The sequence below is a fragment of the Salvia miltiorrhiza genome, chromosome 1 (genome assembly GCF_028751815.1).
Source record: "Salvia miltiorrhiza cultivar Shanhuang (shh) chromosome 1, IMPLAD_Smil_shh, whole genome shotgun sequence".
Lineage (NCBI taxonomy): Eukaryota > Viridiplantae > Streptophyta > Magnoliopsida > Lamiales > Lamiaceae > Salvia > Salvia miltiorrhiza.
In genome coordinates, this window is record NC_080387.1 from 66170723 (window position 1) to 66312246 (window position 141524).

General features: G+C 35.3%; 17 protein-coding genes, 1 non-coding gene and 2 pseudogenes across 23 annotated transcripts in view; 17 read left to right on the top strand and 3 right to left on the bottom strand.

Annotated features, from left to right (window-relative positions):
- The first annotated feature begins 4464 nt into the window (after positions 1 to 4464).
- LOC131005130 (60S ribosomal protein L23a) lies at positions 4465 to 7140 on the top strand. 2 transcript variants are annotated; one of them, XM_057931944.1, is made up of 4 exons: positions 4465 to 4548; positions 5418 to 5467; positions 6082 to 6448; positions 6785 to 7140. In XM_057931944.1, exons 2-4 carry the CDS (start codon positions 5452 to 5454, stop codon positions 6867 to 6869), a joined length of 468 nt encoding a protein of 155 aa, XP_057787927.1. In that variant the 5' UTR covers positions 4465 to 4548; positions 5418 to 5451; the 3' UTR covers positions 6870 to 7140. The 2 variants fall into 2 exon arrangements, with proteins under 2 accessions (XP_057787927.1, XP_057787928.1); XM_057931945.1 differs by lacking the exon at positions 4465 to 4548 and having other exon boundaries at positions 5384 to 5467.
- A 3601-nt stretch (positions 7141 to 10741) lies between these two features.
- LOC131005131 (60S ribosomal protein L23a-like) lies at positions 10742 to 13001 on the top strand. 2 transcript variants are annotated; one of them, XM_057931946.1, is made up of 4 exons: positions 10742 to 10865; positions 11324 to 11373; positions 12035 to 12401; positions 12746 to 13001. In XM_057931946.1, exons 2-4 carry the CDS (start codon positions 11358 to 11360, stop codon positions 12828 to 12830), a joined length of 468 nt encoding a protein of 155 aa, XP_057787929.1. In that variant the 5' UTR covers positions 10742 to 10865; positions 11324 to 11357; the 3' UTR covers positions 12831 to 13001. The 2 variants fall into 2 exon arrangements, with proteins under 2 accessions (XP_057787929.1, XP_057787930.1); XM_057931947.1 differs by having other exon boundaries at positions 10800 to 10919.
- A 2861-nt stretch (positions 13002 to 15862) lies between these two features.
- On the bottom strand, positions 15863 to 17713 carry LOC131005132 (cytochrome P450 71A8-like). The gene is made up of 2 exons (XM_057931948.1): positions 16722 to 17713; positions 15863 to 16609 (listed from the first exon to the last, which is right to left on the bottom strand). Exons 1-2 carry the CDS (start codon positions 17625 to 17627, stop codon positions 16004 to 16006), a joined length of 1512 nt encoding a protein of 503 aa, XP_057787931.1. The 5' UTR covers positions 17628 to 17713; the 3' UTR covers positions 15863 to 16003.
- Positions 17714 to 25224: 7511 nt separating this feature from the next.
- TRNAA-AGC (transfer RNA alanine (anticodon AGC)) lies at positions 25225 to 25297 on the top strand. Its single transcript has one exon. It is a non-coding gene; the product is annotated as a tRNA-Ala (tRNA).
- A 1156-nt stretch (positions 25298 to 26453) lies between these two features.
- Positions 26454 to 28417, top strand: LOC131005133 (aldehyde oxidase GLOX-like). Its single transcript, XM_057931949.1, has one exon. The coding sequence runs from the start codon at positions 26473 to 26475 to the stop codon at positions 28171 to 28173; it is 1701 nt and encodes a 566-aa protein (XP_057787932.1). The 5' UTR covers positions 26454 to 26472; the 3' UTR covers positions 28174 to 28417.
- A 1910-nt stretch (positions 28418 to 30327) lies between these two features.
- On the top strand, positions 30328 to 34597 carry LOC131005134 (indole-3-glycerol phosphate synthase, chloroplastic-like). Its single transcript, XM_057931950.1, has 10 exons — positions 30328 to 30739; positions 31157 to 31417; positions 31495 to 31671; positions 32769 to 32843; positions 32942 to 32986; positions 33088 to 33252; positions 33766 to 33844; positions 33952 to 34034; positions 34127 to 34195; positions 34327 to 34597. The coding sequence occupies exons 1-10, from the start codon at positions 30548 to 30550 to the stop codon at positions 34408 to 34410; spliced, it is 1230 nt and encodes a 409-aa protein (XP_057787933.1). The 5' UTR covers positions 30328 to 30547; the 3' UTR covers positions 34411 to 34597.
- Positions 34598 to 35946: 1349 nt separating this feature from the next.
- Positions 35947 to 36798, top strand: LOC131011805 (cytosolic sulfotransferase 1-like; annotated as a pseudogene).
- Positions 36799 to 37777: 979 nt separating this feature from the next.
- LOC131011814 (cytosolic sulfotransferase 12-like) lies at positions 37778 to 38698 on the top strand. Its single transcript, XM_057939666.1, has one exon. The coding sequence runs from the start codon at positions 37778 to 37780 to the stop codon at positions 38696 to 38698; it is 921 nt and encodes a 306-aa protein (XP_057795649.1).
- Positions 38699 to 41961: 3263 nt separating this feature from the next.
- On the top strand, positions 41962 to 43046 carry LOC131005135 (cytosolic sulfotransferase 17-like; annotated as a pseudogene).
- Positions 43047 to 58227: 15181 nt separating this feature from the next.
- Positions 58228 to 62112, top strand: LOC131005136 (probable galactinol--sucrose galactosyltransferase 2). Its single transcript, XM_057931951.1, has 14 exons — positions 58228 to 58387; positions 58492 to 58707; positions 58807 to 59072; positions 59168 to 59258; positions 59347 to 59395; positions 59492 to 59583; positions 59685 to 59792; positions 59881 to 59997; positions 60088 to 60498; positions 60590 to 60731; positions 60826 to 60893; positions 60980 to 61114; positions 61194 to 61405; positions 61480 to 62112. The coding sequence occupies exons 2-14, from the start codon at positions 58529 to 58531 to the stop codon at positions 61569 to 61571; spliced, it is 1962 nt and encodes a 653-aa protein (XP_057787934.1). The 5' UTR covers positions 58228 to 58387; positions 58492 to 58528; the 3' UTR covers positions 61572 to 62112.
- Positions 62113 to 63759: 1647 nt separating this feature from the next.
- Positions 63760 to 66262, top strand: LOC131005139 (28 kDa ribonucleoprotein, chloroplastic-like). Its single transcript, XM_057931955.1, has 4 exons — positions 63760 to 64317; positions 64896 to 64997; positions 65234 to 65509; positions 65968 to 66262. Exons 1-4 carry the CDS (start codon positions 63898 to 63900, stop codon positions 66031 to 66033), a joined length of 864 nt encoding a protein of 287 aa, XP_057787938.1. The 5' UTR covers positions 63760 to 63897; the 3' UTR covers positions 66034 to 66262.
- Positions 66263 to 66841: 579 nt separating this feature from the next.
- On the bottom strand, positions 66842 to 70293 carry LOC131005138 (protein-L-isoaspartate O-methyltransferase 1-like). Of its 3 annotated transcripts, none has more exons than XM_057931953.1 (5): positions 69929 to 70229; positions 68671 to 68941; positions 68226 to 68390; positions 67757 to 68026; positions 66842 to 67087 (listed from the first exon to the last, which is right to left on the bottom strand). In XM_057931953.1, exons 1-4 carry the CDS (start codon positions 70145 to 70147, stop codon positions 67770 to 67772), a joined length of 912 nt encoding a protein of 303 aa, XP_057787936.1. In that variant the 5' UTR covers positions 70148 to 70229; the 3' UTR covers positions 66842 to 67087; positions 67757 to 67769. The 3 variants fall into 3 exon arrangements, with proteins under 3 accessions (XP_057787936.1, XP_057787935.1, XP_057787937.1); XM_057931952.1 differs by having other exon boundaries at positions 66842 to 67316; XM_057931954.1 differs by lacking the exon at positions 66842 to 67087 and having other exon boundaries at positions 67620 to 68026; positions 69929 to 70293.
- Positions 70294 to 70670: 377 nt separating this feature from the next.
- On the top strand, positions 70671 to 73839 carry LOC131011819 (11S globulin subunit beta-like). Its single transcript, XM_057939681.1, has 5 exons — positions 70671 to 71126; positions 71193 to 71461; positions 71530 to 71721; positions 71813 to 72502; positions 73352 to 73839. Exons 1-5 carry the CDS (start codon positions 70835 to 70837, stop codon positions 73736 to 73738), a joined length of 1830 nt encoding a protein of 609 aa, XP_057795664.1. The 5' UTR covers positions 70671 to 70834; the 3' UTR covers positions 73739 to 73839.
- A 4503-nt stretch (positions 73840 to 78342) lies between these two features.
- Positions 78343 to 81787, top strand: LOC131005140 (protein SIEVE ELEMENT OCCLUSION B-like). The gene is made up of 7 exons (XM_057931957.1): positions 78343 to 78639; positions 78720 to 78824; positions 79002 to 79450; positions 79527 to 79633; positions 80087 to 80235; positions 80331 to 80795; positions 80892 to 81787. The coding sequence occupies exons 1-7, from the start codon at positions 78436 to 78438 to the stop codon at positions 81555 to 81557; spliced, it is 2145 nt and encodes a 714-aa protein (XP_057787940.1). The 5' UTR covers positions 78343 to 78435; the 3' UTR covers positions 81558 to 81787.
- Positions 81788 to 91181: 9394 nt separating this feature from the next.
- On the top strand, positions 91182 to 94088 carry LOC131005141 (protein SIEVE ELEMENT OCCLUSION B-like). Its single transcript, XM_057931958.1, has 7 exons — positions 91182 to 91431; positions 91508 to 91606; positions 91689 to 92137; positions 92242 to 92348; positions 92437 to 92588; positions 92663 to 93142; positions 93223 to 94088. Exons 1-7 carry the CDS (start codon positions 91210 to 91212, stop codon positions 93856 to 93858), a joined length of 2145 nt encoding a protein of 714 aa, XP_057787941.1. The 5' UTR covers positions 91182 to 91209; the 3' UTR covers positions 93859 to 94088.
- Positions 94089 to 95874: 1786 nt separating this feature from the next.
- Positions 95875 to 99645, top strand: LOC131005142 (protein SIEVE ELEMENT OCCLUSION B-like). Its single transcript, XM_057931959.1, has 8 exons — positions 95875 to 96251; positions 96338 to 96445; positions 96567 to 97015; positions 97109 to 97215; positions 97303 to 97466; positions 97737 to 97948; positions 98323 to 98584; positions 98881 to 99645. The coding sequence occupies exons 1-8, from the start codon at positions 96081 to 96083 to the stop codon at positions 99505 to 99507; spliced, it is 2100 nt and encodes a 699-aa protein (XP_057787942.1). The 5' UTR covers positions 95875 to 96080; the 3' UTR covers positions 99508 to 99645.
- A 24891-nt stretch (positions 99646 to 124536) lies between these two features.
- On the bottom strand, positions 124537 to 129302 carry LOC131005144 (protein MHF2 homolog). The gene is made up of 7 exons (XM_057931961.1): positions 129152 to 129302; positions 128990 to 129038; positions 128857 to 128894; positions 128625 to 128664; positions 127943 to 127996; positions 127692 to 127796; positions 124537 to 127388 (listed from the first exon to the last, which is right to left on the bottom strand). The coding sequence occupies exons 1-6, from the start codon at positions 129173 to 129175 to the stop codon at positions 127693 to 127695; spliced, it is 309 nt and encodes a 102-aa protein (XP_057787944.1). The 5' UTR covers positions 129176 to 129302; the 3' UTR covers positions 124537 to 127388; position 127692.
- Positions 124618 to 126722, top strand: LOC131005143 (leucine-rich repeat receptor-like serine/threonine/tyrosine-protein kinase SOBIR1). Its single transcript, XM_057931960.1, has one exon. It carries the CDS (start codon positions 124618 to 124620, stop codon positions 126529 to 126531), a length of 1914 nt encoding a protein of 637 aa, XP_057787943.1. The 3' UTR covers positions 126532 to 126722.
- Positions 129303 to 136180: 6878 nt separating the features above from the next.
- Positions 136181 to 140628, top strand: LOC131005148 (uncharacterized). The gene is made up of 5 exons (XM_057931965.1): positions 136181 to 136768; positions 138812 to 138848; positions 138951 to 139187; positions 139281 to 139328; positions 139791 to 140628. The coding sequence occupies exons 1-5, from the start codon at positions 136467 to 136469 to the stop codon at positions 140280 to 140282; spliced, it is 1116 nt and encodes a 371-aa protein (XP_057787948.1). The 5' UTR covers positions 136181 to 136466; the 3' UTR covers positions 140283 to 140628.
- Positions 140629 to 141063: 435 nt separating this feature from the next.
- The window catches only part of LOC131005146 (autophagy-related protein 16), a 3704-nt gene continuing 3243 nt past the window's right edge, over positions 141064 to 141524 (top strand). The window contains exons 1-2 of one of the 2 annotated variants that reach the window (XM_057931963.1): positions 141064 to 141329; positions 141470 to 141524. The exon at positions 141470 to 141524 is cut by the window's right edge and continues 72 nt beyond it. In XM_057931963.1, the coding sequence (XP_057787946.1) occupies positions 141328 to 141329; positions 141470 to 141524 (57 nt within the window). In that variant the 5' untranslated portion in view covers positions 141064 to 141327. Of the gene's footprint in view, positions 141330 to 141432 lie in introns of both variants that reach the window. The other variant, XM_057931964.1, reaches the window with a different exon arrangement.

Below are 141524 nucleotides of genomic sequence, written 5' to 3' on the forward strand. Positions count from 1 at the left end.
GCGCCAGGCCTGCCAAGCGTGCTCTCAGCCCACTTTTTAAAATTCCTTTATTTCTTTACTTTTTTAAAGAAAAATTCTTTTTTTTACTTCTATAAATACTATCATCTTCTCGTTCAAATTCACACTAGATTCTTCTTCTTCCTTTTATTTTATATTTTATTCCATTCATAGAGATTGTGCTAGAAAAATGGAGGATAATTAACAAAATTGATGGAGCAACCACCCCCAAAATTCCTCTCCGTGCAATGCATTCTCATCATTCTCTCAAGAATCAAATGTCGTTCCAACAACGGGTCTTGAGGGAATTAATTTGAGTGCCAACTTTGTGTCGGCGCCGGAGCCCGAGGTGGAGGAGATAGCGAGCATACCGGCGACTACCAAAGATTTCGTCTGCCGTTTGTATGTGGATGCTACAGTACTCAACTCCCTCAAAGGCACCGACCAAAAGGGAGCCTGGTATTGGGGCTCCACTGTCACCAAATACAACGAGCAACGGCCTCCAACACCATTCCACGCGACGTGAAGCATATTAAGTTGCACTTCCAACGTGTCCAAAATGACGTGAAGGTGTGGGAGACCATCTACAACAAATGCCGAGCAAATTAGGCGTCCGACATGAGTAATGAGAAAATCACCGCTTAAGTGCAACAGCTGTACGCAGCCGAGCATGGTGGTTCCTTCAAATATCCACATGCTTGAAAAGTGCTTTGCGAAAATCAGAATTCACGTCTATTGGCTAGGATGTCCGCTCTGCCAAACGTTCAAAGGGCTCATGCGGAGGCTACACAACGACGTCCAGCGAGCCAAGCATCACTACGAGGCCCCAAGGCCAAAAGGCGGTGAAAAATAACAAGGCAAAAGGTAAGAATAAGGCAGAATCGTCGTCAAAGCAAATACAAGCAGTGGAGGCCAGGGAAAACATGGTCAAAGTCATAGGAATTTTCTCCCAAACGCCAAACCCAATGGAACCTCGCGGAAGACATCATCTTGAGTAGAGACACCTCCCAAATGAATCCCAACGAGTTGGCGTTTCACTTGAAAAAAGTAGAGGAAATCAAACAATGCAATGATCTTTAAATTTTTCTATTGTAGGTTTTTTTTTTATGTTTGTTTAATTTTAATTGATTTAGAATTTTATTTTTATTGTAATGCAATTTTAATTTTCAATCAATGTAGTGTTAAATTATAATTTAATGAAATTTATGTTGTTAAATTTATTGTTAATTTTAATTGAAAACAACATTAAAATTAAAAATAAAATGAAAAATAAAATTTAAGAGTACGGGTGGAGGCTCTCCAGTATAAATTAAAGGGTGGACTTTTAAATGGTAGGGACCACTTTTAAAAACCTATCCTGATTCTCCATTACGGATGTTCTTAGTAGATGAAAACAATTTTTTTGTTTCTTTATTTCCAGAATAATTTATATATCAATAGAGTTTTAAAGTTCTATCATATTTTTCTTATTCAAACTTAAATTGACCCACATTAGAAGAGAAAAAAAAAAGTGCAATCACTATTTAGCGCAATAAATTTAGAAAAATCTAAATATAAATATAAATAGTAAAATAAAGTGATAATGACATTGAAGTCAGATTTAGTTTCCTGGCAATGTTTTTAGGGGTTATGACAAAAAAATACACAAATTTTGAAAAAAATTGTAATTTTCACATGAATTTTTAATTAAGCCAAAATATACATGAATTTATATTTTTGTTGTAATTTTCACCTATAAGTTTGACTTTCAATGAAATTAGAGCTTAACTGACAGTCTGAACTTCACCTGATCTTTGTCTAACTTCTGATGATGATGAGTATTTAGAAGCTCGGAGGTCTAAGAAAGCAAAATTTAATATATTTGACTAAATTTCGACTGTCAATTAAACTTCAATTTTGTTGAAAGTCAAACTTAGGTGAAAATTGCAACAAAAATATAAAATCATGTATTTTTTTGACTTAATTGAAAGTTCAGGTGAAAATTGTAATTTTTTTTCAAAGTTCGTGTATTTTTTGGCCATAACCCCATGTTTTTAATTGGGGTCGTATATCCAATGTTTTGGTGTTTCGACCATGTCCTACTTTTATATTCTTTAGATTTTATTAGTATTATTTTTTTAATTTTAATTAATATGTCGGCTCATACATTAACATTGAAATTGAACGATATTTTAAATAAATAAATATACATAGTATAATTTGGATACAAGTAAATGCAAATATGCATGAATCTCAATAAATTTCACTTTATAAATTTATTTTTAAGCTAACGAGTTCTAAAATAAATAAATATAAGTTTCATCTTTTGAGTTCCATTAAATTATTATAATAAAAAATATATATATAAATAGAAAATATAAAAATGATATCTAACAAATTTTAAAATATAAAATAAAATAAATATAGAAAAAGGAATAAAGAGAAAAAATAAGCGTAACATTAAAATAGAAGAGAAATGAGAAAAAATAATATTTTTGTGACTGTTGAGTTAGAGGTTTAAATTCCAACAACAAATTTATAGAAAACCACATGAAACAACATGAATCAAGCAAGAACCATTGATATTTATAGAGAGAATACATAGGAAAAGTAGATAGAGAAAGTAATTTTATTTGCCTTTGATGAGTACAACATGACTTGATAATTTTACACATAAAAAATTCTATTTATAGTTACAAAGTAAATCTAACCATAAAGCCCAGTGTCTTGGAGTAGATTGTCAAGATTGCCGAAGCTAATATCCAAAGCTGGGAGAGCTAACCGCCAATGCTGGCAATAGCGGGGTTGAATGCCAAGGCTGGCGATAAGCGAGGTTGACCCATCAAGACTGGCGATAAGCAGGGCTGAACTCCAAGAATGACGTTCGGCGGAGCTGACTTGTTAAGGGCGACGTTCTGTGGAATTGACTCGTCAAGGTTGATGCAGCTGACTTGCCAATGGTGGTCTGCGGAGCTGACCCATTAAGGTGGGCGCTTGATACAGCTGAAGTGTCAAAGTTGAGGTGCAGCTGAGCCCCAAATTCGACGGAGCTGAAACTCGTTTTTTGTCTTGTTATTCCGTCTTTTGACTAAATGCTCTCAACCTTTTAATTTCTTTTTTGATAGTTTCGCCTTCTGCCAAGTTTGATTCTTTGACTTCCATTCATAATTTTTATCTATTGGATCTGACACAAAGAGACGAGCATAATATTATCCACATAAGTAATTTTAAACGATAATAACTTATTTGCTTTAGATTTATTTATTTTATAATTTTTATATCAAATGCCATTATCTTTAATTTAACATCAATATTAAATATTTTTTGATAAATCCAAGTTGATGATTTTTTTAAAAAGAATCAAAATAGGAAAACATAAGTAAAGAGAGAGAAATTTCGGTGGCAAAATGTTTCGATATAACTCCTTTTATATATATATACATGATTTTTATGTAATTTAATTTGATTGTATAATTACTAAGCAGGAGGATTGCAGATTGCCAATGAGGGTATATAAAGTAATAATTGATTATTAGGATTGACTATTCTACTATGTATATAAATTTTTTAATCTTTGATTTCTACCAAAAATCGAACAATTAAAAGTTTAAAACACTCAAAATTCTTTATGGGATTTTAATACAATACGTAAGACCCTTTATCAACTAAAAATATGTCTCTCACTATTTTATTAAAGTTTGTACCCTTCAAATTACACCAAACTTTTGGTGGACAAAGGGTGTAATAATTTATTATAATTTATAATAATAAATTTTAATTAATATTTATCATTAAAATTGAAACTTAAAAAATTACATACTTTAAGTATGGATTAATGAACTCTAATATAGATTATTAATTTAAATTTTGGAAGAAATATCATGAAAAATAATTATAAATCCTAATTTGAGTTATGAATTATATTAATTATCCTAAAATTATACTAAAACATGAGAAACTAATTAAAATGGAAGATTTTTCATTAAAAAAAAAAAATTAGAAATGAAATATAACATAGTACATAAAAAATGAGATACAAGTGTCAGGTCCCATATTATTTAAAAATAAAAATAAAAATTATACGGTTGTACTCGACGAGTTATATCAACATTTCAGGAGTCGAAAAATGGACGCAAGACATTTTTGATATAAAAGGTGATAATTTCATGTTAATATAAATATTTCTTATAGTTTAAGACATTTTTGATAAAACTGTATCATGTGAGGTTAAAAATGATACTATTCGATTTGTGTCGTATCATTTGAAAAATAAAAATAAAAATTTCATAGCAGCATTCGATAAGTCACGTCAAGATTTTACGGGCCAAAAATGAATGCTGGACATTTTTGACATATAGTTAATAATTTGTGGTTTAAATTGATATTTTTAATAATTTGGGGGTTTTAAATGATATTTATATATATAAAAAAAAAAAACCTAACCCTAATTAACTACCCATCCCCCCATTCGGCCCACGCCGCACACCATCTCGCCGCCTCCATCCGCGGTGAAGAAAGTAAGCAACATTTTTTCCATTCTTCACTCTGCATCTTACAGCCGCCTCCATCAAGGTAATCACATGCTCCATTTTTTTGTAGTTGCTCAGTTTAATCATCGCTTTATTGCGTTCTTCTTCACCGTGTATTAACTAGTCTCTTCCATTTATTTGACGCTAAAATGCCGATAGCCTCAATCTGTCACTGAATGGTACTCCTTAAATAGTCTTTTTCCATGTTCGGGCAGAAAATGCGCAAACTTGTATTTCTGTTGGCCTTTTGGATGTTCTTTGTTAAAGTTCTGTCAATTGAAGTCTCTTGAAACGGGAATACGATTTTCTTTGTTACAAATTTCTACTCGTGACCTACGAATTTGAACATGATTTTAGCTCGATGCAATTACCTAGATGTGAAATATCCTCGGAAAGGGTCGAGCAGATGTAGTCGCTGACTGTTTACAGATCTATATGCTTTCGTTGGAACTGGCGGCTGTTATACCACCATAATGAAATTCATATTTTTTTATTCGGCTGGAATTTATGTTGGTTTCGGTGGGAGGCTGGCATACTTTTACGTCAGCTCCAAAAGGAGTTCTAATTCAATGGCCCTGTGTTACAAATGGTCTCTTTTTTTTTCCTCACGTAGACTCGGATTTTTGTTATATCACAGTTTTTGCACCAAAGTTTGTGTTTAAGAAATATATTACAACTTACTTCTCATACAATATGTGTTACTGAGTTTCTCGTGTATATATATATATATATATATATATATAGTATATTCTAATCAAGGGATCTTTTTTTTGTATACCTGTTATTCCGGTATACAATGAAAGTGCGGTAATACTGAAATAACGGGAAGGTATAACGATTTTTGTAAGATATATAACTCATGTCTGCATTGAGTTATAGCTATTGGGTTATCTAATTTGTATGTTTGTACAGGTAAAAAGTTGCATTAGGGCTACTTCCGATTCAAATGGCTCCAGCTAAAGGTACGATAGATTTTCTATTTTGGTTTCCGATTTCAGAATGTTGCTGGCTTTGTGGTATAAATTCTGAATTGCTTCTTACAATTTCGGGAAAATAGTTACAACCTGCAATTCTAATTATCAAAACTTAGGTTGAATGTTATTTGAATGAGCTGTTGCTTGAAGAGTTGATTAATAAGATATTTCAGGAATTAATTCAACAATACATGAGAATGAAATCAATATTTTGTTTGGCTGCATTGTGAGGTTGACTTAGAATTGTATTCTCATCCATGTTTAAACCTTGATACTACAATATTGTGAAATCACTGTACTACAGTGATTAAAGTTATCTTTTATTTATGATATTTATATAAAACACTCTTAAACATAGCATATATCTATCCATCTACCTGGTTGTTTCTTGTTTATCATTGCGTTTCTTGTTATATTTATGATAAACATGCTTGTTTATCATTGTGTTGCTTGCTGTACTACAAATTTTTTGTTTAGCCAATACTTACCGTTCTTTTAATGGGCACTACTGATTTGGGGTAAATGGCTGTATTATTGATATGGAAATCTAGCCACTTCTTTTGTTTGTTAGCTAATTTTTGCTTTTACTTGTATATCCACAGGTGATGCAGGTAAGAAGTCAGACGCCAAGGCTCAAGCCTTAAAGGCGGCCAAGGCTGTAAAAGCAGGTGCAACAACCTTTAAGAAGAAGGCCAAGAAAATACGCACTAAAGTTACCTTCTATCGGCCGAAGACATTGACAAAGGAAAGGAATCCCAAGTATCCTCGTATTAGTGCTGTTCCTCGCAACAAACTTGACCACTACCAGATTCTTAAATACCCTCTCACCACAGAGTCTGCAATGAAGAAAATTGAAGACAACAACACACTAGTTTTCATTGTTGACATTCGTGCTGATAAGAAAAAGATCAAAGCCGCTGTCAAGAAAATGTATGACATCCAGACGAAGAAAGTGAACACCCTTATCAGGTGAACGATGATTCCATCAATCTTTCTGCAATTTACATGTTGCATCTGAACTGTTAGCCTGTGATTGTGTCTTAACTTTTGTCTCATAATATGTTTAGGTTTTTCAATGTTACTACTTTCATCTAGAAGTTTTAGTGATAAACAACATTAGCTTGAAAATTTGAATATCGTGTGCATCTGAACTATTGCTTGAAGCTGGGTAATGCAGTCATAGTATGCAAGATGACTTTGTTTAGAAGTTATCTATCATCCATTCATGCTACTTTGTGTAACAAACAAGGTATCAAATTCATTTTTCGCTTCATGGTAACTGACTTATGATCTGCTCTGTTTCAGGCCGGATGGAACTAAGAAGGCATATGTTAGGTTGACACCTGATTATGATGCACTGGATGTTGCTAACAAAATAGGAATCATCTAAATGGTAGACGATCAATTTTTTGCATCTAAGCCTTTCTTTAGGGGATTGGACCAGAATACTTTCAATTTTGTACTCCAAAGTTTGTTATTTGATTTAGATGTTGGAGCTTTAGACTGAATGGCGCAAGTTATGGAGAGATTTTGATTAGATTGACTTAGTTTATTTATTTTTCCATGGTTTCTGCCATTTTCAAATCCTTTTAAATCTGCTTTCCAAGATACACTAGTTCTATTACTATAAAGATTCTTTGCATATCTTTTTCCTATTAGAACATGTTAGGTACTGCCCCTTCAAAAAAAGAACATGATTGGTAGTGTAATCAACATAAATTTACTGCTAATGTCTAGCCATTACTCATAATACTTTCATTGTTTGGTTATCTACAGTTCATTTCCACTGCCTTATCTCCCACAACGCCTCCTACGTCCCCGCAACAGATTCACAGTTTCCTCGTTCTTTTCTGATTAGCTTATCATGGTGTTCCAATAAATCACATTTCGCTAGGACCGAACTGAAATTGGACTGAAACTGCCATCGGTTCTCTGTCCGGTTCGGTCCAAAACCGACAATTTTCGGCAGTTTGTGAAAAAAACAAAAAAAATCACATTTTTAAACATATTTTAACCTGTTTAACAATAATAATTCAATCCACCAAAAATTCATAAAATAAAATCTATAAACTAACTCCAATAAAAAGCTACAAAGTCCATAATCAAGTATATTTGATTTTAGAAATTAATGTTTCAATTCAAAATTCAAAATATTTGATTTTTGAAATTAATTAAAATATTATTAATATTAATAAAAATATAAAATATATATTTAATATATATATTCGGTTCGGTTTTCACCGGATTTGGCCTTCCCGGAACCGAAATCGAACCGATAAACTATTGGTCCATCAAAAAAGAATCGGACCAGACCAAAACCGACTAAGACCGACAAAATCGATCGGCTCGGTCCGGTTCGTCGGTTCTGGTTCAATTTTTTGCTAACCCCTAGCATCAAGTTTAGCTACCTCCTTCAGCTCCGGCCAGTACCTGTCCTCCTTATTGCCGACTGACAGCGACCTCACCTGGGTCTCCTGCTCCGCGTGCTGCCCACCCCCTTCCACCCTCACAGCTCCGCCACCATTTTAGACAAACAAGAAACATTAATTAAACAACTTTATTAATATATATATATATATATATATATATATATATAAGTGTAGGATCCACATATTTTGATGGGATTAATATTGAATCAACTATTTTGATACAAGGAAGATTAAAGTAGTCGCAATTATAAAAATATATAAAATATGACTATTTTTTTAAATGTGATAATATTATTCTTCATTGAACTCAAAATGAGGAATGTAAAATAGTACCCCCTCCGTCTCAACTTTTAGTATTCAACTTTCATTTTTTGGTCGTCCCACATTTTAGTATCCATTTCTATTTTTGGTAAAAGTAGGTGGGGCCCTTACTCCACTTTAATTATTTTAACTCTCACATAAAATGTGGGACCCTTATTCCACTCACAACACATCAATCACTTTATTAAAACCCGTACCGTTCTCAACTGGATACCAAAAGCCGGGACGGAGGGAGTATTTTTTTTTTTTTTGTAGAAAATGAAGAAATCAAATGAGAGAATTAAGGGGTGGAATTTTTTTCATGATAAATTTACAGCCAAAAGAGAAATGTACAATATTAAATTTAATACTCCTTCTGTCCTACTAGAATAGACTCGTTTTCTATTTTGGGATGCCCCACTAGAATAGGCTCGTTTTTCCATTTTGAGAGATTAACAATATTCATTACATGCTTAATTGGTGTGGACTATGTCATTTTTCCCTTCATAAGTAAGTTTCTTAATATCCATACTCAAAAGAAATTAAACTTATTTTAATGGGATGAATGAACTATTAAGTTAAAATAAATAAAAAAGAAAATAGAATTAGTTACTCAGTCCGTCTATGAAAAACAAAAGTCTTAATTTATCATTTTCGTCCAACCACAAAAAAAAAATTGTAACTTCTTTTTTCAAATAATCTCACTACTATTACTTTTAAAATTGTTACATATTTACACATATTATAATTCATTAATCCACTATCTTTTAATTTGTGGATCATTTCTCTCCCTAATTTTCTCCATCTTTTTTAATTTGTGGAACTTTTGATCTCCTCACTCCATAAACAAGTAACTTTACTTAGGGGTGGACCGATACGGTATGCCAAAAAAAAATCATCATACCGTATATTGTACCGTAAATTGCGGTATGAGATTTTTCATACCGTTGCCGTACCAAACTCTTCGGTATATTGAAGATCGGTGTACCGAAAAATTTGGTATGAACTTTTTCATGCTGATATCGTACCAATAGTGCGGTATACCGTACCAAAATTATTGATATATTGTTTCATGTCTAAATTATCAAAATTATTAATGAATTTATATTTTGTAAGTTGTCATTAATTCTTTAATAATTATGATTATATATATATATATACATAATTTATCACTAATTATATATATACATATAAATTATTTCAATCGATACGGTATGCCGGTTTGATATATACCGAAATAATTGGTATATACCGTTTTTTCAATATATACCGTGGTATAGGTATATAACGGTATACTGCGGTATGAGGAAAATTGATAATGTTATCGCACCGAAATTTTTCGATACGGTATCATGTCGTACCGAAATTTACAGTATACCAAAAATTCGATATTTTCGATATTTTTTCAATACGATAAGTGCGATATACCGATTTTTCATTAGTTTGGTCCACCCCTAACTTTTCTTATAATTCATGCCAACTTTCATTAAGATTTCTCTTTGTGCAGGCAGTGAATAGTACTCCATCCGTCCTATTAATTAAGACACACTTTTCTTATTGTGTTGTCCCACTAATAAAGACACACTTCTAAATAAGGAACTAATTAGGGAATAAGAATACTTAATTAACTACACCTTAATTACATTATAAATACGAAACAAAACCCTAAATTCTTTCTTTATCTCTCTGCCTCTCCGCCACTCTCTCTGCCTTCTCCGGCCGATGGCGGCTCCGGCGCCACGCCCCGACCGCCTTCCTTCCTCCCCTCGCATCTCTCTCTGTCCGACCCCTCTCTCTTTTCCTCTCGGTTCTCGCTCATCTCTCTCGCTTGTCTCTCTTTCTCAAGACCTCTGTGTATGCCGCCGCCGCCTTCTCCGACCGAACAGCCGCCACACATCCTCTCCTATTCTCCGGCGGATCTGGTTCTAGTGGCTAGGGTTTGCAGGGGCGTTGGATTTTGGGCGAGAGGCGTTCGATTTTTGGGTGAGAACCCCTCTGCCTTGTTTCTGGAATCCCTTCGACTTGGTTCGATTTTGGGCGGCGAGAGGCGTTCGATATTAGGCTTCTCACAATAGCTATTGTTGTAAGTAGTTACATATATGAAAGAATTTTGATTCATTGAAATAATTAAGGATAAAAAGGTTGTGATTGTGAGAAGTGCAACAGGGGATTTTGAGGTCTGGAGTGATGTTCACTCTGGTGGCGTGGTGGGAGAAGACCATTGTTCGTGTCGTGTCGGTGTTCAACCCTTTGCTGCTTGTGATTGTGACCATTGCAAGATCCTTGATTTTGGAAGAGAAACAGTAATTAAAAAAAAATTACAAACAGAAAAATCGAAAATATAAAGAATAATTAAATTAATTAAAATTTTCAAAATTCTGAATTTTTAAAATAAAAAAAATCAATATAAAATGTAAAATAAAAGTAAATTAATTCAATAAACAAAAATTAATCAATTGCACTAATGACGTGAGCTTCAATCCTTTATCACCTAAACTACCTCTCTTTAATCTCTGTGTCCAAATGAAGTGTGTCTTCATTATTGGGACGGATGAGTATTTAACACGAAAAGAAAACCCTAACCCTAATTAACTACTTGTCCCCCCATTCAGCCCACGCCGCACACCATCTCGTCGCTTCCATCCGCGGTGAAGAAAGTAAGCAACTTCTTTTCCATTCTTCACTCTGCATCTCTTAACCGCCACCGTCAAGTTAATCCCTTGCTCCATTTTTTGTTGTTTCTTAGTTTAGTCATCGCTCTATTGCGTTCTTCTTCACCGTTTATTAACTAGTCTCTTCCATTTATTTGACGCTAAAATGCCGATATCCTCAATTTGTCATTGAATCGTATTAAATAGTTTTTTTCCCCCATTTTTCTGGAGCAGAAAATGCTCAAACTTGTATGTCTGCTTGCTGGCTTTTTGGATTTTCTTTGTTAAAGTTATGTCAATTGAAGTGCTTGAAACGGGAAAGTGAATTTCTTTGTTACAAATTTCTACTTGTGACCTGCGAATTTGAATATGAGTTTAGCTCAATGCATTTACCTAGATGTGAAATATCCCGGGAAAGGGTTGAGTTATAGCTATTGGGTTATCTAATTTGTATGTTTGTACAGGTAAAAAGTTGCATTAGGGTTACTTCCGTTTCAAATGGCTCCAGCTAAAGGTACGATAGTTTTTCTATTTAGGTTTCAGATTTTCAGAATATTGTTGTCTTTGTGGTAGAAATTCTGAATTGCTTCTTGCCATTTCGGGAAAGCAGCTACAAACTGCAATTCTGATAATCAAAATTTGGGGTGAATGTTATTTGAATGAGCTGTTGCTTGAAGAGTAGATTAATAGATATTTCAGGAATTGGTCCGATAATATGTGAGAATGAAATCAGTATTTTGTTTGGCTGCATTGTGAGGTTGACTTAGAATTGCATTTTTATCCATGATTAAACCTTGATACAATATTGTGAGAGACCCCTGTCCTACAGTGGTTAGAGTTATCATTTATTTATGATATTTATATAAAACACTCTTTAACATAGCATATATGTATCCATCTACCTGGTTGTTTCTGGTTTATCATTGTGTTTCTTGCTAAACTACAAATTATCATGATATTAAAACTGTAACTACAGTTTTCTCTCATCCAACTTTTCTCTCATTCAATTTGGGTTGGTAATCATTATATTCCCATTTCCCAATTGGTTTTAGCCATTACTTACCGTTGTTGATGGGCACTACTGATTTGGGGTAAGAGGTTGTATTATTGTTATGGAAATCTAGCCCCTTCTTTTGTTTGTTTGCTAATTTTCGCTTTTGCTTGTATATCTACAGGTGATACAGGTAAGAAGTCAGATGCCAAGGCTCAAGCCTTAAAGGCGGCCAAGGCTGTAAAAGCAGGTGCAACAACCTTTAAGAAGAAGGCCAAGAAAATACGCACTAAAGTTACCTTCTATCGGCCGAAGACATTGACAAAGGAAAGGAATCCCAAGTATCCTCGTATTAGTGCTGTTCCTCGCAACAAACTTGACCACTACCAGATTCTTAAATACCCTCTCACCACAGAGTCTGCAATGAAGAAAATTGAAGACAACAACACACTAGTTTTCATTGTTGACATTCGTGCTGATAAGAAAAAGATCAAAGCCGCTGTCAAGAAAATGTATGACATCCAGACAAAGAAAGTGAACACCCTTATCAGGTGAACGATGATTCCATCAATCTTTCTGCAATTTACATGTTGCATCTGAACTGTTGGCCTGTGATTGTGTCTTAACTTTTGTCTCATAATATGGTTAGGTTTTTCAATGTTACTGTCTGAAATACTTTCATCTAGAATTTTTAGTGATAAACAACATTAGCTTGAAAATTTTAATATCGTGTGCATCTGAACTATTGCTTGAAGCTGGGTAATGCAGTCATAGTATGCAAGATGACTTTGTTTAGAAGTTAGCTATCATCCATTCATGCTACTTTGTGTAACAAACAAGGTTTCGAATTCATTTTTGCTTCATGGTAACTGATTTATGATCTGCTCTGTTTCAGGCCGGATGGAACTAAGAAGGCATATGTTAGGTTGACACCTGATTATGATGCTTTGGATGTTGCTAACAAAATAGGAATTATCTAAATGGTAGACGATCAATTTTTGCATCTGAGCCTTTCTTTTGGGGATTGGACCAGAATACTTTCAATTTTGTACTCCAATGTTGCTTTTTGATTTAGATGTGGGAGCATTGAACTGCCCAAGTTACATTGAGATTTTGATTTAGATTTATTTATTTTTCTAGCCTTTCTAAAATCCTTTTAAATCTCTTCTCCTAGATACACTCTAGTTCTATAAAGAAGGTGCTTTGCTTATCTTTTTCCTATCATCGAACATGTTTGGTAGTTCAATCAGCACCAATTTACTGCAATTATATATCCACTTGTGAAAAGATCATCCATTATTTGAGTATCTGAACTACCATCATTACAGACATCCATTGTTTATTGAATTATGAGTGAAAATGAAGACAATTCCTTTCTTTGAGTGTAACCACACTACCACAGTTCAAGTAGGCGTAAGTGCACACGTTCGGATCATTGATAACCTTGAAAGCGTCATTTAAACTGCTCGACTTGATTACGCAGACCCTGTTTGGGGCATTCTATTCTTCATCAATCGAAAAATGGGCATCGCTTACCTTTATAGAGTAAACATCACTCATCTTTTACATTTGTTGTGATAGGATTGGTTCCACGTCAATTTTAATTTTGATTAGTTTTTATTTGTGGGAAAACTGCAATAATCCTTACATTTGTGTATTTTTTAACAACTTCAAAATTCGTAAAAAAATTCAAAATAAATCCAAAGTTTGTGACTTAGCGGTCAATAATCCTAGTTTTTATATGGTAAATGTTTAGTATTGGCAACAATATAATTTGTGAATATATTCAGTACAATTTAAAATTATGTTCCCTCCCTTCATATAGTCTACTTTGCTTTTTCACACATATTAAGAAAATATAATTGCATTAAAAAATATATATATATAATTAGTATTGTTTGAAAAATATAAATTATATGCAATTGTTCACTTTTGTCCTTATTTATTCTATGTTTGACTATATTAATTGAAAGATTAAAATTATAAATTGTGAATTTTATAAACTTTAAATAAAGTTATTCTAGAAAACAAAAAATTAAGGCAAAATTTATTTAGAAAGTGGTATATATATTGAGACATCTCAAGAAGGAATAGAGGACTATGAAAGTGGAACAGATGGAGTAATAAAAGTTTTTTCCCACATTATTAGATATGACCCATATATTCGGATCCATTATACACTATCGCCTTGATTCCATAATTAATGTGAAAATACGATGTCTGATCATATAAAATATAACAACACTTTGATATTATTAATGACTTAGATCTGTCATGTGATGATGGGTGTAGGCCTATCTAACAAATTTGGACTTATTAGATGATCTAACACAAGTTTTTGTGTTAGAAGACTTGAATTTATTAAGCTATATGAATATGAGTATAATTATTTTATGAGTCTTATACTACTTTTATAATGACATGAGAGTCTTATACTACTTTTATACATTGAACATTTTGAAGATTAAAATAAAAATAAATTGAAAATGTAAAGTCTTAAAATTAAATAATCTTGGTACTTCCAATCTTCTACACTTATGAATAAACACATAAAAACTTGTGAATAGTGTAACTATTGATTTAAACAAAGACTCATACTTATTAAACCTTACATCATCATTGTAATAATTTGATCATTTATAATACTCTATCCGTCCACGAAAAAATTGTCACAATTTTATTTTTGGTCCGTTCACAAAAAAATAGTCACGTCCATTTATAGTAATATGGTCCACACAACGCACCGTCTTATTAACCTTCGATTTTTCATTATTTACAAAATTTGTCATTGATGTGACTCTTATTCCACTTTATATATAACCATTGAATTTATAACCACTCAATTTAATACTTTACATTTACAGTGGTACTTTTCCATCTAACACTACCAATCATTTTATTGAAATTCATGTCGTCCACAATGTGATAATTCTTTCGTCGACGATAAGAGTAGTAATTTTTTTTGTAGGAGAAACAAATATTTTAAAAGATCATGTGGCTCAAAATAGCAAGTTTCATGTTAAATGATGCAATTTATACTATAACCAAAATATTTTTTTTATTTGCATTGTATTACTTGTAGAATGTATTTCATAAACCTAATCATGTAAAAGTACGTACATTCATTTATTTTTTAAAATTTTCATAAGTTCGTGTTGTCAATGTGTAACTCTTAAATGATTAAATAGACAAACACATATATTTTTGAAAATAAATGTGCCAATATTTATTTAAAATTATTTTCAACTTTCATTTTAGCAAATAACTTCAATTCCTAAGACGGATCAAAGAAGAGCGGGGAACCTCTCACTAGTTTTTGGAATTCAACATCAGGAAGTCTTTTTACACAATCAACCGACATAACTAGCTTCTATTCTTAATTTGATCAATTTCCCGCTACTTTCTACTCACTCTGTCCCACGTACTTTAAATGTCTTATTTTTCTTTTGGGGTTGTCCTACTTCAAATGTCTTGTTTTCTTTTATTGAAAAAATTATCCTTAAAAAGTAGAATTTTTGGGACCCACATCACCTTTTCTACACCACACCACACCACTTAATAATATAATTAACATTTTCCTGAATAACCATGCTGAAAAGAAACAAGATATTTCATTTGGGATGAAGGAAGTATTATAATTCGATTCAATCACTTAGATCCTTTCGTAGTGGTATATCATCTTTACTTCTTTCTCTAGGTTGTCATTGTGTAACACTTAAATGAATAAACACGCAGGCACATGATATTATTGAAAATTAATACACTAATATTTATTTTGAGCTAGCTAGAAAAATAAATAAATAATAGTTCAAAGTTATTTCCAACTTTCATTTTAGGAAATAACTTTCATTTTTTTTTTCAAATTTAAGGCAAAGTTTTGTTCTACAACAAATCTATTTATAGTCTTCATAACCATGATTAATATTTTTACTTTTATATAAAGATATAACACTAAAATATATATTAATAAAATATTTTTACAATTAAATAAAGCAATTATTGTTGATATATATACTTTTGTGAAACTAAAAAGTATTAATTAAGTGGTAACTAATTACATACCTATGCTTCTCATACATAAACAACACATTACAAACATAGTGCAATCAGACATATCAAAACTCAGTGTCTCATAAGTGATAAGTCTACTTATTTATTTACTCAATGAAGCAACTGCAATGAGAGGAGTATCTTTACGGACTGTAATTCCCGGCCTCTCACGCATATCCAAATTTCCCCCTTGAGGCTCAGGCAATTTCCAGTTGAATTTTTGCACAAGAGTTGCTAACACCAACTCACTCGTAGCAACAGCAAATGCAGCTCCAGGGCAGACCCTTCTACCTGCCCCAAACGGGAGAAACTCGAAATTCAAGCCCTTATAATCTATTGAAGAATTCAAGAATCTCTCGGGCTTAAACTTTTCCGGTTCGTCCCATGAGACGAGGTCCCTCCCTATAGCCCACGCGTTGATCATCACCACGGTTCCAGCTACGACGTCGTACCCTTTGATCTTCACATCTTTGCTTGCCACTCTTGGTACTAGCAATGGGACCGGTGGGTGATAACGGAGTGTTTCTTTCATCACAGCTTTCAGATAATGCATTCTTTCTAACTCATATTCTCTTATATTTGAGTTGTCTTCAACTATCTCTCTTACTTCTTTTTGCAAATTTTGCATAATTGTAGGGTGTCGGAAGAGTTCAGTCATTGCCCATTCCAGAAGTATTGACGTCGTATCTGTCCCAGCTGCAAATACATCCTGTAAAATCAATTGCAAGAAGACAAGATTATGTTTTGAAAATAAGTTAATTGAGAATTCATATACACGCCAATAACCTAATTATTAACAATTCTAAGAAGTAAGAACTTACCAAAAGCAATCCTTTGATACTATCTCTGTCATCAATGGAGACTTCATCTCTGCCATCACTGTAAATCCCAAGCAAAATATCAAGTAAATTATCTCCATCTTTCCCCTTCAAAAATCCCTCTTTATTTCCCAAACGCTCGCGCATGATGCCATCGAGAAATTCATCGATTTCTTGAGCAACCCTATCAACTTTCTTATCAAAACCACTAACACGATCGATCCAACTAAGCCAAGGGACGAATTCTCCGACACGAACGGCTCCGATCACTTCCCCCAACTCTCCCACTACAGCAAGGAATTTCTTCCCATTTTCCGACTCACTAAATTTCCTGCCAAAAGCTGCTCTACAAATACCATCATTAGTGAACTCACAGAACATCTTACTCAAATTCACCGGGCCCGAACATTCTAGAATATTCTTCACCAGAAGGGCCGTTTCTTCCTCCCTGATCGATCGAAAAGATTGAACCCTTCTGCTGTTCAGCAGCTGGAGCACAACCGTGCTCTTCGCCCGCCGCCAATATTCGCCGTAAGGTGCGAAAACTACATCTCTTCCGTCGTAGGAGAGCTTCCTGGTTACCTTGGTGAGGGGGCGGCTGGCGAAGATGAGGTCGTGAGTTCTCGTTATCTCGCGCGCTGCATCGGCCGACGAGGCCACCAGAACGGGGACGCTGCCGAAGTGGAGCAGCATCATCGGGCCGTGTTTTCGGGCCAACAATCCCAGATTTTGATGAGGTAAGTAGCCGACTTGGTGGAGATTTCCGATTACAGGCAGCTTTGGTGGTGATGGCGGTGGATTCTTGTTTCCGTTTGATTCTGGAAACAGTTTCTTGAGTATCCATAACAAGAATAGAGAGATGAGAGATGGAAATACGAAGGGTTGGATTTGGATTTGAGTTTCATCCATTTTGTAGGTTCATGAGAAGTTGATGAGCATGTTTTGGGAGAAAGGGTTTATGATTATATGTCCTCTGTTTTCTATTGTTTATGTTCAGTAAATTGAGGCCACTGAGTAATGACCCCTAAGTTGATGAGCATTGTTTTGGGAGTACTACTGAGTACTGACCGACCGAATTAGGAATTTGGATTTGGGGCTATTACTAACAATAATCGCACCGCAAGAGCCCCTTTGGAAGCTCTATAATTAAGTTTATTTCCCACTTAAGAGCCCCTTTTTATATTCGAAATTTTAAAAGAGACATCACCCTAGTGTAGTCAAAATATTTTAGTCATACAAATAAAAATATGAAAATAATAGCATTTCTACTAAAATATTTTTTTAGTATGTAACAGTGTAAAATACACTATTACACACTTTTTCGAATTTTTCGAAATCACACACTTTAACGTTATTACACACTTTTTCACAAAAAGTGTGTAACAACGTAAAATACACTATTGCACGATTTTCGCGATTATTATACGATTTTTGAAAAAGTGTGTAACAGTGAATTTTACACTGTTACACACTTTCACAATTACACACTTTTACGTTGTGAAAAAGTGTGTAACTATATTAAGGGTATAATTGTACATTTACATTAAAAAATGCTACTCCCTCCATCCACCAAAAATATGCCACTTTACTTTCGGCACGGGTTTTAATAAAATGTGAGTGAAGTTGGTAATGGAGTAAGGGTCCCACTTTAAATGTGAGTGAAATGGTGTGGACCCTACTACTAAAAATGGATGTGGCATATTTTTTGTGAACGGACGAAAAAGGAAATTGTGGCATATTTTTGGTGGACGGAGGGAGTAGTTTTTTCATATTTTTATTTTGGTGGACACTTTTTCCTTTTCTTATACAATAATGGCTAATTGAGCCCATTAACTCATTTTTTAAAATATGCTCTAAATATTTATTTTTATTATTCAATATTGTGTTATTTAAAATAAAACAAAATACAATAAATAAAAAATATTACTCTCTCCGTCCACGAAAAAGTGCCCCATTTGGGTGCTGGCACGTGTTTTAAGAAAGCTGAAAAAGGTGGTGTAAAAGACTAAAATGGTAGTGTTAATGTATTGTGGTTACTTTTACTAATCTTGCACTAACTATTTGGCATTATTTTATTAGGTGAATTAAATGAAAGCATTTAAATGAGAAAACATTAAACAAAAGTGCCGATTCAATAAATAAATGAACTTGAAATTCATAAAATAAATAAATTGGAAATAAAATTTTCAGAAAATAAATAAATTGAAAATTCGAAAATAAATAAATAAATAAACTGAAAATTGAGAAAATAAATAAATAAACTGGAAATAAATAAGTAAATAAACTGGAAAATAAATAAACTGAAAATTCAAAAATAAATAAATAACTAAACTTGAAATTCAGAAAATAAATAAATAAAATGGAAATAAATAAATAAATAAATAAACTGGAAATAAATTAACTGAAAATTCAGAAAAAAAAAAATAAACTGGAAAATAAATAATCTGGAAATTCGAAAATAAATAAATAAACTGAAAATTCAAAAATAAATAAACTTGAAATTCAGAAAATAAATAAATAAATAAACTGAAAATTCAGAAAATAAATAAATAAATAAACTGGAAAATAAATAAACTGGAAATAAATAAATAAATAAGTAAATAAACTGGAAATAAATAAACTGGAAAATAAATAAACTGAAAATTCAAAAATAAATAAATAAATAAACTTGAAATTCAGAAAATAAATAAATAAATAAATTGAAAATTCAGAAAATAAATATATAGATAAAATGGAAAATAAATAAACAGGAAATAAATAAATAAATAAATAAACAAACTGAAAATTCAGAAAATAAATAAATAAACTGGAAATAAATAAATAAATAAATAAACTAAAAATTCAAAAATAAATAAATAAATAAACTTGAAATTCAGAAAATAAATAAATAAATAAACTGAAAATTAAGAAAATAAATAAATAAAGTGAAAATTAAGAAAATAAATAAATAAATGGGATTGATTAGGCGTGGGGGAGTTGGTTTCGTAGTTTTAATTAGTGAGTTAATTGTGTGGGTTAATTGCATAGATTAAATAAAAGTGTGGATTTATTAATGACATAAGTTGTAAATAAATTGAAAAGTAAATGGTATGAATGTACAAAAAGGTAAACAGGGCACTTTTTCGTGGAAAAAAAAAAAGGGGTAAGTAGGGCACTTTTTCATGGACAGAGGGAGTACAATAATTAAAAAAAAGTGCATTAATTTAACTATGATTGCACCAAATCGTGTCCAAATATACTCGATTAAATTTTCATTGAGGTAGTTGTGGAGTCGACAATCGCAAAGAGAGGATTCTCGAGCCATATAAACTCGAAATTCCGGCGGAGTTTCGATGCGAGTATGAGATGGAGGAGCCCTACTCGACGCCTCATTGTTCCCCTTGTCTTCCCATTCTGTTGCATATTCGGCACACCTCCAAAAATTCACTCACAAGTTGCATCATTCGAACAATGGGAGTAACATTTGAAACCCCGACTACCGAAACTTTATCGGGAAGAAAATTGGAAGAAGAGTTAATTTTTGATTTGATAAGAATAATGAAACACTAGTCCAAAATTTGTGAGACCTAATTATGTGTTTAATTAATTTAATTAGATTTTGATTTGCTCCTGAATAAAGAGTTTTAATTTGATTTTCTTGAGCCTAATCACTTTAGGTTAATTCACTGTCAATTAGCTCTCCCAATATGTAATAGTTGGAATCAAGCTAATAAGTAATAAGTGATGAAACTATCATAACAGTAGCATAGAATAAATTGATAAATGAATTATTACTTGCATTTCTTGGGTAATTTGTCTAAATTGAATTCTTTCATCTTAATGCTATTGAAATATTAAGTCTAGGTTTCAAGTATTCAACTATGTAATTAGTTTAAGCGTCTCTTGCTAACTTTAGATAAAATAGGTAAGAATTGGGATATGTCCGTTGCATTCACGACAGTTTATAATTAGTTGATTCATGAGAATTAATTTATCTTTGCGTTGATGATCAGGGTAGTAATTAGTATGGATTTATTCGAGGCGAGTCCGTTTTATTTTCTATAAATATCTTATTTATAATTTTGTTAATTTATTGTTTTTTAGTTTATAATTAATCTTTTAAATTTAAGACGTGGTGACTACATTAAATTCGATTTTTAGGAAATTAAAAAAGATATTAATTCGTTCTTTATAGTTTAATTGATCCTGTTTATTATTATATTCACTTGATTTTTAGTAAAATTGCAGGAATTATTTGATGGTAAAGAATGTAACCCATATACTTCTATACATACACGATTGAAAACAAATGATCTCGTTTGCTATCCGTCTTAAAATTCTGACCGATAACTTTAGACCCGCACGAAAATGTAAGCTAATATATTGGATAAAGTCGTGACTTGATTATCATCATCAATTTGGCCAGTAACTCAATTTGGTATAATCGGTCGACAATATTCATCGCAGAAATAGGTAGATCACAACCTGCTGAGAGTTGCTTCAGCTACTTCAACATTTTAAATTAATATGATAAGCATTAAACCAAATAAATTTCAGCGGTGCATATGTTAAAAGTTCGTAGGCGATATTATCCTTTTTATTGTCTTCCTTGTCACGTTACGCCAAACATATGAAATATTGAATTGAATAATATATATATATATTTTTAGAAAATGGTTAAATATCAAATAAGCCTCTAACGTGGAAGCCCTTATTATATCCAGCACCCTATGGCAAGGAGTGTGTCAACTAAGCCCCTGAAATACTTAATTTTCTCCAATTAAACCCTCTGCCCTAACGGATAGTTAACTCCGTCAGTTTTTTTTTTCTAATTCTCTCCCCTCTTTTGTTTTGTGCCTCCGCTGCCACCGGTCTCCAAATCTCGGCCTCCTTCTCACGATTCCACCGCCGACTCCTCTCTGTTCTCTCCTCTCACCGGCACCTAAATAGTGGCCACCACCGCATCTCTCCAATTTCCGGCAACCACAGTGGGCACCATGGCCGCCGCTCGTGGTTCAAGCCCCGCCACCGCCTATAAGCCCTAACCCCAAAACCAGGCGCCGCCATCTGTCTCTCTTCCTTTCTCCTTGAGTCCGACTGATAGCAGCGAGGATCGCCGTCGACCGACTCATCTCTCCCGCTAGCTCTGACTGGCAGCAGCACTTAGCCCACCGACGGTCGCTCTTGCTCTGCTCCAGTGAGCAATAATAGACGGCCACCACCACCATCCGTCGACTCCAAAATCTGCACTATCTCTATCTGGTTTGATAAAATCCGGGTTGTTCAACATAAGGAGGTGCACCAAACGTTCACCAATCATCTTTGGTCCATTTGGTTTGCTCGAAATATTCTCTTATTCCACGGGAAGGTGGAACATGACTTTGGTCTGGGTGTTTCGTACTCGAGAGGAGCAGATCCGTATTTCTTGTGATGCAGCAGTGGAACGTGACTCTAGTTTGGGTGTTGGGGCGTTCATCTCTGAAGGTTTTGTTTAGAATATTTGCTGCCGTTTTAGTTTTATTCAGGGGGCTTTCTCGGCTATGGAGGGTGAAGCATTGGCGATTCTGGAATCCGGTGGAGAGAGGAACTGGGCTAGTTGCATGTTCAGTCTATGTCTTCCGGCAAGTTGCCTTATGTTATTTTTCCCTCAAATTAAAAAAATTAAAAAGTTAACGGTGTTAACTCTCCGTTAAGTCGGAGGGCTTAATTGTCTGAAATTACGTAGTTTAGGGGCTTAGTTGACACACCCCTTGCCATAGGGTGCTGGATGTAATAAGGACTTCCACGTTAGGGGTTTATTTGATAACTTAACCCTTTAGAAAACACCATATTAATGTATAAAATTATGTAAGATCTATTAATTCAATTGAAAGATAAGCTGGAAGCTTTAACTTGTATATCATATTTACAACTTTTTGATAAAACGGTACAACTAATTTTTTCGCATTTGAAAATTTTTCTATAGTCATATTTACAAATTCTTTGAAATATTAGGATGTTTTTCACATTTAACAAAGATCAATAATTTTTTACAACTCTGATCCCAAAATCAAACTATAAAGTATAATTAAATATATCTGATATGCCCCTAAAAAGAATTATAGTAATTGATATGAATTGTCCAATAGCTATTCACTTCATGAGATTTAATGTACCATACTTTTTTTTTGAATAATTCAATGTACCATATATGGCGTTTCACTTCTATTTTTCTTCTATATATATTTTTTAATTTTAATTTTGTATATTTTAGTTTCATTTTATAATTATTGACTAAGGTTTGTTCCATCCAATTAGGGTATACTTTTTTTTTTATCATTTTATTTTATTTTATTTTTATTAGTTAATAAATTCAAAATTAGGGTATATATATTTTCTAATTTTAATTTTTTGAAATATTACTTACCCCCTATCGCTAAAAGTGGCTCATTTCTTTTCAGCAAAAGATTTAGGAAGATATGTAAATTGAATAAAAGTAGTAGCACTAAAAAAATTTCAAGAGTTAATTAGTCTTTTATAGATGCATGGTGACTCTTTTAACAAATGGATCAAAGTGAAAAACGAGCTACTATTAGGGGAACATAAGAAGTATTAGAATAATACATTTAATAGTGGGACACGGTGACACATTCAAAATTGTGAGACACAGGATCTCATCCATAATTCTTGCACGCAGATCTAAAACTTCAAATTGAATACTCTCTCTGTCCCAACGAAGTTGAGTTATATTCATTTTCGAGTCGTCCCAACGAAGTTGAGTCTTTCCCCTTTTTTGGAATAAATTAAAACTATTTTTCAATTCGCTCTTTCTTTTATTTCACATTTTCACTAAATACTAGTAGCTTCTTAAATCATGTGCCCAAAACAAACGCCTCACCTTTGCTGGAACGGAGGGAGCAAGAACTATTGCACATGAAATATACCCCAGAATGACACAAAAACAGTAACTATGGGTTCCCCAAATCAATAAAAATTAATCGATGTTCCTCAAGGAACCTCATATGTACTACCGGACGTAGGTTTTTTGCTCAAAAAAATTAATTGCGTTGGTTAGGAGGTATATTGAGATGGATCTGGTGTAGTAGTCAATGCGAGCGAAGTAAAGAGACATTGAAGAGGTGATGGAAGTGAATTAGATTTGGGCTGTTTCGCAATTTGAAGTGGAGTGTTTTGAATTAGGTGGGCGTCGGCGATGATTAATTGGTGACTGGGCGTGGGCGGATGAAGCGGAGAGCTCTTGTGGCTCGGAGTTGATAGCTACCATTATTATTGAAACGGATACTCAATCCATTCATGGCATTGCTCATTATCTCATCTACACAAGGAATTGTTTATATATTTAGTTGGACATCACAGTAGGGGTGTAATCGAACCGAGCCGAACCGAATAGTGGTGTGCTCAAGTTTGGTTTGATAAGTATCGAATCGAATCTCGAACTTTACTTACCGAATACTTTGAGGCTCACGAGCCTAATCGAGCCTATACGAACTTTCTAAATTTATATTTATATTCAAAATATTGATTATTTTATTTTAAAAATAAATTATTTTATTTAAAATAATAAATATATTAATTATTTTCTTATAACAAACAAAATTAATTAGAGATTTAATACAATTATTATTAATTTTAGTGGATAAATATAAGTTATGTATACTAATAATTTATATTTTTCAAGCTAAATCACTTGACGAACATGTTCACGAGCTAACGAGCCGAATACTACTAAGCTCAAGTTTGGTTTGTTTATTTTACGAGCTTCTCTAAACGAACTTGAACGAGCTTTTTTCGAGCCGAGCTCCGAATAGTTCGCGAGCGGCTTGATTTGTTTACAGCCCTATCGCAGAAAGTGAATTATATAGTTGATAGACTTGCCAAGTTGGCTTGTGTCGATCCTCATTTTTCTTGTTTCACTCACTCTCTACCAGGCTATTACTCCTAGGGGTGTAATCGAACCGAGCCGAACCGAATAGTGGTGTGCTCAAGTTTGGTTTGTTAAGTATCGAGTCGAATCCCGAACTTTACTTACCGAATACTTTGAGGCTCACGAGCCTAATCGAGCCTGTACGAACTTTCTAAATTTATATTAATATTCAAAATATTGATTATTTTATTTTAAAAATAAATTATTTTATTTAAAATAATAAATATATTAATTATTTTCTTATAACAAACAAAATTAATTAGAGATTTAATACAATTATTATTAATTTTAGTGGATAAATATAAGTTATGTCTACTAATAATTTATATTTTTCAAGTTGAATCACTTGACGAACATGTTCACGAGCTAACGAGCCGAATACTACAAAGCTCAAGCTTGGTTTGTTTATTTTACGAGCTTCTCTAAATGAACTTGAACGAGCTTTTTTCGAGCCGAGCTCCGAATAGTTCGCGAGCGGCTTGGTTTGTTTACAGCCCTAATTTACTCCTGTTGGTTTGCTTCCAGTTGATGAAACTTCTGGTTCTAAAATAAAATATAGAACGCTAAAATTTATATCTCTAAAGGGACTTTAGTAAATGTCTTGGCGATGTAGCTCAGATGGTAGAGCGCTCGCTTAGCATGCGAGAGGTACGGGGATCGATACCCCGCATCTCCAATTTTCATTTAATTTTAATTTTTATATTTTTCCTTCCACCGTTTTTAAATTTAAGTTGTAAGTTTTCTCTTCCACCGTTTTGTCCATTTTATTTAAGTATAGTATTTTTTTTCACTTCCACCGTTTTGTACATTTTATTTAAATTTTATATCTTTTCTTTTCTTCCACCATTTTGTACAAGTTTATTTAAATTTTATATATTTTTTTTGTTCGACCCTTTTTTGTCCGTAGATGGCAAGATGCTCAACTCCTCTTCCTCTCGGGATGTCTTCTACTTTGTCCACTTGGGAGCACAGAGTCACAAAAATGATAGAGTAGTTTAGGGTCATAAATTTTAATAAATTATTAGAAGATATATATAAAATGGAGAAAGAAATTCACTAAAATTAGTGTATTAAATGATTGGATTTTTTTAATAATTAGTTAGTATGAATATGATTAAAACTTGTGTCGTCGTCCCCATCTAGAATTATATATTTTTTGTGGACGGAATGTACTATATAAGTAAAACTGAGCAATAGAATAATAACATAAGTTAATTCTACAAAAAAAGAATAATAACATAAGTTACAACCTTAGTGTGTGTAGAAATATAATAAATGTGATCTCTATTTATAGAGATTTTTTTCATGAATTTTATGATTTTTTTAATAAAATATGTAAAATATATAAAGAATGTATTAATTATACTATATTGTTTCATGACCGGACTATTTTTTGTTTATGCATTTTATATATTTGTTCATGATTTTCAATTTTTCAAGAGAGGATTTGATTTTCATTTTAACCAAACCATATAACCATATATATTCATATATATTATATGAGAAAATGATGAGAAACTTATATCATACCAAGAAGTGTAATTCGGTTTATATGTTACATCTGGTTTAGTTCACATGAAAAGTGTAACCAAAAACATCATTCCTAAAATATCTCGACGATTATTATTTCCAGGAGGCTAGCTTTGCATGAGTTTGCCTAATTAAACCAACTTATTCTGAGGGCTCAGCCAAAACTCCATTCCTAATTTAAAGCAGGATTTCACCATGCATGCAGCAACGTAATAGTCCTCACCCAAAAAGGCACGAAAATTGCATGACACCCCGAAATCGCGAAAACTTCCCCACTATATATATAAATCTCCACCATCAAAACAAAAAACACAATTCACCATGGAAAACAAGAACATAAATCCGCTCTACAAAGAAGCACTCGCCATTGCCTATCTGCTGCTACACTATTCAGCCATCGCCGGAGCAGCCACCGCCGCCCCGCCTGGCCAATGGAAGCTTCTGCTGAACAACACCGGCGTAGTGGCGATGCACATGGCCCTAACTCACTACAACACCGTCCTCATGTTCGACCAGACGAGCTCCGGCCCCTCCAACTACCGCCTGCCCCGCCGCTACAACGGGCGGCGCTGCCAGAGGGCCCTAGTGGACTTGGCGGACCCCTCTTGCTACGCCCATTCCGTAGAGTATAGCGTTTCCAACAATAAGATCAGGCCTCTGTTCATCGAGCCCGACCCCTGGGCCTCGTCGGGCTCGTTCCTCAGCAATGGCACATTGCTCGAGGCGGGCGGGTTTGGGACGGGCTCCAAGCGGGTTCGTTACTTTAGGCCGTGTAAGAACAGCCTTTGTGATTGGAGCCAGGGAAGGAAGCATCTTACCAGTAAGAGATGGTACGCTTCCAGCCTAAGATTACCCGACCACAACGACCGGGTGATCGTCGTGGGCGGGAGTAACGTCTCCTCCTACGAATTCGTACCAAAGGCATCGTTGAATGAGAAATCCTTTAACCTCCCATTCTTGAAAAGGACTTATGATGCTGAAGGAGGCAACAATTTGTACCCAATTCTCCACCTCTCTCCAGATGGCCATATATTCATCTTCGCCAATACGGATTCTATTCTTTTCAACTACAAACGCAACAAAGTCGTCAAGACTTTCCCTAGAATCCCGGGAAAAGGCTCACGAACTTATCCGAGCTCTGCTTCGTCAGTGCTCCTCCCGCTGGACCACGCCGACCACTTTTTAAAAGCGGAGGTCATGATCTGCGGAGGAGCGGCCGCCGGGGCAGTCCCCGCGGCAAGGCGAGGGCGGTTTCTCCCAGGCCTGAGCTCGTGTGGCCGGATGACGATCACGGGCAACAACCACAAATGGAAGATGGAGCAAATGCCCGGCGCTAGGTTGATGCACAACATGATCATCCTCCCAAACGGCAACGTTTTGATCATCAACGGCGCCGGGAGCGGCTGCGCCGGCAAGAACTCCGCCGCGCGCCCAGCGCTTCAGCCCTACCTCTACAAGCCGAAGAAGCAGCTCGGCCGCCGCTTCTCTCTCCTAAAACCCTCGAAAATCGCGAGAATGTATCACTCGTCAGCCATTCTTTTACCCGATGGAAAGATTCTGGTCGCCGGCGGCAACCCTAACAACCGGTACGTCTTCAAGAACGTGGCTCACCCCACCGAGCTCCGGCTGCAGGCATTCACGCCGGGTAACATGGAGGCGGCGTTCGACGACAGGAGACCGAGCAATGTGAGCGTGGAGCACGACGGCGGAGTGGCTTACGGAGGAGAGTTTTCGGTGAGGTTCATGATGAGGAAGAGGGCGTGGCACTCGGCGCGCGACGTCGTTTTCACGGCCTATGCGTCTCCGTTCAACACGCATTCCATCTCCATGGATCAGAGGCTGCTGGTGTTGAGGTGCAAGAATGTTACGGTGGCGGTGGGCGGGGCGGGGAAGCAGTTGTTGAATGCGGTGGTGGAAGCTCCGCCTTCAGCCAAGGTAGCGCCTGCGGGGTATTATATGATGAGTGTTGTTTATAATGGAGTTCCAAGCGTATCGCAGTGGGTTAGATTTATGCACAACTGACACACGAAGACCATCCAACACACACTAAATAAATCCTTATAATCAATGTCCTTTTTTTTTTTCTTTTTCTTTTCCCACTTATATTATGTGTTTATGTAATGCGGTTAAAGATTAGTACAAGTCCAACTCTGCTCTTTTAGTTGGACCTTATTTAAAATGTAATGCCTTTTTATTATTAAATTGGATATAAATTGTAATGCTTTAATTTTATAAAAGAATGTTATACGGTATGCCTTATATGTGAGCACTATTTGTAAGTACATTCTCGTTTAGTCTTTACCATTATTTTTGTTTAATACATTTGTTTTGATTCTAATTTCTCAAAAATTATTACTCCGTATTAACGTAATTAATTTCATGAGTTACATAAAATTCAAAGTTCATTTTGTTCTTTTATTCGTGTATTTGAAGTTATAGGGAGGATGGACAAATATATTGAAATTTGATTTTTATACAAATTTATAAAATTAATGATTAAAGTATATTTTTTGATGTATTAAAATCAAATAAATGTATAAAACAAAAAAGCAATGCTAACGTGAACTTAATGAGAGGTGCTCATATAATATGTATAGCTTGTAACATTATTAAATGCTGAGTAAAATGAAGGACAGTTTATCTCTCAAATTTTTAAATTTTTTGTAGACTGATAGTGATAGTGAACTAGTAGATTTATCCTCGCGATTCGCGAATTTAAAAAATTATTTAGTGATTGTAAAATTTCTTAAAAAGTATATACCATAACTTTGAATTTATCAACCTATTATTAGCTAATAAAAGTGAAATTAAATGATAAAAAAAATTATATACCCTAGATTGATGGAATAAACCATAGTTAATAATCACAAAATTAAACTAAAGCATATAAAGTTGAAATTGAAGAAAATATATATAAGAAATTAAACGAAATTAAAAATGGGAACAAATTAAGTGGAACATAAAGTATGATACACTAAATCTCATTCCAAAATTTGGAGGTCTCAGTGAATATATATTGAGTAATACTAGGTCTTACCAAATATTTTGTTGAAAGGCACACTTTTTAGGAAGGAAATCTCGTCAATTTTTGTTAATTAAAGTAGTAGATGATGTATATAAATTAAAACTACATGTGATATATATAAAAGCTTGAAAGAGAAAATTAAAATAAGAGGTTAATTCCAAGTTTATCAATATTTTTATATTATGCTTGAAAAAGTTATAAATTTGTAATTTTACATAGCGTATTTATTTTTTTTCAAAAATCAGAGTTATACTACTCCCTCCGTCCCACTCCAATAGGCTCGCTTTCCTTTTTGGGACGTCCCACTCCAATAGGCCCAGTCTAAAATTGGAAATAATTAGGGCTTTAATAAAATTCAATAGTTACTTAATTAAAAGAGATATACCCCTTAATCTACTCATTCAAAATAATTTCACTTCAGATTTTTCCCCTCTCTCCCTCCGGGAACCTTCCCCTTCCCCCTTGCCCTTTCCGTCAACTTCCCCACCGCCGCCGTTCTCCGTCACCGCCGCCCCCTCCCCCTTCTCTCTCTCAACCGCTGACTCTCCAGAGCTCCTCCGCTTCGCCGTCGTCTTCCTCCTCCTCATCCTCCGTCCCAGGCCAAGCGGAGGATGAGGAGGAGGAAGACGACGGCGAAGCGGAGGAGCTCTGGAGAGTCAGCGGTTGAGAGAGAGAAGGGGGAGGGGGGCGGCGGTGACGGAGAACGGCGGCGGTGGGGAAGTTGACGGAAAGGGCAAGGGGGAAGGGGAAGGTTCCCGGAGAGAGAGGGGAAAAATCTGAAGTGAAATTATTTTGAATGAGTAGATTAAGGGGTATATCTCTTTTAATTAAGTAACTATTGAATTTTATTAAAGCTCTAATTATTTCCAATTTTAGACTGGGCCTATTGGAGTGGGACGTCCCAAAAAGGAAAGCGAGCCTATTGGAGTGGGACGGAGGGAGTAGTACATTATTTTAAATACTATACACCTCAAAGACTACAACATATATGATATTCTATATTCTCTTTTGTAACTTAATACAATCAGGATTCATATATATATATATCCCTATATATATATATTATATTTAAATCATGATATTATTTTTTACAAAAAGCAAAAATATTGCTCTTATACAACCAAGCAGCGGAAGGAATAATCTATTAGATAAACCTAACATGGAAAGGAAAAATGAAAAAAAAACGTTTTACTACTATTTACTAACCAGAATCTATAACAAAATATATTAGCTTACCCCACCTCACCGGCCAATTCCCAATCGTCACTCCTCGGATCCTATTTACCCCGCCGCCGCCACCACCTTCGGCGGTCTTGCAACCCAAAGTTCTGGTGTAAGCGCGCCTGAAATTTACTTGAATCACCTAAATTCATGGAAGGTCTGTATGTGATAAACTTAAGAGCAAATTCCTCTGCCTTATTTTCAGCTCATAAAGTGTCTGGTCATCAGCTCTTTAATCCCATACCCCCAAAATTCACATTTTTAAGGTCTATGCCACAAACCCACATGTTGAATCTCTCTCCTCTCAACCAATTTTCAGGTTCCCCCATTAAAGCTCAACAGGTAAATTTATTCTAGGAATGTTCCTTTTCCTTTCTTTCCCCTGCTGCATAATCGGTTTTTCTTTGTCTTTAGTAGCCATTCTTGTTTCTTAGTCATTTTAGATTTTGTAGGATTTGATGGGGTCTGAGTGTTAACTGCTTAGATAGTTGAAAGTTGCAATCTTTTTTTGCATTTGATTAGCTGCAATAATTTTATTGTATTTGTTTTGGAGTTTGATTAGGAATTTTTTGGTTGAAAAAACATTTTTAGTGGTTTTTGGTTGTCTGTTTTGACATTCACAATGATGATTCGTCGATAAAATGACCTGCAAATAAAAGAAATATAAAAGATGTATGTGAATTGAAAATATTGCATTGGGGAATGAGATCTCATGTTGAGTTTGTTGATGTAAACTAAGTTTATATCTTGTTATGTTAGGTTGAGATAAATGGTGGATTGGCTTCAGCGTCTGATCCTACAATTTCTAATGAAGATTTGCTCAAAGTTAAAGAGTGGGAAATTGGGATGTTGCAAGATGAACTGGCTGCTAGTCAAGGCATAAGTATTAGGAGGCGACCACCAAATGGACCGCCTCCTCATTACGTAGGTCCTTTTGAATTTCACTTGCAAAATGAGGGAAAGATTCCTTGTAATATTCTTGAAGAAATTGTATGGCACAAGGATGTGGAAGTCTCTCAGGTACTTTTATCTATGGGGATGTGCATGATTTTCGTTTCTGTGAATTCAGTCATTGAATGCACAACAATTGGATGTAGATGAAAGAGAGGAAACCGCTTTCAATGTTGAAAAAGTTGCTTGATAATGCTCCGCCTGCTAGAGATTTTGTTGGAGCTCTTAAGGCCGCCAATTCAAGGACTGGGGTTCCTGGTTTAATTGCTGAAGTTAAGAAAGCCTCTCCTAGTCGAGGGGTTATGAGAGAAGATTTTGATCCTGTAAGTCGCCCGTTTCTTTTTTCCTATATTCCGCTTATGGTTCCCATATAGTCTACGTTATATTTGTCTACCTCGTCAAACCTATGCTGTAAGGCTTATTAATGAGATGAGTAAGCAGTTATGCAAGTCATTTGGGCATTGTGTGACATACTAGCATTTGTAATTTCGGAATATTTTCTCAAGAACTTGGTGGATGATTCCTGCACATTTTAGATTTAGCTGTAATAGTATTTTTTGCTGGAATGTGCATGTGCATCGAAATTGACTCTATGTCCAATTTTTTTAGTGAACGTGGACAGACCGTTGTAGGAGCTCTCAGGCTAAACTGGTGAAAGGGGCTAGGACTGATCGTCACATGGATGGTCTAAACTCTGATCTTTACATGCATGCGAACATGTGCTTGCATACACACCAGTAGACTGTAGTGAAGTTCGTCAATAATGTGCCAACATGAAATGTGAAAACAAAGATGGGCTGACAAAATTAGTAGTTACACTTTGCTGCTAAACGTGACAACCTCTTAAAACATTTATGATACTAGTGAATGCAATCTCCTGACAAGAACATATACGATTTAGTTAGCAGATGCTCAGATCCTTATTGGAATAGGTGAGCATCAAGAATTCAAGTACTTGAGTTCGTTTTGTCATGTCTTTCGACCAACTAGTTCTTGATTTTTTACTTCACTTCTTGATCTCCTGACAAAATGTATACGATTTAGGTAGAAGATATTCAAATTCTTATTAGAATAGATCATGTGGGCATCAAGAATCCAAGTACTTGAGTTCGTTACGTCATATCTTTCGACCACCTAGTTCTGCTAGTTTGACTAATACATCTCTGACCTTATCCACCTCTTTAGACTGATAAGAGAAGAAGAAAACTTGGAACAGTATATAGAGCTGATCTGGAGAAACATATTTGAAATTCCTTTTCCTATTTGATTTCCTTAGCTACTGTCGAAGTTTTTTCCCCTGAGGGTGGAAATACGCTCTAAAATAAATTTCTCAGATCTCTTAACGACTATATTTCATGCATACTAGTCAAATGACTCAAATGTTACAAAGGACTGAAAATTTTTATGGTTTTCATGGCAGGTTCTGATTGCTAAAGCCTATGAAAAAGGTGGAGCAGCTTGCCTTAGTGTTTTGACCGATGAGAAGTTTTTCCAGGTTTTGCCCGAGTTATCTTTCTTTTGGCTTTGCCTCAGGATATGTGTCCTTCTACACAATTCTCATCTGGAAGGTATTTACTGTTGGGATTAATATAGGGAAGCTTTGAGAACTTGGAGGCGATAAGGAATTCCGGAGTGCAGGTATTTCTCATCCATGGTGTTTTTGTTGGATATAAATACAGAGCTCAATGCTTCTTTTCCTATCACAATCACGGATGAATTATTAAAATCTTTCAATTTAGTGCCCGCTCTTGTGCAAAGAGTTTGTAATAGATGCTTGGCAAATCTACTACGCCCGAGTTAAAGGTGCAGATGCGATTCTGTTGATTGCTGCTGTTTTGCCCGATTTTGACATCAAGTACATGGTTAAAATATGCAAGTTGCTAGGCTTAGCCGCACTTGTGGAGGTTCGTTTTTTTGTTTTTTAATATCCATGCCATCAAATTACTCACATCACGTATTCAGTTGCATTGATTTCTGAGGCGTAAATGTAGTATCAAATTTCCAGTCTCTCTCGTAATCTGTGATTTTTATGGATGAACGAAATACCTGGAATTCAAATAACCAAACCAAACCTGCTTGAAATATTTAATCTGGTTCAGTTTTTTTGGATTTTCAGTTCTTTCTTTTAAATTTCAGATTATTCGGTTCAGTTTGGTTTGTTTGATTTTGAATTTTATATAATATAATATTAATTATTTAAATAATTTAATTCTAATTTTAACCATAATTAGTAATAAAAAACATTCACTTTTTTTTGGTTCAGTTCTGTTTTGATTCTAAAATTTCGGATATTTCTGTTCAGATTTTTTTGAAAAATTCTGTTCGGTTCGACTTTAGCAAAAATCCGAACTTAAATCGGAATGTTCACTCTATTTTTTATGTAATTTCTTATCTCTGTTTCGGTCTCCATATTCTAGGTACACGATGTGAGAGAGATGGATCGTGTTTTAGCAATAGAGGGCATTGAACTAGTCGGCATCAATAACCGCGACCTAGGTATTTCATTTCACAAACTTGTTTGAATAGTCACAAAAACATTATTCAAAGTCTTATGTTCAGTTAGTTCTTCTCTGGCTAAAATTGGTCACCTCTACTCTTCTCAGGAACATTCAAGGTTGATATAAGCAACACTAAGAATCTTCTAGAAGGCGAGCGTGGAGAAAGGATACGTCAAAAAGGCATCATTGTGAGTACTGTCACGATTATTTTGTATTATCCTTCCAGTTTGTCTTGGTTTACTATGAGTGATAACTTTTCCACGCACACGAAAATCTTCAGGTGGTTGGGGAATCGGGGCTTTTTACTCCCACTGACATTGCATACGTGCAAGGAGCTGGTGTAAAAGCAGTAGGTGTCACTGACTTGTGAAACTATACTTGCGTCGTCTGTTTTATTTGTTAGTTGTTACTTAAAATAGATTCAACTAAAAAAGTGTACTCTGATGCGCGCAATGATGCGTTCTCCTTCGTCTTCAACAGGTACTGGTTGGTGAATCGATTGTTAAACAGAAAGACCCTACTGCTGGAATAGCTGAACTCTTTGGTAAAAATATTGCTTCATGATTGCATTAGCTAGTTTTGGTGATACTGCCGGTGAGATATGAGAATCGAATCTGTTCTAAAAAATTTATTTGTTTGAGTTTTGCAAGCTGTGTGTGTGAATTAGTTGTTACTGAGTTGATAAAATTAGTGGCCCAAGGTTTGCATGTTCGGATACACCAATGCCTTTCTAAGTCGAACTGATTGTCTATTTTGTGTGATTTTACGGTTATTGCACAGTGACAGAAGTATGGTTTGTCCAAAGTGTACGTACACTTGTTTTGCCTTTATCACCCTAAGTGATCAAATATGTCTTGATCCGATCATTTTAGAACACTAAGGGGGCGTTTACTTTGGAGGATTAGCCTTGATAGATAAAAATAGTAAGGCTAATCTCTTATTTACTTTGATGAATTGAAATTTTGAAATATCCTAAGGTCCTTGATTATCTTTATCATTCAAGCTAGTTTTCCTTGATTCTTATCAATGGAAAAGATGAGATTGAAGAAATTCTACTCTTGAGGATAAAAATACTCGATCATGCAAAGTAAACGCCCTCTAAATATGCATTTGATTTGAGGTACAAGGAAGGAATAAATTTCATTTATCATCTTATATGATTTTATCTCGTTTGCTTTGACGTAATAAAAAATTCGGTCAAACAGTATAAAATTTTGGGCACACATTTTTCCCTAGTCAAAGTATAATTCTATACCTAAAAGAGTGAAATAAATATATGATCATTCAAAATAAATTATATATAAAAAATGTGGTGATAAACAATCATTCAATTGATAAATTTATACTTCATTAAAGTTAGCCCCTTAAATTTTGAGGTGATAAATAATCATTAATTTAATTGAATGATTAAAATATGAGTTGAGTTATCCATCATGGATTAAATCATGCAAATTAAATACTTAGTTAAATTGAATTAATCTTTTATTAGTAGTGTATTATTACTAAATCGAATCATGGGTTTGAAGTTGGAATCCGATATATATATGTGTTTTAATTAGTTAGAGATTAGACTTAGATTAATATTCAGGCACCATATCCTGCAATATTATCCTGGTTGGCATGCGACAAGAAGCATATTGTTTTCGGAGTTGTTGGCGAATCAAAATAGGTTTATTGGATTACTGTACTTGTTTGTAATACTTTAATACATTATTTAAAATTATTACTATTATAAAGCTTAAAAATTTACATACACAAGTTAACCCTTAATCCTGATGCACTGTACATTAATAGTGGTTGACTTTTTTGGGATGCGACAAGCACTGATATTAAAATTTTGATCACATGTTGCACATTAATAGTAGTTGACTTTATTGGGATATATAAGAAGTACACTACTATTTTTTTAAAAAAAATTAACGAAGAAATTTAAAGATTGTATGAACATTCACTCGAACTTTAAGCATTAATATTCAATTTACCACCGAATGCCAACACGCGCGCGCACACATGATTAAAATCCTAATTAAACTGGCTGTGTTTGATCAACCATCATTATCAACAAAATCCCCTCTAAATATTTTTCACCTTGGAGTTGGTATGGAGAAGTTTGATATGGACATGGATGAATATGTGGTCCAACTCGGAGGCTTTTGGTTTACGCCTCAATTCGTGATCAACCATTTCAATCCACTCCCTACCGATGGTTACTTCTCCTAAAACAGGCATAAGTTGGCCCTCCAACACCCCCACGATCTTGTTCCCATCTCGGAGTTACAATCTGATGAGCCGCTAGTTCTAACAGCCGCATCAGACGGGCCTCGCCACGCACATCCCTTCTCCAAAACCCTAGATTCTTGTGAATGCAAGGTTGTTTACTTGACACGTAACCCCAAGGACACCCTCATCTCTTTGTTGCATTTTCTGAATAAGTCAACGGACACATTCTGCCGTGGCGTCACCCCTACTATGATCATGTGATTGGGTACAGAGAGCTGAGCATGAAAAGCCCCGAGAATGTCATGTTTCTCACTTACCAGGAGATGATGGAAGATCCACATGCTCATGTCAAGAAACTGGGTGATTTCTTAGGATCTCCATTTCAAGAAGATGAGGTGGAAGAGATTGTTAAGATGAGGTCTCTGACATGGTTTCCGTTGCCGTACAATTCCTTCTTCAGAAAAGGAAAAGTTGGAGATCATCTTAGCGATGACTCTATTCAGCGGATTGACTCACTCACTACACACAGATTTCATTCCATAGGGTTCATGTATGGAATTTAGCTCTACTCTCTTAATTAATGTTATTTATTTCATGAATATTTCATCTTTCGACCTGTTGTGCCAAAATTCGACCATTCCAAGTATTTCAAATACTTTACGTGATATTATTTCTAATGTACTCGATCTTATATAATAAGTTCACGAGATTTTGTTTATAAATCTTTATGCATCCTGTCGATCCCATATTTAATTCCTTTTATTTTTATTGTTTTTGTTTTCCAAACGTTGATTGATTTCTTAACATAATTTTTATAGCAACTCTATGACCGAAAATTAAAGTTGTATATTAACTCGCGCGTAATTTTAAGGGATCAACTACGTACTCCCCAAAGGACATTCAATTAGGTTTAAAATTCAAATTTAACCACTGCCCCTCCCCATGTCAAAAACAAAAGGGATCAACTACGTAATGTACATGATTATTAACTTAGCTGTTAGCCTATTTATCTCTACACTCTTGATTATTTCCAACATCAATCAAACTGCCAATTCATCGCTACTCAATTGAGGTTTTAGATCAAAAGTTCCAAATTCGAATTCATCATCACATAATTTTTAAAATTTAGTCAGCTATACCTTATCGCCTCACCTCTAATATGAACTAGCTAATTAGTTATCACCATGTGGCCCCCGGCCCACGAAATAGCTGCCTCAGCCCCTCTAAAACTAGGCCCCAAATATTTATTTTGCACTACCTAAATCGCTAGCCCATAGGTAAGAAGTCCTATGCTATTTTTAATTAATTATTAGTTGCTTACTTTGAGTGATAAGTATAAATAAATAAAAATGATTTAAATTAAATTATTATTTATTTATTGAATTATATTTGAGAGTTCTAAAATATTTATTTATTGAATTATATTTGAAACTTTGGGATATTGTAGGCTAAAATGTTGATTACTAATCCATCACATTGATAGCTAGATAAAATAATTTTGAACCACACACTATAGTGTTAAAGAAGCGCTAGCTAGCTAGTACTTTGAGCATGTGCTCAATTTCTGAGGAACTTTAATTTATAGAGACCCTACGATGTCCAAAGCCAACGCCATCCATTCATGATCATATGTTTACCTTATCTTCTCTCTCTAATAGTACAAATTATCTGATAACATTTCTCATTAGCTAAAAGTTCACATAGTCGATCGATGGATAATGTTGAGTTAGACATGGATGTAGCATCTCTCCCAAAACAAAAATGGGTGGGAGATGAGCATCTCGTCCAATTTGGAGGCTTTTGGTTTGTCCCTCAACACATGAAGCTAATCAAAAGAGTGATAAACCATTTCACTCCACTCCCCACCGATGTGATCCTAGCTACTTCTCCCAAAACAGGCACCACTTGGCTCAAATCTCTTCTCTACTCTATCCTCAATCGATCCTTCAAACATAAGTTGGCCGTTCAACACCCCCACCAACTTGTTCCCTTCTTGGAAGGACCACCGGATTCCGATGAGTTGTCGTTTCCGACAGCTTCATTGGACACGTGTCGATTATTCAGCACGCACATCTCATACCAGCTCCTCGCCAAAACCCTAGATTCGTGCGAGTGTAGGGTTGTCTACTTGACACGAAACCCTAAGGACACCCTCGTTTCTCTGTGGCACTTTATGAAGAAGAGGAGGGCAAATCAACCATGGACGATCGATGAGGCTGCGGACGCGTTCTGCCGCGGCGTCACGCCATATGGGCCCTACTATGATCATGTGATTGGGTATAGAGCGCTGAGCCTGAAGAGGCCGGAGAATGTTATGTTCGTGAATTACGAGGAGATGAAGGAAGATCCACATGGTCATGTTAAGAAATTAGGTGATTTCTTGGGATGTCCATTTCAAGAAGAAGATGAGGTGAAAGAGATTGTGAAGAATTGTAGCTTTGAGGTACAAAGTAGTTATGAAGTTAACAAATCCGAGCAATCTCTGATAAAGAATTTATTTCCATACAATTCATTCTTCAGAAAAGGAAAAACGGGAGATCATGTAAACTATCTTAGTAATGAGCTCATTCAACGCATCGACACCCTTACCAAACAGAGATTTCATTCCTTAGACTTCATGTACGGGATTTAACTTTGCATGCTTTTAATTTGTTATTTGCTTTCTATACTTTACCTTTTACCTTGTATCTTCGTTCATTTTGTTCATATATGTTATATTTCTGAACACTTCTATATAGAATAAGGAGATCACACTTTTACAAAAGTGATAAAAGTAATTAAAGCGTGTGATAAAAGTAATTAAAGCGTAGAATAAAGAATCCACTTTTTATGAGATTGTGTGAAGTAATTAATTTTATTAAAATTAATATATATTCTCTCCGTCCACAATATATACTACAAGAAATTGGTCAGATACCGATGGAAAATTCCGTCGGTAAAATCAAATATTCCGTCAGTAAGGAGAAATTTCGTCGGTAAAATAAAAAATTCCATCGTAAATTCCGTCGGTATCCGGCATATTTTCATATAATTACCACTTTATGAACAATACGAGTTTTAAAAAAATGATGAATAGTAATAATTGGTAGTAGTAAGTGAAATTTGAATCCCACTATAAAGTGAGAATATAAGTTAAGAAAATAAAATATTACATGGACTCTACTCTACAAACAAAAGTGACAAAGATATTATTGACGGATCAAAACCATAAAAGTGATAATAATATTGACGGACGGAGTAAGAGCATCCGCAGGGCTCTTTGCGCCGCATCGAGCCCCACCGCTAGAGCCTCACTCTCACTGCCGCACCAAGGTGGCTCATACCAGACTTCTTTCTTCATGTCGGACTTGAGTGGAATTGTGAAAGGCGCGTGCTATGCACATGTCATTATTTAAAAAATTGAAATTTTCACAAAATACAGAGAATGAAGAAGAAAGAATGACGTGGGCAAGAAAGAGAAGAAAAAAAGAGAAGAATGGGACGGGGGGAGGGGTAAGGTTAATTGTTTTTATTTTATTTTTTTCAATTTATTTATTTATTTTTCTTTTATTTTGATGCTTGATTTTTTTAATTAAAATCTTATTTTTTAAAATTCTTTTAATTTTTTTATTTAATTTTTAATTAATATAACGTTGAAATGAAATGATTTCGATGTGAGATTTAATACAAAATCAATTTAATATAACTTCTCTTTTTACCAAATTTTCAATTTTTAATTTTTAATATATATATAGTTTTTACATTATAATTCTCAAATTTTAAATTTAATAAAAAATATTTTAAAATTGAATATTTATTTTTATTTCAAAATACATTTAAATGAAAAAATATACTCCCTCCGTCCATGAAAGAACTTCCTAGGAGGGAGTGGCACGAGTTTTAAGAAAAAATATTGTTGAGTGTATATATTAAGAGTGAATAAAATGTAGTTGAGTGTATTGGAAATTTGGAAGTGATGAAAATATGTTATAATTAATATTGAGAGTTGTGAAAAGTGAAAAGTAAGAGGATTATAAGTGGTGGGGTATAGTCCAAAAATAGGTAGGAAGTTCTTTTGTGGACGTCCCAAAAAGAAAAGATAGGAAGTTCTTTCGTGGACGGAGGGAGTATTAAAAATAAAAATTTTAAAATCCATTTTAGATATTTAATTACTATAAAAGAGAAGCTATTTGGTGGGATTCACTTCCTTAGAGCTCTCAAAGGAGCTCTATTATTATGAATTATACTCTAAGGATGCGGTTAGTTTGATGGATAATATGGAAAAATGAAGGATAACAAAAATTTATATCTTTAAAATATTTTCATATTTTACATAAAAGAAAAGTTCACCATTTTTTCTTCCTTATTTTCACTTCAAGGGTGGATAATATTATCCACATTTGAAGTGAAAATAAGAAAAAAAAATGGTGAGTTTTTTTTATATAAAATATGGAAAAAAGTGATATTTGAAAATATAAATTTTTAATATTTTTTATTTTTTATGATAAATTTATTCATCCAAATAAACACATTTTAATATAATAAATTTAAAGGGAGCATAAAAATTAAGAGACGATGAAAATACAACCGATTCACATAACAGTGGTAGTCGGTAGGTTCCCTCAAAAAAAAAAAAAAAAAAAGTGGTAGGCAGTAGGGATCGATGGATGCCACACGAGTCGAGAAGCACTAATGTTTTTTTATTAGTTCTGGGTCACGGGCTGTCTAACAATGGAAATTAAGGTGGGTTAGGGATGCGACGAGAAGCACTAATAATAAAATAATGGAAAGGTGGAGATCCTTATCCCTCTCTCTCACTAATATCTTTGTTTTAAACTAAGGGTATTAGTTCAAGACTTTAATAGATTTTTGCAGACTTTTAAAATTTGGATGTATTAGTTCAAGACTTTTAAAAGTCTATGAAAATCTGGGTGTATTCGTTCAAGACTTTTAGAAGTCTATAAAAATCCCAGTGTATTCGTTCAAGACTTTTAAAAGTCTATGAAAATCTGGGTGTATTCGTTAATCTATGGACTTTAAAGTTGGAATGACTTTCATTGATTTCGTTGAAAAAATAGGCATGAACAAATCCGAACACAAACCACGAGAATTCACAAATCTTGCAAACTTCCCGCGCTCGCTGGGTGCCAGCGCCGTGGCCAAGAAGCCAGCGGCCGCAGAACCCAGCGCTCAAGGATGCCATTGCCAGCGCTCGCTGGGAGCCGCGCGCGCTCGCTGAGCTTGAGAGATAACATCTGAAAATGGCCTCCTCTCTCTCTGTCATGTTTTATACTTCATATATGGCTCTTTTTTTATAAAATGGTGCAGTAACTAAACAAGGTTAATTGAGAAAGTAGGAGCCCACCACTGTACTGCATTATAAGTGAGATTCCAGCTGTATGTATTCACGTGCTACATAGTCTTTAATTTCTCAGAACATAAAAAATGCAAGTAAATTTATTAATTAGTGAATAATGTATAGCAACTGTTTGAAAATTGATTACCTTTGCTCCCTTTTTCCTTGAATCCTTGAAGCCAGCGGTCGCTCGGCCTCAGCGAGCGCTGGGTCTCAAACGCTCGCGTGAATCCAGCGCTCGCGAGGTCTCCACGCCCGTTGACTTTGTGGATTTCAACTCCGAGAAAATCACGATAAATTCTTGCTAATTCATTAAAAATCCAATCAAGAATTCATTCATAATCATGAAAAATCCGTGAGAATTCTGTAGACTTTTAAAATTCACGGACTTTTAAAATCTACATAAGTCTTGAACTAATACACCCCCCTAAGTAAAAGAAAATATTTTTGTTTTGAAGCGTCCGTGACTAATATTTTTAATTAGTGTTTGGGTATGGATAATTGAAACAGCTGTCGAATACAGCCATCCGCCGATATATATATTTCACAATATGCTTGTGTTAATTTGATCATCCTTATCCCCCCTCTCTCTATCTCTCCCAATTATTCCAGTAGCATTTTGCACCTTTGATGGAGAAGCTTGATCCAGACATGGATATATCATCTCTCCCAAAAGAAAAATGGTGGGGAGATGATTATGTGGGAGGGTTTTGGTATATGCCTCAATTCATCAAGCCAATCAAAAGAGTGATCAACAATTTCAACCCTCTCCCTAGCGATGTGATCTTAGTCACATTTCCCAAATCAGGCACAACGTGGCTCAAATCTCTCCTCTACTCAATCATCAACCGCTCATCCAAACATCACTTGGCCTTCCAACACCCCCACGAACTCGTACCCTTCTTGGAAGTCCAATTGTTCGCGCAGTCCTCCTCGCCCTCAGCCGCGGCACGCACATCCCTTACCAGCTCCTCTCCAAAACCCTAGATTCGTGTGAATGCAAGGTTGTTTACCTGACGCACACCCTCATCTCCACGTGGCATTTCGTGAATCGGTGGAACATCGGCAAGCCAGATGAGTCGTGGTCTCTAGATGAAGCCACCGATAAGTTCTGCTCCGGAGTCTTCCCATGCGGGCCCTACTACGATCATGTGATTGGGTACAGGGAGCTCAGCATGAGAAGGCCCCAGAATGTCATGTTCCTCACGTTCGAGGAGATGATGGAAGATCCTCATGGTTATGTCAAGAAATTGGGTGATTTCATAGGATCTCCATTTCAAGAAGATGATCAAGTGGAAGAGATTGTCAAGAATTGTAGCATCGAGGTTCTAAGTAGCCATGCTGTCAATAAGTCTGAGGAATCGCCGACATGGTTTCCGTTGCCGTATAATTCATTCTTTAGAAAAGGAAAGGTTGGAGATCACAAAAACTATCTTAGTCATGCGTCTATTCAACGTATTGACACACTCACTAAACACAGATTTCATTCCTTGTGGTTCATGTATGGGATTGGGATATGATTTAACTCCACTTTATGTCTCTTTTTTCTATCAAGTTTGTTTTTCTATCACATGTTTGCTAATTTATTAACAGGTCGTAGGTATAGAACAAGGGACAAAATATATGAATGACTATCACTTCAAAAGTTGCTTTCTTCTATTTAAACGTCGGAATAATGTTGAATAAATGATTATCATCACTCCAAGTTATTTTACTCATTTGGAGGCCGAGCTACAAAACCTTCTATGTTCAATCACATGCCTCCATAAATTATTTTGGCTAGTTCTATCGTACAATTAATTCCTTGGTATTTATTGTATATGCACATTATAGTGGGAAACAATATTTCCTCCGTCCCTCATATATATATATATATATATATATATATATATATATATATATATATATATATGCATAATCATGATACAAATTTTAATAAAAAATTATTTGAAATATTGATAATAAAGAGATGGTTTCACGTTAAAAATAGTGTTAGATTATGGATAAATTAAATAGTGTAAGTAATTACAAGGACGTATAAAAAGATAAAGTTTGTAAAAATACGGAGGACGGATGGAAGGAGTATTATTTTATGCTCTAACGCTAGAAATATATTATAATTGCATTCCACTGTATATGCAATTATATATTACTATAATATTTATGGTATCACTATTATAAGGATTAATTATATATTATGTCCTCGACATTTAACTTTTAGCATTTTTCGTGAAATGTTTTCATTTTTAATTTTCAAAGATCCAACTTTTGTCTTCTATTAAAATACTTATAATTAATTTTTAATATTTTTTAGAAAATATCTCGTTACATAAAATTTGGCAATAAAATAATGAGTTATATATTTTGTCTAATTTTTAAGTGAAATATTTTTTTTCCCACCACACTTAATGGCACTTAATGAAATAACGTCTTTCATCTAAAAGTCTAAAGAGGTAACTCATCTTTTCATCGCCAAATTTTATATAATGAGATTTTTTTAATATTTATTGCTTTAATAAGTCTAAAAATAAAGGACAACTAAAATATGATCCTCATCTCGTAAGATTATATTTAGCTTGTTTGATACTATGATTTTAAAAAAATATTAGATGAGTGTATTGTGAGTAGATAAAGTGGTCCATTTGTGTTGTGAAGTAAGAATAAAAAGTAAAGAATTAATGATAGATTATATATAAAAATAGATTGTGCATATTTTTATGTATAACGAACGAAAAATGAAAATAAGCATATTGTTATATATGGGACAAAGGAGATATTTTATTGTAAAGATCACCTACAATTTGTTTTATATATTGAGCTTTCCAAAAGGTAAAATGAGTGTAAAAGAAAAAAGCTATATGTCCAGACTTGATAAATCAAAGATATATTAAGGCACGGGTTTTAATATGAATTAATTTAATATAGGTGAAACACTGGAACGCACTAGGACTGACGATCCGAACCGCATTCAATAAGCCACACTACAAAGTACAAACTGAGGGTTTGGTCAATTAAATTTATCGCATTATAAAACAGATGGCGCTCACCAATTATGACTTATGAGCACCTTCTTTGAGCATATATTTAATCCACGTTAGTATTTTTCTTGTTCCTTTTTTTAATGTCATTTTTGGTTATCATACCTCATAAATAATTAGGGTTAATGGTGTTTTATGTTCCGAACTTTCAGCATTTTTTATAAAATATTCTGAACTTTCATTTTCTCTTAAAAAGTCCCAAACTTTCAATTTTTTTCAAAAAATGCCCCGCAATTCAAAATTCAATGATGGAAAGATGACAAAAAATCCTGAACTTTCAGCATTTTCCACCAACAGTGGTTCCTAATATGATTTTCAACAATGGAGATTTTCAAAATAATTCATCTGCGCAAGATAATTTATCTTTCTATCACCAAATTTTATACAGGGGGACATTTTATGGAAAACGTTGAAAGTTCGGGATCTTTTAGGAGAAAATGAAAGTTCGGGATATTTTATGGAAAATGTTGAAAGTTTGGGACATAAAACACTATTAACCCTAAATAATTATTATTGGGATCATCATATTTTTTGAGTTATGGTTGAATTGAATGTGAGATATATAGAAATGAGTGATTATGATTAAACAGAGAAAGTATATATGATCATGATGTTCATAAAGGAAAAATAGCACTTTTGTGGACGTTAAAAATCGGATAATTGTTATATATTGTTGATGGACAGAGGTAATAGGTTAATTTATCTAAATTTTTTCCTTTAACTTCAAAGAAATAAAAAAAAAACATATAGAATTTCAGTTTTAATGTAATTAAATTTGATGATCTTGATAACAGTTTTAGATGTATGAAAATAAAAATATTAAGTAAAAAAATAATATTATAAATTATATATTAGCAATCTATAGTAATATATAAAAGAAGAGTTTTTTTCCCTCCTCCCTCACTTTTCTCTCCCTTCTTCCACCAATTTTTCAACTATTTTTTTATTTTATTTTTTATGTTTTATTTATTTTGTAAATATTGTTAAATTTGATTCATGAAAAAAGATATTCAATATACATCTTAAATTTAATATAGTATAAAAAATATTAAAAATGAATAAATTATGAAAATTTTAAAATATTATATTTTCTCTTTTTTCATTAAAATTTTACAACTTTTTTATTTATATTTTCATATGAAATTATTTATTTATTTATTTATTATGATGCGTAATAGTCTATAATAATAATGTATAATGTTAATTTTCTTTATCATATAATTTTTAAAATTTTATTTAATAAAAATAATTATCATTATGCATTACATAAAATTGAAAATTTATATTTCAGTTTTATTTAATATTTATATTTATTTAAATATATCAATTAATTTTGATATTCGTCGTGAATCGCACGAATGATCGTAATAGTTTTCTTAAATGATTAGCGGCATATTGATTAACAAACATATTTTAACAAGTTGATGAGTTGAAGTTGAACAATATTTATATCACCATCGAGTCTGACCCATTATAATACCGTGTTTAGTTTAATAGATAGCTAGGTTCAATATAAAAAGGCCTAACTAAGAAAGAGCTTGGGCTTAGTTAGGAATTGATACTGGGCTTAGTAACCCACTAGAATCTGCAGCCCCTTACGATTTAAAAAAACTCAAATGTTCTATTTTTTATTTTTATTTTTTGATTTGGGAGATGAGAATCATGAGATACAGCGGGGTTTAAACCCTCAACCTCACTGTTTTTAGATAGAAATTCGCGCTAGCTATTTGGTGTCCCATTGGGGATAATTGAAACTTTCTATTATTATAACTTATATGATTTTGAATTAATAATAGTTTGAGCGGATAAAATAAGTCTATTAACGAACGAATTACAAAATCTACTAGTGTCAGAACAATTTTCAAATTAATTTTGTGGATATCTAATTCATATTCATGGCTCCTCAATCACAATACGTTGATTTAACGAGGCAAATATTATATATATATATATATAAAATAAAGTGATATATATATATATATATATATATATATATATATATATATACAGTTTTGATGTGCTGAGGACTATTTGAGCGACTTTCTTGAGCGCTAATCTTTATCCCAACTTAATTCCTATTCTATTGTATTTTACTTATTTAATAATTTCCTTTTATTGTTAATAATATCATTATTTTGATATGCACATATTCTTCCGTCTTTTTTTTCTCGTCTCTCTACGCTCGCCGCCGCATCGTACTTCTTTCTCACAGCCGCCTCAATTATCCATCTCGCCGGCGATCACGATTCATTAGGCGTGAATCGAGGTCCCAAAAATCAGCACACCGGCCCCCTCACTCCTCATCTTCACCCGCACCAACGAAGCTTGACGTCGGAGGTTTATCTTCGGAGCACTTGTTTAGCAACGTAAGTTCATCACTCTCGTTCTGTTCATTATGAGTTCGTCATGAGATGGGTGGCGCTGGGGATGGTGTGGTTGATTCGGAGGCTTTGTCGCTGAGCTGGGTCGTTTATTTGAAGAGAGTTGAGGTTATTAAAAAATTTTCATTAAGGCCTTCCGTCGATCACTTGGCGCGCGCAGTAAATTTGATGTACTAATGGTTTGGGTTGAAGCCTTTGTGCAAGTTGTGGTTGTGTGCTACGATCTGTGACTTCAAGTGTGTTTGGTTTTTTGTTTTCTTTTCCTTTTCTTAATAAAATTTCAATTTTTTTTGCGTTTTAATCACCGTCCTTCATCGTTCTTTTTTCTCCGATCCGAAATAGTGGTTCGTGCTATCGTTTGTTTTTAGCTCTTGCTAGAGTTTAGCCAGTAGAGTATCTATTCATTCGAAATAGAGGATGTAGTTTTCAGTTTTAATCCACAAACTGAGTAAAAAATCATTAATTGACAATAGCATGCATACAACACCACATCCACATAACAAATCACTAGAAAATTTAAAATGAGAAACCATGACATTGGTATATCCATCTTGATTTTCTAACATATTATAGTGAAATAAACATAAACATTAACAAGTGAAACCAAAGTGAGTAGTAGCACATATAAACAATTACTCCCTCCGTCCGCCAAAATTATGTAAAAATTACTATATTTGGCGTCCGCCAAGATTATGTCACTTTCCTTTTATGGCAATGGTCCCACCATCTTCTTTAATATTTTATCCTTACTAACACTCTTTATTTACAAAAAACTCACTCAAAACTCAATCTCAACCACACATCTCATAAAGTGGTGGGACCCTTTCTCCACTACATCAAAATCATCACTAATTTTATTAAATCTCGTGCCCAAGCAATTTTACATAATTTTGGCAGACGGAGGGAGTATATTTTTATCATGCTCTGGCCTCATTCTACCCTCATTAGCCATCTTGAAGAGTTGCGCCTGAGCTGCTGCAGCCTGTTCGCTCAGCCCTCTTAACAAAACTATCTACATGGTTGGTGGTGTAGGGGAAGCTCGTGTATGCCATGGAGATAAAAAGAGCCATTGTGCCTTCCATGTAGAGGGCTCAGATGCTATCGGTGCGAGTGTTGGAGAGATCTCTAGCAACTTCATGTTTGACCCCAGATTATTTTAACAATTGAAAGAAACATCTTAGTTTAGGATTTTGGACCTTTTCTTTTCATTAGTGAATATATGACAAAGGCATTGATTGAAATATTTCTGGAAAAAAAATACTCCCTCCGTCCCACTCCAATAGGCTCAGTTTCCTTTTTAGGTTGTCCCACTCCAATAGGCTCAGTTTCCTTTTTAGGTAAAAAAATTGTACTTAATTGATGTGGACCACACCACTTTACTACCACTTTTCTACTAAAAAGTAAGTTTTCTTAATCTCCGTGCCCAAATGAAGTGAGCCTATTGGAGTGGGACGGAGGGAGTAGATAGAAGTGGAATAGTATAATTGTTTTTATCAAAAAGCATCGAGCATTCTAAGACTATCTTTATCAATAACCCACACCAACCCAATTTTTCAATAAAAAATTTATTTCTCTCTCATCTACATACACAATCTATAATTCAATAACCTTTATGTTTTATCAATAACCCACTACAACCTAAAATATACATATATTTTATTTAATAATCAATTTATTCATCCAATAATAATATGCCACATGTCATAATCATTTTTATAAAATTCATTTAGAAGAGGTTGACAAGAGTTGTCAGAAGTTGGTCTGCAGCCCATTTCTACAATCGGTCATCAATTTTTATCCATTTTAACATTTATTTACATATTTGAATTTTGTCTTTTAGCTATAACCGGTCATCCAAAGTCATTGATAATTGTAGTCTAATAACAATTATAGCAAAATTAGTTTGTTTGCATCTAGCCTTAGAATGTAAAATAATAATGCAAATTAATTATAACCTCATGACTATCATCATTTCTGACAAAGTTTCGTGTTTGTCCTTCCTTTTACTTTTTATGATAAAATTTGTTTTTCAAATTAATTTTATATTTTAGTCTTAATCAATAATACAAAGAAAGGGGTTATTTGCCTTAGAATCATAACCTGCATGCCATTCTGAAATTTGAGAAAGGAATCATGATGAAAAAGAAGCAATTAAATTAAATCACAAACTTAAACAAGATTTCTTCACAAATTAAATCTGGGAAAAAGAACCATTACAATCACAGATATCCTCTCAAGACTGCCCAATTTAGCTATTATGTGCTGCAAATATCTTTGTAACCCATTGCTCGGACTGTTCAAAAGTCTTGAGTTTATCAAGTCTTATCTTAAATAAAGAGCCTTCATCTCTTTCAAGTAGTGACAATCTCAAAAATCATACGAAATTCTCAGCTTCAACTTCCCTCTGAGTAAGCAATGGATCCTACTTGTTTCCAAGAGATAGAAAGGACTCACATGGATCTCTACTTGTTTCTTCCCAAAGGGAGGCAGAGAAGAAAACTGATCAGCTGGGTTATTGACCTCTAATTCCATACTTGTAGCTAATCTTGATTGACTGACACCAGGAACTGATTCGGAGAAAGAAGAAACATGGCATGAGAAGCTAGTATGAAAGCAAAAGACGGACCATGAAGATCGACCAGGAAGCGCATCTCACTATACACCACATATAGTGAGAACCTGCACACAGTAAGAAGAAACATGGCACGAGAAACTATACATGCTGATTTTTGGGACCTCGATTCACGCCTAATGAATCGTGATCGCCGGCGAGATGGATAATTGAGGCGGCTGTGACAAAGAAGTACGATGCGGCGGCGAGCGTAGAGAAATCAAAATAATGATATTATTAACAATAAAAGGAGATTATTAAATAAGTAAAATACAATAGAATAGGAATTAAGTTGGGATAAAGATTAGCGCTCAAGAAAGTCGCTCAAATAGTGCTCAGCACTGCATGTTAACGTATCGTTTTGATTTCATATTATTTTATTTTTCTTCTATCACATAAATGGTTCTTGAATGATTTTTATAAACAAGGCGAGCCACTAAAATTATTTGCATCATAACATTGCTTTTTGTCAGTTAAATACATGAACAATGAACATATCCTTGCCAAAATAATCCACCACAACTTACAAGATGAGAAAATAAGGCATCTAACACTAGCCTGTTTGGTATCAATGCTTGAAAATAATGTGATTAATAAAATTAAAATAAATAATATAGAAAAGATGATATTAGTTATCTATTTAGGTGTTTGATAGGCAAGATAAAATCATACAATAATTAATATTGTTATTTGATAAAAATGATATAATTATTTATTAAATGAATAAATTATAATTCTAACCTAGCTTATACAAATATAAATAAATAAACTAAGAAAAAAATTAACTCATGTCAGCCTTTCCCTTGAACAACACCCCCCCCACCCCCTCACAACAACAAAAAAGACCCTCTCCTCCCTCCCCCCTCCCCAAATACTTGTAACTTAAACCAACGCTTGAGCCGCCGCACCACACAATTGCCACCAGAGAAGGATAGCCACCGCTCGCTTCTCCCAAAGAAATCTTGCAGAATTCACCGATGCCCAAAACTCAAACCAACGCCGCTGCCGCCAATATCCTTACCCCAAAAAATTCTTGCAATTCGTTGAAGGGTAACATGAAAAAAGAAAAAGTTATCTTGGCCTTCAGATGATTTATCCCACCAAAATGGCGAGATTACATTTGAAGGAGTAATAGTGAATTAAGATTGGGCTTTACATATATTACGAGCCGCCCATATTGGTTATATGAGATACCAAACACCCATTAATTTAATATTAGTTTATCTTAGCTTATAACCCCTACCAAACAGACCCTTATTACAAACCAATATTAAGAACATTACGAAATAGACCATCTTATAACACAATTTCTTCTACAATAATAGTATGATGATCAAACTCACAAGAATTATAATCACTAAACGCATAATCCAAAACTTCTTCTCGTAACAAATGTTCAAATCTCCAACTCATTGATCTTCTTCTCATATCCCTTGCTTATATTCTCTAACTAATTCACCTTCATTTAAAGCTAGCTCTTCGTTCTCGTGAAATACTTCTCAGCAAATTCACAAAATTGACAATTGTCAACCACATTAATAAACACTGCTCCTGAGCTACATTCACCTATATGAAGAAATCACATTGTAAATGACAACCTTAAATAAAATAAAATAATGGGGATTGAGAATTCAAGAGGAAACATTGAGAATTAAGCAAATAATACATCTAACCTCTCAAAGCTGACAACAATAGAACAGACAATCAGAACTGTTGAGAGTCCTTGAAGTCTCTACGTATGGTAGTTTGTTGCACCAGCAAAGAATCTCGTTGTGTTTGGAACCAGAGGAGAACGAAGCAGAAAAAGAAATGGAGATGGCGCAGAAGTTAGGGTTTGACAGTTCAATTGAAGAGATAAATTGGAATTCTTGAAGAGGGAAAAGAGAACTCTAGAATTAAATTAGGGTTCTTGGAGGGTTGGAGACGATGAATGCAAAATTAGGATTCATGGAGAGTGTTAAAATGTATTTAAAAAACGACATTGTTTTACTTAAATCATACAATGTTGTTTTACTAGTCGTTCAGCGAATTAGTAAAAGGTATGTGTCGGTGAGTCACGTAGACGCCATGTCATTTTTTAATTCGGAGGAAATAAAATTGGAGTTAAATTTAAACAATTAATAAAATTAATATATTTTATTGAATTTTTTTAAATACGCGTCAAAAATAAATTTTGGCCAAAGTTAGCGTATTTTGCATGCAATTATCTCTAAAAAAATAATTAGGCATATACGCATTACTTTGTACGTGAATATATTCATGTTCGAATTAATTCTTGTTGACATTAATTTTTGTGGATTATTTTTCTGGTTCCGTGTGGAATTTGTCACCTCGAAAATAAGCCTCTTTGTGCTTTATATTCGACATTACTTGATCTGCAATAAAATGTTGGATAAGATGGAATTGGAACATGTAAAATAAACCCAGCTTTTTCTAAGTCTATAAGGAAAGATTAAAAGAACTCTTCTGATGCGCATAAAGGATGAGATAAAGACTAATTAGTTTTGATAGGCTGCCTTGAATATCAGCGTACTCATTTTTTTTAATTCTCTTGTGCTCTCAATATCAGATTACGGTTTGGGATTTGTTTTTCGGGGTACAATATATCTACTATGTCATGAAATTGTATATTATATTTTTTCAGGTACAATATACGCAGGTTTGGGCTTTAAGCCCAATATTAATGTATTATCTCAGTACTATAGTCTATATATATGATCTTGAGATATGTTATCTGTAACCTAGCTAGTCGCATAAATAAAATCCGTTCTTCTCTATGCCCGTGAACGTAGCTAATTTGGTGAACCACGTAAATTTGTGTCTTCTTTACGTTTTATGTTCCTTTATTGCTCTATAATCCTATTATGTCACAACAATATTAATGAATTAATCAAATGACAATCACACTATTATAAACTAATATTTAAAAAAGTACAAACAATATGTCCAAACAAAATACAACCCAAGTGTCATTGGTGAACTTGAACTAATGACATCTTAAAAAAAGAGTTTTTGGTGTCTCAACTTTGTCGCTTGAGCTAGATCTTATCGTATTTAAATCTGAATCCATCTTTTTGTTGAATATTTATAATTATACATATATTTAATAGTGATTCATATTTAAATTCGAACCCATCTTATTGTACCATATTTATAATTACATATATTTGATAGTGATTCGGTACTGTAGAGCTTGATCCGCCAGACAATTCAATACATTGTGTATTTGAAAATATATATTCATAGATATAGAGTACCAAATACAACAGTAATAAAATTTGTCTAGATATGTGTATGATACGATAAGCTTTCTTGAATATAGACTGCAAGTTAAGACTATCTTATAATATAAGTTGGTCAAAATATATATTATGATCACTTATCACAACCATTGGCATATTTCTACATTTTGACTTTGTTATTCAAGAATCAATTCTCTTGTACACATCACCAACACCAAATACATTGAGAACAACTATTACCAAATATAAAATCTAGAATCTATTAAAAATGAATTACAACCCATAATGTAAACTTTAAAGGTGCGTTCTCTTTGGTTGAAAATTTATCATGGAAAAAGGAAGGATAAACAAAAATTCATCCTTTAAATCCTTCCTTTCTTTTTCCACATTTCCTACTTGATCCTTACTCATTCCTCGTTTACACTACAAATGAGGGATAATATTATCACATTATTTGTAGTGTAAATGAGGAATGAGTAAGGGTCAAGTAGGAAATGTGGGAAAAGAAAGGAAGGATTTAAAGGATGAATTTTTGTTTATCCTTCCTTTTTCCATGATAAATTTTCAACCAAAGAGAACGCACCCTAAATGTTTAACAGTAGCTCAATTCAATGAAAGATTTGAACATCTCCATACAAATCACTTATATACTCTAATAAGATATTTATAAATATTTCGATAAATATTTTAATAAAATATATAAGTGATTTATATCATGATACTGCACGTAAGAATTTGTATTGATAGGTTATGGGCCACAAAATATATAGACATACTGTAGCCAGGCTGCCAGAGGAGAAGATGTGAAGTATAGACGTCCAATTATTAACCGAATCCAACTTTAAATATCTTCTTATGAGAATATTAATATTGACCACATGTTGCAAATAGTTTGCATATATGCTAATTAGTGCCGTTCAAGAATCAATTCGTTTCATGCCTTTTAAGTTAACAATCATCAACATCAACAACTCAACATTAATCACGCACAAATTAAATAATGAGGAAAATGCAAAGTTCTTACTTTCTGAGTGAACTATGTCCACTATACTGGAATTTCTTCAATTTAATTAATTTTATACTTTTATGATTTAGTTCCTCAAGTATCACTCTAGTATATAATTGATTATAACTTAAATGGCCCAATAAGAGTCCGAATTTAACAAGCAAGTCCGTTAAAATCCGAAAAATTTCAAGGCTAAAAGATTGCTCACGAGGCTTTGATTTCAATGTATTAATTTCGTTATTTATGTAGACGGATTATTAGACACGAATTACATTTGAAACGCATTTTAAAACAGCGATTTTTGTCAAAGTAAAATTAAGGGTTAATTACATATAAATTACTGATCTTTCAACAAATTTTCATTTTGCATGTGAATTTTAAAATCTTTATTAAAATTACTCAATTATTAATTTTTTTCTCAACTTGCATATTTGCTAAAATTTCGGCCAAACTTTGGGCCTTAAACGACGTTGTTTCTATTTAATTAACTATACAATACAACATGTCGGTTCTATTTTTTTCACATGATCATATTTATGTCACACAAGAATATTCATGCCAAGCGAATATATTTATGTCATATCACCACAGTAGAAAATAAGCGAATATGAAAATAAGAAAAAAATAATAATTGAATAATTTTAATAAAGATTTTAAAGTTCGTGTGCAAAATGCGAATCATATGCAAAATAAGATTTAATAATAATATAAAAAATTTATTGAAAGTTCAATAATTTAATTATATGCAATTATCCCTAAAATGAAATAGCGACTGCAGTTATTATCATACTATTCCAAAAGTAAAGCTCAAAACGTAATCTTGATAATAAAACTCGATGCTGTCTAAACTGTATACGATTACCCAATGTATTTATCCAAACCTAGTTTAGCTATAAAACATCGGCGAGGTAAACACTGTTATTAATTGATTTAATAGACAATCGTCACTCACCCGTTTTTTACGAGAAAACATTTCCTTATTGGTTCGGCCATAACCAAGCCAATATAATAAATAACTCATTATTCATGTAATATTGTACCCTCTCCGTGCTATAAGAGACTGCATAATTGCCTATATCACTGATTTTAATAAATGTTAAATAAATATGTTATTAGTGGAAGAAATGACCTTTTTTTAATAGATTAATTAAATAAAAAAAATTGAAGATTGTGACTGTCACGGTATACTCGAATTCAAGATCTTTAATTTTAGACTTTAATCACTTTATCGTTTAACCAACACACATACAAGAGGGTCTACTTTTATCAGTGAAATAAGAGTTCAAAAAATAAAGACACATAATTTTATAAGACACACATTTTAAAATGATAAAAAGTGCACACTTTTATGGGACGAATAAAGTATAATTAACAGACAAAATGTTACATCAAGGATTTTCTACTTTTGTTTGATTTGGAATTTACATGAGAGTGTGCTATTTTGTATCATTCCCATGAAAGTGGCGCATAATATTGCTGTTTTTGGTGTCATTTTTTATAATTTTTCAAGTAAAAAAGAGGAGGAGGAGGAGGAGGAGACATATCAATTATATTATTTATTATTTTTTAATTTAAATATTTTGACTGATGAGAAATTGAGAATTACAAGTAGGTACGAAGGACTAACACTACCAACCTCCTCTGGTAGATGAGGGTAGACATGTCATGTGTAGCCTAACTATGAGACAATAAAATGTTACTTCCATAACTCCATTAACTAACAAAATATCTCCTGAGCTAGAAGAAGTAGGGTAAATATACTCAATATTTATATAAAAAAAAATCCAATTACCTAACGCATTAATTTTGATGAGTCCCTCGATTTTTGGTTTAATTTTTAGCTAAATTCAAAGCAAATTAAATTTATATTTAGTAAAAGAAATTAAATCGAACCGAATTATCTGAAATTTTAGAATTAAAACCAAACCTAACTGAAAAACCCAAATAATCCTAAAAAATCGTAAAAACAAAAAAAAAGCAAAATTAAATGTACTTAATATCAAAATTATATATATGTGTGTGTGTGTGTATCAATATGTTATTGTATAAATATAATTTGATTTTCAATTTTTAGAAAATCAAATCGAACCGAACCAAAAAATAATTTTTTTTAAAATCAAATCGAAAAAATCAAATCATATATATTTTAATATTTCAGTTTGGACTGATTCAATTATTCAGTTTCAAATATTTTGCTCACCTCTAGCTTTCTTCACTCAATTTTTTCATTTTATACATATCTTTCAACTATTTTTATTAAAAATCTTTACCTCCAAACCATGTTCGCCGACAAAGTGAGTAATACATATTTTGGAATATAAGTTTGGTAAATCAAGAGCACGTGCAGTGCGATGTCGTTTTTAGGGGGGTGGGGGTATGACTTCATTGTTCACGAGCAATGGCATTGATGTATGAGCTTGAAGTCAGAATTGACACAATAACAATAAAACTTAATTAGGCAATTTTGAAAACAATAAAACTTAGGCTTTGGGCATGTGATTTATGACCACATCTACCAAACCCTAATTTGGTCGCTAGTCAACTTTATAATTTTCCGATCGTGACCCCGCACAAGCAATAACATATTTGTCATTATAATAAATTAAAAGATATGTCATACTCCTCCGTCCCATTAAAAGTGTGATGTATTTCATTTTAAGTCATCCTATTATAAGTGGTCTATTTCCATAAATGAGAAAATTTAAGCACTATCACTTTTAACCAATTTATATTTTTTCTTTAATTCTCGTGTCAAAAAGTTTTGAGCTACTATAGTATGATGGAGGGATCAGTATTAATTGTTGCAATAGTATTTTGTTAATTTGTATCAAGATAGTACTTGCAAAAAAAAATAACGTGCTGTGATTTTCTATTAGCGGGTAATAAAGTTCACGTCACATTATTCTATCAATCACAAAAAAATTGGCAGTATGTCTGCTCTACAATGTATGGGAAAAATATGTTATGTTATTATTACAGAGATTTACGAAACATGTTTAAAAAAGGAGATAGTGCGAAGTGTTTATGAGTCAAGAATAGAGAAAATATACAGTATATGTGAGGTTAGACTGTGTTAATATCTAGACGTTATTTAATTTCTGTTCAACGTGCCAATAATCTCCTTAACGAAGTACTCCTAATTACTAGCTACTACTTACTTCATATAAACACAAACTCATATACTATGACCATAAGAGCATCTCCAGTGGGTTGTGTCTTAGGGGGTGTCTTAGATGGTGGTCCCCACCTAAGACACACCCCTGTCAAATGCATTGGGTCTTAGAAAGTGTCTTAGATTTTTATTTTCACAAAATACATATTTCTACACTTTTATTTTTAAATTTTCAATTTCATTAAAATTAAAATTAAACATTACAATAATTAAAATAAAATTAAAGACATAATTAAAAAATTACATAATTTTAATAATAAAAAAATTACAATAATTAAAATTAACAATAAATATTACTAATTTAAATACAATACAATGAATTAAATAACAATAATTAAAAATTAAGTTAAAAATTAAAAGGAATTAAAAAAAGTCAAATCAATTACCTACCCACCCACCGCCCCGCCCCACCCCACCCCACCCCACCCCAACCCACTCTTTCTTCTTCCCCCATCTCTCCTCTCTTCTTGTAATTGTTCATTTTTTTTTTTTATTTCCGCGCGTCTCCCACACGCGACCATCTTTTCTCTCCTTCGCCCCGGGTCTCCACTTCGACGCGGCCTCGCATCAGGCCGGCTCTCCAGCGCGGCCACCCTCCCAGCGCCCCGGATCGACGCTCCCTTCGACCCGACGACTGGAGATGCTCTAACATATTAGAATATAAATCTAGCTAAGAAATTAATCAATTATAGAACCATTGTTTTTTCTGATTTTGGTAAGATGCGATCCAGACAACCAATCAGTTCAACGTATCTTGTATAACTATCTGATTACTGCCACGAAAAAATTAAGTTCTCAATAATCTATGTATCCTCAACAAACATTCTGTTGATTCGATCTCTTCATTTATTCTTGTATCCTCCAATAAATATCATCAACCATCAAAATACACGTTCCAAAGAAGTGAGCAATTCAATTTTTTTATCCTTAATTATTGCATTGAAAATCGAAAAAGTAAAGAATTTGTATTTATGACAAAGGTAAAATTGAAAGTTGAACACAATTGAGATAAAACACTACTAATGCAGGGGCAATATTCGTTTTCAAATAGGACATTACTCATTTCTCTGCCTCTTTCTCTCTCACGTTTTGTTCATGATATCCCTGTTGCAAAATGACTCTAGTGAAGTATGAAGTCAATGAAGCGGTGGTTAGGTGCTCTCTTGGGTAGGCTTGGCTCCATAAATTGTGGAAAGGTTGAATTTGGAATATAAATATGCACTAATAATATCACATACAAATAATCCAAATGATGACTCATATCCATGTCAGTTATGCTTGGACTGGCCCCAGGTATCATTAACTAAAATCTTATTGATCTAAATCGTCCCACATTACTACAAAATCCAAATTCTTAAAATAATATTTCTTGGTCGTCGATGCCTATGTTATTTATAAAGGATGGTTTGGATGCTTTTGTCTAGATTTTGCTATAAAACCACCCGATTTTGGTTCTTTGTTTCTCACCCCTCATTTCCTTCTCTCTCTCTCTCTCTCTCTTTACATCTTGTACTAGAAGTTTGCTACAAAAGTTAGGTAACATTTTGACATCCCATTTTCGCCTTCTTTCTGTTTTCTTGACTTTTTTTTTTTCATGCATTGTGTTGCGTGTGTATATTTTCATGGCACTTTTCTTGCAGTTAGAAGGGAAAAACAACGTAGAATTCATAGTGGAAAATGACGATCACAGCAGTTCCGGTCATAAAAAATGGTTGCCTTATGGTGAGAGGCAAGGTTGTCCTAACTGGAGTGCCAGACAACGTTGTTGTCTCTCCGGCAAGCTCGGGATCAGCCTTCATGGGGGCCAATGCCCCCACCTCCAGTTCTTTCCATGTCATCGATCTTGGAATTCTTGAGTGAGTTTCTTCATCTTATAGTTTCCATTTGTGACCAGATTTAATTTCTGGGATATGACCCTGATTTCTTGTTTAAAAAAAAAAAAAAAACAAATATAGGAATTGCAAGTTTATGTGCTTATTTATAGCCAAAATTTGGTGGATGATACCACGAGTTGGGAAATCAGCGAGTGAAATTCCAATGGAGACTCAGATGCTACTGCTAGAGGTAGGGGAAGATTCAGTGCTAGGCGTTGTGGAAGACGAAGCTCCTGCAACGGGGCACAACAAATTCTACGTGCTCGTTCTGGCTGTGCTGGACGGACTCTTTAGGACGACTCTACAGGGGACTGCATCAAACGAGCTCCAGTTCTGCTACCAAAGTGGTTGGTTTCATCTCAAGAAAATGTGTTGTTTCTACTGTTCCATTCGAGTGGCTACTGTTCTGATTTGTTATCCAATTTTTTGTTGCTTTTGTAAGGTGATGCTGCTGTTGAAACTTCTCAAGCCTTGGAGGGAGTGTTTATTAACTCAGGGGAGAATCCTTTTGAACTGATTACGGATTCAGTCAAGTATGTTTTGCTTCTGTTTTTCAAGATCATGATTTCAGACATCAGATATCAGATTCTTGATTTTGTGAAAATTCTCGTCTTCTTTTAGGATTCTGTCCAAACATAAGGGTACATTCACTCATCTAGAAAACAAGAAGGTATGTTATCTATCAATTAGTCCTTCATCCACACACACACACACACACACACAGAGTTTTGTTATATGAACTGAGAATGGGGCTTCAAAAATTCAGACTCCAGCGCATTTGGATTGGTTTGGTTGGTGCACTTGGGATGCATTCTACACAGAAGTCAGTCCAAAAGGGATCAAAGATGGACTTGAAAGGTTTGATCACTCGATAACAAGGCCCTTTTTTTCTCACTTGGTGTATGAATGGAATCCCTTTTTACACAACAATTTGTGAGAAACTTCTGTGTTCTTCACAGTTTCAAAGAAGGAGGGATTTGTCCGAAGTTCTTAATCATAGACGATGGGTGGCAGGAAACTGTCAACGAGTTCCAAAAAGAAGGCGAACCTCCGATTGAGGGCACACAGTAAGTCAGTCCCATGATCATAAATCTCTTCATTTTGATGAGGCTATATATATTTCAACTTTCAATAATGGTGCTTTTGTTTGCGTAGGTTTGCAACAAGATTAGCAGATATAAAAGAAAATAGCAAATTTTGTTCAGAATCAGATGGTTCGAGCACAAACTTGAAACAACTGATTCATTACATCAAAGAGAATTATGGACTAAAGTAAGATCCATGATCATCAAGTTCTTGCCTAAAACAAGTAAAAAAAAAAAAAACCTCAAATAGTCATGTTTTTTTCATATCTTGATTTAGGTATGTATACATGTGGCATGCCTTAGCTGGTTACTGGGGTGGAGTTCTTGAATCATCCGAGGCAGTGAAGAAGTACAACCCTAAGCTCGAATATCCAGTTTTGTCTCAAGGAAACGTTGGTAACATAAGGGACATAGCCCTCGACAGCTTGGAGAAGTACGGTGTGGGAGTGATCGATCCTCAGAAGGTTTTCGACTTCTACAATGACATGCACAGCTACCTTGCTAGCTGTGGTGTGGATGGTGTCAAGGTTGATGTTCAGAATCTCTTAGAAACTCTCGGATCCGGATATGGTGGCCGGGTTTCCATCACTAAACGCTATCACGAAGCTCTTGATGAGTCCATAGAGAGAAACTTTCCAAACAATAACTTGATCTCTTGTATGTGCCACAATTCAGACTCTATTTTCAGGTATGTTTCTTCACCGCAGCCTATTTGGTCCAACATTGTCTTCCTTGTGTCTACAAGTAACGAACACGGTGTGCTTGAATCGATGTTTCAGCTTTAAGAGGAGTGCAACGGCTAGAGCATCTGAGGATTTCATGCCCAATGAGCCAACTTTTCAGACATTGCACATTGCATCAGTCTCTTTCAACAGCCTTCTACTTGGAGAGATTGTGGTTCCTGACTGGGATATGTTTCACGTAAGCATTTCTTGCATCATTTCATCTAACATACTATTTCAAGGAAAACAATCTTGCTCAGATGTAACCTTTTGTCTGAATGTGTTGAATGCAGAGCAACCATAGCACGGCTGAGTTCCACGGTGCAGCAAGGGCGTTAGGGGGCTGTCCGGTCTATGTAAGGTAAGAAACCCGTCTCACGTGATCAAAAACCTCGTTGCAGAGGAGGAAATCTCGATGCCTTTGTGAATTGTGATCAAATGATGCAGTGACAAGCCGGGAGAGCACGATTTCAAGATCCTGAGGAAGCTAGTTCTGCCGGATGGATCGGTGCTGAGGGCTAGATATGCAGGCAGGCCGACCCGGGACTGCCTGTTTGTTGATCCTGCCATGGATGGGAAGAGGTAACCGTGGTGTCTTGTGCATGTGCATAACCTTGTATGAAAATGTGGAAATCTAATGATATTTCAAAACTTTTCACAGCTTGCTCAAGATATGGAACTTGAACAAGCTAACCGGAGTAGTAGGCGTTTTCAACTGCCAAGGAGTCGGATCATGGCCTATGAAACAGTCTGAATCTACTCCCATGCCTACTTCTCTCTCAGGCCGTGTGAGTCCACACGACGTAGAATTTCTTGAGGAGCTTGCAGGGGAAAACTGGATAGGAGACTCTGCTGTATATGCATTCAACTCAGGTTAGCTTTAAACCCACACACAAAGGAAACTGAGTTGTTTCACCATGTTGATTTGGTGAAATTTTCAATGACAGGAACAATTTGCAGAGTGGCAAAGGGTGAAAGCGTTGAAGTGTCGTTAGGTCTACTGCAATGTGAAATCTTCACAGTGTCGCCAATAAAGTGAGTAAAAGCTGGATTAAGTTTGATACTGCTCATTCAAAAGCACTAACACATATTGCATCGTAAGCAGACACTTAAAGGCGGCATCGAGTTTGCTCCCATCGGCTTGATCAACATGTACAACTCCGGCGGAGCAATCGAAGAATGCAGGGTGGTGGACGAGGAGAAGATGGCGATGAGAACAAGAGGGGCGGGAGTATTTGGAGGGTATTGCAGCATCAAACCTAGTTGGTGCAAGGTTGACAAGAAAGATGAGGAGTTCACTTATAGCTCTCAGAATGGACTATTCACAATCTATCTTCAGAGTGATGGCACTTTCAAGGAGATTGAAATTGCATTTTGACAATCTTTTCTCATGCAATTTATCACTAGTTTTAACATATGTTTATATAACTAGTAACAAAGGTTTTCTTTTTAGTTAGTTAGTTATGTCATAGAGTTTCCAAATGATTGAGGAAATCTAGAAATGTAACAACTAACAAACAATAAAGATTGTAGTTTGATTAATAGTTCATACATATAACTACTCCCTTCCTTTCATGATACTCGATATGTCTTGCAAATATTTTGCCTTTGCTAATTGTGTTTAATGAGAATATATATCCAGAGTCGCCCTGATATTTCGGGGCCCTACGCAAAATCGGAAACGGAAGAATTAAGCCCTTAGAGAAATGAAAGTTTGAGATTTTTGTTTAGTTGGAGATAAGACAAGATTGTCAGATTTTCTAAGATTTTGAGAAACAAAATTATCAATAAAATCTTTAAGATTCCTCTAAAAGAAATAAAATCTTTAAGCGTTTTCAATAACTCATTTTCAATGCATAAAATTATTGCTCCATCTCATTTAATATTTCTTAAGATATAGTAGAATATAAATATGATTTTATCTATTTTAACTTTAAAAAACTTCTTTCTGTTCAAGCGGCAATGATCGAAAATTAATACACAAGCAACAAAATATTAGAAAAACAATACAAAATTTTAACAAATTCAAGAACTTTCCCAGTCAACTTTATTTATGTGTTAACACATCTGTATCATTTTCTATTTAGAAAATAAATTTTTAACATCAACGTGAAATAGTAATATATTCCCTCCGTCCACAAAGATTATGTGTTTTTCCTTTTTAAAAATTTCATTTATACTTTAAATCTCATTCACACTCAATATTTACAAAATACCCATTATTTCCTTTTACAATTTGGTGAACTCAATACTACCCTTTAACATTAAAATCATATTTTTTTAATTTTTTATTAAAACTCGTACCCTTCACTACACCACATACATTTTGTGAATGGAGGGAGTATAATTTTTTTTAATGAGTTTAAGATTAAAAAATATTGGGTTATGTTATTAATGTGATTGTTTTTAAATTTTGAGGCCCCTCAAATTAGGGGCCCTACGCCTTTGCCCATTTAACATTGAAGCCGGCTATCTTATCGACATATCGCTCACAATTTGTAAGTATTTTTCATAAACATTGTTGATATTTAGTCAATTTCAATATTTTTTAAGATTATTTTTTATTTTAATGCTTCGAAAAATATTATGAGGTCATAAAATATACAAATTGCATTAAAATCAAACTCTGATTTTATTCTTTTATCATCCCTTTAAAGCTAAAGGGAATAATGATTAAGTAGAGCTTTAATTTTATGTAATTTGTGAATTTGATAATTTCGATAATAATTTATAAAATAGTAATAAAATAAAAATCTAATATTTAAAAATGACGAAGTAAATTAATTATAAACATTGATGATAGAAGGTGCTCCCAAAAGATGAGCAATATTATGCTTAAATCTTCTCAAGAAAAGGTGGTTGGAGTTTGTTTATTTTCTGGCCAAATGTAAAAGTTTAATGCAAAAATAAAAACTGCAAAAGTTCATATATATTTTAATTATTTTATTCCCAATTAAATTATATTTTCTGCCTCTAGTGGGTTTACTGCCTATTTCTGAGGAAACGGATACACATAAAAGTCAATCGGAATTCAAATTAATCAAATATTGCCCAATAGTCACTTTTACTAAAAACAAAATAAAATTTTAATATAATTTCGAAAAAGTTAGTAAGAAATGTTTTATTTTCATCTAATGTGATGAAATCTACTTTTTAGGTTAACCTGTCCTTAGCAAGAGAGGAGGGAAAATAAATAAATAAATAAATAAACAAATAGATAATGAAATTTGTATTTAATAAATAGGAATAATAGTACCCTTATCTTCATTCTTGAAACCCTTTCAAGACCTACCCATTCACCACAAACCCTTCTAAACCCCTTCCATCCTCTTCTCCTCTCTATCTCTACGATTTCTGCAAATACAATGGCTTTTGCAGCTAATACTGCGTTGATTTCAAGCCCGACGCTCTTCACTCCATCAAAAATCTCATATTCTCACCCTTATCTCTCCATTCCGTATAAACCCGCGAAATTCCAGCTTTACTGCAAGCCCATATCCTCACTTTCTCTCACTTCTCTATTCTATATCGGAAGGAAGGAGAAAAGCGTTGTGTCGGCTCTAGGTGACGATGTTCCTGCAGTTCTTGAAGGAATTGAGGGGAATTTGAGCTGGGATGCGGCTGTGACTGATGAAAGTGGAGTCGAAGGAGAAGAGAGTGAGGGGGGGTTCGTCGTCGAGCCGCCGGAGGGGGCGAAGGTGTATGTAGGGAATTTGCCTTTTGATGTTGATAGTGAGAGATTGGGTCATCTCTTTGAGCAGGCTGGAGTTGTTGAGATTGCTGAGGTATAATTGGTGTTTTTTTTTTTTTTGAATTTAGACCTTTTTTGTTTGTTTGAATGGTTTGTGATGGAGAATAAATGAATTTTGATGTGTTTTATATGTGAAATAATGGTTTGAGATTGTTATTTTTGGATTTTCAAGGTTGCTTTTTTGGCAATGAAGATTTCTTTTATTGCATGATTTTGTCGGTTGTGAATTGTGATGCAGAATTGATGAATTTGATATCCGTGATGAGTTTTCGATGTGAGATGGGATGGGTTCGTTATGTTTACATTTCCTTGATTGTTTGTTGGCTTTGAAAGTATCTCTCATCTCATGATTTTGAGTGGGTTGTGATGCAGAAGGGATAAAAATGATGCATTTTCTTTGTGAAATGGTGGGATGAGTTTACTATGTTCGGTTTTCATATGAGCTTCTCATATTTGGAAGATTTTCTTTGGTCTAATGTTTGACTGGGAAAATTGGACTTCTTTTAGCATGAGATGTGATGCAGAGGATAAATTTGATGCATTTTGTATGTGTAACTATTGGGTGAGTTTGTTGCGTTTTGGTTTTGTTGATTGTTTTGTTGATTTATGCAGGTTATCTATGATAGGATGACTGGTAACAGCCGAGGGTTTGGTTTTGTGACAATGAGCACCGTGGAAGAGGCTGAGAAGGCTGTGGAATTGTTCAGTCGTTATGTAAGTTTCAAGTTTTTTGTGCTTGTTTCTTGATATATTGGCCGTCTGGAATCTCTTAAACTTGCAATTAGTGATCAATATGATATAATGCTGCATCACATGATGTATTGTTTTTAAGCTTCTAATACTTTTATCTTCCAAATGGGCAACGAACATGTTTATCATTATTGGTTAGTTTATACCTTGATGATTTTCCACTAGTGTTTAGCTTTCCTTCTTTTCCCCTTCTTGAACAGGATTTGGATGGCCGGTTCTTGACTGTTAACATTGCTGCTCCTAAAGGATCACGGCCAGAACGTGCTCCTAGAGAGCCTGGTCACAGAATATATGTTGGCAACCTTCCGTGGACTGTGGATAGCGACCGTCTTGAGGAGCTTTTCAGTGAGCATGGTGTAGTTGTTAGTGCCCGTGTAGTCTCTGACAGGGAAACTGGAAGATCGCGTGGTTTTGGCTTTGTAGAGATGTCAACTGAGTCTGAGATGAATGATGCCATTTCCAGCCTTGATGGAGAGGTGAATCCTCTTGTTCTCTCTTACTAAATATTGAACATTTCTTTGATGACAATGATTAATTTAGGGTTCATCACTATTTAGCCTAAAAAAATATGCATGTTTTTTAGAACTCTCACTTTCAATAATGACAGAGTAGTGCCCAAAAAAATTGAGTTCGATTTCAAATCTAGGACCATCCTTTTTTGGGGGGTACTGAAAATTTGTGTAGGCAACCAAAAATTTGCATGAATACTGTGACTCAATTAAAAGCCAACTTCATTTTTTGCAAATTTCCTATTGACAATCCGACTTTTCAGTATCTAAAAGTGAGGGCTTTGGAGTTCATTTGGCTCTAACCTGTCTCATTATTGGAAGTATGAAATATTTCTGAAAATGGAAAGTGATAGTACTTGTTAATCTATCTATAATTATTTGTTGTTTGCTATTGAGCTAATCATCTGCAATTGCACTGGGTGCAGACTTTGGACGGAAGGCCAATCAAAGTAAATGCAGCCTTAGAAAGGCAAACTCGTGGCAGGTTTTGATCGCTACAAGAACTAAGCAAGTAGTTTGTGTTACATGCCTTTTTTGTGATGGGATTTTGAGTTTGTCATATTCGACTATCAAATAGGTTCGAGTCCTGTCGACGGCCCGGAAGTTTATTTTACTTGTCCAGTTTTCCTGTCTTATGTAGTGCTACCTTGAATTTGAAGAACAGTTACAAAAAAAGCTCGTCCATTTATCATATATTGTTAAGCAGTCAGATTATGTTAATTTCGTAACGCACCTTTGCTGTTATCTGCTTTCTAATGGCTTTGCGATTGCAACTGATGATTTGATCAACTATAGCATTAATACAAATGTGTTCTATACCATCTGATTGGGTAAAATTCAAATATCTGCCAGACCAATGTTTGATATATTCATACTGGGTGGCATATTGCCAGTTTTCGACAAGATATATACCTCCATTTGACTGATTCTTTTCATAGTAAATTAGTATCTCAATTAAGTCATTTTATTAAAATCTGCCTTATTTCAGCACTTGTTTGAGATCTTGCTTTCCATAGTGAAACACACCGTTTAAGTTGTTTATGAAAAGTAAAATGATGCCAATACACATGTCTCTTTTTAATATTTTCATTACTTATTGGGAGTTGCAATTTTTCTGAATTTGGAACATATGGTCATAATTTCAACAACTGGATGCTGATTTACTAAATTATAAAGGTTACCTTTGGTCAGGGAAATAAAGTCTAGTGGCTCAAATTGCACGAGCAAGAATTTGTTAGCGGCATAATTCCAAAACGAAAACCTCTCGTCTACAGTTCCACCACTAAGAACAAGAGCGGGTATTTAACACCCCCAGTCGATTTTTGTATTCGTTTAAAATGATCAAAATTGTCAGATTTTATACAAATCGTTGTACAAAAACCCACATCATGAAACTGGAACTCACTTATCCAGGAAAACTGATTTCTTGAAATGTTGAATGCGCAAACCCACAAAACGAAGATTTCTTGAAATATTGAATTCAATGTAGAAGACCCAGTTGCCACTAAGGTTTCTTTTTCCGACTGCGCCATTGCTTGTCCGAGTCTGTAAGACGCAGATTTACTCGTTGGAGCAGGACTTCTTTGGAAAAAAGAATAAGAATAACTTCGTTTTATGAAGTAGTCAAGTCATTTGCTATCAGGAAGGCTATGTCATTTACAAGTTACAACCCCGGTTAATTTTCAGATGCTTGAAGGCCCCGCTGACCCCAAGTGATCCTTTTGTTCTTCGTCTGTACCTTCGCTTGAATGAAGACACCCAATCGACTCAACACCTAACCCAAGTTTAACTTGCTCTTGGTTAAATTATTACGTTTTACGTTTAAAAAAAAAAAAAAAAACTTAAGACAACACTTGATTCGACACAATCAAATGTAGAACGATAGACGTTAAAAGAAATTCAGACATGCAGATATCTTTCCTATGCTGCCATAGCAGCATAAATAATCATCAATACAATCAAGCTACAAACATGCAAAGGCGACAACAAGGAAGAAATCAAGAAGATGGTGCAATTTATTATACTCATTATTTGACAATTAAAACTAGTAAGAAATTTTGGGAACCTAGTCTGCTACTTTTACCAGTGGAATATTAGTAGTATATATACATACATATCATGTAAATGTTATACACGGTCACCAGCATATTCTGTACATAACCAAGACGAAAAGAAATATAAAGATGCATTACTTACAGTTGCACACTACTATACCTGCTGGGAAAACCTAGTACTGGTGACCTCGGGTCTGAGCCTCTCGGCTTGTCAATGGAACGTAACGTACTGAGGTCTCACTCCGGACACTTAGACTGCCATCCTCCTTCTTGTCCACGACTTGCAGGTCCTGGAAGATATTCCCAACGGGGATCACCAATCTGCCACCCGGTTTCAGTTGTTCGATAAGTGCTGGAGGGATTTCTGGTGCAGCTGCTCCAACGTGAATAGCATCATAAGGTGCATGCTCCGGCCAGCCCTGCCTTCCATCTGTTATCACATAGTTACACGAGTAATCCATGTAGATGGAACGATATAACTTCAGGGTTGCAACATGACTAAGAGGATTCTAACAAATCGACATACATTCTTCATTGTACATGATTTGAGGAAACAACACCACCCACCTGTAGTCCTAATGAGTGCCGTAACGTTTGCGTATAAAATTACAAAAGAAACAAAGAAACACCTGCAGCATGGATTGAGAGGGACCCTTCTTTAAGTAGGGGAGCTGCAGCACTCTTTTGGATACTTTTAATAGAAGACTCAACCAACTCCGGAATATGTTCGACTCCAACGGAGTGGCCTTCTGGTCCAACCATAAGGGCAAGGCAAGCAGTCAAATAACCAGTCCCTACAACATGAGGCTCGATGAATCTAGAAATTTCGACAAATAAATAACATTTCCAATCATTACAAGCTTCTCACCAACATTTAGTTAACATAACTAACAAAGTGGGACAATATAAACCAATAGATGGTACTAAAACATGTAATTTATCTCACAAGAGCATGAGTAATACAAAATGATATTTTGAGGGTCAATCTCTTGAAAAACGAGGAAGCGCCAAAATAACCTCAACTGTATTATAAGAAACCTCATGGCATTAAGCAACTGGAACAATATATATTACCTGAACCAACATCCAGTGCACACATGCCGGGCTTCAAGTGGTTCTCCAATAACTCGAGGCACATTGCATGCATATGAGGAGCAGAAATCGTAGCATTGTGGCCTATCGGCATGGGACTATCAACATAGGGTTGTGCACCCGCTGGCACAAACAAAGCCCTATCAATTGTTTCCATTACTTCTGCAACTTTCTTTGATCTTATCACGCCCGAGCTCTGCAAATGAGACACCATTTCTTGGTTCCTACCAACACCGCTTCCAGCCCAGAACCGCTGTTGGTAAACATAAAACAATATTGAGATAAGACTTAACACACAGATCTGTCTCATGACCTGTCACAAAATCAATACAAAAAGAAAAAAGGAAAAAAAAAAGAAGCAATATCAAATAAAGTAAATTCAATTTTCTAGTAAGTCAACATTCTTATTTAGCTACTTTCTTATCAGGCCAAGGTTTCAGACCCAACATCTCAAACTTCTAGACTCGTAAAAAAACTTCTATAGAAGCAGCGAATAGGCAGAACAGACATCTTTACCAATACAAAGCACTTCTTTTTAATGCATTGATGTTTGCTAAATCTTTGCGGATTCAGCAGATTAGATCCTAGTCCGAGACAAACTAGCAGCATTATCTAATTCAACGCATAGCAAAGCACGAGTTCATAGCTTTGAATGACATAAGCCTTCCTTTACCGCTTCTACCAGGTCAAAAAATAATCAAACAACATGATCCCTGTCGTATTCATTACAATTCTTCCACCAAAAATCCTTCTTCCAGCTAGAGTGCCAAAGAAGTTCGATTTTTCAACCACACATGCTCCAAATAGAAAGCCAATAAGAAAAGATGTAAAGAGCTTCAAATTGTATTTTATTTAACGCAATCAAATCACATATCATATTCATATAGAACTTAGACATCTTACTCCACCATAGAAACCTCTACACCTGCCACATATTTCAGGTGCCTAATACAATAATTTCATGAACAGCTACCACTTACAAGTTAACCTACATATCATTTATAACTAATTCTGCATCTTAGTTACATAACTTCCTGTAAAAATAGGCAATTCTCAAATTTCATTCAGGAATTACTGCAACACGAAAACATTAACCAAATTCCTCTAGCTGCAGCCCCTTCCGTTGTCTTCAATATGAAATAAGCATTTTCTTCAAAAAAAAAAGAAGGAAATACACACACATCTAGCGCAAAACAACACACAGAGTGAGAAACGAGAGAGTGTGTGTTAGTTTGCGTACCTCCATGCGGGATAAGAGAGAGTTCCCCGTGAGGAGATACGGGTAGGCAAAGCGGCAGCGGCGGTAGGAGAAGGCGGTGATGGCGGCGGCCAGCTTCAGCGGAGGGCGGTGGTGGAAGCGGCGATGAGTGAGGTATAAATAGGATAATCCGAGAGGCGTACGATAGCTACAATGGCTCGCAATAACTGAAAGTGAAGAATAATGAGACGAGGAATGCATTTTTTAATATATTCCTCGAAATTTCTGCATTTCTCTGTACCTCTGCTTCGTGTCCCTCTCTTCCACCTTCTCGACCCTCCAAAGTCCAACCCCCACACCCCACCCCCTCATTTTGGGCTGGGCTTTTTACTACTCATTTTGGGCCTATTTCAGCTCTAGCTCATATTCTGCTAGTTTTGGCATGTAAATGGACTAGTATATTTTGAGGCCTTCATGACTGTATTGTGTATTGGGATTGGGCCCAAGTTGAAAGGCTGAGCCTGACTTCTTGTCGGAATATTATTATAGAGTGTTTAAAGCTAGATAAGCACAATAAAATTATAGAAATTATAAAGCTTATTTGCCCAAGGCTTCACACCAACTAGAAATTATTCGGTAGGTGCATGCATGAAAAATATTATGGTTAAGTTTTTGAATTGAAGAGCAGTAATTAAGGTATGTATGTAGCCTTGATATTGGTCCAAGTACATAAGAAGGAAATATACAAAAAGTGGAAGCATATAGATGCAAGAGAGAAGAGAAAGAGACATAATTTGGGAAGCATGAATGAAGCCAGGTGCCCCCTGAGAAAATCATAGGTGGAAGGCATGGGAGGTAGGCAGCCATGCATGTTGCAGACTTCTCCCCTATAAATAATGACGCTTCCGCCTCGCCGCTTCACATCATCAAAATACAATACATTCCAGCATGGCGAAGCTCTCGCTCTCAGTTGTAAGCTTTCTTCTAGTGTTAGGATTGGGGTGCGCCACTCATGTTCGAGAGGGGTCGTGGCAGGTGGGAGAGTGCCAGATCAGCAACATCGACGCCCGGGAGCCGTCCTACACCGTGAGATCGGAGGGCGGAGAGACCGAGTTCTGGGACAACCGGAACGATGAGTTCCGATGCGCCGGTGTGTCCATCCGCCGCCACAGAATCCAGCAGAGAGGCCTCCTGCTGCCGGTCTACCACAACGCCCCCGTTCTCGTCTATGTCGTCCAAGGTTGATTTATTTGCATGTATATTTTTGGAAATTGAAATGGATTGTTTAACTCATGTGTATATGCAGGCAGGGGAACTTATGGAGTTTTGAATTCTGGCTGCCCCGAAACATTCGAAGCCGAATCAGCCCAACAACAATATTCTCGCAAGGAAAGAGGCGAGAGATCATCCAGAGAGGACAGACACCAGAAAGTTGAGGATGTGAAGCAGGGTGACGTCATCGCCGTCAGGGCCGGCGAGGCTCACTGGGTTTACAACGACGGCGATCAAGAGCTTGTTCTTGTTGTTTTCCACCACAACGCCAACTATGCCAACCAACTCGACCAAAACCCAAGGGTACATACATATATAGATATACATCCATGGTAGTGTTATTATAATTAAAAATGAATGAATGAATGCAGTCCTTCTTCCTGGCCGGAAACCCCAACAACGAGCAAGAGGAAGAGCAAGTATGCTCTGTGGTTGCAGCATTGTCTGATCTTCCACATCAGAAAGGATTTCTTGAGAAAGATCCGGGCGGGGTGTCTCTTGCGAGACGGCTGTTCATTTTGGTGGAGAAGCGGTACGTCAAGTCAACTTCAAGTCCAAATGAAGTTCGACGTGGAGAAATTCGATGGAATAATAAATTTTGGCTTGTGGCAAGTGCAAGTCAAGGATGTGCTGATACAATCTGGGTTACACAAGGCCCTGAAAGGAAGTCCGGGTGCAGTCAAAAAGCCCGGTGCAGATGATGACGCAAACAACAAGTCCGGTATGAGTGATGAAGATTGGGAGGATCTGGATCTGAAGGCGGCAAGCACAATTCGTCTCTGCTTGGCCAAGAATGTACTTGCAAATGTACATGGGATTTCGAGTGCAAAGGAGCTTTGGGAAAAGCTGGAAGCTCTGTACCAAGCAAAAGGCATCTCGAATCGGTTGTATTTGAAGGAACAATTTCATACCTTACGGATGGATGAAGGTGTGAAGATTTCAGATCACTTGAGTATTCTCAATGGCATTATCTCTGAACTGGAGAGTATTGGAGCGAAAATTGAAGATGAGGATAAGGCATTGAGACTCATCTTGTCTCTTCCACGTTCCTATGAACACATGAAGCCAATATTAGTTTATGGGAAGGAAACTCTGGTCTTTGCTGAAGTCACGGGCAAACTTCTTTTGGAAGAAAGAAGGCTGATGAGTGAAGGACGTCCTTCATCGGAAAATTCAGCAATGGTGGCCTTTAGCAGAGGGAGGAAGAAAGACTCCAAGGGCGTTGTTTGTTGGAGGTGCGGAAAACCCGGCCATACGAAGCGAAACTGTCCAGGTGGAGCTTGTCAAGGTGGAGCGGATTCGGCAGAAAGCTCCGAACGAGCAGCTAACATCGTGTTTGATGATGTCCTTTGAGGACATGAATATCCTTATGGCATGTCCAATGGCCATGATAGAGGATGTGACGATGTTAGTTGGACCACATGTGCATGGTTTTTTGGCATGGATGCAGGTGTGTGGTGAAAAGTATGTCGATGGCTGATGAATTCTAGGAGGGCCAAAAGCTAGAAGGTTGCACCAAAATTTCAGCAAGGTTTTTTCGACATGTGCCGAAGTAAAATTCTTAGAATGGTTTATTCTAAGTGTTCTACTCATTTGGTGGAGTAGGTTTATTCTCTTTTGAGGATGATGGTTCTTTGTGATAAGAATCATAATTGTCGGTGAAGACAATGGTGTTTTTTCTTTCATTTTTAACAAGGTGGAGATTGTTGGAATTGTGTTAAAAATGAAAGTGGGGATTTTTGTCCCACATTGGTTTTGCTATCAAAGTAGGTGGAGACCCTTAGGCTATTTAAGGAGTTCCAAGGTCTTTGATACAATTGCACCAATCACTACCTTTAGTCTTGTGATTACTTCTAGTTTGAAATTCCTTACTCTTTGTTTTAGAGGGGTGAGAGGTTTTCAAAGACTTGTAAGAGTGTAGTGGTTGTGAGTCGAGAGGGTGAGAAATACTGTGTGATTGTAGAAATTTATCATATAGTAATTTTTCAGTGTGTCGTGGTTTTTTCTCCGGATTTGGAGTTTCCACGTTAAATTCTTGTGTTGTTAAATTGTGTCTAGTTTTATTCTTATTTCTTGCTTCTACCAAGTTTGGATGGGGAACTGATTTCCCAACATCTCTCTCTTAGCTCTTAACACTTAATTAATATATATATATATATATATATATATATATATATATATTTTGATTGACAGAACGCCATATTCTCGCCGCACTGGTACGCCAACGCCCACAGCCTCATCTACGTCACTCGCGGGGCGTCCCGGGTGCAGATAGTCAACCACCGCGGGCATGCCGTATTCGACGGCCAACTGAGGGAGGGCCAGGTCGTGGTGGTGCCTCAGAACTTCACCGTGGTCAAGCAGGCTGGAGAGGAGGGCTTTGAGTGGGTGGCGTTCAACACCAACGACAACGCCATTATCAACACCTTGAGCGGCCGCACCTCCGCCATCAGGGGGCTGCCCGTCGATGTCGTCGCCAACGCCTACCAAGTCTCCAGGGAGGAGGCCGAGAGACTCAAGTTTTCACGACGGGAGACGGTCATTTTCAGCGGGACTCAGAGACGACCTGCTTCTGCTTGAGAAAATGTGTGTCGATAAATAAATGTAAAATAAGTGTTCAAGAGGAATAATGTATATCGGCTTGTGCTAAAGTGTGATGCCAACTAGCGTTTCACCCGTGCGATGCACGGGATACGTATTTTATTGAAATTTCATATATTTAATTCATTTTTCAAAATATACACAAATATTATTAAAATTAAATACAAGTTATAAGATAATAAAAAAATTCTTAAATTATTTTAAAATTTATCTATTTACATAAAAATTCATAGTACGTTTATAAGTAGTTGAGTAAGACATCAAATAAAAGTTATAAAATTGTTATACAATTTATATTACTACTAAAAATATATTTTAAGATTAACATTTTAAATTTCTCAAAAAAAATATAAAAACAATACTTCCTCTGTCCATGAAAAAATATGACAATTTTGTCATTTTTGTGTCAACCAAAAGTATGACACTCTACTTTTTAGAATATGATTCCACATATTTTTCCTTATCTTTTACATTACAAATACCCCTCTCATTTACAAAAAAAAGTTCACCTTAATTCAATCTCAACCACTCATTTCATATAATGGTGGGACCCTTTCTCAAGTGTATAAAAATCACCAACAATTTTTGTGCCAATCAAAAGTGTCATACTTTTGGCGGACAGGGGAGGGGGTAACATATCAAAAGACAACTGCAACATCTTATTATTATAAATTTTGAAAGACTTCTTTATATACAACATTTGTAGTAGACGAATAACTTGTCTTTATTACATATCAAGATTTTAGATCTCTTCAGCTTGTAACACTAAAAACAGCTACATAAAATTGATCATGCCTAAAATAGGCTTCTTAAAAAATAAACTCATGTGAGAAAGTGATTGACCTTGACTTTTGTCTATAGTCATTGCGTAAGAAACTATAATAACAAACTACCGCCGTTGAAACTTGAACGATAGTCTTGGATCAGCTGGTTCCTGTGTCATCTTTGGTATCAGGACTTGATGTTCTGCATTATGGCTCGTGAGAATTTTCCATTCCAAAACATGTATACCGAGTTTTGGGTGCAATGTATAAAGTTGTTGTTTTTTGCTACTGCTTCGGATCCCATTGTCAGTTCTCATCAAGTTTTAGAATCTGTAACCCATTCAATTGTATGACTACAAATATACCAAAAAGCAGATTTAGTCAAATTTTAAAAGAAAAATTTTGTTAAGGAACATCCATAAGTAAGTGGGTTATCTACATCCTACACAAGCATATCATAAAAATAATTTTATAGAAGTCTATAGAAACACAAAATCACAAAGTCTTTACAATGTCACAGACATTGCAATCATGAATCTATACATATATAAAAGTTGGTCCGTTGGCTAAAATTTTTTCCCGCCTTTTTACTCAGTATGTATTTAGAAGGTTGATTAATATATGAAGCAGTTACAATTTTCGAAGCGGTTACAATATATCTACATTTAACTATTTAGAGTGATTTTAGTACAAACTGAGACATTAATTTCCACAATAAATTATTTAGTACTCCCTCCGTCCCGCTATTCATGTCTCGTATTCCTTTTTGGGTTGTCCCACCGATAATGTCCCGTTTCCTTTTTATAGGCAGATGATGAATGGAAATTGGTTGCACATGTTTGTTCGAAATTTAGGTAGGATTAAAATAAAATTACAGATTATATTAAAATAAATTAAATTACAGATTATATAAAATTAAATTATAAAAAAATAAGTCTTTTTTAATAATGATAAAATAGAAATAATTAACTATTCCTTAATCACAAACTAAATCATGTGGACTACACTCCTAATTCATCTAATTTACTTCTCCTTAATCTCCGTGCCGAAAAGTAATGAGACATGAATAGCGGGACGGAGGGAGTATTGATTATTATGCATAATTAATGGTGGTAGCTTTTGTTAGATATATTGTAACCGCTTCGAAAATTGTAACTGCTTCATATATTAATCAACCTTCTAAATACATACTGAGTAAAAATGCGGGAAAAAATTTTAGCCAACGGATCAACTTTTATATATGTATAGATAGATAGATAGATATGATATGACATATGACTTGCATAATCCCGAGGCATAAGACTAGATGTAGCAAAGATAACTATTGTGCACCGTCATCTTGAAAGCAAGCATCTTATTACAAACTTAGCCCACCTTTACCTAAGATGTGACATCAAATTAAGAGGGTGTTTCATTCAGCTTATTTTAAAGAGTTTATATAGTCTTAGACTTTATAAAATATTTTAAAAATTTATAAGAGATAATCTTTTAAGAGGTACTCTCCCGTGCAATCGGTTGCACCGTGTAATTGATTTCTGAATAACACTACTTCAACATACAAATGACACTTGAAGATCTTCAAGTGTCAATTGTATGTTGAAGTAGTGTCATTCAGAAATGTTCAAGGGTTATTTTCCGAATGAAGTAGTGTCATTCTAGAAACTAGTTGCACGGTGCAACCGGTTGCACATGAGTATTTGTGATTTTTTAACAGTTTATAAATTGTTAAAGTGTTTGAAATAATTGAGCTTATAATTTAGAGAGATCATTTTTAGCTAGAGAGAAAAAATCGAAGAGAGATGAACTTAATATATGATGAAAATAGAAAATTATAACTGAATAATATTTATAAAGTACTAATTGTTATATATAAGATTATGAAAAAATAAGTTAGGATAAATGAATTTATTTTTTTGGGAGCTTGTAAGCTTTTGGAGCTTATTTTAGAGCTGTTTTAAAGAATTTATAATTTTAGCAAACACACTATAAACTTATTAGTTATTTTAAAGAGCTTATAAGCTTATAACCTCAGCCAAACACCCTCTAAGATAAAAGATTCAAAAGCAATAAGATAATTTTTGTGCAACTTATCAGCAGCAACAGTGAAAGCTATCTGGATTTCCACATCTCAACGTAAATATATATATCCCTTTTGCTTTTGCTGCAGCTAAGTAAGGAACTACAGCTTCTCTTTATGTAAATATGCTGCAATATTACCTATCCATTATTAAAGTACTGCTGATTTCATAAAAGCATGGAAAAAAACTCCTTAGCTATACATAATACCAAAAAAAAAAAGTTAAGGAGCATCATATGCTTTCATTTTATTTCTTTATATATGTTTTTCCCCCTTTTTCCCAACACAGTTCTTGAAAAAAAAAGGTAAAGTTCCTCGTGCAATTGATGGTCACTCACTTGGACTATGTAATACTCCAAAACTAACTAGTGTAATCAGTCACTGAAATCAAATATGTATGCAATGGTAACTATGCATTTAATATTTTCAAAATTAAACAAATCTTACGAATATTTCATCGTTGTTAATAATTTGATTTAACATATCATATCTTTTCATTAATTAGTAACTTATAAGTTAATTATAACAATTATGATCTATTAATGGATTAATTAATTTTATTTTTGGTTGGATCTAGGCTTCAATTTACTGTAAGGGGACACACGTTTATTTTGAATGATTAACCTTGAAAATAAAAATAATAAGCTAATTCCCTTGTTTACTTCGATGGATTGATCCCAAGCCTCTTGATTATTTCTATATATCATCTAAGTTAGTTTTACTTGATTATTATCTCATTGAGATTAGAGAAATCCTACTATTAAGGATAAAAATACTCAATCATGTATCTTATCAATCATGCAAAGTAAGCGTTCCCTAATTATATTAAACTATTAAAGTGCATTTAATACTTTGAGATGTGTGTTTAAAAAAAATACTTTGAGATGTGTATATTAAGGCATATATGAGAATCAAATCGACTTATGAATAATTGATTATCAGTCATTTTAAAATTTAATTGTAAAAATTTATAGATTTCACATTGTTTCATTTTTGCTTTATTTAATCACTTTTATAACAAGATATCCCATTTTGGAAAGGCTTCAACTTCAACGGTTGATCATTTACATTATTAATTGTGTGTTTGATGTGTTTGAACTTGAGACCTTTGGCCTAAGAAAATCTATGTACTTCATGACTACTTGGTCATTTTACAGGAAGTTAATTTAATGTTCTCTACTTATGCCAACATTATTATAGTTGGTTGTCTTGAAAAAAAAAATTAGGGCTCGGTCACTGCGTGTCATAATTCATTTATCAAAATTATATAAAAATAATAATATCAACAACATATTTTAAATGAATGTGAAGTTATGATGTGAACTTATATCTCATTGAATCATTTGTCTTTTAGGTTTTGTAACGTTTATTACCTTTTCTTTAGAGTTTTTTAACGTTTATTACCAATTTAATAATAGTTCAAATTTCTTCCATGTGTATTTGGTTCGCATTTTGGCATTAGTTGTAGGAATTTTACCATCTAATATATTCTTAGTTGGTTTCACTCGTTAACAAAATTGAGTTTTCATTGCTTTAAAAAAAAAAAAAAATTGAGTTTTCATTCAAAATTTTGACTCCGCCACTCCATAATATAGAATATTAGATTGAGAGCCAAACGGAAAATTGAAAATTCCTTATCCAATGCTTTTAATCATTTGGACCAACCTCGCAAGCAAGGAACTTGATCCTATCTTTATTCCCTTCCTTTGTCCCTATATAATGCATGCAGTTTCTTAATCAAAAACATCACACAAAATCCTTGGGAGAAAAAAAAACTAGTAAGCAAAAAAAAAAACTTCGAAAGAAAGAAAAAGCAAAAAATATAAAAATAAGCAATGTTGGACGCCACTGTACCAGCTGGAAATCAGCAGCTCCTCCGCCATGACCGCCGTTCGATGTTTTCGGACGACGTTGCGCTGAGGAATCAAATTCAGGCAACACATGCTTACGATGAGCGCTCGATCGACACCGAATCTATTCTTCTCATTGTTAAGGATATCTTCAATCTTGTTTCCCCTGGAATTGATGGAATTATCAATGTAAGTATTTGTTATTTTTATTTTTCAAAACTTTTTTGATCTTGAGTTGCTGTAACTAGTTCTTAATTGTTCATGATCAGGGCTCGACTAATCACGCCGGAATCCACGACGAAACGACGGCACTGGTGGACTCTGATGTCATCCACGACACATTAGCCTTTCTAGTGAACAAGATTTCCATTGAGGTTGATCATTGATTTTTGTACTAGTATTTAATTTGATTGACTGACAAACCTTAACTCGTTAGACAGTCTTACACAAGCTTTCGCATTAGCCCTTCTCTAAATCAGAGTTTATTTTTTTCTGTCAAGTTTGCTCAATAATGTTATAAGGTCTCTTCTGTTGTGTTTCACTATCATCAGCTGTCCTGCAAGTGCTCCGGCGGCGGCGACAACCACGCCTCGGCAGTGGAGATCCTGAACGTCCTGTCCAGCTACACTTGGGACGCGAAAGCCGTGGTGGCCCTAGCCTCATTCTCCGTCAACTACGGCCAGTTTTGGCTCGTTGCGAACCACTTCACGACTGAGCCGCTGGCCAAATCACTGGCAGTGCTGAAGCTGTTGCCGGAGATAATTGATCATTCAGATGTGATGAAGTCCAGATTCGAGACCATCAACAGCCTTGTGAAGGTGTCGCTGGAGCTAACGAGGTGCATTTCTGAGTTTCGTCGTCTGCCTTCGAAATACATATCGGATGAAGCAGAGCCGATGGTAGTTGCTGCGAGTCATGTCCCAATTGCGGTGTATTGGATTGTGAGGAGCTTGATTGCCTGTTCCTCTCAGGTTACTGAGATTCTTGGCCTAAGTCAAACGTAAGACGCGATCCGAAAGCTGGTTTGGGCTCCATTATTAGTATCTGTGTGGTGATTTTAGGCCTAAAATGTGCAGGGCAAGTTCGCATACAGAGACATGGGAGCTTTCAAGCTTAGCTCACAAGTTGACCAGTATACTGGACAGTCTCAAAACACAACTCCAAATCTGTCATCGACATATAGGTAATAAATCCAGCACTACTTTTTTGACATAGTCTTGTCTGTTTAAAACACTAGCAAACTTATCACAATATTAATTTGGATGTAAAATGATTCTTATTGCCATGAGCATAGTTTGATCTGTATAAGACACTAACAAAATAGTACGACGGATGTAAAAAATATAAGAAACATACAATATTTTTGATATTGTGATCATTTAGGATGACATCACAAGAATACAAACCACACGCCATCAATTAGGATGAGATCATATACAATATTACTACAATAATGCTTCTTTTATGAACTTGAGGTCCAAATTATTTTCATCTTACTCTGGTTGAGAAAGTTTTAATTTTACCCTTAGAAACGAAAATAAATAATGATATTACAAGTATATCAGATTTTGTACGAATACACTTTTTAGTAGGAGTAATAAAGTTGGCGTATCTTGATCTGATGATGATCCCGTAGATGAGAAGAAACACGTGGAATACTTCGAATCAATCGGGCATCTATTTGGGACGACTCCCCACATCGACAACCAGAGGATACTGAAGAAGATTCTGTATTTGAAGGATGATCCGCTCCCACTTGCAATAGCCAACAACAAAACAACAAAGGTAGGTACATATTTCTTCATTGAATCCTAATAACATATATATATAGTAATATAGAATGATTTTTCTAACACAAATACATGTTTATATGTGATCAGTTAGGGGTGGAAGCTCTAAAAGGAAAGACAGTGTTGTTGCTGATATCAGATGATGAAATCTCCCATGACGAGCTTCTCATACTGGGGCATATGTATAGAGATTCAAGAACGAGGCAAGAGTTTGAGTACGAAATAGTATGGGTGCCCCTACTCGTGTTGGGAGAAATGAATAAATTCGAGCAGCTGTTGTCGCGTATGCCATGGTACACGTTGCACGACCCCGCCTTGCTAGAGCCGGCCGTGGCAAGGTACATTAGAGAGGTGTGGCGCTACACCAAGAAGCCGATGCTGGTCGCATTGGACCCGCAAGGCAAAATGGTTAGCCCTAATGCCATCCATATGGTGTGGATTTGGGGTAACATGGCCTATCCTTTCACTCATAAACGTGAATTGGACTTGTGGAATCATGAGGAATGGAGGATGCAGCTAGTGGTCAACGGCCTTGATCCAACTCTATTGAAATGGGTAACTACTCTTTGATCACCACTTCAAATCTCTGGATAAAGTGTCCGAGTCTAGCGATACCTTTTTTATAATTGTCTCTTTTTTGGTTTTGATCAGATCCAAGGTAAAAAGGTGATATGTTTATATGGTGGCGAGAATTACGAGTGGATCCGGGAGTTCATCAAGACAGCAAGAGAAGTTGCCGCCGCTGCTCCGATTGAGCTAGAGATGGTGTACATTGGTAGGGCTAAGAGCAGCGAGGAGCGCATTAGAAGGCTCCACAACATCGTGGCTGGCCGGAGTGAAATATGGGACGATCCCACATCCATTTGGTATTTTTGGAAGAGGCTCGAAAGCATGATGTACTCAAAGATTCACCACGGTGCCAAAGTCGTCACAGAGGAAGCAACGGGATCGACAGGCAATCCCGTTGCTGGAGATCACATCCTTGGTGAGGTGCTCACCCTGCTCACCTTTGGTGGTAGTGAGCAGGGATGGGCACTGTTCAGCCAAGGGGCGGGATCAGGGCCCGGGCAGATGGCTCGGGCTAAAGATGACCCGATGCTGAAAGCCCTAGTAGAATTTGGGAAGTGGGCCGAATTCGCTAGGCAGCCGGACGGATTTGTGCCCGCGCTCAATGATTATTTAGCCGGCCTTCACACGGCGGAGCACTGCAACCGGCTTATTTTGCCGGGGGTCGATGACATTCCGGAGATGGTCGTCTGCACGGAGTGTCACCGACCCATGGAGAAGTACTACATGTACCGTTGTTGCACGGATTGAAAGTGTGATTTCGACTGAATTAATTTGTTGCTATATACGTAGATTGATGCATGTTGCTAAAGAATAAGCATATATTTTTTTTTTAAGTTTGCGTGGTGTAGATTTTGCAAGATTGTGGCTATTAAGACTGGTGATTGCATCAGAACAGTTGATTGATTTTTCCTTTGTATTTTGGTATTGTTATTGGAAATTTGAGTGGCATATATCATATTTACTTATAATTTCCACTAGTTGTTTGTTTGCTTTTGTATCTCTTAAAAACCGGTGTCGTAGTACTTGCATTAATCCATTATTATATTAATATAAAAAGTATTTTAATACAAAATAACATTATCCACCCTTGAAGTGAAAATAAGCACTACAAAAAAACACGTAAATAGCGACGACAATTACCGGCGATTTTGCCGTCGGCGGCATTTCAGGCGACCCGCCCTTTCGCAATCACCGGCCAATTACCGACGGCAAAATCGCCGTCGCCGGTATTTTTATTATACGCATTATATGTTTAATTTTATACAGTTACCGACGGCGTTTTACCGTCGCTAATTAGCGACGGCAATTGCCGTCGGTAATGAATTAATAATAGGGCACGCGGAGCCCTTCTTTTTTCAGTTTGCGCCGCACAGACCCCCCCTCCCTTCGCTCCCCCCCTGTTGCTGCTTCTCCTTCTCCGGTCGCCACCCGCCGTCGCCGCCGTGCCCAGGTAACTCTCTCTCTCTCTCTAGATCTATATATATATCTAGGGTTGTCGATCGGTTCGGGTTCGGTTACCCGTACCCGAATTTTCGGTTACCCGAACCCGAAATTGCCAAATTTCAATAACCGTTCCCGAACCGTTTTAGAAGTTCGGTTACCCAATACCCGCTTCGGTTAACCAATTGGGTTATTTGGGTATCCGAAATACCCATTTAAAAAATAAAATTCAAATAATTTTTGCTCTATCTACTTTAAAAGAAATTACAAATATATAATATATATGTAAATTTACAAATATATAATATATTTGTAAATATATTATAATATATATGTAAATTATTTGTAAATTTACAAATATAATATATTTGTAAATATATAATATATTTGTAAATTTACCAATATATATTATAAATTTACAAATTTATAATATATTTGTAAATATATAATATATATGTAAATTTACAAATATAATTTACAAATATATTATATAATATATATATATATAATAATTTACAAATATATATATATATTAAATAATTTACAAATATATAATATATTATATATGATATATTGATAATATATATATTAAATAATTAATAAAATAATTTTCGGTTATTCGGTTAACCCGATCGGTTTTTCGGGTTAACCGATAACCGAAATTTCCAAAAAAACAATAACCGAAACCGATCCATTACCCGAAATTTTCGGTTATTGGATACCCAAACTCGGGAATTTCTGTTCGGTTAATTGGATACCCAAAACCCGATAACCATTTAGACAGCCCTATCTCATTGTAATTATATATATAATTATATTTAATTTTCATTTATATTCTTCCTTGTATTTCGACGACCCCGTTTCGCCGCCTTCTTCACGACACCCCGCCGGAAACCACCACCGTACGTTTCTCTTATTTATCTATTTAATTATTTATGAATTTATTTATGAATTTATTTATGTATTTATGTTAATTAAATAGATTTATTTGTTAGATCTAGTTACTTAATTTTTAATTGGCTTAGTTTATAAATAAATTATATATGAAGCATGATTAATTTTAAATTATATGAAGCATGATTAATTTTAAATTATATTAAGCATGATTAATTTTAATCAATTAGTTTAAGTTGTTAGTTTATATATAATGAAATGTGTAATTAGTTTAATCAATTAGTTTAAGTTGTTTGTTAGAATAATTTATATATGTTGGATAATTTAATTTGTTAAATTAAATGTTATGTGCTATATATGTGTTTATGAAATGTTATGTTATTATATATTGTAGGATAGATTTAATCAATTTCTTAAGGATCTTCTCCCTTTGAGATAGAAATTGATTATTTATTAAGGATCTTCTTCCAACAAATAATTGTTTTTAATTTGATTTTTGTATTCTTTATTGCTTATTTTCAAATTTATGTTTTATTGAACTATATATTTCAAGTGTTTTATTAAAAATATATATGTCCTTATAAAAACTTGTAAAATTGCCCACTTTCATAAACAAAAGTGGGCAATTTTACAAGTTTTTATAAGAAGGGGGCATTTTTCCCTATTAACACTTTTATATATTTATGGCAATGATGATGATGATTGCATTTAATGTAAACAAATAAATTCAAATCACATTACAATAACCAAATTAAAACACTTTTGTTGCATTAATGTTTTAAAAAAAATTTAAAAAAATAATATTTAATTAATAATTAAATATTTTACCGACGATAAAAATAAGGACGGAAACGAACTCGATCAGTAATTAACAACATCTTTCAAGTATTATCTCCACATATTCAAAGATTATAAACATATGAGTGAGTATATAGCATTTAAATGAAATAATAGGTGTATATATATCAATAATACGAGTGTTCTGTACTGGTGAACACTCGAAAAGAATTTCAAAGTTAAGCGTGTTTGACACAGAGCACAAGCAAGATGGGTGACCCACTGGGAAGTTGGGTGACCGACTGGGAAGTTCGTATAAATTATGCAATACTATATAAATACGGAAATAAATTGTGGATATACAATAAAATAAATAAATTAAATTAAATAATTAATTAAAAAAATAAATTAAAAAAAATACCGTCGGTAATTAGCGACGGCATTTGCCCTCGCTAATATCCTGGCAAACTCCGGCGAGTGCGCCACTGCCGTTCGGTGGACATTACCGACGGCGGCAAGTGCCGCCGTTAATTAGCGACGGCAAATGCTGTCGGTAATGTTCCGGCAATTCTCTGCCGTTCAACGGCGGAAATGCCGGCGGCGGCCGATCGCCGTTGGTAATGGCGTTACCGACGAGCCGATTAGCGGCGGCACGTTGCCGACGGCGCCGCCGCCGGTAGCATATTTCACCAGCGGCCGTTCTTTATTACCGACGGTATTCTGTCGTCGGTAATCTCACGTTTTTTTATAGTGAAGGAAGAAAAAAAAAATTTTGTGTCAAATATTGAAAAAAAATATTTAAAAGCAAAAATTTTGTTATCTATCCTTTTTTATGGATATATTTATTAATCAAAGTAATCGCGTCCTAAGAAATATATTATTGAAACTGATGTGTTTAGTCACTTTTAACCTCATAGCATCATTATTGTAAATAATTAAATGCACGGGGTACATCGAGTGGATAAAGTAATTAATGTGGAAGTTGCAAATAGTAGTGTGAATACATTTTTCCAAGTCATGTTACAGTGGGAACAAATGTTAGTTGAGAGCTGGAGACTGCAGTATGAAAATGCAAATGGATAATAATATCAACAAAAGATTTTTCTCCATGTCAGATTTCAGTGGGAATAAATGTGAGTATTGATTAAGCTATAGTGTGATATAGTTGAGATAAATATTATTTATATATAATTAGATCCGCGGATCCAATTGGATCTGAACCATATCTAGATTCAAAAATTTTAGAATTTGTCTGAACTCGTTTCAGATTCATTAGATCCATATTTGACGAGGGCCAGATAAATAATTAAAAAAAAATATAGATTCACGGATTTGGAGAGATTCAGGATCCACTGTGATTCTTAGAGATGCCTAATGATGTTTAATTAGGCAAAGCCGTATTAAGCTGTTTGAAAAATCATGTTCATTTCTATAAAATTTCAAACATTTGATATTTTGGGATTAATATTTTGGAAATAAATATATTATCTATATTATTCTTATTTATTTTAATTCATTAGCATAATTTAGTAAATTAATATATAAAATATGAACCATTTTCAATCATTAGATCATCAAGATCTACAGTTGATTCATCACCTTATTGGATGAATTCATGGTCCCGAGTTTGAATCTCATAGGTAACGAAAAAATTATTTTTCACAATTCAGACATTTACAAAAAGAATTCAAATATTTATATAGTAAATTCAAATATATTCAACATAAAATTCAAGTGGTTTCAATGATTCGTATTATATATTGTAAGAGGATTTATAGCCTCACGAAAATCAATTATGACATCCATTTAGTCAATATTTAAAAAGCAGATTGATTGTTAATTTGTATGTCTATGAATGCACATAAATGTGTGTGTGTGTACGAAAGAAAAAATATTATGTGTGCGTGAGCAGTCTTTTGTCGTAAGTGGAGAAAATTGTTGGCCCATATTTAATGTTGATTAATTATAGTAGTAGTATATATATATTTCCACCAACTTTCCTATTCAGAAGCGCACATTAACTACGCTACGCAAATCCGCTCCCCAACACAATAATTCCCTAAAAAGAACAAAAACCATATGAATATGTGTAGTTAGAATTTAGCAGTAAAGGATTGCGCGTTGTGTTTCAAGTTGGCCCCGGGACTGTGTGCGGTCAAGAGAGAGTGAGTGAGTTGTTGAGTCTTGAAAACATATAGTATAGGACAAGAAATTAGTGGGTGAGAGGATAGAGGGAGTAGGTGGGGATCATGATAAATGAGATAAGAGAAACCTACTTATTAAAATATACTCTATTCATTCACATAAAATTTGACACATTCTAAATGATAAAGTTATTAGTGAAATAAAAGTCACACTTAAAATATAAGTGAAATTATGTGGACTCTATTATTATAAATGGAATTAACAATTTTTTTATGAAGGAACTAAAAAACAAAAAATTGTGATAATTTTTTCGTGTACATGGAGAATATTTCGATTTCAGAATGAACTCGTGTATATGAAATAATTTATAAGAATGAACTCATGCTTAAATGTATATACTGCTAAAATAATCAAACCACACGGCTTAGCAAAGCATACTACTTAAAAAATTGAACGACCAAAAACTTAGAACTATATATGAAAAGATCTAGCTCGTTTTCATATTACAATTGATGTGTTGAATTACACAATAAAACAACTTAATAAGATGTAACTGAAAAGTATTACAAAATAATGGAGTACATTTTTCTAAGATTTGACATAAAGATACAATTTATTATATATATATATATAGGGAGAGGTTCAAGAAAGAACCATAAATAAAAGAAGACCGGAGAACTATTTTCAGTCATTCGATCATCAAGATCTACGGTGGATGCATTATCTTGTTGGATGAATGCAGATCCTGGGTTCGAATCTTGAAAGGAGCATTTTTTTTAATTTTTTTAGTGCATTAATTTTAACAGCGAATGCATTAATTTTTACAGTGGATGCATTAGATTTGATGGTTCTCCCGTTCTCACAAATAATGTAGTTCTCTCTAGAACCACACCATATATATATATATATATATATATATATATATATATATATATATTTACCTTAATACTTCCTTTGTCCATGGAAAATGGGGCACAATTACTATATTTGGTGTCTCCAAAAAATTGGGTAATTTCCCTTTTCTCCACTAACCACTCATTTAATTTAAACTCGTGTCCAAAGAATGTGCCTAATTTTTTATGGATGGAGGGAATACATTTTACTATTAAATTTTTATTAATATTATTAGTAATATATATAAAAAAACATATACTAGCTTTTTTAAACAACATTCTTTGGGAGAAGATATTATTTTGATCCATATAATAAATTTATTTTGCGTATATTTATTCCAATGCGTGATGCCATGATTTTGTTATAATTATTTTATATTTTATCAATATATTTTTGTGATGTCGGTACGCTCAAATATATATATATATATATATATATATATATATATATATATATATGGGTTGGCTAAAATAAAAACACTTTTTAGAATATAAAATATGATCCATTTTCAGCCCTTAGATCATCAGGATTTACGGTTGATCCATCACCTTGTTGGATGAATTCATGGTCTCGAGTTCGAATCATACGTGCTTTTCATCCAACAAGATGATGCATACGTGCAACTAGCAAGAAATTTATTTTTCACAATTCATAACAATATTTACACAACGAATTCATACGTGCTTTTCATAGAATTCATATATTTTAGCTAGTTCGTATTATATATATATATATATATATATATATATAGGGTGTGGTTCTAGAGAGAACTACATTATTTGTGAGAACGGGAGAACCATCAAATCTAATGCATCCACTGTAAAAATTAATGCATTCGCTGTTAAAATTAATGCACTAAAAAAATTTAAAAAAATGCTCCATTCAGGATTCGAACCCAGAATCTGCATTCATCCAACAAGATGATGCATCCACCGTAGATCTTGATGATCGAATGGCTGAAAATGGTTCTCCGGTCTTCGTTATATATATATATATATAGGGGAGGGCTACAGTGAAAACACTTCTTAAAATATAAATATAAACGTTTTTTAATGTACGAATTTTATCCAACAGGGTTACGAATTCATCCAACATGATTACGAATTGTGAAAAATAAATTTTTTCTACCTTTGTGATTCGAACCAAGGACCACGAATTCATCCAACAAGGTTACGAATCAATCGTAGATCTTGATGATCTAAGGGCTGAAAATTGTTTATATTTTATATTTTAAGAAGTGTTTTTATTTTAGCCCTCCCATATATATATATATATATATATATATATATATATATATATATGGGAGGGCTACGGTATAAACACTTATTCACATATAAAATTCGAACTATCTAAAGTGTATGAATTCTATGTAAAACACGTATGAATTCGTTGTGTAAATGTATGAATTGCGAAAAATAATTTTTTTGCTACCTATGAGATTCGAACTCGGGACCATGAACTCGTACAACAAGGTGATGAATCAACCGTACATCCTGATGATCTAAAGACTTAAAATGGTTCCTATTTTATATTCTAAAAAATATTTTTATTTTAGCTCACTTCTATAGGGTGTGGTTCTAGAGAGAACTACATTATATGTGAGAACGTGAGAACCATCAAATCTAATGCATTCACTGTAAAAATTAATGCATTCACTGTTAAAATTAATGCACTCAAAAAAATAAAAAAAATTGCTCCCTTCAGGATTCGAACCCAGGATCTGCATTCATCCAACAAGATGATACATCCACCGTAGATCTTGATGATCGAATGGCTGAAAATGGTTCTCCGTTCTTTTTTTATTTATGGTTCTTTCTTGAACCTCTCCCTATATATATATATATATTGATTTTTTCAATAAAAGTCAAGAGCAATCACTTTCTTATATTGATTTTTTCTTGCTAAGATTAATTTTCACACATCACCAATTGCATGTTGCTATATCTAAAGTATGCAATCACAACTAAAATTTTTATAGATGGCAGTACTACCACAAATATTATATAAATAAGAAAATATTTCAAAATATATAAGAATATATTTTTATTGTCTTGAATTATTATTAATTTATTTATTTTACTTATGAATTATATTTAATATTTATTTTTATTTACATTAAATGTCATTTAATCTTAATGATTTTCATGCATCGCACGGGATGGTGTACTAATATAATTAATATTTCGATTAAAAAAATAAAGAAAATAATATTCATGCATAGGGATTGATTAACGTAAAAACTATATACTTTATCGTGAGAACTGACAATACTGCACTGAATATAAAATTATTGTATGCGTTGTGAAATTTATTGAACTTAAAAAATTCTATCCGTTCGGGATTCGAATAGGTGTTACATCCACCATAGATTATGATTTTCTATTTTCATTTTAAACAAAAAATATTGTTTGAACCCCTTCCTTAATGCATTATACATATTTATAGGTTATACAAATGTAAGAGGCAATGTATTATATAGTTCTTCGTGGAAAAATAACCATCGCCTCAATTATAGTGTTCTGGAAACAATTAAAGGCTGTCATAGGTCGTTGAAATGTGTAAATAAAAGTTACTAACTTACAAGAACATTTAAAGTATCTTTATGGGGTAGAAGAAAGTATGTTTACATTATGGAGCTAGGTTCAATCCAGCAACCAATAAGGGTGTGTTTACTTTGATTATAAAAATTTAATTAAAAATGGATGAATAAGAAAAAAATAAAAAATATTACTATACTTTTTTCATTTTCTATTATATATTTTATTAGAGATGAAAAGATAAAAAATATTGAAAAAATATTTTCACTCCACTATTCAAAGAATCAAAGATAATATTATCATACCCAACATTAATGGAGAGAAAATGAGTGAAAATGAGCTGACTGAGAAAATATTCCGCCATGTCTGAAAAAAATTAATTTTCTATCATACTAGTAAACATGTAAAAATGGTGGAAAAAATTAGTGAAAATATATTTTCTCTTCTTTTCCATTAAAGTAAACACATTCTAAAAAGTTAAATTTTCAACATTTTTTACTTTATGTAATTGTTGGTTGTTATTTGTTATAAACTCTCAATTAGTCCCATTATTACTAGTTTCTTGTTTCATGGAGGGTCCTTGACTTAGGCGGCGACGAAGGCGCGGACAGAGGGTTGTTTTTTTTTTTTTTTTTCTATTTTTTCTTGATTTTGAATATTTTTGGAATTGGGGGTATCTGGAAAGGGAGGCGATAACGTTGGGGGAGGACTGGCACGGTTGTGAGGGAGGAAGACCGGCAGCAGCGGTTGTAGGTTGCTAGGGATTTGGGGGGTGGGGAAGGAAGACGGGTTGGGGGAAGGGATTATTTTTGAATTAAAAAAAATTCAGATTTGATTAATTTAAATTTTATATTTAAAAGTAGTTTAAAATTATTAATTATATATAAATAACTATTTATATCAAATTTATAAATATATTTTTATAATTAAACAATAGCTCATTAATTTTTGTATTAAAATTTAAAAAAAAAATGCCTCAAGTTCGATGGGACGGAGGGAATAATATACTATAGGAATATTGTGAGCTCTTACCGGGTGACTTCATAATCATAGATGTCATTTTGACGAATAAACTCTTAGCGAAGAAAATTGTTTAATTACCCTTTTAAAATACTCCTTTTGTCCCATAAAGTATGACCCAGTTATTTTCGTCACGAGAATTAAGAAATTGGTATTTTGTGTGTTAAGTGTGATAGGTGAAAAAGTGAAAAGGTAAATAAAGAATAAATTTTTTGTCATTTTAAGAAACAGGTCAAGTTTCGTGTGACAAACTAAAAATGAAATTGGGTCATAGTCCGTGGGATGAAGGAAGTATACAATTACAGCTATATGTATATGTCGCACAAATATATGTCATGCCATTATAGTTTATTGATGAAATAAAAACAAAATATTTATTATCCAAGATATCTCAACACAATTTTTACCTACGCAAGTCCTAAAAAGGAGTCGTTGACTCGAGAGTCCATTTATAGTCAACACACTTGAATATTAGCTTATCCCGATTGTGTGGTGGGTGATGAATGTTTCAGAATACACCAACACTGAATTGAATTATTATTATCCATTAAAAACTCACCTACCGCCGTACATGCATAACACGTTATCCTGCAGTAACTCTTCCCTAATCTACGCTTATTTAACTCATGCAGTTTCTTGATCCAATAACATCAAAAACCTTCTAGTAAAACATAAGAGAATTAAGAGAGAGAATGGGAAGCCTTAGTGTATCATCGAAGAAGATGGTTTCTGTTTCGGATGAGACTGCGCTGAGGAAGAAGATTCTAGGAACTCATGCTTACGATGGCGGCATCTTCGACACCGAAGCGATCCTCTCCACCGTCGAAGGAATCCTCGATCTTGTCACGCCGGGGTTTGACGTCGTCATTCCTAATGTCACCACCATTTTTCATGGGGTTGATGCCACTCTCAATGTGAGTTGCTTTCTCCACTTTTCGACTTTAGTATTATTATTATTATTAACACGTACATTTCTTTGTTCGTGAACAGGGATCGGTGGGTCATGTCGAAAAACGCATTGCCAGGTTAGGTGGCCTCGAGAGCGTCCCAGACACGTTGCCCTACTTGTTGCACAAGATTTCCTGCGTGGTTGAACCCTAAACCCTGAACCTTGAACCCTAGCCTCAATTTTGCTCACCATATATGCGCTAGTAACTGTTGTTTGTTTCAGTTGACGTGCAAGTGCTCGGGAGGAGACAGCCATGCATCGGCCATGGAGATCTTGAAACTGCTCTCAACCTACACATGGGAGGCGAAAATCGTGATAGTCTTAGCATCTTACGTGGTCGACTACGCCCAGTTCAGCCTCATCACCAAGCTCTACACCACCAATCCGCTAGCGAGATTAATCGCAGTTCTCAAGCAAATTCCTGAGAATCTTGATGATATCTCTCTCGTCATCAAATCCAAATTCGAGACCATTATCAAGCTGGTCAAAGTGTCGATTGAGGTTACAAGGCTCATTACCAAATTTAGCAACTTGCCATCAAAATACATATCAAATGATGCAGAACCAATGGTGGTTGCATTGACTCAAATCCCCATTGCTGTCTACTGGATCACAAGGGTCATCGTCGCCTGCGCTGCCCAGATCACTGAAATTCTTGGCATAAGTGAAGTGTAAGACAAGAAAAACACTCAAGTTTATTATTTTTCCTTTATAATTATGTATTTTTTCAACAACGTGGACTAGGGTAACAATATTTTACGCCTACAATTTGCAGAATAAGTTCGTATACAGAGACATGGGACCTTCCCAGCCTAGAACAGAAGATCAGCAGCATACAAATCACTTTCCAGATTCAGATCGGTCTCTGCTATAAATATATAGGTAATTAATCAAAATATATTTTAAAATGAACCTTGCTTAAGACATTATATATATTCTGAAGATATATATTGAAAAACTTAATTTGCAGAGGAGAAGAAACAGGCTGAATATGTTCACAGAATCAGAGAAATGTTTGAGCAGACGACGGTCCACGTAGACAACCAAATAATATTGCAGATTATAATCTCAGTGCAAGATGGTGCTCTTCCACTTATATCTGGCATCGACAAAACTACAACGGTACGTAGATTTCTTGAATTCTAAAAATGAATTTATTTTGAAGTGTCTAACATTTAGGTTATGTATGTGAGCAGGTAGGTGTGGAAGTTCTCAAAGGCAAAACAGTGCTTCTATTCATCTCAGATCTCAACATTTCCCATGACGAGATCTTCATACTCACCCAAATCTACCAAGCCTCAAGAAAACTGGCGGAGTTGCAGTACGAGATCGTGTGGCTCCCGATGGTGGAGTATGTGGAGGTTGAGGAGGAGCTGGAGCTGAAATTTGAGGGTCTGAAGAAGAAGATGCCGTGGTACACGTTGAGGCACCCGGGATTGCTGGAGCCAGCCGTAGTAAAGTACGTGAAGGAGGAGTGGCACTACTCGAAGAAGACCATCTTGGTGGCGCTGGATCCAAAGGGAAAGGTCTCCAGCCCAAACGCCTACCACATGCTCTGGACATGGGGCAATGCTGCTTATCCTTTCACTCAGACGCGGGAGCGGGAGATATGGAGTAGCCAGGAATGGAGCCTCAAGCTTCTCGTTAATGATATTGATCAAACCATATCGAAATGGGTAAGTACTATATATACATGTACATACATTAATTATGGATTAATAAATAAATCTTAATTGGAGATTCACTCGATCTACAGATAAAAGAAGATAAGGTCATCTGCTTGTACGGAGGGGAAAGCTACGAATGGATCCAAGAGTTCGTGACGACAACAAAGGAGGTGGCGAATGCGGTGGGAATCAAGGTAGAGATGGTGTACGTAGGCAAGAACACGACGAAAGAGCGCATCAAAAAACTCACTGAAATCCTGGGCGGCCGCAGCCTCATCTGGGAGAATCCTGCATTCACTTGGTATTTCTGGACAAGAATCCAAAGCATGATGTACTCGAAGATTCACCACGGCGCGAAAGTCGCGACGACGAAGGAGAGCGGCGATTACATCCTTGTAGAGGTGCTGAACATGCTGACGCTTGGGGGGAGCGACAGCGGATGGGGCATGATCAGCCAGGGGGGCGGGGTGGGCCCCGAGAAGATCGCTAGGGCTAAAGGCGACATGATAGTTAAGGCGCTGGCGGAATACAAGACGTGGAGCGTAGAGGTGAAGCAGAAGGGCTTTGTGGGAGCGCTCAACGCCTATTTAGCCGGCCGCCACACCAAGGAGCACTGCAACCGCCTTATCTTGCCTGGGATCGATGACATCCCGGAGATGGTCGTCTGCACCGAGTGTCATCGACCCATGGAGAAGTACATTATGTACCGTTGTTGCAATGAGTAGTGTGTCAACTGCTCATCACTTGATAATGTCCTAACTAATCAGTTTAGTGTTTGTGTTTTTATTTTAATATATCCTAGATTTGTAGCTAGGATTAATGTATGACTGATTGCATCAGTCTGTCGTTTTCTTACTTGTCCTCCTTCTTCTTGTTTGAATAACTTAGCTAGGACTATTATCTAATTGTGTTGTATGTCAGTGGCTATGCATGCAAGGTGAACCCCACTTCAATTTTTTTTCTGTGTATATATATCTTATTTATGTGTGATATGTATAACATATAGTATAAAAATTGTCTTGGCACAAAATATAGGTATTTAATTTTAAGAGTAATTGTATAAATATATTTTAATTATTTAGAAGAATATATTAATTCATTAGATATTAAGTTACTATAAAAATATCATAATTAATTACATTATTTTATCTAAAATCTATTTGATATATATCTGGAACTCTTATTAGAATCTTGAAACAAAATAAATATCCTATAAAATTTAACCACTTAACTAGATAAATGAAAAAATTTATGACCTAATTAGCTTATTAATTTAGAGATATTAATATATCGATAATTATAGTCCTCATTTTTAAATTCCGTATCAAATAGCCCTTATTTTCAAATTCCGTAACATATAATCATTTTCTGTTTTAACAGTTAGCTCGAAGAAGTTGAACCAAAAACCTATTCACTGAACAGTAAAAAAGTACTCTGTATATCCATTTACTAATTTAATGACATGTGACAATTGGAACTATTATTTATATTTTTATATAAAGTGGCATTGTGATTCATGTGATGGACTATCACATGCCCCCTCTTATCTGTTTTGATTGTCATTTTAGCATTCATGAATATTTATGCTTTGATAACGTACGTTTTTAGAATTTATCTCATCTTAATAGGCTCTTCTTGCACTCTATTTATCTTCAACTTTCTACTCCTTAAAATAAGTTTACTTTTGTGTTATTAATATTATAATAATATTAAATGAGATTATATATGTTAAATATAATTTTTGCTTATTAAATAAGTGTCTGAGCTTAAGATGACAAACAAAAAATCCGATGGAGTATCAATTTTACTTGGACCGAACCTAGCGAATTAATATTACCTTTTTTATTACGATAAATTACCCCATCGTGTTTTAATTCTGGTCTCCAAACCCAAGCTGTCCCCACAGACTTTCAATAAGCCGCTCCATGAATTAATCTTTTCCCACACGCATGCATGTTGTACTTGTACCTCTTCCATCTCTCTCTTTCTCCTTTTCTCACTTAGACATCCTTTTCTCTCTCATCTCACGCATGCCTAAACCTCTTTTTCTCTCTCATCTGCTCCATTGCCGGACATTTTCATCAATCCATCTTTGTCTCTCTCATCGATGAAGGTGAAGAGGAAAGTCGACTAGAGGTGCTGCAGGAAAATAGCGCTTAGTGCCAAATTACTGGGGCAGAAAAGCTCTCGAGCACTGCATACAGTAGTGAAGTTTTTTTTTTTTTTTTTAAGTAACACAGTAGTGATGTCTTTAATTTTCTTTCTTTTAGTCACTGCAAAAAAAGTTTCTGCTAGTGACATGAGGTTTGGTAGCTATTATGTGTGTCATAAAAATTAATGTGGCATTTGATGGTGTAGCTAATTAATCGCTAATAGTTACAATTACAAATGTCACTCATTTTTGTGTGACATGTGAACTAATTTTGTGTGACATGCACATATCACACAAAAAACATTTGTAACACAAAAAATTGTGATATTTGTGACAAAAATTGAGGGTGTGAACTAAGGACTTTAGGACCGTTGAGACAAGTATTGCTTATCCCAATTGTAAGGTGGAAGGTGAAAATTATAGATCTCCAATCGTAATTGGAAACGTGGAAAATGGATAAAAGAAGAATTATCAACCATTGATATTATCAACGTGTACATACACGCTTAGCACGTGATCAAATGGCTTTATTCACTGCATAACCTTAATTTTATTTTCACTAAATATACGTACGTCCCATTCGCTATTTAATGCATTCGGTGATGAATCGAAACGTACAACGAGGGCTTAAGATAAATAATCTCCACACCGTTAAAATATTATCTAAGATTATGCATGCTTAGCACGTGACCGCATGGCTTTATTCTCCGCATAGCGCCTATTTAACGGGTACCGTTTCTTGATCGAAAAACACACAAAGCATCGTTAAATATACTCCACTAAGAGAGAGAGAGAATGGCGAGTGCAACTAAGAAATTGGTCTCAGTGGCAGATGAGAGTGCGCTGAGGAAGAAGATTCTAGAAACTCATGCCTACGATGGCGGCGCCTTCGACACGAAATCTGTTCTTGCCACCCTGGAAGGTATCCTCAATCTTGTCACCCCTGGAGTTGACTCCAATGTCAATGTGAGTTGCTTAATTCTTGTCTCACTCCACTCAACTTGATTTTTTTTTTTTTGAGGCCACTGGATTGACACGTTGTTCGTAAATAGGGACCGACAGATCATGTTGAGAAGCTCGACAACGGGATTATGGTGCCAAGTGGGCTCGAAACCCTCCCGGATACTTTGCCCTTCTTGCTGCACAAGATCTCCTGTGTGGTAATTAAATCGTTTTATATTATAACGGATGCTTAATTGTTGCCATGGTAGGGGCTTTATTATGGGGCCCCACCTCCCGTGGGTTTGGGGCGTTACAATTTTCTCATGTTTTTATATTTAGTTGACATGCAAGTGTTCGGGAAGCGACAGCCACTCATCGGCCATGGAGATTCTGAAACTGCTGTCGAGCTACACATGGGAGGCGAAAATCGTGATAGTGTTAGCATCGTACGTGGTTGACTACGCCCAATTCAGCCTCCTCACCAAGCTATACACCACCCATCCGCTAGCTCAACTCATCGCCACCCTCAAGCAGATACCGCAAAACATTGACCACCTCTCCGATCTCATCAAATCCAAACTCCACACCATCGTAAGTCTCATCAACTTATCAATCGAGGTCACAAAGTTCATCACCAAATTCAACACTTTGCCATCAAAATACATATCAAATGATGCACAACCTATGGTCGTTGCATTGGCCCAAATCCCCATTGCTGTCTACTGGATCACACGAGTCGTCGTCGCCTGCGCTTCCCAGATCACTGAAATTCTTGGCATAACTCAAGTGTATGATCATCAATATATCCCTCATTTAATTAAGTTTTTTTTTTTTTTTCATTTATTGAAATATTTACTTATATGTTTTGCCTAAATTTGCAGAATAAGTTCGTATACAGAAACATGGGACCTTTCGAGCTTAGAACAGAAGATCGTCAGCATTCAGACCACCTTCAACATTCAGCTTGATCTCTGCTACAAATACATAGGTGATTTCTTGAAAAACAATCATCTTTATCAGAAGTAAGAAAATAAAAATTGTGTGATATGAAAATGGTGAATTAATATTGTTGTAGAGGAGAAGAAACAAATTGAACACGTTCAGACAATAAAGGAGACGATTGAACAGACAAGTCGTGACTCAACAGTGTATGTAGACAACCAGAAAATACTGCAGCTTATAATCTATGTCAAGGATGGTTCACTTCCGCTTGCATCTGGTCCCGACAAGACAACCAAGGTACACTTGTTCAATTCCAAGAGAAGTAAAAAAATCGGGTGAAGGACGTGTTATCGGGTAGTGACCTCGACAACGACTTCACCTATGAAAGTATTGTCTTTTACCTAACGCAAAAAATAGCTTTTTCATAGATGAGTAGACGAAATGAAATAACAGTGTGTTTATTTAACGCGAAAATAGAATTTAATAACTGAGTGGTCGAAATAGTAGTTTTATTAGTATCTATGAAATGAATTGCCTCTTACATGAACACGATAATGATGTTTGCAGGTAGGGGTCGACGTTCTCAAAGGGAAAACAGTTCTGCTACTCATCTCAGATCTCGAAATTTCCTATGATGAGATCTTCATCCTCACCCAAATCTATCAAGCTTCAAGAAAAGATACGAATCTCCAATACGAAATCGTGTGGCTCCCGATCGCGGAGAATGTCGACGAAGAATTTGACAAGAAATTTTTCGATTTGAAGAAAAAGATGCCATGGTACCATATACATACGACCTTGATTTGACTAATTACTAATTAATTAAGTGCTCGTTTGGTTCAAGTAAAATGGTGAAAACGGAATGGAATCAACTAAAATTGTGGAATGATATTATTATGTGTTTGATTTAACAATGTAAAATAATCATGGATTTCCTTTATTTTGTTTCTCCTCTATTAGGAGTAACAAATTGGGTAATTGGATTACCCTCAAATAAGAATAATGGTGAACTCCTTATTCAAACCAAACAACAATTAATGGATTGAATTAATTGAATCCCTTTCTAATTTCCAAAAACATGCAACCCAATATAACTGCTTATAAAAATAAATTAATATTATTTGAGAATAAAATAAAAGATGGTGTGGATCAGGTACACGGTGGAGCACCCGAGCTTACTGGAGGCGGCGGTGACGAGGTACGTGAAGGAGGAGTGGCACTACTCGAGGAAGCCGATCTTGGTGGCGTTGGATCCACAGGGAAAGGTGTCGAGTCCGAATGCATACCACATGTTGTGGACATGGGGTAATGCGGCGTATCCTTTCACAGTGAGTCGTGATTTGGAGTTGTGGAGTAGCCAGGAGTGGAGCCTCAAGCTGCTGGTTAATGACATTGATCTAACCATATCCAAATGGGTAACTGCTTCATGCCCAACTCCCCTAATGTTGGATCAATTGGGATGGGACCCACATTTTATTGTGTCTACTCTACTAATGTTTCATTATCTTCCCTTTTTCACACACACTCACACACGACTAAAATTGTCGAATTTCATCGTCTGAAATGAAGAAATTAAATAAAAAAAATTAAATGCATTTTCAACAAAGAAAATGGCTATTTTTCGAAATTTTACCTTTGTTTTCTCATCTAAAATTAAAAATCCCAAGATTTGTAAAAACAAAATGATAGTATATTCTTTGTGTATTTGCAGATGAAAGAAGAGAAGGTGATCTGTTTGTACGGTGGTGAAAACTACGAGTGGATTCAAGAGTTCGTGACGACGGGAAAGGAGCTGGGGAACTCCGCCGGAATCAAGATAGAGATGGTTTACGTGGGCAAAAACACGACCAAGGAGCGCATCAAAAAACTGAGCGAGATCTTAGGTGGGCGCAGCCTTGTTTGGGAGAATCCTGCATTCACTTGGTATTTCTGGACAAGAATCGAGAGCATGATGTACTCGAAGATCCAGCACGGCGCCAAGGTGGCGACGGACAAGGAGAGCGGCGATTACATACTGGTGGAGGTGCTCAACATGCTGACCCTCGGCGGGAGCGACCAGGGGTGGGGCCTCATCAGCCAAGGGGGCGGCTCCAAGATAGCTAGGGCTAAAGGGGATGTCATTCTCAAGGCGTTGCTGGAATTCAAGACGTGGAGCGTAGAGGTGAAGCAGAAGGGCTTTGTGGGGGCGCTCAACGCCTATTTAGCCGGCCGCCACACCAAAGAGCACTGCAACCGCCTCATCTTGCCCGGCCTCGATGACATTCCGGAGATGGTAGTGTGCACCGAGTGTCATCGCCCCATGGAGAAGTACATCATGTACCGTTGTTGCAATGAGTAAGGGATCATATCGATGTGCCACTTGAAAGCTTGTCGTAGTTGCTGTTGTTCGTGTTTCAATAATGAACCTCAGTGTTCTTGAGTTTGTGATTTTGTACTTGTTGTTTGTGCTTCAATTATAAAACGACTTGTCAACTAATATGAATCGTGATAGAAATGCAATATGAAAAGTAAACGTAAAAACATGCATGGTTTCAAAAAAAAGAAAAGTAAACGTAAAAAAACACACTCAAATTATATGTTACACAAAGCCCATAAAAAAGAATAAGAGACAAAATGGGATATATATATTTTTTTTGGAAGATGAAATATAAAATATGTCCATTTTTTTCAAAACAATAAAATCTACCCATTTAGAATATTTTTACTCTTGTAATTCGCACATTGCTCGACACTGAAACGTCGAGCATCGAGGTGTCGAGCATCGAGCGTTGAGCATCGAGTGTCGAGCTGTCGAGCAAGGCGAGCAATAGTTCAATAGTTCAAATTGAACTATTGCTCAACACCTTGAGCATCGAGTGTCGAGCAACTAAGAACTGTCGAGCGAGGCGAAGGCGTCGAGCGTCGAGCATTGACCTGTCAAGCAAGGCGGAGATGTCGAGCGTGGCGAGCAATAGTTGCTTGACATTAAGTATCAAGCATGCCGAGCGAAGTTCGCGAATTGAGCACTATAAAACAAACACGCGAATCTTCGAAATATATCAACTCAATTCAAAAATGTTGTTCATAAACCATAAAATATATAGTTTTAAATAACAATAACTCATGTATAGAAGACCTCAATATACCTTTCAAACCACCAGATTATGATTGAATCGAAGAAACCCACAATTGAAGAAGCTTTGGGGGTTTTGAAGATGAATATTTAAAAATTGTTTCGTTTTGTGTTTGATGTTGAAGTTGCAGAGATATATTCACTACCAATTATAGGCGCCGGAGGCGCGGAGGAGGCGTGGAGGCGCCGGAGGCGCGATGGAGAGAGAGAAAGAAGAGTGTCTGCGATTTAGGGATTTGGGGGAAGAGGATTTGTTTGATATTTTCTTTTTGTTTTAAGGGTATTTTAGTCCTTTCAACTCCAAAAAAATACATTTTATATATTTTTTTATAGTGGGTATATTTTTATTTTTGTCATTCAAATAGGGTAAAGACTACTATTAACCCAAATTACTATATGTTACAAATCTATCAACTGCGAGAAATACTATTTTACTTTTAGTGAAGATAATGTGAGTGACAATAGTAATTAAATTCAAAAAATATACTCATACTTTGGCATATTTTATTTTAAACAGATAACGAAATCAAATTAAATAAATGTGTGAAAAACTAAATAAATAATGGATAGGATTTACTGGGAAAAAAAACTATGATTCCATGAATAAAATACAACAAATTCTTCTCTTAATTTACACAATCTATATGCACTAAAAAATCAAAATAAAATAAGCATATAAAAAAAGTCTACTTCTCTTAAAAAAAAAATTCAAGCCCAAGCCCAAACCCAAACCTTTTAACTCCCCAAATAAAAACAGCTCTCTTTTTTCCTTTTTCTTCACACAAGTGTATCATGATTTATGCAATTCTACTGGTTTTTTGTTTTGTTTGTCTTCGTTTGATCTCCTCTCCTTCTCTCATTCTTTCCAAACGAGCATTTGCTCCACCTTCTTCCGCGGCAGAATCAGCTATCGACCTATCGTGATTTTTCTTTTCTATAGAGAGAGAGAGAGATCGGAAATTCAAAAAAATTTGCAACTTATTTTTGAAGTATCAACTAATTATACCGTTATATACGAGCATTCTAAATAATTAAACTTAAAAGATGTTGGATTGTGCAATTTGCGCGTTTTTGTCGGCAACCAGTCTGTTGGATTGTTAATTTATCTCGGTGACTTTGTGATTTGCTTGATGAGGACTTATCTTAATATATGAGCACGTCTTGGTTTTCAAAAAAAAAAAAAAAAAACTTAAAAGATGTTAGTAAAATACTATCACGCAATTCAATTAATTTATAAAATAATTATTGTAATTGAATAATTATCATATTATATAATTTGAGTAGTTAATAAAAATTTCACATTTTAATATATACATATATCACTATATATATATATATATATATATATAGGGATGTCAATCGGGCCAACCCACTCGGTTTCGGGCCAGTCCATTCGGTTTCGGGTTATTTTCGGTTCGGGCTAGTCGGTTTTTTTATTTTTCGGGCTAAATTTTTTTGACCCTAATCCTAACCCACTCAGTTTCGGGCTAGCCCGTTCGGGTCCGAAAGTTTATAATTTTTTATATGTTTAATTTTTTTTTATAAATAATCATATTCTTGTAATAAAAATATGTCGTATTTTTTAAATCAAGACATTTCGCCTTATTTTAGATACAAAAATTAGTATTTTTTTAACGTAAGTTTACATAATATGTAACTTTAACTTTGTTTCCGATATAAATTGTATACAGATTTAATATAAATGACTATCTTTCTTTGACTTTTATATCATAGATGATTGTTATTAATCGTTGGAAAAAATCAAAACATATTCTACAAGCATCAAAATGTTATTATCGAGTTAAAAAGTAAAGTATTAAAGTTTAAAAATTAATTATTAAGAAAATGTTCGGTTAATCGGGCCAATCCACTCGGTTTTCGGGCCAACCCTATCGAGCTCGGGCTATTTTCGGTTTGGGCCATTCGGGCTTAAAATTTTCAGCCATAACCCACCTTTTTTATCGGTCTATTTGGGTCGACCCGTCGATTTGGGGCTTTTTTGACATCCCTATATATGTATATAGGCCGTAATATTAGAAAATGATAAGAAAAATATATACGTAATCTTACACTCAAATAAATGTTTTTCAAACTTCTCAATAGGTCTAATAATCTTAAGAGAAAATATTAAAAAGCTAAAATTCAAGTGACTTTATTAATTACTCAATATTTTAATTATTTTCACAAAATTAAATCAATATAATTTGCTTTAGTGATACACATCTTTATATGCCAATGAGGCCTTGCTCTAGTGGCAAAGCTAAGGCACCCAAAGACTTTCCTTTATGAGAGGTTTTTTAATCTCGTCAGCGTGCGGTGATGTTTTCTCACTTTAGGTGGTGTTGTATTTTCGCCTTCGTGCAGTGTTGTATAATTTGTATTGTTTGGTGTTGAGGTCCCTCTCGCCTGCTGTGGTGATGTTTTCCCATCATTTGGGTGGTGTTGAGGTCTCGTCTGCGTGCAGATTGCATAATTGATTATATTTAGATACCTATTGTAATTTCAAAAAAAAAAAAAGATGCACATCTTTATATAAAAGTAGAAATATTATGTTACGAAAATTATAAATAGATTTATGGTATAACAAAACTTTGCATTGACGGCAATAGTTGAAAAAAATATATATTTGCTTAAATAAAAGTTAAAAATAATAATATTATTTATTTATTTGTGCACCTTAAAATAAATATTAGTGTATTGATTTTCAATTATATATGTGTTTGTGTGTTTATTCATTTAAGTGTTACACAATGCCAACACATATGGGTAAAGAAGTAAAGATACATATACAACTATATCTCTTTGTAAAACTATATGTTATTTTATCATTCAATTTTACCATTGATTGTGTTCCTATAAAAGAACATATGAAAAAGAAAATCAAATGAATGTATTTTTACATGATTAAATTTATCGAAATATTGTTAGGAAACGCCACACATAAGATGAAATCACGAAATACATTCTACAAGTATATTATTCTAAAAGTATCATTTATATAAATAATTAGTGAGTAGTTTTGAAGAGTTTAAATTTATTTAGAATTGCCGATGAGGCCTTGCTCTAGTGGCAAAGCTGAGCCACCCAAAGACTCTCTTTTGTGAGAGGTCTTGGGTCCAATCCCGCTTGACGACGATATTTTCCCACTTTAAGTGGTGATGTATTGTTGTTGTATTAAAAAAAATAGAATTGTGATTGAACTGAGATTCTTATATGTTCGTGGTTAAGATAGTAATAATAATATAATGTTGCATTATTAAATCTAAAATAAATTAAATAAAGACTTAATAAGCAAATTAAATTTTATAAAACAAAACTCTTTTATAAGTATAGATTAAGTTGTAGGGTTGAGCATAATCCGAAATGAACATCTTGTGACCCATTTATTTATTTAAAAGACAACAAAAGCTACATATATTTGGTAATAAAGGTTCTCTGTCAAATTGTTTTATTCCGCTAGTCGACTACTGACAATTTTATTTTTTATTCTTTTCTCGTCGTCATCCCTAATTCCATGCTCATAGACCCTTTTCCGTCAACGGACCCTCATCACATTACAACCACAATTCTCATTCAAATCCAAATTTCCATCTCAACCAATCGATATGGCTTGAATAAAATCTCCCTTATCCATATATGTAGATGAAAATAATTACTTGCGACACAAAAAGTAAAATTAAAAAATAACCTATACAAAGATTCATTAATTGATACGCCCCTTTTCTAAGCTTAAGCATGTGTATCAAGAATCGGACTTCTTGATTTGAGTTTGCCCTATAATAAGGAAGAAATAGAACTCGTAAATATATAGTAACGGAAAATCTTGTATCATGTGTGATGTTCGTCTCTCAGTTTACTTTTTGCCTTATGGGGATCTCAATTATCCATTTTCTAAATTTGAATATTCATCTCTAGAAATGTCTAGCTACAGCACAAACTTAGTACTCTTAACTTTTTAAGGGTAAGTTTATTTTTGAGGATTGTTGTAAATTTTTTTTATTTTGATTAAATTTCAAATCTTTTGAAATAATTGGTGGCCTAACTGTTATATAGATTTATAGCTCATTTGTTAGGGAGCTTGTTTGTGTTTTTTTTTTTCGAGGAGGAGGGAGCTTGTTTTATTATTCACCAGTATTCAACTAAGGGAAAATCTAACAATCAAGGTCTGTGTAAGCTTCTCTCAAAAAAAAAAAAAGGTCTGTGTAAGCTATTTCGTAATCAAAGGAAGACCGTCAGCTTACAAATCGACCAACTAAGCAACCATTATCAAAGTGCTATGTGAAATGAAGAATGTATAAGTCAACTGACTACAAATTTGTTGATGGAAAAGTGCATAAAGAAGAAGTCACTTTACTACAAGCTTGTTGATGTTAGCTTAGGTTATTATAAGTAAAGAATAATCAGCCAATGATAACCAAGCTGAAGATTAATGGTCTCTAACAAAATGTGCAGAACATATTGTAAAAAATGGTGTACTATATTGCAGCGATTAATGTACTATATTGCAAATACTGAAAATGATCCACACAAGAAAACAGAACAAAAGAACAAGGGTTCAGAGGAGAAATACTTCTTGATGAGTTGTAGCGGGTCCACCCTTTCATAGTTATTGAGCTACTGATCTTCTCTTGGAAGAGAAGATCAGTAGCTCAATAGTCAAGAAAGGGTGGACCTGAAAACGATCCACATTAATCTCAACGGAAAGAATCTCAACGCCACGTAGAATCGAGATTAATTTGAACGAGCTCCTGTTAGTCAAAAGTGGCTGCCACCAACCTTCTTCACCAACCACCTCTCACCTACCACCTCCAAATCTTCCTATAAATAGAGAGCTCTTCTGCAGCATCCAACACACAACAACACCAAACAACAATCTAACTTTCAGCTAGAGAGAGATAGAGAAAGAGAGAGAGAGAAAAATCTTGTGAGAGAAAACTTCAGTGTGGAAGTTATACACGAGTGATAAAAGTGAGTTGAGAGATAGCCTCTGCGTAGGCAGATACAAAATACAGTGTGGTAATTTTGTTGTACTCCTCCTTTTGAGATTCTCTAATATATTGGTGTGGGTCCGTGGACGTAGGCAGTTTGGCCGAACCACGTTAAAAATATCGGTGTCATTTTTTTTTTCTCGTTTCATATCGGTCGATATCCAAAATATTGCGTCACACCAGATCCCGGGCGGAATTAGTTGCGTCTAATTTCCTAACAACTGGTATCAAAGCCACGTTGGTGGCGAAATTTTTTTTTTCTTGCGCATGTACTATTCACGTGAATAGTGAATTCGTGAATAGTGAATTTTGCGAACAGTGTTTCGTGCGCAACGGTAATTATTCTTTTAAAATTCTTAGTATGCTCTGTGGTTGCAGTGTAAACTGAACCTCCACATCAGAAACGAATTTTTTGAGAAAATTATCGTGTTTTTTGATCGAGTGGGAGCAATGTCGACAGACGATAAAATTTCCAAAATGGAGAAATTCAATGGTGTGAATTTTGGATTTTGGAAAATGCAAATGGAGGATTACTTGTACCAGAAGGACCTGTATAAGCCCTTGAAGGAAAAGCCAGTGGATATGAAGGACGACGAGTGGGAGGTGCTTGATCGAAAAGCACTCGGCGCAATCAGACTGACCTTATCAAAGTCAGTCGCCTTCAACATAAAGCATGAGAAGACAACAGCGTCTCTCATGAAAGCTTTATCCAGCATGTACGAGCAGCCGTCTGCAGCAAATAAAGTTCATTTGATCAAGAAATTGTTCAATATGAAAATGACGGAGAGCGGAAGATTTGGAGAACATTTGAACGAGTTCAACGAAGTGACGGACCAACTTACCACGGTGGACATCGAATTCGATGATGAGGTCCGGGCTTTGTTAATTCTTGGGCAGTTACCTGAGAGCTGGAATGGCACAGTCACGGCCATTAGCAGCTCTGCCGGTAAGTCCAAAATGAAGTTCGATGATGTCGTGAGCATGATCTTAACCGAGGAGATCCGGAGGCAGTCAGATGTAGTCTCCACTTCAGGTGCCGCTTTAAATGCAGAAAGCAGAGGCAGAAACTCAAACAGAAGTCAAGGGCGTGGACGGAGCAAGTCAAGGAATGGCAGGCAGAGCTCCAGGATCCACAAGAATTCCAACAAATCAAAGTCTGTTGAATGTTGTAACTGTGGTCAGGTCGGACACTACAGAACGCAGTGTAAAGTACCTTCAAAGGGAAACGAGACAAAGACCGAAGCCAATGTTGTGGCTGAGGAAGAAGGCGATGCCTTGATATGTTCCATGGAGAAAAGGGCCGAGTATTGGGTCATAGACTCTGGAGCATCTTTCCATGCCACCTCGAATCGAAATTCCTTCATAAATTACATGTCGGGAAATTTCGGAGAAGTATATCTCGGAGATGATCACCCATGCAGCGTGGTGGGCATAGGAGAAGTACAGATCAAACTCAATGGATCTGTATGGAAATTGAAGGACGTGAGACACATTCCAGAGTTGAGGAAGAACTTGATCTCCGTCAAGCAATTGTCAAGAGAATGATGTGATACACACTTCTCAGGTGATTATTGGAAAATCACTAAGGGCGCAATGATTCTTGCACGTGGCAAGGATACTGGAAGCCTATACACAACGATGAATGCGTGTGTGACAATTGCAGTTGCTGATAGCAAGAAGAATGCAAATTTGTGGCACCAAAGACTTGGGCACATGAGCCAGAAAGGGTTCAAGTATATGCATTCGAAAGGGAAACTACTAGAGCTTCAGTCTGTTGATATAGACTTTTGCGAAAGTTGTATCTACGGGAAGCAGAAGAGGGTGAGTTTCAATACCAGTGGTAGAACTCCGAAGCAAGTAAAGCTTGAGTTAGTCCACACAGATGTTTGGGGCCCAGCAGCAGTTTCATCCAATGGCGGAAAGTCTTACTTTGTGACTTTCATCGATGACCACTCGAGAAAGGTGTGGGTTTACTTCTTGAGACACAAGTCAGAGGTGTTTGAGGCATTCAAGAAGTGGAAGGCCATGGTGGAGAATGAAACTGGCTTACGGATAAAGAAGTTGAGATCCGATAATGGTGGAGAATACGAAGATATGGCGTTCAAGAAATTTTGTTACCAGGACGGCATCAAGTTAGAAAGGACGTTGCCAGGGACACCACAACAAAATGGAGTTGCAGAACGCATGAACCGGACGTTGACAGAAAGAGCTAGGAGCATGAGGATACATGCAGGACTGCCAACACAATTTTGGGCAGAAGCTGTCAACACAGCGGCATATCTCGTTAACCATGGGCCATCTGTACCATTGGAGTACAGAATACCTGAGGAAGTTTGGAGCGGCAAAGAAATTAAACTTTCTCACTTGAAAGTATTTGGTTGTGTCGCGTATGTACACATTAGTGATAATGCCAGGAGTAAGCTCGACTCCAAATCACTAAAATGTACTTTCATTGGATATGGTGGAGATGAGTTCGGGTACCGTTTTTGGGATGACAAAAACAGGAAGGTCATTCGAAGCAGGAATGTCATATTCAATGAAAATGTGATGTACAAGGACAGGAATGCAGTGCAGTCCACCGACACAACAAGTGACGATCCAACATACGTTGATCCAGATGATACTGCAGAATGCAGTACATCAAAGCAAACAGATGAAGGTTTGCAGACGGAGGAGCCCAACTCTGAGGCTGATCCACCACAGTCTCCAGTTCCAGCTCCAACTCCTATACCCAGGAGGTCATCTCGACCTCATGTTCCAAACAGGAAGTACATGAATCAAATGTTACTGACCGATGCTGGTGAACCTGAATTCTATGAAGAAGCATGTCAAGTCGGAGATTCTGTCAAGTGGGAGCTTGCAATGAAAGAAGAGATAAAATCTCTTATCTCTAATATGACGTGGGAACTAGTTGAGTTGCCCAAAGGAAAGAAAGCTCTACACAACAAATGGGTGTACAGAATCAAAGAAGAGCATGATGGTTCAAAGCGATATAAGGCAAGATTGGTAGTCAAAGGTTTCCAACAGGAAGAAGGAATTGACTACACAGATATCTTTGCTCCGGTTGTAAAGTTGACAACAATCCGATCGGTCCTGAGTATTGTTGCAACGGAGGACTTGCATCTTGAGCAGTTAGATGTGAAAACTACTTTCCTCAATGGTGACTTAGAGGAGGAAATATACATGCAACAACCAGATGGATTCTCTGTCAAAGGAAAGGAGAAGCTGGTGTGCAAGTTGAAAAAGAGCCTGTATGGCTTGAAGCAAGCTCCAAAGCAATGGTACAAGAAGTTTGATGGATTCATGCAGAAAAATGGCTACATGAAGTGCAATGCTGACCATTGTTGTTACTTCAAGAGGTTCGAGTCCAGCTATATCATCTTGCTACTTTATGTTGATGACATGTTAGTAGCCGGCTCAGACTTGAACGAAATCAAGAAGTTGAAAAGACAGCTTTCAGCGGAGTTCGAGATGAAGGACTTAGGAGAAGCAAAGCAAATTCTTGGGATGAGAATTTACAGAGACAAGCAAAAAGGTGTTTTGCAGTTGTCTCAAGCCAACTACGTCAATCGAATCTTGCAAAGATTCAACATGAGCAGTGCTAAACCGGTTAGCTCATCATTAGCTAACCATTTCCGCCTATCCAAAGAGCACTCTCCAAAGACTAAGGAGGAAAGAGACTTCATGGCTAAAATTCCTTACGCCTCAGCCATTGGAAGTCTGATGTATGCCATTGTCTGTACTAGACCAGATATCGCTCATGCAGTGGGAGTTGTGAGCAGATTTATGGCAAATCCAGGAAAGCAGCATTGGGAAGCAGTAAAGTGGATATTGAGATATCTACGTGGATCTACTGATAGATGCTTATGCTTTCGACGAGGTGATGTAGCACTACAAGGTTTTGTAGATGCAGATTTTGCCGGTGAGGTAGATCGCAGGAGAAGCACTACCGGTTATGTCTTTACTGTTGGCACGACTGCTGTTAGTTGGATCTCGCAGATACAAAAGATTGTTGCTTTATCCACTACAGAAGCAGAGTACGTGGCAATCACCGAGGCTAGCAAAGAAATGATTTGGTTACAAGGGTTGTTGGCAGAATTGGGTTTTGATCAGACGAAGAATGTCTTGCACAGCGATAGTCAGAGTGCGATACATCTGGCAAAGAATTCAGCATTTCATTCTAGAACAAAGCATATTGGACTTCGTTATCATTTCATCAGATCTCTGTTGGAGGATGAGGTGTTAATACTTGAAAAGATCCAAAGAGCTCAAAATCCAGCCGACATGCTTACAAAGGCAGTAACCATTGATAAATTGAAGTTGTGCTCAGCGTCAATTGGTTTGCTAGAATGACAAAGACAGAAAGGCTGCTGCGTTGATCGAGGTGTGAAGACAGATTGAAATCAGTCTTCAAGTGGGAGATTGTTAGTCAAAAGTGGCTGCCACCAACCTTCTTCACCAACCACCTCTCACCTACCACCTCCAAATCTTCCTATAAATAGAGAGCTCTTCTGCAGCATCCAACACACAACAACACCAAACAACAATCTAACTTTCAGCTAGAGAGAGATAGAGAAAGAGAGAGAGAGAAAAATCTTGTGAGAGAAAACTTCAGTGTGGAAGTTATACACGAGTGATAAAAGTGAGTTGAGAGATAGCCTCTGCGTAGGCAGATACAAAATACAGTGTGGTAATTTTGTTGTACTCCTCCTTTTGAGATTCTCTAATATATTGGTGTGGGTCCGTGGACGTAGGCAGTTTGGCCGAACCACGTTAAAAATATCGGTGTCATTTTTTTTTCTCGTTTCATATCGGTCGATATCCAAAATATTGCGTCACACCAGATCCCGGGCGGAATTAGTTGCGTCTAATTTCCTAACAGCTCCTTCAAAGACTTTAATCATTTTCTCCACCTATAAATACTTGTCGAATTTCAACACAGAAGATTAGCAGAATTATTGCGAAAAACTCTCAAGCTCTAAAACTCTCAATTTTCATAAAGCTAGCAAGTAATCAATGTTCGAAGAAATCTCTCCAAGTGTTATTCTAGATCATCACTTGAGAGCCCAACATACATTTCCCATTGTGTTCTAAGTGTTCCCATTGTCAATCAAAAGTTTGGTTCGAGTAAACTAAAATCACATACATTTTTTTTAGTATACTCCATCCGTCCCAATTCAATAGATCATGTTTTCTTATTTGAATGTCCCAATTCAATAGGTCACTACTTAAAATGGAAAATCATATTAGTAAACATCCTCCACAACTCATTATTTACACCAAATGTCATTGTGGTCCTCACAAAATTATCTAATATCTTCATTTTTCCTCCTATTTTTTATGCTTAAAAAGTAGTACTCCCTCCGTCCCACTATTCCTTTTAGGAAATAATAAGGGCATACTTAAAATAAATTAACTCACTAATTGTAACACTAATGAACCCCTAATTAATTTCGGACTTCACCCCCTCCCCCCCTAATTAATTTCGGACTTCACGCCTATTTTCCTTCTCGATTCCGCCACGCCTGAAAACCCTAAAGCTTCTCTCTCTCGAGAAGCTTCCGCCCCTCTGCATTCATCCTCCGCCTCTCGTCGACTTTCTTGGGTCTAAGCCGCCACCCCTCTGCATTCATCTCTCACCTGCTATTCTCCTCCACCATCACCCATTCCCTGCCCTCTCTCTTTCTCTTCCGCCTTTCGTCGAATAATACTCTTCGACTATTTTCTGAGGGATTTAACCGAATCAATGTCGAAATCCTACGGAGATAAATATGATTTCGAATGGATGGCTGAGTTGGAGGTTTGGATCGAAATGTTGGTGATTTCGAAGATGGACTGTGTTGTGCGTGCTTTTAAATGTCAAACTCCTAAGAATCCTGTCATATTCTAGAGCTTCTAAGAAAAAACGTAGCCTAAGCAACTTGTTTGGAGCTGTAAGATCAGGTTTTATCGCATTTGAATGAGCCCTCAACAGTCCAGATTTTATCCACCTACCTACAGTGTTTTTACTGCATTTAATCCCACATGTTAGCCTTCTAATGGTAGATCTTTTTGACAATTCTAAGCTAGCAATCAAATGTAAATCAAGTTGTACAAGTTTTCTCCTTGGCCTTAGCATTTTCTTAATCAAAGAACTAATTACCTCACCACTTGCACTTTGTTTTTTTGCAGCTGCCCAAATTCGACTAATCGTTCGTCGGCAACAACTCCACTTTTGCACCGCAGCAGTTATCTTGCCTCTAGCAGGTTTTCCACTTTTGCTTCCTTCAAGAAGGAATTGGATGATGGCAGCTCTCTCAAATGAAGAAAGATCTTTCCTTCTAGACATCTTGGAGCTTTTTTTGATTTTTAGGAGTTGTGTATGTTTTTAATGTTGATGTTTTTGCCCTATTTATAAAGGGTTGTAGTTTCTGAACTTGAAAAAAATTGTGGGAAATTTGAAACTTCTGAAAATTTCAATGCAAAATTGCTCTTCCAGTTTAGTGTTGAAATTTGTGGCGCCATTTTCTTTAGTTTTTTTTGGCATCTGTGTGTTTTTTTAAGTTTGTGATCAGGTTTTTTGGCAGCCGTGTGTTTCTTTTGTTAAATTTGTGGCGCCATTTTTAATGCAAAATTGCTCTTTAAGGTTGTGATCAGATTTTACAAGTTTCATTTTTTTTGGTATATTTCGAACTTTAGGAAATGATTAATTTAATTACAGATTATTAAAAATTAAATTAATAAAAAAACTTAAATCTTTTTTAATATTGATAAAATTAAAATAATTAGTTATTCCTTAATCACAAACTTAAACACGTGGACCGCACTCCTTATTCGGGTGGATTCGACATGCGCGCACAGCGCGGCAGAGTGCACAGGAGTGCATCTCCAAGATTTTTTAATAGGAATTTCAATTAGTTAATTTGTACATTGAAATGGTGCCTCTAGGTATAACGTATTTCAATCAATGGATATATATATATATATATATATATATATATATATATATATATATATATGGGACGGTTATTCAATAAACCACCCTTATTTTAAGAATTATGAACTAGCAAAAATGCATGAATTTTATGTATAACACACATGAATAAACTATATAAAGGTATGAATTGCGAAAAATAATTTTTTGCTATTATAAGGGCGCGCTCCATTGAGACCCCTATTTTTCGTGTAATATGAGGACAATGAATAAGATATATAATATTAATGAATAAGACGTATATCTAACGAACAAGATGTATATACTAATAAAAAATAAAATTTAAAAAATTGATAAAAGACGTATATACTGATGAACAAGACATTATATATTGATGAACAATGCAGTATATACTGATGAATAACAATATTTAAAATATTCTGCTCCCTCCAGAATTTGAAACCTGCGAAAAAAATCACCCTTCAGATACAATATCAGCCATAACATTGATAAAATAAACGCATCAGATCGTGCCCTAGATCTCACTAAAATTAAGGGGTCTCATTGGAGAGCCCCCCTATATATATATATATATATATATTGGTGGAAATGGTATTTATTTTGAAACATAATAGTAGAACATAAAAAAACACCTAATTTTTACAAATATTTATGATTTTTTTATTTTTATGTCGGACATTAAGTCATTTTCCACTACTGCTCAATAAATAATGCTCGACTCGTAATGATCAAGTATATCGAGTATTAGTGTATTTTTTATGAATACTTAATTATTGATGTTCAATTCGCAGTCATTGAGCAATAAAATATTTACCACTAATGCTCAACACACTTCAACTCGCTTCAAATTTATTAAATAAGGACAACTTTATCTTTTCACACTAAAAATAAAAATAGGTAATTTTTATAATTTTTTTATATTTAATGAATATTTTTTATCTTTTGATTTTAGAAGTGGGTAAAAACTAATCTTACAATTTTTTAAGAAAATAACAATGAGAGCTGCATTTTCAATTAGACATTAGAGTATATGATATATATTACAAAGAAATAAAAATCCATTTCAAGTGGAAAATTCATCTTTAGAAAAGGACACCTGGCATCTAACATTTTTTAATTAATTTCTTGTAAATTTGTCAGTCCTCCACCCAAATTTCACGATCACTAATTCACTATTCCCAGTCAAGAAATTGGCACACTTGTGGTCTTTTAACATTGACTTGTTCAGCTCTGTTTCAGAAGAAAAAAAACGTTGACCAGTTAAAATCACAATTATAGCCTCTAAGTTGGCCCGCCTCGAAATTGCGACATTTTAAATAAATAAATACAAATCTTAAATATACGTAAATACGAATTAATTTTTTGAAGTAAATACTTAAGGTGTGAAAAGTATAAATGAAATGATAGTATTACAAATGAAAGTGAAAACAATTTGAAACAATACAACCGTGTGACCATGTTGAAGAAAGAATCACAAATTTAAGCAACTGATTTGAAAAACACAAAATCTAGTAAATTTTTTACGTTTTAATACTATTTTGTACTTAATTAGGACGGATCGGATTCAAGTTTGCACGCGGGTTAGGTACAATTGACACTATTAGTGTCAAAAGTACCAACAGAGAAAAAAAATCAAGTAAATTGGTACACTTAACACTATTAGTGCCAATAATGTCATGCACAAATAATACTAGTGATCATATTAGTACCAATAGTATCATATACTTGTACTGATATGCTGTCTTGTCTTATATAGATGAGTGCAGTTATATGACCATTTTGACAACTTCCCCGTAAGGTTTAGATTCCTCATTTATGATTTAATCATGGAATGATACTTTTGGCACTAATATTATCATTTGTGCCAAAAGTACAAATTTACTTTATTTTTTAAAAATTTTGTTGATACTTTTGGCACTAATATTGTCATTTGTACCAAAAGTAAATTAGCACTTTTGACACTAATAGTGTCAAGTGAACCTAACCCGAGTGCAAATTCGAATCCGATCGGCCCTAATTAAGGGTAAAAAAAATCTTAAAATACATATAAAAAAGGCCAAAATTTATATTTTTTAGATGAGTTACTAAATATTACTCCATATTTTACTGTTCAAAATAGCTATCTCCAAATGTAACTCAAACAATTTTTGATAGACCAATACGAAATGAAAAGGAAATTAATAGCAAACGCAAGTCAAGCATAAATAGTAGTCAATTAAACTTTTCTTTCTATCTATAGACAAACTTAGCAATTTGGTCTTGTCATAGACTCGTGAATGCCAGTTAATATTTCTGTCTTTCGTTTTTTTGTTTTGTGTGTTTTTGGCTTGATATATGGTGGTCGTGGATGATCTGTATTAACAAGCTTTTGCATTTTTAGTGAGAATTGACATTTATAGCCTAAAGCATATAGTTTATGATTTTTTTAGTCACCTCTTTTAAAGAATGGCTTTTTTAGCCAAAATCCTCTTTAAAGACAATTGCGCCCCTAGGTCAACTGTGCACGTTGTGATTCAACTGTGTACAAGTATTGAAAAATGGCTTAATTATAGTGCTGATCCTCCGCTTCTCAAAATGGTATCAGAGCGGGTTTTTAATGAGGAATTATATTATGTTTAATTTATTTTATGATTAACCTACGGGATTAACCTAATGGTGGGAGGAGACTCCATTGAATTGGTATGGATCCGGACGAATGTCCGAGATGTCTGGTATACAGGATATCTTTCCAAATTTTGGAAAGGGAGGCACATCACCTAATGGGTGAATTACGATGGTGTTGGAGAGCACTCATGCTCAACATCACCGAGGACGAGGAAACTGTTCGTGAAATCATTACGGACTTTCGGGGGCATCTCGATGCCTTATTGGAGAACGTCGTGGCCAAAGCGGCAAACAGACAAGCTAGAGCTTACCTCCATCAATATCATACTTGATGGAACCAAAGGACAAGGCGGGAGTAGCTTATCCAAGCTACCAAAAGATCGAGCCAAATTCTTCCGACAACGTCAACTTGCGGGAGATTCAAAGAACGGTGGAATATTTTGGCGTAAAGCTATATGATCTACCGATGGAATTAAGCAGAATATCACTCAAACAAGAGGAAATCCTAACCCTCTTGCGTGATATCCAGAAAAAAGTGGAGGAGATCGAAAGGCGAAAACCATGTTCCGGAAAAATTCGGAATCAATGGTCCAAAGACCCAACGTATCTACCTCTATTCGATGCAGCACCCAAGGAGTTGCAGCCGAAGGACATAATCCGAATCATGAAAGGCAAATATCATGAATAGCCTTGACAGAATCGGATTAGAAGATCTACAGGAGTTAGCAGAATCTTTTGCTAACCTCAATATGGTTGATCTAAAGATGAACCAAGGAGATGAGGTGCCTAAAACCGAGCCTCAAGGAGAAGAACCGACAAAGAAGGGACCGGCTCAAGAAGATACTAGCCAGTTCCGGCGGACCAAAAGACGGAGGCCTCAGATGCAGGATACACCTATAGGAAAGGTCACACTAGAACCAATCCATCCATATGGATTGATTCTCAACCTCGACGAAGCCAGTTTCAAAGAATGGGAGGGTCTCATCGACGAATGGGCTTCATCATTGAATGTCGTGATTGCCACAATAGATTACGACAAAAAAGAATTTGCCAGAATCTTCGAAGCAAGCTTGGCGGGCATGGCAAAACAATATTGGGATAAAATCGAAGTCTCAGCAATGGAAGAAATGTTTAGTAGCACGTCAATTTATGAAATCATAAAGGAGACTACTAAACAGATAAAAATCCATTTCTTGGGAATGGGTTTTTTCGAAGGATCCGCGGAGGAGAAGCGCAAGAAATATCAATAGGCACTTTACAATCTAAGATTGATGGTGCTAGAGCCAAAAGCTCTCGATGAATTTCTGCGCCTGTACACCCTATATGTCCATATGGGGGTGGTTGATGATCAGAAAGCCATGGACCTCTTTTTCCCAAAGTTTCCGAGTCCATGGAGAGAGATGCTCATCAACGAGTATGTATCACCAGGAGGATATCCACTTGATAGCGCTTCAAGAAGGATGTCTTATGTACACAAGAAGCTGTCCGAATGGCGCCAGAAGGCAGCAGACCAAAGGAATCTCAAGAGATTGAGGAGACTCAATAAGAAATCTCCATTGATGTGCGACAACATTGATCTTCCAACAGAGATTGGTGCTGAACTGCTATATCAAAGGAAGAGCCGAAAGAAACATAGGTACCAACCCTATGAAAGAAAGTCCAGAAGAAGTTCTTGGAAGCCAAGAACTATGTGGACCAGACAGAAGGCGCGCTCCTACAAATCAGGCCAACGGAGCGGACCATCAAGGAACCGATTCTCAAATCAAAAGAGAATTCCGGCGAGAAAAACTTTCAGGCGTACCCAAGCCAAAGCAAATGAAAGTTTCAAAGATTGCAACTGCTGGACTTGCGGTGCAAAAGGGCATATTTCAACCAATTGCCCAGACAACGAGAAAATGAAGATAAGAAGATTCGAATCCACACCGGATATCGAAGACGCTATCTACCACCAGGAATTGATACCCGTGTATCAATTCGAAGATATATCCTCTGATGAGAGTATATACGAGCAGGAAGAGGTCTTTAGCTCTGAAGATTCGGATATGACCGATGGATCAACCGGAGACGAGTCAGACTAAAGAAGAGAACGAGGTTTTTCACACTCAGATGGAGGATCAGAAAGGATTTTCCAGCCATTTTCTGATTCCACAAGAGGAGGTGGTGAAGAAGCTTGTGAAGAAACTCAAGAAGGAAACCGAAGAAGTACGAACGTACCAAGGGTTTTCTAGTGGAAGAATGAACCAAGTTTTTCAAAGCTTGATTCCATCCAAAAGGAGGCATCATGTCTATTTCGGCGTTACCAACCGAGAAATGGCGCTTCCAATTGAGATTACAAGTAATCAGGTGGAGATCCAACTTGTTCCAGCCGAAGATATACGGCGGGATCTTCAAAGAATGAAGCCAGAAGTCGCGAGTACGATGAAATGGATTCATATTGGAGCAATTCAGTTGGTAATCAAATCTGCCCTATCACCTGGGACAGATCAACCGATTGATGTTGCACTCTGCGACAAGAGAATTAGGGATGCTAAAGAATCAGTTCTTGGAGCTTTTTCAGGCAATCTCTATGCCAAAAAGATTATAACCGAGATGTATCCACAAATCGCTTATAATCTACAAGATTCATCCTTCAGCCGAGCCCTGACCCTCTATCAGGACTACAAAAAGAAGGAGCTTATGACGAAAGAAAATAGGCCATACTCACTGACTTATCAAGTCTCGTATGCCTTATCAAATTCCCATCACACGGAATTATTTCTGGGAAAGGAATTTATTGAAATTCCAGAAATATTCAAGGAGGTAGCCAAGGCAGTCAATCCAAACCGAGTGGAGATTCCCCAGATCAGGGAAATCGACATCGATGTAGGAGACAAGCAGGTGCTAAGCCATAATCAGAGTCTCAGATTGGGAGCACCAAGGCTATCATTCCAGGAAAATAGGCTAACTTCAGGGCCTATAACAAGAAGCTTCTCTCATTCGTATGAAAGAAGGACGATTCAGGAAACACCAGTCCCGGACATGAGAATCAAGCTCAAATGTCCCGAAGGATGGAGAAAGGTTTCCACAAGATTTGATACAACCGAAAGGAAAAATCAGTTTCCTTGCGACACGTTGTATTATCTGGCAAATCCAGAAAGCAACCGATATATCGGAATTCTGGAGGTCGGAGGCTTCGAAATCCAAGTCGAAGGCCAAGCCGGACAAGAAGCTGACGTCCTGATCTTAGGACGAGATTTCCTTGACAAATATTCGCCATGGTCATGGAAAGCAGGAGGAATGGAGATCACAATCGGACGCAAAAGATTGATGATCCAATGACAAGTCCATTCTCAATATACATCTCTGTTGGGATGTTGTACGAGAAATTCAAAGCAGAATATTTTGCTGCTTATGTGGATTCAGGAGCAGGAATCTGTACAGCAAAACGAGGAGTCTTTCCAGCAGAAGTTGAAGAAGAACTGCCTCGAATTGCGGGAAGAGATTTCTCCAAAAAGATTTTGCTCCTATCAAAAGGAGTAAAACAGACGGAAATATTGATCGGCGGCGCAGGACAGACACCTTGGTACAAGGTCAAGACCCCACCGATATATTTCCATGATACCGGAGCAGATATATTATTCGGAAATAATTTTCTGCAAACCTTCAAGCGGTACACACAGGACAATGAGGCCAGAAGGCTAGTGTTCACAACCAATTGTGACCACAAGATCATTGTGCAAAGGCTCAACGGAGCTTTTAATCGCTCGATGCCAATCAAATTCCGCAGCAAGCGTGGTGATGATGGCAGACTCCGACGACCACAAATGAAGGATCAACGGAGATTCAGAGATATTATGCTCAAATGCATAATCGAGGGATTCCCAGATCTTTCCGAGGAAGAAACTCAAATCCTCAAAGTCTCCCTGATATCACACAAAGATATCAAGGAAGAAGAACAGGTGTCCATAGCCGACGTCAAAAGGAGGATTCAGAAGTGTTACCATGAGAATCCTTTGGCATGGTGGGACAAGAACCAGCTCAAAGCTACCTTGAAAGTTAAAACTGGAAAGGAGCATGAGTTTGTTAGGTTCAGACCTATCCTGATGAACACTCAAGATCAACAGGATATGAGGAGCATAATCAAGGAACACCTTGATTTGAAGCTGATCGAACCAGGGAAGTCGCCTTACAGCAGTCCTGGATTTCTGGTGAGAAATCATGGGGAGATCAAGCGAGGAAAACCAAGATTGGTCATTAATTATAAAGGGATTAATGACATTCTTGAGTTCGATGGATATTTTATCCCAAGCAGAGAACACCTTATCAACTGCATCAGAAGTGCAAGGGTATTCTCAAAGTTCGATTGCAAGTCAGGTTTCTACCAGATTCGCATGGAAGAAGGGAGTAAGAAGTTCACAGCCTTCTCAACTCCACAAGGACATTATGTCTGGAATGTCATGCCAATGGGGTTAGCCAACGCGCCTCAGATATTCCAAAGGAAGATGGATAATCTCTTCAAGGATTATTCTTCGTTTATGTTTGTTTATATTGATGACATTCTCATTGCATCAAAGAACATTCATGAACATGTCAGGCATCTGGAGATCTTTGCGGATGTTTGCCAACAAGAAGGACTAGTGCTGTCTGAAAAGAAGGCAGTCATAGCCACCCAGAAGATGGAGTTTCTGGGGATTGAGATCGATGAGTCTGGAATCATTCTACAAGATCATATTGTGGAAAAGGTCCAGAATTTCCCGGAGGATCTCAAAGAGAAAAAGCAGCTCCAAAGTTTTCTCGGAGTTGTCAATTTTGCAGGGATGTTTATCAAAAACCTTGCAGAACAAAGAAAAGTCTTCAGTCCATTACTGAAGAAAGATGTTCCATTCATATGGAAGGAGGAACATCGGGAGGGTATGAAGAAGTTGAAAGAGATTTGCAAAAATCTCCCGAAACTTTCAATACCACAAGACGAGGATGACTTGGTCCTCTACACCGACGCGAGTGATTTCTGGTGGGCAGCTGTGCTCACAAAGATCACCCCTTATGGAGAAGAACCTTGCAGATACTGTAGCGATCTTTTCTCCGACAACGAGGCTGTGCGATGGCACATAAACGAGAAGGAATTTTATGCAGTCAGGAAGGCGTTTAAAAAATGGCCGCTTTTCTTACTTGCTAAGAAATTTGTTTTGAAAGTTGATAACACTAATGTTAAAGCTTTCTTAACAAAAAAGATAGAATCTAAACCTGAAAAGGCTAGATTGCTTAGATGGCAAGCAGAATGCCAATATTATGATTATGATATTGTCATCTTGAAATCTGATCAAAATGTTCTTGCAGATTTCTTAACAAGGGATGGAGCCAACTGAGGTTGACTCTATCATGGAGAACCAGAGGCAGCTCCTGGATAGCCTGGAGATGCTACAACAAGAATGACAAGAGTGTTTACTCCATGCCAAACAAGCGGGAAGGATACAAACGGATGATGAATCCAAAGTAACCAACCGCATACGAGAATGTATCATGAAGATGTTAAATCTTAATGATGCAACCCACAAGCCGCTCCTGCGCGGGATCATGGCTCCCATAATCGAAGCAGGCATTACCGTACAGGCCGGATTACCTGTAGCAGGGGATTCAAATACCCCTAGCACAAGTTCTGAGGCTAAGGTGTCAAAACCGGATCCTCGAGAAAAAGATGTTGCAAAGGCTTCACCCCCCGAACCAACATGTCAACCCTCCACCTCTGGGGTAAAAGAGGGAGAGATCAGTCTTAGGCCGCTGACAGGCAAATCTAAGATTGATACTAACATTATTGATATTTCTCCTGTTTGGCAGCTGTACCAGTCCAGATGGGAAAAAATCAATACCAGAAAAGGGTTCAATCCGAGCTATTGCCGGGTTGATGTTGCGGGAAAATATCCTCGGCATATGGATGACCACCGGAGCCAATCCTCAGGAGGTTAAAGAGTGGTATGAATTCGGGGCATTAGCCTCAGTTTATACTACTTCGCCAACATTTAGCGAAATCAGGGGTCTACCCAGGTGGATCCAAGAGACAGTCTATGATGCTTGGGCGAACAACCAGTCCCTCAACCGGGGAGATGTCCTGGAGCTATACTTTCTCAGCGCCGCTCCAGAACCAGCAGGAAAAGGGAATCATGAAGCTTTCCATTTTATTAAGCTTCGGAGACCCGACACGGAGGCCTTAAACCGAATTAAGGCACCTAATCATGAAGTTTCCATTGTCACAACATTCACGGAGGATCAAATCTCCACGAGACGTGCATGGGGACTATGGGTCTGTCTCACAGAGATGGACAAAGTGAAGTACCAGTTCAAGTTCTCTCAAAACGCAGGACTTGGATCTTTCCTGTTAAATTCTATGACAGGAAAAACTACAAGCTTCGCTGAGAAGGCCTTCGAAGAGAAAAGGCAGACTCTCTGGCAAAACAAAGTGACGGGAAGCAAAGAAACTCGTCACAAGTTCTGCAGCATGGCTCATTTAGGCCATTGGACGGACCACATCTGCGCGGAATGTCCGACGCAGAAAGAACCGGAGTTCGGCTAAGGCTTCTTTCCAAAGCCTAACAAAAAGAAGTTCCGGTCCGATGAATACGAGGAGCACAAGACTCCACGTGGACGAGCACCGAGGGCACCAAAAAAGTGAGATGCCCGACAAAGAAAAGGGAGTCATGTGACTCAGGACAAGAAGGACACCCACTAAAAAAGAAACGACAAAAGTGGGTGGAAGAAAAGGCGAATGAATTATCCACTAGCAAAAGAGGATAATTCTACAGGAACTCCACTCATCAAAAGAGAGTGGAAAAATTGCAGGCTGGCCCCTCACAACATTATCAATGTAATAATGGAGCATGGGACCAGGAAAGCACCACTCACCGAAAGCAGGAGACAAAGTTGAGTGGAAGATAAAGTAGCTGGACCTCACCAACCATTATCGCAAAAGGATAAAGGAAGGTTCAACTCCATGTGAAGGCACTAACTAATGTCGGCAATCATGGCCAACAAAAGATGGTGGACGTCACATTCAAGATAGCTGGTCCACGAAGAAAGAATCCAAGGCCAACTACCAAGCAATTATAGAGGGGTTCAAACCTCTATATAAACTCAAGCTCTGGAGAGGAAGAGATATCGAAAATTCTCCACACTTCTCACACAACACACTCTCTCTTCAGAAAAATTATCCTTGTATTTTAAATTTTAGTTTTCAAAGTATTTCAATTTTAAGTTTTAGTTTCTTTTAATTTTATGTATACAAGTATTAGCTACTATGAGTAGCTAAACAAGTTAGTCTCCTCCCTTAGGGAGATTATTATGAAATAAATTAAATATTTTATAATTCCTCGTTAAACGCTTTGTTTTTGCCCAACTTTCGGTTTAGTAAAAATATTTTCTTTTCATTTATCAACAAAAATATTTGACGTCGAGACACAGTGAAGGAGGGAAACTGATTCCTGAAGGTGACCATTCGGCGAAAGCCGGAGCACAGTGAAGGAAGAAGGTTGCAACCACCTCTTGCGAGTGCGTGGTTGGACGAAGGCCGAAGAGGCAGGAAGTCCGTAAAACGCGACAAAAGCTCCTGAAGGTGACCAGTCGACGAAAGGTATACTGTTGATTTATGTTTTGAATTATTTTGAAGTGTTACGGAAGCATGTTGGGCCTGGTATTACTGTTTGCATATATTAATTAAGCATGAATTGTAAACGAAGGGCTATTTGGTCATTTGATTGGCTTTTGGTTACTAAAGTCTTACTTTAAACCTTGTGGCTATATAAGTCTCTAACTATGTGAGTTTGGCTAAATGTGTCTTTTCCTCTTATTCTAATACCAAGTATTCTTATTTTATTCTTTAGAATAATATTCTCTTTGTCCCATCAAAAGTGAGTCGTATTCATTTTTTAATCGTCCAAATGAAAATGAGTCATTTCTATTTTTGAAAAAAATTAGGATAATTAACTTATTAATTAACATAATTAAATATCTCTTATTTTTGCTTAAGTTAATTGGGCAATTAGCCCAAGCTCCACTTTGACCCAAGGCCATATTTCGGCCCTCATTTGTTACTCTTCCCTAAAGGTGTCAAATGGGCCGGGTCGGGCCAGCCCGACCCAAAATCAAATCGGGCTGCCAAATTCTAAGCCCAGCCCAATTTCTGTTGGGCCATCGGGCGGTAAGGCCAAACCGGCCCATTATTAAAATTTTTAAATTTTTGTTACAAAAATAAATTTTATTTTTTGTTACAAAAATTAATTGAAATAAAACCATAATTCTCAATGAATCATAACTCTAAATTTGTATACGCATTTACATACAGAACAAAATAAATCGTACAGAACGCCATAATTTTGATCGATCCAGAAACATTCTTTGGAAAAAAAACATGCTAAAGGTCAGATGTATATCCTTCACATATTTCAAAGATCATGAAATTTTGGCGAAATGTACTAGAATTAAAGTCATAAAATGATAGCAACTCATCAATGTACAATTACTTCATTTGTATCACATATGTACAATTACTTCATTTGTATCACATGGTGACAGCATTAAATTTAATAAAGTATCGAATTTGATATATGTATATATGTAATCTTCAACATCACCGATCGTCAATTTGATATATTGATAATTTTGGCCAACATAATCTCAAATGAGAATACAAATTCAAGTAGATTTGCTAATCATAAATAATTAAATATGTACAATACATCAACAAGCTATATAACTAATAATACAAGGAGAAGTCCCTTTGGGATGGCCTAGTGATTGGGGTGGTTGCCTGTTGTCCAAGAGGTCACAGGTTCGAATACTCTCGGCCACAATAACCACTAGGTTGGGTGTGTGTGTGGTTTGTATTATTTATAATGTAATTTCATCAAAAAAAAAAAAATACAAGGAGAAACGCGAAAGATAAGCCCAAGTCGAAAAACCATATAAATTATTCCATACACTACTACACCATAATTTACTATTTAGGCTAAGAATCATTTTTATGTTCTTCGTTTTTTTATAGAAGCACTGAAGCAGTAATCAATAATCATTTAGATATATTTTAGAATTTAGTTTTAAAATTTATGACTTTTAAAAAATATATAATTTAAATAAAAATTACTAGTTAATTTCGGGCGGGATAAAAAGTTTGAAAACCCCAGGCTTTTTATCCCGAAAGCCCGATAAGCTCGGCAGGCTCACTGGGTGGACTTTTTAGGCCCGATTTTTTATGGCCCTCAATTTTTAGAGCCCAATCCAGCTCTAAACCCGAGCGGACCGGGTCGGCTCATCGGGCCGGGTCAATTTTGGCAGCTCTTCTCTTCAAAAACTTCATCTCATTTATGTTCTCTCCCGTCAACCATTTGTATGTTGAAGTAGTGTTATTGTGAAATCAATTTCATCATAAAACCAATTTCACGAGAGTTTTTGTACTGAAGAAATAATTTCTTTAAGTTCCGAAAATATGACAACAATCAACCTCTTTGAGAATTTTCAGTCCACAATTAGTTGAGAAAAGTATCTTTGCAATAATATCCATCCTCCACGTAATTATAAAAATCACATTTCATTTATCCGAAAAAACAAAATGAAAATATGAAACATATAGGGTCATTTTAGGTAATTTCCAAGTCAACGGATGACAAGAAACGATTGCCCAAGATTGGTCCACCTGCACATTTTTTTCCACACGGCAAAATGAAGCTTCATATAAAGTCAACATAAGCATGCCAGACTATACGAAAAACCAGCCACCATTTCAAACACCAACCGCCGCCTCCACCACCATCTCCTCCTCCTCCTACGGCCAGCCACGGCCGCCTTATGGCACTACCTCGCCATGAATCCTCTCTCTTTCTCCTCTGTTTCTTCACATTGACTATCATTGCTCAATCAAAACTCAGTCTTCTCCCCTCTGACCATGAGGCCCTCTTGCAGATACAAAACGACTTAGGCATCAAGCCTACTCCGGCAGGCGATCTCTGCGATTCCGCCGGAGTTCTCTGCGAACGACGAATCGTTAATGATTCGTACGTTCTTAGAGTTGTTGGGATTGTCATCGAATCCCAACAGCTCAATGGAAAAATATCTCCAGCTATCGGCCAGCTCTCTGAGCTGAAAGAAGTTTCGTTACAAAACAACCAGATTTCTGATCAAATCCCGCCTCAAATCATCCACTGCCAGAAACTCAAGGTGCTGAACCTCGGGAACAATCTGTTCTCCGGCAAACTCCCGGCCGGATTTTCGTCGTTGGTTCGCCTCCGGATCCTGGATTTGTCCTCAAACAAGTTTGCAGGGAACTTGAAATTCTTGAAGCAGTTCCCCAACCTGGAAAAGCTCAATCTTGCAAACAACATGTTTGAAGGGAAAGTGCCGGCTTCGTTGACAGCGTTTCGGAATCTCAAGTTCATCAACATCTCGGGCAACAGTTTGCTCGAGGGCCCGGTTCCTTCGATGAATGATCAGCTTGAGCAGTACTTGTCTGCAGATTTGGCTGAGGAGGAGAGCATCCCGAAACGGTATGTGTTTGCGGAGAGAAACCAATCCAATCCGGCCATGGCGCCTTCTTCTTGGAGCATGGCTAATGCTCAAGCCCCATCACCATCAGCAACAACTGCAAATAACAAGCAGAAGAACAAGAACAAGACGAAGAAAGTGAAGGAGTGGGTTCTTGGATTTATGGCTGGGATTCTAGCAGGCTGTCTGTCTGGATTGGTATTCTCCATGGTTTTCAAGCTGTTGCTGCGCTTAATCCGAGCACACACAAAAGACACGAGCTTGAAGATTTTCAGCGCGATGATCAAGAAGCCCGAGGACTTGGCGTTTCTGGAAAATGATGATGGATTACAATCACTTGATATTATAGGGAGAGGTGGCTGTGGGGAAGTTTACAGAGCTGCTTTACCTGGAAGTGACGGGAAGGAAATCGCGATCAAGAAGATAGTTCAACTGCCTTCAGATGCAGAGGGCGGGGTGAATGAAGAAGACAGCAAGCTGTTAAACAAGAAAATGCGGCAGATTAGGTCTGAGATTCAAACCATGGGCCAAATCCGCCACCGGAATTTGCTCTCCCTGCTAGCTTATCTGCCACGGCCCAATTGCCATTACCTGGTGTATGAGTACATGAAGAATGGCAGCCTGCAAGACTATATGAAATTAGTATCAGAAGGAAAACGAGAATTGGATTGGGCGGCACGATACAAGATCGCAGTAGGGGTGGCAGCAGGGCTGGAGTACCTTCATATGCATCACAACCCTCGCATTATCCACAGAGACTTGAAACCTGCAAACGTGCTGCTGGATGACGAGATGGAAGCCCGAATTGCAGATTTCGGGCTGGCAAAAGCTGTCCCTGAAGCTCACACTCATGTCACGACCTCAAACGTGGCAGGAACAGTGGGGTACATAGCTCCTGAGTATTACCAGACTTTCAAGTTCACAGAGAAGTGCGATATTTACAGCTTCGGGGTGTTGCTAGGCGGGATGGTCATCGGAAAGATGCCATCCGATGAGTTCTTCCAGCACACGGATGAGATGGGATTGGTGAAATGGATGAGGAATGTGATGACTTCAGAGGACCCTAAAAGGGCGATTGATCCAAACTTGCTGGGAAGCGGCAATGAGGAGCAGATGCTCTTAGTTCTCAAGGTTGCCTGCTTCTGCACTCTGGATAATCCTAAGGAGAGGCCAAACAGTAAGGATGCTCGATGCATGCTATCACAGATAAAGACTGATTGATGCGAGAGAAACTGAATTAGCTGTCAGTTTATCACTAGAGATGCATATTAAGAAGATTGCAATCTGTCCGGTGTAAAATGTGTTAAATTCCTTTTCTAGGTTCTGCTTATCAGTATTGTTTGACATGTTCATGTACTATAATGGTCAAGTCCTTTATCTAAGCAATTTATTTATTGGTAACATGTTACAAACCTGATGTATCAAATTCGGATCAGTCGCAATGCGCATTCTGTTACATAATCTCCAGCAAACCTGTTTTTCCCTCATTTCTTATTGTAAAATCATCAAAAGGGAAAATCGCAGCATGTTTTTCACGGCCAGACGTGTAATAGCCCGGTGGAGCTTTTCTATAGACCAGCTTTAGTATCAAGTTATTTTCAAACTTCAGACGAAGGAAAACAAGCTCCAAAGGCATCACTGCACTACATATATTTATCAGGAAGATTTTACATAGTTTTGACATAAAATTTGATTTGAAAGTTAAATAGAAAAATCATAATCAGAATATTCAAGTAAGTGATGCATACAATGATACAATCAGTACAATCGAATAAGAGATTACAGTCTGCTTGCAGAAGATGCAGTTCCCACATACTAAAGCTACCTCTTATCCAAAAGCATTAAGCTCTTTCACTAAGAATTCCAAGAGATCTAACCCGAAGACTAAAGTTTATCCAACATTTGCATGCCGCAGAAGAAAAGTTGTCACATGAGTTGGGGACTCGAAGTGCAAATGCTAAACTTTTTTCCTTGCTTAATCTTCTCCTTCTAGATTCTGCTGTCTGGACAGTAAATAAATATGCAATCCAGAAAAATAGCATATCACATCTTCATCAGTTCACCAAATTCGAATAAGCCTGGGAAAAGGAACAACCATATATTAGATGCTAGCTAACTTTTAACCTAATCCCCTCGGTTCATATGTACTGAAGAGAAGTACCTAGTCTCCGTCATCTTTTAACAAAAAAAGAGCGGACTTTTTACAGCACAAAATAGCGAAGAAATCATGACATAATTCCAGAGATCATGAAGACATTTTAGTGGTAAAAGAGTGCAGAGATATTCAATCAGTTTGAAACAAAACATGACTTTTTGGAGCAAAAATTAAGTTTCATATAAGACTTGAAGCAACTGCACTGAAAATCGAAGCTCTAAGGTACCTCAAAAGTCCAAAAGTAATTGAGGAAGTATCCTCTCTAGATGAGTTGCTTCTATTTTCAACGAGCCCTCTGCTTCAGCAATGGCAGCAGCACGCTGGATAGCCTCTAGAACATCATACACAGAGGAGAAAAACAGCAACATGTCAATTAACTATGCAAAATATTGCACAAGATAGCAAGCAAATGTACATAAAGAGAGAGACTATTTATTCAAACTGAAAAACAGAGCGGCATGAGTTTCTGATCCTAACCTGCCACAAGAACTCGGAGGAGTTCACAGCTCACCTTCAATGCATTCATGTTGACTGTATTTCACAAAGAATTAAAACATTATTCATATTCCAGGTAAGTGAAGATCTAGAATCAACAAACTCGTTCGTATAATATAACTTGAAAGATTGATATGGGGGAGGCAAGTTTAGCACTGGAATCATTAAAGGACGTGATACTTCTCAAACATAATTCTTAAACAAACTCTGCATCAGTCTAAGACTGCACAAGAAAATGTCAAGATTCAAACACAATTGAGCTTACAGGAAATTGTACCACATTCGGTCAAAAATATCTCCAAAACACAGATTGTTTCAACTAGGAGGGCAAGCATGCACGATGCAAATGGCGAGTAATTAATCAAGAAGTACAAGATCAAATTGATTTCATCACACGAGGTTCACTAATATTATCAAATATGTAACCTTCTGGAGAAAGGGAAAAAAAAAACTTCTTTTTATAAGAGAACATTTCCTACACTGTTTTGCTGATATTCCAAGTTCCAACAAATTCCCGATTTTACTTTGAATTCTATAACTCTCCACCATTTCCCTCAACCATTCTACGTCTCAATCCGATAACTACACAGGAACGAACAATATCAAATAGCTACTACTTCCAAAGCAATCATCAGTTAGCATAATCAAACAACAGAATATTCACCAGTAGTTAGCCTGCTTCTCTTCGTCGTACTTGGTCCAGCCTACAGATAAATCAAATTCACACAAATAAAAAATGTTGCACCAAAAACAAGCTTACATAGTTATGGCATTCAACATAGGCATTTTATACAAGGTCAAGTTCTTCAGTAGCTCATCACCCAAAAAAGAAAAAACAGTAACAGAACAGAAGAAGAAAAAGAAATAAAATAAAACAAAAACAAATAAAAGCATACCTCTGCTTCATTTTCTGAGTGTTGATTCTTCTCCCGCTCTGTCCACACACACACACAAGTGCTGAATATTAATTTGAATGTTGAAAAATCAATCAAAAATAAGAAGGAAACATCAATCAACAAAAAAGTATACCTGCACCTCGTTTTTCCCAAACGAGTCTGAAAATGGCGCGAATTAATTCCTGTTGCATGAACACCAGAGAAAATTCACTGAGAATGCAAAGAAATTCGAAAAAAGGAAAAAATGCGATGAAAACAAAACAAAGAAAAAGGTTTCTGTTTTGGTTAATTTTACAGGGTCGAAAGTATTTTCCTCCATTGACGGGTGAAGAAGTGAGCACCAGAGGTAATCAATTAGGAATTTAGGAGAAGTAATTATGTAATTTGTGAGTGAAACAACTGAAAACTATAATCAATTATTCATTTTTTGTAATTTTGATAGTGTCCCAAATAGATTTTGCATATTAGAAGTTAACCCCAGAAAAACTCAAAAATGTCTCACTACAACTTTTTCAAACATGCTCTTCAACCCCCACAATTTTATTTACTAGTATATTTTTTTTCTGTTAAGTTCTTATAAAATACTATTATATGCACTTTTTCAAATCTTCTACAATAAATAAAATTATTGTGAATTTCTCCTAGTCATTCAAAAATATGATCCACCATCATATAAATACATGTATGTATTGTATTTACCAAAATTGAGGGCAATAATTTTGTTGCAATTAGTCATTTTGTACAAAAAAGTTTTAAATTATGTCGATTGAGATGGTATATTTGGAGTGTGCAGCTTAAAATAATAAAGTTAAATCTTTTCATGTATTTTAGAATTTAGACAATACATCTAAAACTAAAACTGTCAATTTCATAAAGTTAACAATTAAGTATATTCAGAAAAGTAGAAATAAGTCTTTACCTTTTCTTTTTGTGTGTGTTCAAATACGGTCTAAATTTTCTACTTCGATATCAACAAACAAAATTAGTCTGGTATAAGTATTCTAGTATTTTGATGTAAGAGGGTCGTTACATATAAACAAAATTTTGCTTGAGCTATCATGTATAGCTGCTGTGAATTTCTTAATTCAAAAATAAAAATGAATAAAAGGGAATAATATCAGTCATCAAATAGTGTAGTTCGAGTTGCTCAATAAAATTTTGGACATTTCAAAAACAATTTTGGAGTTTATAGGATTCTCAGAATTCGTCACGTAACTATCAAAAGTTTCAAACTTATAAATTATACTCCCTCCGTCCCAAACGAAATGTCATGTTTTCCTTTTTGGGCTGTCCCAAACGAAATGTCATGTTTCCTCTTTTGGCAATACACACTCTCTCTATACTTAATATTTAAATAATTTCCACCAACCCACTTTATCTACTTTATACACATTTCTTAATCTCGGTGCCGAAAAGAAAGAGGACATTTCGTTTGGGACGGAGGGAGTAATTACCAAAAAGATTGTGTAATTTGAAGTGAAAAGAGTGCGTGGAAATAATTTATTCTCAACTCTCCACATATTTCTTTGTCTTCACAAATATAAGATAATAATGATAAAATATGCATTGAATCACTTGAAATTTTCAGAAATTGAACTCCCATCGAAATTCGAAGTAGAAGATAAAACAAATTAAAATGGTCGAAAATAACGAAACATGCAGCGCAAGTATGAAGTAAGTTGTATTCTAAATCCAATTTAATTTGCAAATGCTTGCACACAATCTGAAAAAAAAATTTAAAAAAAAAAGGAAAGAAGATAGAAAATGATTGCGACCCATTGGAGCCGACAAGCCCAAGTTGTAAGCCTGCTGCGGAAGCAGGGCTAAGCCTGCTGGAGCGAAGCACACGTGAAACATATAAAGTTAAAGCAATTTTGGCCCACAATTTGTACATGCCTTTGCAAATAAGTATTGTTTCTTTCATTAAAAGAAAATGCTTCTTTACAAAAAATAAAAATAAAAAATTAAATAAACAAATAAATTTTTATATTATCCTAAAAAAAAAAATTCCAGGCAAAATTAACAATTATTAAACAATGAAATCTATAAAATTGACTCAAGACCATCGTGCAAGTAGCTGTAAATTGACAAAAAAGGTTAATTGTGGTACATGACCTGAAATTTGAAGTCATTTATAAAAATGGTCGGAACATTAAAAGATATGAAAAAATAATATGAACTTTGGAGTAATTTTAAAAAATGACGTGAACTTTAAATTTTGAATGAGCCTTATTTTAGGGGATTTAATTTGGGCTTTTAATTTAGGATTTTAAACTTATCAAATAGTATTACTTAATTGTCATCTTCAAAAATTAAAATAAAATAATGTGACCTATTCATTTACTTTATTAATTATACAATGGAAAAAATGGCAATGTACACTGGAAAGTTGGAAATAGTCAAATAGGTAATTATATATTATGGTCTAAATTGTTTTTTTTTTTTTTTTGAAAATTTGTTACAACCAAAGAAAAGAAAAAACTCACTCACACTCTAGCTCCTAGGATGACTCGAACCCCCGACCTATTGGTTGGAGGGGAAGCGTCTTACCAAATTAAATAAAAATACAATAACAATAATTTAAAGAGTACATGACAATACTACAACATCAAATTAAAAACAATAAAAATGACATAGATATTGCATGAGTAACACTTACCCTTTTTTGTTCACAAAAAGGGTTATATTTCACTTTTTGAACTATCATATCTACATTGTCTCTCATATTTAACTATACATTATATTTTTATTCTATTTTTTAACTTATAATGTACATTTATTCTATTTTTTTGTACTAATATTATTCCTACAAATTATTTTACGTTTATGGTTTTGGATTATTTAAGTAAATTTCAATTTTTGTTTTATCAATATTTTTGGAAAAAGTATGTGATTTTATAGGGAGTACGTTTTTTTTTTTTTTTATCAGAAAAATATTTCATTAAAAGAGAAAGAAACAGGTACCAGAGGTATCCAGGAATGGTTCTTACAGCAGCTTTGGTAACAGATCAAAGGAACACCAATTACAGAAATCAAAATCTTTTTCCATAATCTTGAACTCCTTAAACCAACTCCAAGATCTAGCTTTAATCTCCATGAGCGTACCTTTGATATTCCACGCCTTCCCATCGAAGCGACTTGCGTTCCTTTGCTTCCACAAAACCCAAGTAATACACATCCACATCGCCTCAAGAAACTTGTCGCAATTCTTCCCCCTGCCCAGTTTACTGAACATTTCGAAATGAGAATACGTTTTATAACATACATTTAAAAATTATATAATATTATCTATTTTTTCATTTAGTCATACTTTATCTATTTATAAATTATATTTAAAATATTATTTATTTTTAATAATTACCATGCATCATACACAAATTAAAAGGGTACTGATAAATAAATAAATAAAAGGTCCTCTTAAAAAAAGACGAAGAAGTGGACGTGGTCCAAGAATAAAGAGCACTGATCCCTATAAAATCACATACGCCTCAAGTTCAAGTTGGGCACGTATAATCGAAAACCGTTAGACGGGTTAGCATCAAGATTTATCCTTCTTCCTACTATTTTTATTGACACCATGAAAACATTTTTTCTTTAAAGCAAAGAATAACCACGGCAGCTCTATCCACATATGAGAGTTAATGCCATTTCTACCATTACCAGCAATAGCATAAGTCGCCTGATCATTTTGTGATTAATGCTAAAAATTGTTGGGAAGAATGGACCGATGTATATATATATCTGTAAGTCATACAAGAAAATTCGACTTCCAAGTAATTGCAACAAAAGAACGAGCATCGAAATAATGTGATTATTTTTATATTAAATTTAGATTCTCTTTATATACACGTATAAACAAGCCATATATACATTGATACAGATACAAATATGAAAAATTTTAAGTACTGATAACAAATCCAAAAATGACTGATATCTGAACAATTTAATGGCAGTCCATAATAAAAAATGAATGATTAGAGTACGAATCTTTGTTTTTCCATGCCAACTAAAAAAGTTCCTATATACTTGTATATACCAATTCTTGCATCTTAACATATACATAAATGTATAGGAAAAACCATTGATCGTATGTAAATCCACTTCAAGATTCGACCTACAAAGCGTTATGTAAATCCATTATAAACTCAACTTATGATAGTATGTAAACTCTTCAAAAAAATTGTTACATTTGACTTTTTTCCTTGGTTATAAACTTATAGTCATTGATCGATGATTCGACCTACAAACTGTTATTAATTTAAATTACTACACGACCTTTTAACTATGATATACCATAAACAATGATTTCTTCCCTCTCCAAATAAATGACATATTAGAAATTAAATTTGTTCCCTAACAAGTACTATCATAGTTCATAATTTTGTAGAAAAATGGAAAATTGCATCAAACTCTCTATCTTTTTTTCAATTGTTCGATTTTTTATATAATTATTAATGGTGAAAAAATACTATATATCCATTTTTTTAATATACGATTTCTAACGACATAATTTATTGATTGGGTGACCGAGGAAGTAAAAATGACATCCCATTCCAAGTGATTATTAAATGACAAAGCTAGCAAACTTTGGGATTGAGCATATTGGACAACGAAAACAGCTCATTCTTCTTAGAGTTTCCAACTCAAACCATATAAAATCAACAAGATACGAAGCTTCCAATTCTCTTATAATTCCCATCTTAAGACAAATCAACAATTAAATTTCTTAACTTGTACTAAAATAAAGAGGAAATCCAGCAGGAGACATGTGGGCTATTTTTCTTCATATGAGGGAAGTGTCTTCAATTTGAGCAGCACATTCTCCCACTTTTTGATACTCTTAAAATAAAAAAGTTGATTCATGGAAACATATATATATATATATATATATATATATATATATATATATATATATACACATGTGAAGCTGGCATCCCCAAAAAAGGGGTGTGATGGTCTGACTTTTTAATTTTGAAATACTATAAGTCACCTTGGATTTCATTTGTAATTTTATTTTCTTGGTGTGTATTTTGTGGGTTTTGCTTTTTAGCTTAAACAAGTTTAAAAAGATTAGTAGTGGTTAAACCAAATGAAAAAAAATATATTCATCATTCGGCAGCGATATTGTTGCGTTTGAATTGAATATGACCTAATTTTGTTCTCGATCATTATCTCCTTAATACGACATATATAATATACTTTACAACATACTATAACTCTTAATTGAATCATGGTTCAATGTCATATCCAATTGTATGATCTTAATTTAACACTTAAACTATGTGACAGATTAAAACGAGATCATATACATGAGCGCAAGAATTAAAGAATGACTAAAAATTAATATGCGATCTTCATATCTTCATATATATAGTGTCGATGTGAACGATTGAAATAATTATAATCGTCAAGTAAATTAATACTAATAACTTGTATTAAATCAAAATGCATCAAAAAAAAAATTATTAACATTCCAAGTCAAAACTATATATACGATTATAGGAATTTAAAACATACTAGTTTGTAAAAAAAATCATATTATATCTATTCAAGATCTAGTTGACACCTTTATCCAATTCTTTTCACCATTATGAGACCTAATTCAAAGGTATTAGAGAAAACATGAATGCCACCAAAGAGAATAGTTATAATAATAAATTTGGGGTGGGGGTGGCCAATGTAAAATCATTAGGGTCACTTTGTGGGGTCCAAAAATTATGTGCATGGTTTTATTAATGTTGAATACACATTCATTGAGAGTAGAGCTTTCATTAGGTATATGTATTATACTCATCTTATTTTGATAAAAACAAGAACAAATATTCTAAGCTAGACAAACATGTGAAGCCACATTCATTTTTTGCAAATCCCCACAACTGGGAACCAGCTCATTAATCTTGAATTATATAGTAATTTTGACCATATTTAGGAGTTAAAAATTTAATAATTAAGCCATCTTGATGGTGTAAAAGTGTCATAATTAAATCATTGATCTTTTGGGATATGATGACGGATTAGTAAATTCCTACTCATGCACACCAAGGCATGAAGAAGGTTAGGACCGAAATCAAATCAAGATGTATAATAGTTTCATTTAAGATATCAATTATGTAAGTAAGTTTCTATTTTATCTTTATTAAGTTATGACTTTTTAACATTAAATTAAATAATTTTATTCAAAAAATACATTAAATCAAATAATATAAACCTCATTGCCAAATTGCAAATATAATAAGGTTATAGTGAGAAAACAAACGAGGAAACAAGACTCTGCAGGTGGACATTGAGAAAAAGTAAAGCAATGCTTATATTGTAATTGAATATTCAAGCTTAACTAGGAGTAATACTTTTTTGCCCCTCCCCCCCTTTTTATAAGATATTTTAGACTTTTATTTTTATTATAACTAGCAGAAAGAACGTAATTTGTACGTGTAATTAATGTTATTTTATTTGATAATTTATTATTTTAAAAAATCTATTAATTCATTATATATTTATCTATAAGCCTTATCAATAGCTATATATATATATATATACATATATATATATATCACATAGATTTAGTGTAATATTTAATGAATTAATATATTTTCATAAATATATAGTAACATGTAAAATGATCTTAAAATAAAATATGTAATAGGGATAAAATAGACAATCCATATGTTGTGCCTAAGGCTCTTTTTATATTAGTATAAATATATAATAAATTTATATTTTATAAATATATAATATAAAATATATAATAGGGATAAAATAGACAATCCACAAATTGTGTCTTAGAATGCCCTAAGCTCTTTTTTTATTAGTATTGATTAGTATCAGAAACTAGATAAAACTCAAAATAAATCGAATGTAAGTATGACCGAATTAAATATACTCATTCCCATCAATATATTGATGAAAATTTCACTTTATATGATGCCCTTTAATACAATCATACTAAGATTTATTTTAAAAGGATTACGAATAGCGATTTTCAACTTTCATGATTATAAGGGAAGACGCGATTTAAGTAAGATGATTTGCAATGTTAGTAATCTTCATGTTCGTGGTCAAGTTAAAATTCATTATAGTATTAGAACTATCACTAGTAAAATTGGATAATATTTCCTTAAATTATACGTAGGCTACTATCTCAAAGTACATTCTGTAGTGTAGCCAAGTGAATTTATTCTTGAATCTTGATTCCCCTTTTAAAAAAGAAATAAAACAAGAAAAGGCCAAAAATAGCTCATAGGAACTTCAAAATATATTAAAATATTAGAAAAGTCCCTCCAAAAAAATAGAAAAAGAAAAAGAAAAAGAAAAAAGAAAAAGAAAAGGTATATGTGGCCATGCTTTGATGAATAGTATACATCACAGCTGGTCACAGTATCATAATCACTCTCCTCAATCTCCACACCGAATAGCTTTCCCTTTCTCTCTCCACTTCCTCTCTCTCCTCCCTTCTCTTTCCACTGTTCCGTTCAGTTTCTATATCTCTCTCTCCCCCCTCGCACGCTGCCACAAATTTATATTTCCAGCAAATAGATACACACATACAGTTGCAGTGTTCTGACAACAAGGAATAGATTTTAGAGAGAGAAAACGGGAAGAGAGAGAGAGGGATGGGAGGGGTGACGTCGTCAATGGCAGCAAAGCTGGCGTTTTTCCCACCGACGCCGCCGAGTTACAAGCTGGTGACCGACCAGGCGACGGGGCTGCAGCTGCTGCACCCGTTCCCGCACCGCGAAAACGTTGACGTATTGAGGCTCCCGACGCGGCGGGGCACGGAAATCGTGGCGGTGTACGTGCGGTACCCCATGGCTAGCTCCACGCTGCTCTACTCTCATGGCAACGCGGCGGATATCGGCCAGATGTACGAGCTTTTCATCGAGCTCAGCATTCATCTCAGAGTCAATCTTTTGGGGTAATTGTTGGAATTCAATTTCTATTTTCGTGCCTGGAAATTCCTTTTTTTATTTTCTTTCCGTGGTGAATTGATGGGGTTTTGTTGGGAATTGGTGCGTGTCTGTGTGTTTTCGCAGAGGAATTTCATTTGATAGTTCATCTAGCTGTTGATTTTGGTTGAAATTTGATTTTTTGAGGTTATTGTTGCGAAAATTTTGATATTTGGTTTTCAATAGTCGAATGAAGTTACCTTTGTCCTTCTTTTTTTTTTCCCCCCTTCTTCTTCTTCTTCTTCTTCTTCTTCTTAGAATTTATATAAATAAAGTTTGTTACTTTATGGATGATTATAGTTGCTTCTGACTGGGTGAGTTGTTACCTTAGTTGGATCAGATGGGTTACTTGGTTTTTTTAATTCTTCTTTTTTGTGATTTTTTTGCTACATTTTAAGTTTTGTTTGTTATCCATCGTGGCAAACTGGAAAATTGGATCATTTTGGGAAACAAAATTGGTTTTTTTGATGATTTAATTAATTTATTTAGCTTATTGTGATGAGATGATTTAATTAAATTTTTTTTACCCTTGAAAAGTGGTTGGATATTTTCTTTCTTTGTCGGATATTTGGGAAGCGACTCATAACTTATTATGCAGTTGGTACTGTTGAAGTCATCGACTGTTTTAAGTGTTTGCCTCTCTACCAGTTATAGGCCATTTAGAGAGAGAGAGAGAGATTTGATAATGGTGGGTTGACTAAATCTTGTTGGAACAAGTTTGTAAAGTTGAAGTGAACAGCAATTGATCTCAAGATGAGTAGCAACTATGAACACTTTAATTTTTGCTCTAAATACCATTCTAGTTGGAAAGTCTATTGTCCATTAAAATTGAGATATTGATCGATCACTTTTAAGCGAGACTTAGGGGGCAAATGAGATTTTTTTTTTGCTGATTGTGCAGAATGGCTTGTCCATTCACGCCCATTGGCTAAAACTAAAAGTATTAATATGGGCCTGCATTTTTGGCTAAGTGTTCATTTCTTGAGAAGTCGATCAATTTTTTATTTTTTTTTCAAATCAAGTCGATCAAATTTTCTAGTTAGTGTAATCTACTAAACCAATTTCTGAGCGATGGAACCGTTCATGTTGTCAGATTCTATGAATCAAGCGAGAGAACTCATTTGCTGAGTTGCAGCTTTTTTTTTTTTTTTTTTGCTATAGAGCATATGTAATAATTATATTACGTATTTGCTAATTTGCATATTCAACATTAAGTTAGTAAATTTTACGAAAAAACCACACATTGTTGTATGCTTAAAATCATATTAACCACATTACAATATCTTTTGATGGGTTTAAATTCAATTTAATTTTTCTAATATAATAAAATATTTCACTTCAATATCCTAATACATGACATTTGTAAACTATTATTTATTTCTATAAATTAGGTATATGTACTATTTAATAATTACATTAAATATTATGTAAAAGATCCAATACAAGATTAATAAATTTACGAAGAAAAAGTAGCATAAATTATTATATGTTTAAAACAAGTATATAAGCACATTTGCAACACCTTTTGAGGCTTCCAAATTTGATTTGATTATGATATGTTGTTATATTCTTGTAGTGATGAATGCACCTATTCCCAAATAATTGCTAACAACTGAAATTACATGATAAAAGATAAACAAATATCAGTGCATATTTGAGATTCCTCATGGCTGGGAATGTGGTTACAATATATTATTTGTTTGTAAATTTTTTGATAATATATATTGACTAGTGGAGATAATACAAAAACATAACAATAATTAGCGAAGATAAATTTATGATGTAGCAGTAATTGATGAATGCACGTATTCCCAAACTATTGCTAACAAGTGAGATTACGTGATAAAAGAGAAACAAACTATTTGATATTCCTCACGGCAGGTTGTTGATGCTTTTGATTGGGTTATAACCAGATACAAGCTGTACTGTTTATTTTGATGCTATCATGGATTTACCTATTACTTGTGATGGAGGTTTTCCTCATTCGTATCTTTTGGGCATTATGTCTGCAGGTATGACTACTCTGGCTACGGGCAGTCAACTGGGAAGGTATAAGCCAATTACCCCTTTTACACGATTCGATTTCTCTTATTATTAATCGAGTATCACCTGAGTTCTTGTGTTAAAGTTTGCATCTTGTTTATGTTGCAGCCGAGCGAGCATAACACTTATGCAGATATCGAAGCTGCATATAAGTGTCTTGAAGAGAGCTATGGTGTTAAGCAAGAAGATGTTATCCTATATGGCCAATCTGTTGGTAGTGGCCCCACTGTAGATCTTGCAGCGCGTTTGCCTCGCCTAAGAGCTGTTATATTGCATAGTCCTATTTCGTCAGGCTTAAGAGTTATGTATCCAGTGAAGCGCACATATTGGTTTGACATCTACAAGGTTAGTACTGGCCTCTAGGTCACAGATCTGCACTGCCTAATCTGATCATGCTTTTGATACAAGTTTAATCAAGACCGTATCTGGATGTTGCAGAACATCGACAAAATTCCCTTGGTGAAGTGCCCTGTTCTAGTCATACATGTAAGTGAACACAGTTGTGCAATTTCCTTTTTACATGTTTCTGCTCATGGTGTTTTTGAAGGAGTGAGTAGATGGGATTCTGCACAATCAAGCTAGAAATGTTGTGTTCCCGAGACGTGTGAAAAAATTTCCATCACCTGCTATCTATAGAGAACTGTGTGATCTTTAGTGAGCTTATATGAATTTGAATCATATATGAACAAATTCGACTCGAACCAACTATATGCTGCTAAAATTTGTCGAAAAAGCCCAAAACTGATTCCATCTCACCCTTCAATCTTTTTGTTAGAACTTTGAGCATGCTGCCAAAAAAGTTGTATAGCGGCCGAGAACATGAATAGGGGTTCCGGAGGAAACTGCAATAATTTTTCGTGTCTAATTTATAGTTAGAAGTTCTGATTCGAATGTTCTCTTCTTCTGAGGTCTGCAGTGTGGTTGACATGCTTCTCTGTGTCGATGCAGGGAACGGCTGACGATGTTGTTGACTGCTCTCACGGAAAACAGCTCTATGAACTATGTCAAGAGAAATACGAACCATTGTGGATCAAAGGGGGAAACCACTGTGATCTGGAGCTATATCCCGAGTATATTAAGCACCTTAAAAAGTTTGTATCTTATGTTGAAAAACCTCCCTCCCAGAGGCACTCATCGAGGAGGAGTATTGACCGGCCCGAACATTCCAGGAAGAGTACCGACTGTATCGATGCTCCAAGGAAGAGCACTGACCGGAGGGAGAAACCTAGGCGGAGCACCGACCGGCCTGAGAAACTAAAGCCGTTTGAATACAAGTTCCAGAACGATGAGAGGCTGTCCAAGTTGAAAGTCACTTTCGACCAAATGGAAAGATCTAGAAGGAGCGTCGAATACCACGAGAAGTCACGGAGGAGTATCGACGTTCAGATGGAGAAAGCTAGGAAAAGTGTGGACTGGTTGGATAGGATCCGGGCGACTTGACTGCGTCGTCTACGATGCTGTAAATGTCTGCTTCGTTGAAGGCAACAAGAAAGTGATAGGAAAAGAAAGTTTGTTTAAATTATGGTGATATGGGGTGTGTAAGTTGGTCGTTGAAATTTCTGAGGTGATACTCTTCCAATTTATTGTCTGTTGTGAAGAAAAATGATATGTGGGGGGTATAGTTCCATATAAATCATTCCTCATTTGGAAATGTTGTTTGAGAAAGTTCCACATGTGGGGGGCATAGTTCCATATAAATCATTCCTCATTTGGAAATGTTGTTTGAGAAAGTGCCTGTGTAAAGGGATTGCTTTTCACACAAAACATTTTTTTATTTTCTTCTTCACCTTTTTTTCACCTTGTGAAACTCTCATTCTTCTCGAGGTGGACACGACTTAGAGGGTAGAGGGTATTTTGGCTGAGCGTATAAGTTCTTTAAAACAACTTATAAATTTTTTTAAAGTGTTTGATAAAATAAGCTTCTAAAGAGCTTAACAATAAACCTAGGGTGTGTGTCTGATCCACTATATAATCAAAATTGTTTAACAATCTTATTATTTAACAAGGCCACTCGTGATAATTAAAGAGGCCGAGCTTAATTTACTAATTCACCTTAATAAGTGATACGTCCTTCACCCTCGTACTATACGATATTTTACCTTAATTTGTAATACCTCATTCACCCTGGTACTATTATTTCTCAGGTTAGAAAGAAAAGAAATATTGATTTTATTAATCACACTATCTCTAAATATGAATACCAAACACAAACACGTAACATTTGTACAAGTAGAATTTTGGTGAGTCAATAATTAGATTCCCCCGACCCTTTTCGGTAACCCTTACCCGCTCCGAGAGATTACCTTGACCGCGCAGCATCACAATCAGTAACTACAGCAATTCCATTAACTTCCAAGCAAACTCTTCAGCAATAAAAATTCACGAACAAATCCAAGATCAATTTTTTTCTCCGAATCCTTCGTCACCAAGCCCTCAAATTCAATTACTGGTTCCCGTATTCGAAACCCTAAACCCCAGTTCTTCAATGTAATTCTTCGAATTATCAGCTGAAATAATTTTCAACATATTTATGTTTCTGATTTTTCGCTTCTTTCTAGGTTTTTGCGACTGATTATTTCTTCGTTTGTAGTTGATGCGGGTTCGTCTCTATTTTCTTTTGTAATTAGGGCGCAAGGAGATGTAGCAATGGAAGCAATAAAACATGCTCTGAAAGCTCTGAGA

Bases quoted from the DNA above. Each gene is read 5' to 3' on its own strand.
- LOC131005130 (XM_057931944.1), top strand. The intron at 6,449-6,784 runs GTGAACGATGAT...GCTCTGTTTCAG, and splicing joins AAAGTGAACACCCTTATCAG to GCCGGATGGAACTAAGAAGG.
- LOC131005131 (XM_057931946.1), top strand. The intron at 12,402-12,745 runs GTGAACGATGAT...GCTCTGTTTCAG, and splicing joins AAAGTGAACACCCTTATCAG to GCCGGATGGAACTAAGAAGG.
- LOC131011814 (XM_057939666.1), top strand. From the start codon at position 37,778: ATGGATAATGTTGAGTTAGACATGGATGTAGCATCTCTCCCAAAACAA.
- LOC131005142 (XM_057931959.1), top strand. From the start codon at position 96,081: ATGGCGAGTGCAACTAAGAAATTGGTCTCAGTGGCAGATGAGAGTGCG. The intron at 96,252-96,337 runs GTGAGTTGCTTA...GTTCGTAAATAG, and splicing joins GAGTTGACTCCAATGTCAAT to GGACCGACAGATCATGTTGA. The intron at 97,949-98,322 runs GTACCATATACA...GGTGTGGATCAG, and splicing joins TTGAAGAAAAAGATGCCATG to GTACACGGTGGAGCACCCGA.
- LOC131005140 (XM_057931957.1), top strand. From the start codon at position 78,436: ATGTTGGACGCCACTGTACCAGCTGGAAATCAGCAGCTCCTCCGCCAT. The intron at 79,451-79,526 runs GTAAGACGCGAT...TAAAATGTGCAG, and splicing joins ATTCTTGGCCTAAGTCAAAC to GGCAAGTTCGCATACAGAGA. The intron at 79,634-80,086 runs GTAATAAATCCA...ATGATCCCGTAG, and splicing joins AATCTGTCATCGACATATAG to ATGAGAAGAAACACGTGGAA.
- LOC131011819 (XM_057939681.1), top strand. From the start codon at position 70,835: ATGGCGAAGCTCTCGCTCTCAGTTGTAAGCTTTCTTCTAGTGTTAGGA. The intron at 71,127-71,192 runs GTTGATTTATTT...GTGTATATGCAG, and splicing joins TCTCGTCTATGTCGTCCAAG to GCAGGGGAACTTATGGAGTT. The intron at 72,503-73,351 runs GTCCTTTGAGGA...TTTGATTGACAG, and splicing joins CTAACATCGTGTTTGATGAT to AACGCCATATTCTCGCCGCA.
- LOC131005141 (XM_057931958.1), top strand. From the start codon at position 91,210: ATGGGAAGCCTTAGTGTATCATCGAAGAAGATGGTTTCTGTTTCGGAT. The intron at 92,138-92,241 runs GTAAGACAAGAA...TACAATTTGCAG, and splicing joins ATTCTTGGCATAAGTGAAGT to AATAAGTTCGTATACAGAGA. The intron at 92,589-92,662 runs GTACGTAGATTT...GTATGTGAGCAG, and splicing joins GCATCGACAAAACTACAACG to GTAGGTGTGGAAGTTCTCAA.
- LOC131005144 (XM_057931961.1), bottom strand. From the start codon at position 129,175: ATGGAGGAAAATACTTTCGACCCT. The intron at 128,895-128,989 runs GTATACTTTTTT...GTGTGTGGACAG, and splicing joins TTGGGAAAAACGAGGTGCAG to AGCGGGAGAAGAATCAACAC. The intron at 127,997-128,624 runs GTGAATATTCTG...TGTGAAATACAG, and splicing joins GAGAAGCAGGCTAACTACTG to TCAACATGAATGCATTGAAG.
- LOC131005139 (XM_057931955.1), top strand. From the start codon at position 63,898: ATGGCTTTTGCAGCTAATACTGCGTTGATTTCAAGCCCGACGCTCTTC. The intron at 64,998-65,233 runs GTAAGTTTCAAG...CTTCTTGAACAG, and splicing joins TGGAATTGTTCAGTCGTTAT to GATTTGGATGGCCGGTTCTT. The intron at 65,510-65,967 runs GTGAATCCTCTT...CACTGGGTGCAG, and splicing joins TTTCCAGCCTTGATGGAGAG to ACTTTGGACGGAAGGCCAAT.
- LOC131005138 (XM_057931953.1), bottom strand. From the start codon at position 70,147: ATGCATTCCTCGTCTCATTATTCTTCACTTTCAGTTATTGCGAGCCAT. The intron at 68,942-69,928 runs GTACGCAAACTA...GTTTACCAACAG, and splicing joins CTCTCTTATCCCGCATGGAG to CGGTTCTGGGCTGGAAGCGG. The intron at 68,391-68,670 runs GTAATATATATT...CTCATGTTGTAG, and splicing joins TGCACTGGATGTTGGTTCAG to GGACTGGTTATTTGACTGCT.
- LOC131005132 (XM_057931948.1), bottom strand. From the start codon at position 17,627: ATGGATGAAACTCAAATCCAAATCCAACCCTTCGTATTTCCATCTCTC. The intron at 16,610-16,721 runs GTAAGTTCTTAC...TTGATTTTACAG, and splicing joins GTATCAAAGGATTGCTTTTG to GATGTATTTGCAGCTGGGAC.
- LOC131005136 (XM_057931951.1), top strand. From the start codon at position 58,529: ATGACGATCACAGCAGTTCCGGTCATAAAAAATGGTTGCCTTATGGTG. The intron at 59,259-59,346 runs GTATGTTTTGCT...GTCTTCTTTTAG, and splicing joins CTGATTACGGATTCAGTCAA to GATTCTGTCCAAACATAAGG. The intron at 59,584-59,684 runs GTTTGATCACTC...TGTTCTTCACAG, and splicing joins ATCAAAGATGGACTTGAAAG to TTTCAAAGAAGGAGGGATTT.
- LOC131005148 (XM_057931965.1), top strand. From the start codon at position 136,467: ATGGGAGGGGTGACGTCGTCAATGGCAGCAAAGCTGGCGTTTTTCCCA. The intron at 136,769-138,811 runs GTAATTGTTGGA...TTATGTCTGCAG, and splicing joins CTCAGAGTCAATCTTTTGGG to GTATGACTACTCTGGCTACG. The intron at 138,849-138,950 runs GTATAAGCCAAT...TTTATGTTGCAG, and splicing joins ACGGGCAGTCAACTGGGAAG to CCGAGCGAGCATAACACTTA.
- LOC131005133 (XM_057931949.1), top strand. From the start codon at position 26,473: ATGGAAAACAAGAACATAAATCCGCTCTACAAAGAAGCACTCGCCATT.
- LOC131005134 (XM_057931950.1), top strand. From the start codon at position 30,548: ATGGAAGGTCTGTATGTGATAAACTTAAGAGCAAATTCCTCTGCCTTA. The intron at 31,672-32,768 runs GTAAGTCGCCCG...TTTTCATGGCAG, and splicing joins TGAGAGAAGATTTTGATCCT to GTTCTGATTGCTAAAGCCTA. The intron at 32,844-32,941 runs GTTTTGCCCGAG...GGATTAATATAG, and splicing joins CCGATGAGAAGTTTTTCCAG to GGAAGCTTTGAGAACTTGGA.
- LOC131005143 (XM_057931960.1), top strand. From the start codon at position 124,618: ATGGCACTACCTCGCCATGAATCCTCTCTCTTTCTCCTCTGTTTCTTC.